Source organism: Gopherus flavomarginatus, chromosome 17 (genome assembly GCF_025201925.1).
Source record: "Gopherus flavomarginatus isolate rGopFla2 chromosome 17, rGopFla2.mat.asm, whole genome shotgun sequence".
In the NCBI taxonomy this organism is placed as follows: Eukaryota; Metazoa; Chordata; order Testudines; family Testudinidae; genus Gopherus; species Gopherus flavomarginatus.
In genome coordinates, this window is record NC_066633.1 from 9,289,587 (window position 1) to 9,402,907 (window position 113,321).

Below are 113,321 nucleotides of genomic sequence, written 5' to 3' on the forward strand. Positions count from 1 at the left end.
GCACCAAGTAGTTAGGAGCCAGATGTTTCCAGGGCAGACAAAGCCTCCAAGTGGCTCCCTGAGGCATATGACACAGTCATTTAAAATCAGTAGGGCAGATCCTGTCCTGGGTTGTGCAAGTGCTTTGGCAAAAAGGAGTCATAAATGTCACACTCCAGCTGAATCTGTGCCAGATTCCTACCGGGGGCTTGAGGAAGCAGCAGGAGCCAGAGAGCAAACTGCCACCGCAGCTGCTGGCACGTAAGGTCCAAAAGGAGTCTGCTCTGCAGCCTAGGGCATTTACCCAGGTCCCCAGCCAGTTAGCTCCTGGGGTGATGAATGCTGTGAGCAGCCGTAAGGCTCACCTAGCAGAGAAAACACCCTCGCTCCCAGCGTGTCATGACGTGCTTTGCCTTCCACAGTCAGGGTGAGTCTAGGCCATAGGTGTGTCAAAGTTTACTATCCTGAGCAGCTTCCTCCTTAGTGGGATTACGTGAACCTGGTGCGAGTTTCCGTGAGCGAGGATTGCAGGACTGGCCTGAGTCAGAGCACGCGGACTCTCCTGGGCTGGCCCCTGCTTGCAAACTGCCCATCTAATTCCTGTGCCAGCCATCAGTATCCACAGGGATATCAAACAAGAGGTTTGGGCTACCCCTGCCCTCTCTAGAGAGCTTGCAGCTCCCAGCTTCTTACGGCTGCTCCAGTCCACGGCTGTCACCGACAATCTCCGCAATTCCTTCTTCCTCACACTCATTCCCGTGGGAGCAATCGGGTGCGCGATGGACAAGGACCAAGGTACCTGTACATTTTCCTTGAAGATGTTCTATGAGCTGTGTCATGTCTAATCTTGTTTAGATTTTGAAAAAAAATACAGCAGGTGTGGGGTTTGCAGGCAGACCGAGTGTTTCAAATGTGAAGAAGGAACTTAAAAGTAGTGGATATTAAATACTTGAGACAAACTAATATGCTATTAACTTAGATAAATCTGGATTAATTCCACTGGCTCGCGTAGATCTGATTTACGCAGGGGTAGTTGAGCTCAGAATTGGGCCCTCGTTGGATTTTATACAAGAACAATATTTGTGCCATTGTCTTGAAGAAACTGAATCAAATTTACATCTGAGAAAGAGGGAAGTCTTAGCTCCATGTTCATTTTTTTTAATGTTCTCCATTTTCTCTCTCTCTCTCATCTTTCTTCTCCCCATATTCCCCTTGCTCTCAACCACTTTCTTTATTATCCACAGAGGAATGGGATCAACAAATACTTTTGAGATGTAGTTTATTCATGTATTGCAGACTGAGGGTTATTTTTTTTCTCCTTATAGGCCAAATTTTTCCCCTTTACAGCAAAGCAATAACTGACTGAAGTAGAATGCAGCCCTACATGTTAACCTCAGTAAAGTCACACCAGTGTACTGGGGGAGAGAATTTGTTCCTCTGCATTTTACCTGCACGTATTTATGTATATGTTAATATAGGACTCAATCCTGACCCACTGAAGACAATGGAACTTCAGTCAGTGCAGGATGGGGCCCATACTTTTTGATCTATTTGGGGAATATGGAAGATTGTCAATAAGAATATTATATAAAATACTGCACTGGCTTTCTATCAGATGTAAAAAGCACTCTTATTTTGCTCTCTCCATTATCTGAGTTCATCTGTATATTTACAAATAATTTTGGGGAGAAATCTAATACACAAGTCCCAGGCTCTGAGCTGGATTTCAAGCTTTCTTTGCATTCATCTAGAACGTGGCAGAAATCCACCATTTGTGAATGTAATTATATGGCAGTGACAGTCTAAATCTCCAGCTTGATTGTGCAATCCAGCTTGTAAGCAGCCCTGGTCAAGTCAGTGGAACTGCTTTCATTAGGACTACTTCCGTGAGTGAGGGGTTCTAGACCTTCCATATCTCCCTTTCTTTCCTCTGTAGACTACAGATTTCATGACCCTTTCTTCAAGGAAATGTCAGAAACCAGCGGGTTTTCCTGAAGCTGGGTTCCTTCTGGAGAAGAGCGTCTTATGAAAAAGAGCAATTTGTGTTTAAGAACTATTCCCTACCACTAAAACGTTTCAATCTTTTGATAATGAATGTGATCCAAATCTGCACTGTCCAGAATCTTTTGTAAGACAGAATACTCTCTCCGTGTTTCTCTTACCCTCCTTTTGAAGGCTTAAATTACTATGGAGAATTTCATGGAGATTACCTTAAAATTGCCCTCAGGGATTGTTCCCTGAAATCACATGCTTTGCAGAAATTAAGTGGAATGCTTGTAAGCCTTTTTTATTTTATTTTTAATCCCCAATTTTTTACTGTACTGTCCTGGCTCCAAATCCTGCAGTCATTAGTAGATGAGTGGGGTCTTGCACCTGCTAATCAGAGAGTAAACACCTCCCCTTGAAATTCAGTTTTTATATCAAGCAGGTTTCTTTCTCTAAAAGAACAGAGCGTTGTCCAGATGTATCTATAGTGTCAGACTGTGTGATCTGAATCGAGCTTCTAAAAATGTTGAGGAACAGGTAGCTGCTTCCATTGTTGTTGCTGAAAGAGCATTGGCCTATGGTTTATTTTGCCTTTTGGAGTACTCTGGGCACATGGCAATATTTACGGGGCATGTATCAGGGATAGTTGTAGAGCTGCATATGATGTGACCTTAAACAGATTTTAGTTGCAAATTGGAGCTAGCCAAAGAAGGGCGTTTCCTAGCAGCGGTTCTCTTCTGTTGCAGCATTAGATCCACCAGAAGTGTTGGTGGATCCAGGCCTGTCCAACGAATGCTGCTCATTTAACTGGCTTGTATGGGTTGAGGGTGAGTGCTGAGCCCCATTAGCTTTTGAGCAGTCCCATTATCCATTGGCTTGGCTGTGGTGTGTTAATTTCAAAGGAATAAAAGAGGCCCAGAGAGCCAAAGGTGTTAATAGGACCCTGTCACTATACAGACACTAAATTGTTGCACATGATTTGGGGTTTCTGAATACAGAGACCTTGGCCTGCTTAGCTCCATCACAACCAACTTTCTCTTTGATAGTCTTTTATATGATATTAATGATCGTAATAACTGTCATTTTTGGAGAAAAGAGCAAAAGTTAGTTCAGAGGGGCTAGAGCTGCTATTACTGTTAACATCTGATCCCGTTTCTTTAAACAGAAAACAGGTCTCCATGTTGGTTTTCATCTGCAGCCCAAAGAACATTGGCACAGATCCTTATCTCATCAGCTACTCTGAGATCTGTCAGACTTGCATCATCGGCTGTTTAAGTCATTGCTTGTAGCTGCCTTTCTGGCCAAAGGCTCACAGTATTGTTGCAAAAAAAAATAATGCAGTCTTGGCAGGCTCAGCTACACATTTATTAAACAAAAGCAAAGAAAGAGGCAGGAAAGAGGAAAAAATAAGGTGTGGAAGGAAAAGGACACAGGCGGGAGAGGTGACAGCAGGAACCCACATCTCTCATTCCAGGTGGTGTTCACGATTTATCTGAAGCTAGTGGAGTGGAGGTGGGGATGTTACATGGTTCCCTCTTTCTGGCCCAGTCTGGTCAGGACAACTCACAGAATCAGGAGGATAAAGGCTCAGCAGTGTCACGGTGGAACCAGGCCCCCCAGGAAGTAGTGGGGGTGGCAGCCACGATGGCAAAGCTTGTCCCTTTCACTCCAGCTGTCCTGGGGGTTTTGTTTGGTTCATTAGTTCCTGGTTCCTTCTTCCTTGTTTACCAGTCATGATCTCAACACAGCCCTTGGCTGGCACTGGACCTTTCGGTTTAGACTAATTCAGTCTGACTCCCAGTTTTCTATCCACATTCATTGCTATTGATGATTGTGACATTTGATGAATTTTCACTCACTTTCCAACAGCTGAGCTCACAAGTGGAGCAGGCCCCATTTCTTACAATATCCCTCTTTTATGAACCAATTCTGCTTCACATCAGACATTGGTTTATAAAACAGACAGAACTGCTGTAATCTGCTCTCTAAATGTTTAGAAACATGCCAGATCTTATTACTCCTGTTGCCGGCACAAAGTGCCTGAGGCCAAGCAACAGCGGGGGGGTCCGTCGCCTGGTGTGCCGCGCCAATAAACACACCAGGGTGCAGAAGCAAACCAAGTTTATTTGAGATCTCAAAGCGGTGCAGGGAGACTGACGCCTCAAATCAAGCACACCTAAAACAAGCAGTCTGTTCCTTTATATCCCATAAGAACTTTTCTTGCTGACTAGCAATCCCCCGTTTCCCCTCCCTCTTCTGTCCGGCTGCAGCATTTTCTTCTCACACACTTCTTTGTCTTCCCCCTCCCACTCGCCCTTTCTGCTGCAGAGACATGTATACTGTATCTAACAGCGGCCTTGAAACTTGCTTCAATTTAGCTCCAGTGTGTGACCGCAGGGAACTGACTGTTACAATCAGAAAACTAACTGCTGACAGTACATTTTACAGCTCTTAACATATTAGGTTACACTAGGTTACACAAAGTGTTGAACATGGAGGAACAATGGTTCACTGAGGCCTACAACAGGAGGTCTTCATTGACACTTGTGGTCTACCACCCTCCCGAGTTACCTAGGGTTATACCTGGTGACACCAACAACTCTGTCCTTTGGTTTTTGCCTTGGTTGGGAGTAAATGAGTTAGAAAAAGCTATAGTGAATATTTCTGCTGCTTTGAAGATAATGACAAATTCCACAGCAGATGCCTTATCAACTCTCCAGGGTGAAGTATTTCAATTGTCCCAGGCAGTTTTACAAAATCTTTTGGCCCTAGATTACCTCCTTGCTAATCAGGGTGGAGTTTGTGCCTTAGTTAACTCCAGCTGTTGTGTGTTTATAAACCAACAGGAGCGGGTGGAAACTGTTATACATGCTATTAGAAAGCAGGCTACCGCCTTTCACCGTATTACCGTTGATAACACCAGTACAGGAGTCCAACTAGGGCCAAACGATTTTGTAAAACTGCCTGGGACAATTGAAATACTTCACCCTGGAGAGTTGATAAGGCATCTGCTGTGGAATTTGCCATTATCTCCAAGGCAGCAGAAATATTCACTATAGCTTTTTCTAACTCATTTACTCCCAACCAAGGCAAAAACTAGCAGACAAAGGAGTGAAAACCTGTAGGCTGACTGGCCAGGGGATTAGCAGGAACATTCCGTCGGCTCCTCCAAACATGATTACGGACCTCGTCTTGGTTCAATGTTGGATGTATTGTGACAGCAGGGACCACAGCCCCCAGGGCACAAGAGCCCCACCAGTCAGCTGGAAGCGCTTTATAAGCCGTCTGATTACAAAGCCAATACCAGCCAGATCCTGTAGGGACTGGCCAGGTGGAGGAAGAGCTCAGGTAAACATGTTCTGAGTAATTGCACTCCACCGTGGCATTGCCCACAAAGATGGTATTGTCTCCCTTATCTCGCCAGCAGCATGGGGACCCTGAGATACCATATGGATGGACCATGTCTGAACTGGGGGGTCTGGGCTGTAGTTACAATCAGGAAAAAGCTGATCTATAGGTGTGCCATTGAGCGGAAGGGGAACACCCCATAGCGGAAGGCCCTGATCGGTACGGGTGGGAGTGTGTATGCAGACCCAGCATGAGGACTGATTTACACCTTGTGCAACTGCACGGGTTAAATGCAAAAAACTATTATCCTCCCACTCTGCATGCTTTCGGGGGAACACAGGAGTTAATAGCAGCAATATCATGGCAAACAGTAACAGGAGGGCAAACCCTGGACCTGAACCCCTACTGGGCGGATTACTTTAGGGCCTCAGAATCTTAAGGCCTCAAATGCCCACAGAACAAGGAATACCAACGCCAAGCACGTGAGAGACCCCCACAAAAGGAGCCAGGCCGACCAGTTAGGCTGGTCCTCTGAAATAAACACAACCAATGTTCAGTGTGTTCGCAGGGAGTGCGCTGTGGCAGTTCAAAGGGATCACAGGGCATTCCCAGCACTCCCTATTGTCACTTCAATAACAGCTTACGTCCCAAATCGTCGCTGGAAGTTTTCTCAGCAGGCTGGACGGTCCACTGTTCAGGAGCAGGCACTACTTTCAGACGAGAGTGATGAAATCAGTTTTTGTGTCCCTCAACCTTTGCTGCTATATGGGAAACCAGCAGGACGGTGTGAGGTCCTTTCCATTTCTCTTGGAGAGGCTCGTCCTTCCAGGTACGAACAAGCACGGAGTCACCGGGCTGCAAGGAATGGACTGGGACATCCAGCGAAAGAGGCTGCAAATCTTTGGTGTACCTGAGAAGAGAACAGAGAACAGCAGACAAAGAGCGCATGTACTGAGACAAGAAACCACACCCCATTTCCCACTCCCTTGCCAGAACCGGCGTACTATTCATAGGCCATGCCCTTCCAAACATAATCTCAAAGGGACTGAGCCCTAATCTGCCCTTGGGGAGAGCATGGACACGGAGTAAAACAAGGGGCAAAGCATCAGGCCAGCGAAGAAAGGCCTCCTGGCAGACCTTCGAGAGATGTCGATTGAGTGTCTGATTCACGCGTTCCACTACTCCACTGGCCTGCAGTCGCCATGGAGTGTGGAGCTTCCAAGGGATCTGTAAGACATCCAATATGTTCTGAACAATTTTTGATGTGAAGTGGGTTCCATTGTCAGATTCCATCCACTGGGGGAGTCCGAATCGAGGAATAATCTCCTTGACAAATTTTAAGTCCACTGTTCTGGCAGTATTGTTTCGACATGGGAAGGCTTCAGGCCATCCACTGAATCGATCCACTAAGACGAGAAGGTATTTGTACCCTTGAGTCTGGGGGAACTCAGTAAAATCTATTTGCCACACCAGTCCCGGACCTGGGGTGGGTTCCAGAGTGGCTGGCGTCACTGACAGTCCTGGTTGTGGGTTATTCTTTTGGCAGACCAAACATTCAGCTTGTACCTGGGATGCTAGGGGTCCAAGTCCAGAGGTTAGAAAATATTTACTCATAAGCTGGGTAACAGCCTCCCTGCCTGCATGAGTGGTTTGATGTAATTGCTGTAACACTGGCCGGATTAGGCTCTTAGGTAATAGAATTCTTCCCTCTGGGGATTGGAGCCATCCCTCTTTTTCCTGGAGACCAAGCCTGTCAGCCAGGTTTCTTTCTTCAGGAGAGTACTGAGGGGCTGGGAGCTCCCCCACCGATGGGATGAGGGCATGCATATGGGCAGTCTTTGCCTCCGGTGGCTGCAAGGTAGCAGCACGCTTGGCTTCCCTGTCTGCCCTAGCATTACCCCGGGCCACATCTTGATTTTCCCTTTGATGGGCCTTACAGTGCACCACTGCTACCTCTAAGCGGAGTTGTACGGCTTCTAGAAGCCAGAGGATCTGGGACCCATGCTTAACTGGAGAGCCTTGGGCTGTTAGCAGTCCTCTTTGCTTCCGCAAACCAGCATGAGCATGTAATACTCCAAAAGCATATTTAGAGTCAGTAAAGATGTTGACTTGTTTTCCTTTTGACAGTTCAAGCGCACGGGTCAGGGCTACTAGTTCAGCAAGCTGAGCAGATGTCTCAGCAGGTATACCCTCGGCTTCCACGGTATCGTGGAGGGTCACAACAGCATAGCCTGCCCTCCTTTGTCCATCTACAACAGCACTACTGCCATCCGTGTACCACTCTCACTCTGCATTCAGAAGCGGTTGGTCCTTTAAGTCTGGACGGCTGGAGTATTGGGCATCTATTACATCTAGACAGTTGTGTTCCCGCTCCTCTGTCTCTGGCAAAAGGGTGGCTGGGTTAAGGGAGGGGCAGGTCTGCAGGGTGCCTTCAGGGTTCTCTAAAAGCTTAGCCTGATACCGAGCCACCCGAGCCTGGGTGAGCCAAAGAAAACCCTTAGCATCCAATAGGGCCTGAACCATGTGAGGAATAAACACTTGCACAACCCCTCACGGAGTTAACTTCTCGGCTTCCTCAAGTACTAGGGCAGTTGCAGCAACTGCCCATAAACACACTGGCCACCCCTTGGCAACTGGATCAATTTGTTTGGAAAAATAAGCCATGGGACATCTCCAAGTGCCCAATAACTGAGTAAGCACTCCCAGAGCCACCCCTTTCCTCTCATGTACATACAGTTGAAACGGCTTGGAGAGGTCCAGCAGACCCAGGGCTGGGGCTTCCATCAGCTTTCTTTTTAGAACCTTAAATGCCTTGTTAGCTTCTGGGGACCAGTGAAAAGGGTCGTGATCCGCTCCCTTAACGCATTCGTACAATGGTTTGGCCCACAGTCCAAATTCAGGGATCCATATTCTGCAAAAGCCTGCCATGCCAAGAAACGCCCTGAGCCGTTTACGATTGCTTGGGATAGGAACTTGACAGATTGCTTCCTTTCTTTCATTTGAAAGCTGATGTTCTCCTTGCCTTATGTGAAACCCTAAGTACTGTACTTCTGGGAGGGCGATTTGAGCCTTACTCCGTGCTACCCGATAGCCTCGGAGACCAACAAAGTTCAGGAGGCTCACAGTGGCTTTAAGGCAAAGGGATAAACCCAAAGTTGCAATTAACAAGTCATCTACATATTGCAGGAGGAGGACCTTGTCCTCATTGTCCCATTCCTCCAAGTCCCTAGCCAGGGCCTGGCCAAAAAGGGTGGGGGAGTTTTTAAATCCCTGGGCCAAAACTGTCCAGCAAAGATGCTTCTTAACCCTCCTTTTGTCCTCCCATTCGAAGGAGAAAATCTCCTGAGATGGTGTGTCAGCCGGAACTGTGAAGAAAGCGTCTTAAATCCAGGACCGAAAAATGGGTATACTGTTCCCCTACGGAGGCCAACAAGGTATATGGGATTGGGACGAGGAGGTGCAGAGTTTTAACTTGTTCATTAACTGCTCTGAGGTCCTACACCAGCCGGTACGTGCCATCAGGCTTTTGCACAGGCAAGATAGGAGTGTTCCAAGCTGACTGGCATTCTCGAAGTACACCATATTGTAGAAATATGTCTATAGTTCCCTGTAGCCCCTCTCCGGCTTCCCTCTTGATTGGATACTGTTTGATTCGCACCGGGCCTTTTCCTGGCAAAAGCTGCACATTGACAGGGCTTTGGTGTGTGGCTTTTCCCCAGACCCCTGATGCCCAGACTAGGGGGTATATCTGGTCCTCCCACTGGCTCCACTCTGGGGCTTGCATAGCTGAGGGTTCAGCTGCAAGGGTCATGATCCATGCATTCTCGGGGGGTAAGGTGAGGGTTATTTCATCTTGAGTAAAATGCAGGGTGGCACCTAAGCGACAAAGCAGGTCCCGTCCTAGCAGGGGTGTTGGGCAATCGGGAAGGTAAACCAGCTTGTGAGATATAGTTCTGTTTCCCAAAGCACATTCCGCTGGGGCATACGCTGAACACTTGGTTCCTTTTCCTGTGGCACCACCACAGTGAGAGAGTCTGCCACAGGCAGCTGAAGGGGTTGATTTACAGCGGTGCGTGTTGCTCCAGAGTCTATTAAAAAGTCTATTTCCGAATTTCCCACCCACATTTTTAGTTGGGGTTCCAGGGGCAGGATGGTCCATCTCCCCTAACACCCTTATTTATGATCCTCCGCAGTCATCACAGGAGTACGCTCCCTTTGGGGGCATTCATTTTTCCAGTGTCCCTCCTGCTGGCAGATAGCACCCTGGTTGTGACCCAGGCGCTTCTCCTGAGGGCCAGGGCGTCCACGCCCACGGCCCCTTACTCCCCGGCCCCTTCCACCTTCCTGGGGACTTTCCCTGCCAGCTTGCACTGCCGCTACCAAATTTTCACTTGCTTTTTCTCCCTCTTTCAGGCTATAAACCTTATTTGCAGTTTCCAGAATCTGTGCCACGGTCATGCCCATTAAATCCTCCTTTTTCTGCAATTTCCTTTTAATATCAGGGCCTGCACGACTGGTAAAGATACCTTTTATAACTGCCTCAGTGGCCTCATTATCGGAGTCTGCATTTGTATTCTGCCAAATAGCGTCTCAGATGCGCAGCAAAAAGGCAACCGGACTTTCCTTTGGCTCCTGTATTATCTCATATGGTTTTGCCCAATTGTTGTGTCGGACAGCCGAGTGCCGGAGTCCGTACAAAAGCAGCTCCTTGTAGGAGGCGAGGAGGGTGAGGTGCAGCCCATTATTAGGATTCCACCTGGGATCAGCCAGGGGAACCACCTGCGCGGGCTCAGGGGCATTTGGATTCACATCATGTATCCGATGTGCCTGCGCTCCCTTGCCTTGGCCACAACCTGATTCCGCTCCACCTCAGACAACAGGGTCCTCATAAGGATCTGACAATCATCCCAGTCAGGCTTGTGGCTAGCCAGACACCCCTCAAAAACGGAGATAAACCGGCTTGGATTCATTGAGAATTCCCCCGCCTGTGCCTTAAAGGCTCCCAGTTCCACAGGGTTAAAAGGGACATGGCTGTAAACATGCACAGTAGTGGCCAGGCGCCCTTCCTCTTCTGGGAGGGCTATTAAGGTCTCGGTGATCAATGGATAGAATCCCACTGAGGGAGAAATCTTACAGCTAATCATTGAACTGGGAGTCAGGGTTTTGTTCCCAAATGTGATCAATGGATAGAATCCCACTGAGGGAGAAATCCCTGGGGCCTGGGGCACCTGCTCTTTATATGGTGGGGGGGAAGCCGAAGGGGACACCAAATCTGCCATTACAACTGTAGGAGGGCTCTGGGGACTAACATTAGTGACTACTGAACCTGAACCCTAAAGAGTTGAACATGATTCAGAGTTTTTGAGTACAGAGACCTCAGCCTGCTTAGCCCTGTGGCAACAACCAAATTGCAACATTTTATAACCTTTTATTAAGATAAGAAGAAAAACAACTGAAACATTTAAAGTAAAGTATTAAGCCTGCTCCTACCAATCCACTTGTCTGCACCCTGACACCATGATTCCCCTCCAAAGCCTCTCTGAGAACTCCGAAAGGGAGTGGCAGGTGGAACTGCCTATAGCCTCGTTATTTTGTCCATCTATTAGGCCTAATTTCCAACAGATCATTTGGTCCATTAGTTTTCCAGTTCCATTCTCTTTTGTCTTCCAGTCATGATCTTAACCATCCTTTTTGTCTAGACTAATTCACTCTATTTTTAACATTTGTTCACTTTTATAAGCAATTTTATGTAATGGGCTTACTTGGATTTTCGTTATCTGTTATATTTGTTAGAGTTGCCCAACACAACAGCCACTTTCATGACCACTCAGAATAATCAGCCACTTGGCTGGCCAATTTCTCACACTCCTAATGGTTTGTGGCCTGTGTGTTCCATATTTCCTTATGCATAAGACCCTAGAGGAGGTGAAGAAGATCTTACAGCTAATCATTGAACTGGGAGTCAGGGTTTTGTTCCCAAATGTGATCAATGGATAGAATCCCACTGAGGGAGAAATCCCTGGGGCCTGGGGCACCTGCTCTTTATATAGTGGGGGGGAAGCCGAAGGGGACACCAAATCTGCCATTACAACTGTAGGAGGGCTCTGGGGACTAACATTAGTGACTACTGAACCTGTTGGAGTCAAATTACACTGTTGCAAAATATCAGTCCTATGCCATAAAGCCATAAATAATTGCGCATACAGATGTTCATTCCATTTACCTGTTGGCTGACAAAACAGGATTAGCTGAAGGATCATATTGTAATTAAGTGATCCTTCCGGTGGCCACCTTTCCTGACCCTCTAGTTGGTATTGAGGCCAGTCAACTGTATAGAACCTTTTAAAGTTATTCTTAGTCATTGGATCCAAGCCAAACACCTTCCAATTCACCAGAATGCATTCTAAGGGAGTACACTGTACCTGCCATCCCATACCATGCCCTTGACCCATTATATGACGCGCTATCGTCTAATGGGAATTACAATGACTGGGCGTTGCCAGCCTCGGGCCTAAGTCCACACTACTGGACTGTTCCTACCTTATCCAGGGGACCGGTTCCTCACTGTCGCCCACAACTGCTTCTCCACTACTTGAGCACGTTGCACCGTTGTGCCCTCTGGGGTCGCTCACACTGTGTCTCTGCTGAGGCCCCCGGTGAAGTCACCGGTGCGCGCTGGGCGTCGGTCGTCGCCGCAATCTGTCGACCACCAAGAGGGATCCGGGTAAGGCTAATGTTAGCCTCAAGCCCACCGTTGGGCGCCAAGAACTGGTTCCGGCACAAAGTGCCTGAGGCCAAGCAACAGCGGGGGGGTCCGTCGCCTGGTCTGCCGCGCCAATAAACACACCAGGGTGGAGAAGCAAACCAAGTTTATTTGAGTGCAGGGAGACTGACGCCTCAAATCAAGCACACCTAAAACAAGCAGTCTGTTCCTTTATATCCCATGAGAACTTTTCTTGCTGACTAGCAATCCTCCGTTTCCCCACCCTCTTCTGTCCGGCTGCAGCATTTTCTTCTCACATACTACTTTGTCTTCCCCCTTCTCTCTCTCCCTTTCTGCTGCAGAGACACGTATGCTGTATCTAAAAGCGGCCTTGAAACTTGCTTCAATTTAGCTCCAGTGTGTGACAGCAGGGAACTGGCTGTTACAATCAGAAAACTAACTGCTGACAGTACATTTTACAGCTCTTAACATATTAGGTTACACTAGGTTACACAAAGTGTTGAACATGGAGGAACAATGGTTCACTGAGGCCTACAACAGGAGGTCTTCATTGACACTTGTGGTCTACCACCCTCCCGAGTTACCTAGGGTTATACCTGGTGACACCAACACTATTTTCTCTGTATGTCCAGAATGGGCTTTTTTTTGTTTGCTTGTTTGTTTTAAAAGGGACAAGGGGGAACCATCTTTTCCTCTTTTTATGTATCGGAGAGGTAGCTGTGTTAGTCTGCAAAGAGTCCTGTGGCACCTTATAAACTAACAGACATTTTGGAGTATGAGCTTTCATGGGTGAATACCCACTTCGTTGGATGCGTCCTCTTTTTATTTAGCCCTTCTGGCATTTTTACCAAAGTATGTTGCGGTCTTTTAAAAAGAAGCAACAACACGATTGGGGGGATGATTATTTTTGGATTCATGAACCATTTACTAACACCCCAAAGTGGGGGAAAAGTACACAGGCATTTTTGTCCAGCAACAGACTTTGCCCGACCTGTTTTACCACCAGCTTTTGGGAAGATGTGGCCATTGTGACCTTGTAGCTTATCACAGAGAGGTGACCCCACAACACTTACACTGTGCTGTTGCACATGCAAAACACAACAAGGCACAATAACATCTACAACCAAACAATCACAAAAATTACAAGAAGAAGTTTGGTGCTGACATCAGCCTTTATTTCAGGTGGATTGACTCTTAATTCACAGTCACAGCTGTGAATCAAGCGGGCATTCTGTTAAGAAGGAATAACTCACGATGATATTTTAGCAACAATTTGCTTTAGCAGCTTAACCTTCAACAATTTAAAACACTTCATTTTTACAACTTTTGTTTTTTCGTTAAAATGCCTTTACATAAAACCAACATTATTATCAATTACAAAAACTACAAACCTCCAGAAAAAGAAAAAGAAACAAAACAAAACATTTGTTAAAAAATTCAAATAAAATCTTAAAACAATTGTTAAGCACTCTTATTTTTTTCTAAACATGAGTGTTAACAATTGGCTTTGCATCATTAGCAGAAACAAGCTTAACATGTTCAAAGATTTTAAAGATAATATTTGTTCTTTTAAAAAACAAGTTTGAAAACTGTTTGTTTGCTAAGCTAACCAGCTATGAGGATGTATGTTCACCTAGACTCTTGGGTGACCCACCTAATAACATTAATTTTATCACCGTACAACCCTAAAGAGTTGAACATGATTCAGAGTTTTTGAGTACAGAGACCTCAGCCTGCTTAGCCCTGTGGCAACAACCAAATTGCAACATTTTATAACCTTTTATTAAGATAAGAAGAAAAACAACTGAAACATTTAAAGTAAAGTATTAAGCCTGCTCCTACCAATCCACTTGTCTGCACCCTGACACCATGATTCCCCTCCAAAGCCTCTCTGAGAACTCCAAAAGGGAGTGGCAGGTGGAACTGCCTATTGCCTCGTTATTTTGTCCATCTATTAGGCCTAATTTCCAACAGATCATTTGGTCCATTAGTTTTCCAGTTCCATTCTCTTTTGTCTTCCAGTCATGATCTTAACCATCCTTTTTGTCTAGACTAATTCACTCTATTTTTAACATTTGTTCACTTTTATAAGCAATTTTATGTAATGGTATCATAACCTTAGTCCCAGATTTGGACCTTAGCGTCCAAAATATGGGGGTTAGCATGAAAACCTCCAAGCTTAGTTACCAGCTTGGACCTGGTACTTGCTGCTACCACCCAAAAAATTAGAGTGTTTTGGGGCACTCTGGTCCCCCTGAAAAAACCTTCCCTGGGGACCCCAAGACCCAAATCCCTTGAGTCTCACAACAAAGGGAAATTATCCTTTTTCCCTTCCCCCCTCCAGGTGCTCCTGGAGAGATACACAGACACAAGCTCTGTGAATCCAAACAGAGTGACTCCCCCTCTCCGTTCCCAGTCCTGGAAACCAAAAGCACTTTCCTATTCCCCCAGAGGGAATGCAAAATCAGGCTAGCAAATTCAACACACACAGATTTCCCCCTGATTTCTTCCTCCCACCAATTCCCTGGTGAGTACAGACTCAATTTTCCTGAAATTTCCCAGAAAAGAAAACTCCAACAGGTCTTAAAAGAAAGCTTTATATAAAAAAGAAAGAAAAAATACATACAAATGGTCTCTCTGTATTAAGATGACAAAATACAGGGTCAATTGCTTAAAAGAATATTGAATAAACAGCCTTATTCAAAAAGAATACAAATTAAAGCACTCCAGCACTAATATTTATGCAAATACCAAAGAAAAGAAACCATATAACTTACTATCTGATCTTTTTGTCCTTGCACTTAGAAACAGAAGACTAAAAAGTAGAAACTACTTCTCCAAAGCTCAGAGAAAAGCAGGCAGACAGAAAACAAAGACCTCAGACACAAAATTCCCTCCACCCAAAGTTGAAAAAATCCGGTTTCCTGATTGGTCCTCTGGTCAGGTGCTTCAGGTGAAAGAGACATTAACCCTTAGCTATCTGTTTATGACAAATGGGCTTACTTGGATTTTCGTTATCTGTTATATTTGTTAGAGTTGCCCAACACAACAGCCACTTTCATGACCACTCAGAATAATCAGCCACTTGGCTGGCCAATTTCTCACACTCCTAATGGTCTGTGGCCTGTGTGTTCTGTATTTCCTTATGCATAAGACCCTAGAGGAAGTGAAGAAGATCTTACAGCTAATCATTGAACTGGGAGTCAGGGTTTTGTTCACAAATGTGTCAAAGATTTGCTGCATGAACTTGGGCAAGTATCTTCCATTACAAGAGTTGTATATAAAAATAGAATCTGCGAAATGTGTATATATTGTTGTGTGTATGTAGGGGTAGATGCTACACCACTGAAGTCAATGGTAGTTTTGCCATTCATGTCAATGAGTGAGGGATCAGGCCTATAGCGAGTATATATACATTTCACCATCTAGTTGCATGTGAGCATAGTAGAAATTGGTGTATTGTTCATAAGTCCGTAGGTTTAATGAAGTTATTGTTATGTTATCCAACTGCTTAACCCAAAGGAGAATTCTCCCTAGTGGCAGTATAGCGCCCATGACAACTGGAGGAGTTCTGATTCCATTCAGTAAAAGGCAGTGGCAACACACACACTAACCAGTCCATTACAATACCTACCCATTTCATGGGGCTATTGTGAGGTTTATATTGTGGGTGTTTGGAAGGAGTCTGGAATTAACGAAGTGTGAACCAATTTTTTCCCCTCCATGGGTTTTATCCAGGTTTTTAGCCTTGCCACACAGCATGGCAAAAGGAACTGGATTGGCAGTTAATTGATACTGCTTTGAACTACATGTACCAATCTCTTGAACATCTCCTTTATTCCAGGGAAAACAGGAGGGGTCAAAGGCTATTTTCCAAAGAGCACTCTTTATGTCATGGGTTGCACCACACTGCTGTGCTTCAGCTTTGGCTACATTTGGTAAGTGGATAGTTTTGCGAAGCAAGAGTCTCCGTCACGCCACTTCTAAGATGGTTATTGTTACAAAAGACTTAACCCAAATACGTATGAACCTTTTAGAAATGCACATCTGTGGTGCAAATCCAGCTACTTACAGGTGCAACAGATTCCCCCAGCTTTGTGTTAGTCTAGCTGGAGAAAAATGCGGGAGGGAACAGACTCTTCTGTCACATCTGTGCAGTCCTAGTGACATCAATGGGGCTGCCACAGTATGACTAAAAGTACCATTTAGCGCAAACTGTATAAATCATTAACTTTTAAAACCATTGCATAACTTCCTGTGCTTATCTTATAGCAGTTGCCAATTTGCATAGCACATTTGCTATTTTAAAAACACAGTGACTCAGATGGTAGTTTCCCACTGTTCTAGAACGTTCTTTAGGTTAGTCTCATGCCAAGAACTGAGCTCCTGCCCCAGACTTTCACTGTAACAGATACCAAGAGGGAAGGGGTACTGCTCAGTGAGAGCAATCCTCCTGCAGCTGGGATGTGAAAGCGGCAGGCTTCCAGCCAGGCTCTGGCTGCTGAACACATGTAAGTTGAAGACATGTAGATTCTTTGACAGGGTGACTGTCCTCGTGGATAGGGGTGAAGCTGAAGACATGATATCTCTTTATTTTAGTAATGCTTTTGACAAAGTCCCACATGAGATTCTCATAAGCAAAGCAGGGAAATGTGGTCTAAATTAAACTCTTATAAAATGGATGCAAAGCTGTTTAACAGACTATACTCAAAGAGCAGATATCAATGGTTCTCTGTCAGACTGGGAGGGCATATGTAGTGGGATCCTGCAGCAGTCTGTCCTGGGTCGAGTACTATTCAGTATTTTTATTAATGACTTGGATAATGAAGTAGAGAGTATACTTATAAAATTAATGGATGACACCAAGCTGGGCGGGGTTACTGGTCTGAAATCAACAAAATGAAATTCAGTAAAGACAAGGGGAAAATACTACACTTAGCAAGGAAAAATCAAATGCACAACTACAAAATGGGGAATAACAGGGTAGGGTGGTAGTACTGCTGAAAAGCATCTGGAGGTTATAGTGGATCACAAATTGAGTATGAGTCAACAATGTGATTTTCCATGTTGGTTCCAGGATATGAGAGAGACAAGGTAGATGGGGCAATATCTTTTATTGAACCAGTTTCCATTGGTGGAAGAAACAAGCTTTCGAGCTTCCCAGAGCCCTTCTTCAGGTGGAGAGAGTAACCAGAGTATCTGGGCTAAATTGGGACAGATTGTTACGCATAAGGGGGATGTGTGTGTCACATGCTGTGGGAGACCACCTAAAAGGAAGTGAGCAATTGAGGGGTAGCTGGCAGTACAGTGTGTTACACATTGTTATAATGAGCCATAAAGCCAGAGTCCATGGTTTTCAGCATCTAGCAGAGTTATGAATGTAAGTTCCCAAGCTTGTCTAACTGATTTTTCAGATTGGGTGCTGAACAGAAAAAAGAGAGAGTTGGTTTTGAACTGCCAAAAAAAAAAAGTTTTGGGTCAGACAAAATGTTTCTTTTATTTTCAGTTTCAGGTCGTTTGGGGGTGTTTTTCATCTTTTTTTTAAAAATAAAAATGAGCTAAATTTAAAAACAAAAGGAGCATTTGAAACAGAAGTTGAAGCGTTCTCATGTAACATTCATACAGACAGAAATACTGTTGAGTGTAGGGTCTTCACAAGCTTGGTTAGTAACGCAGTACATCTGTTTTACCATATAACTCTTTTCAATTATCTTTTAGTTTGGCATTCCAATGGTGATTTAATCTGTAAGCTCTTTGATGCAGAGACCATGAGAGATCACTAAGTGCACTCTCAGTGCATGACAGATAATAATAGGAAACTGCTTTGCTTCACCTACCACAGCATTCTAGCAACCTTTGCATTTTCTCCTTTGTTGGCTGGTTTGGTTTTTTTCTGTTGTGAGGATAAACTGCTGGGTTTGGTTGGTTCTTGTGAGGTTTAAAGATGCCTAGATATTGGACTAGATGATTTTTGGTGTAAAGTTTTTGTTATTTAGATCTCCATGTATTGACATGACATTTGGATTTATTGCAGGAATATGTCCAATGGTCCCTGCCTGGACACACCAATCAAGATCTTCAGCACAGTGAAGTAACTATTCCCTGTTGGACTTGTCTGGATTTTGTGAGCAGCTGATGTCTCTCAGTCAGAGCTCTGGAAATCAGTTCCATGTTGTGGAGATTCCTAACCACTTCAATTTTAGTTTTGGGGTTTGGTGCCAAATTTCAAATGAAAACTCAATTGAAACTAGCAGTGGCTACTCAGAGGCAGGTGGAGGGGGAGAGCACTGCTTCAGTGCTTACCTTCTTCTGAATTAGATACATTAAGGGAACAGGTCCTCAGCTGGTATAAGTCAGGGTACTCCACTGACTTCAATGGAGCTATCTATGCTTGCTGAGCATTTCTCCTAGGATCTTTATGTATTTCTGTAAACTGGCTCTGAAAGGCCCTTTCATATGTTCATGTCATCTACCAACTTCCTAATGCCACCAGCAGCCACAGAAAAACAGCTGGGTCTCACCTGTTGTCTGATCTTGACACAAAATCACAAACTGGTGCCATGTTAGTAAGAACTGGGCAAAGAAATGTGAACCTTGATTACCTGATCTGAGCTTGCAATGGAATACAGAATCAGGTGAGAGTTGCATGGTTTGGGGTTTAGTTATGGATGTTCTGTGCAGGCCTATTCCCCCATTTTCTCTCTCATCTGCATTGGATCTATGGCACTATTTGGGCTGGCATCCAAAGGTGTAATTAATTGCTTTCTGAAAACACTGCCTTTCTTTCCTTCTCTAATGAGGGATGTCTCATTTATGGGCCATCTTTAAGAGCCTCATTTCCTCCTACCAGCTAGACCTGTCTGTGTGTCTGTCAGTCCCACACTCACTCATGGTCTCCCAGCATCCCTTATGCCTCTCAGTCGTCAAACAGTTCATTCTCGGTTCTTACCACTCAAAAAGGCAATGAAATGAAAAGAGTTAGTGTTCAATTAAGAATCAGCTATTCAATATGTGTGCACCCACCCTTTATATAAACTAATTTGTATGGCACCATATAGCCTATGCATTGAATGAGCCAGGGGTCCTGTGGAAAAAATAGTATGTGATAATGTAATTAAAGACTGCTGTGTTTAAAAAAAAAAACAACCAAACACTAAATGTGATATGCTTTCTTTCTGTAGCAGTAATACCCAGGAATTTCACAATATAAAGCAACCAAGGTGGGACCTTTTGTTAATTACACTTACTGTCTGTTTCAGGATCACTAACTTGATAGGCCTTTACTCATATGATAATTCCCATTTACTTCAGTGGGACTACTTGTGTGAATAATGAGTATTCATGTATAGGTTTGCAGGTCTGTCTTCCTTGGACTTGTATTACTTTTAAACCAGTTATGCTCTAACAATGTTGTACTTTTGGTAAACTAAACTTCCAATAGTTTCTTTCTATTAAAAAACAAACATGATATATGATCACAATGACATTCAAGATGCAAAGATATTAAGACTGAACGTTTTCTTGAATATTTAGATGCTGGGAAACATGAATTAATTCAATGATTTCTTGGACTAGTTACTTTCTATTGAATGCTGTCTTTCTGTAAGCAAAATTTCCATTGTTCTTTCTCTATAGCAACCATATCCTGGAAGATTTACTACAAATTGAATTATCAAGGTAGAACTTTTCATTAGTTTCTGTTAAGTGTTTCAGCTGCTTTCAGAAGAGCTCTGGTATTCCTGAAGGATGGTAATCTATGCTTGTTGAACTTCAGTACTCTGTCTTAGCATTGCATTTCTGTATTATGAATCATCAATACAGGATAATGACACTGAGGGCTTGTCTACATCACAAAGTTGCAGCGCTGGTGAGGGGGTTACAGCGCTGCAACTTAGGAGGTGTACACATCTGCAGGGCATCACCAGCGCTGCAACTCCCTGTTTGCAGCGCTGGCCGTACTCCCGTTTTGTCTCGGGTGTAGAGGATCCAGTGCTGGTAATCAAGTGTAGACACTTACCAGCGCTTTTCTTGACCTCCGTGGAATAAGCAGGTATCCCAGCATACCTGAGGAAGCCTCTCTGGTAATCAAGCAGGTCTCCTTCCCTGGTTTGCTCTCGCGTTCCCCGAACCCCCGAGCAAGCAGGTCTCCTTCCCCGCGGTTTGCAGGGGGGTTCGGGGAACGCGAGAGCAAACTGCGGGGAAGCAGGTCTCCTTCCTCGGTTTGCTCTCTCGTTCCCCGAACCCCCGAGCAAGCAGGTCTCCTTCCCTGTGGTTTGCTCTCGCGTTCCCCGAACCCCCCTTGAAGCCGCCCAACAGCGCTGCAGTGTGGCCACATCTAACACCACTTGCAGCGCTGGTTGCTGTAAGTGTGGCCACTCTGCAGCGCTGGCCCTATACAGCTGTACTAATACAGCTGTAACAACCAGCGCTGCAAAATTGTAGATGTAGACATACCCTGAGATTTAGACAAGCTCAGATGTTACCTATCTTTGAAAGCTCTCAGCAGTGATCTCATGGATTCCCCTCCTCTCTAAGGATGTTCACATTGCTTGGGTTACACCAGTCTGCACCTCAATTCTGACCTCCAGGAAGTTCTACTGTTCAGGTTCTGACCCCACACACTGCTCTGTCAATGTTCCACATTCCCTACCTGCAAAACTTTTCTACTCCTGCCCTGTGTGCTCACACCACTTTGCTAATGCATCTCATTCCTGACTTTTAATGTCTCCCTCTGGGCATCTCATAAGCATAGATTGTCAATCAAGCCACACCGTGGGGGGGAAGTGGGGCAATTTGCCCCCGGGCCCTGCAGGGGCCCCCATGAGAATATAGTATTCTGTAGTATTGCAACTTTTTTTATGGAAGGGGCCCCCAAAATTGCTTTGCTCCAGGCCCCCTGAATCCTCTGGGTGGCCCTGCACTGTATAGAGGTTTTGTGATGTGAACCAATATTAGGGACAAGAGAGGTACCACTAAATTTATGTTCATATGTGACCTGAACCAGGATTTAAACTCAAGTCACCAGAGGTACAGTAAAGCTAAAACCCTTTCCTCTGGAGTTCTGAGTATGGGTCACTGAGTTCTCAATGGAGCTGATTGGTGGGAATCTTTTATCTGTCTGTGAAGTCGACAAGGATTTTTAAAGAGCTATGGAAATCTTTCCTTAACTTGAAATCATTTTTGTTTTCCTACTTTTCTTTTAGAATGATTTATACAAAGCCACAGATTCTAAAGCCACCGTAAGTAAAACTAAAAATAAGCGTTTTGTTACATCCAAGATATAACTAAAGTTAATTGACTAAAATCTGACCAAGAAACTTCCTTAAGGATTTGAACTTGTCTTGCTCTGTGTTAACTTAAGCATACAAAATCTCAGAAACACTTGGGTCTTTATACAAAGTACAAGCCAGAATGTTGTGTTCAGTTACAGACCTCAGACATGCTGGGTAGATGCTCGTGCAGTGCAAACATTAATTAGTTGATATATCCAATAACCTGATACATTAAATAGCCTTACTGCACCATGGCTTGTGACTTCATGGAGTTGTATATTCTTTACAGCTGCTAGTTATCTATTTTTGAACTTTAACACATGGCTCTGGTAGTGTTTATATGTAGGGAAGGTAACTGCCTCCGTATTTCTTACTTCTATAGTGTGATTCTAAAGAAAACTTCCTCTTCCACAGGAGAAGTGACGTCCTTATGATGACTCCATGGTTTGCTCCAATAGTTTGGGAAGGGACCTATAACTCAGAGATCCTGAATGAGCAATTCCGACAAAGGAATGTCACTGTTGGACTGACAGTGTTTGCTATCAAAAAGTGAGTGTGGCTTAATTACAGAACTATATATTAGGTATGAAAGGTGATGTATAACCAATGAGGAGATGGGGGAACTTATTTTTTGTGCAGTGATGGTGTATTCCTTATTCACCTCACCCTCCCAAGCAGGAATTTTGTTGGAAGATTGCTGATTGATTTAAAACACATTTCAGTGACGTGGAAAGGACAGGGCTTTTCCAGTGTGGTGGAAGAGGAAATTAGGAGGATCTGGCAGCTGTGAGAAAGGGTCAGATTAAGCTGCTTGTTGTGTGTATCAGAGGGAGGGGGACTGGAGGGATTGGCAACTATGGAAGTTGAGTGATGTCCTCTCCTCTTTTCCCTTTGCTCTGGGAACAAAGTTTTTGACCTTAAGCTCTGCTGACTTCACAGTAGGTGGTCTTTATCTTCTCTACACTGTTATCATTCTACTTGGGGTGGAATAGTTAGAAATACAACCACGTAACTGGGCACAGAGAGACATCCTTCAAGAGTCCTTCTTACAAAGGAAGAACTTGACTTTCATGCTGAGCAATGCTTTATCTGATTTGTAAATGAAGGAAAATACTTGCGTGGTTCGTGAAGCGCCAAGTTATGCAAGCACAGATTAAGGAACTATTTAATAACATTATTGTTTTCCAAAGGCTGTGCCTGCTACAACCAAGTCCTGTTAGTCATGGAGCATAGGTTCAGCCAGTGCTGATAAGCGCTACTGCCTGCCAACCGAATTTTTTTGCAAAATGTATTGCTAAAAGTCAAAGGGACTCCAGATCAAAGTATAGTAAAATATCCTGATTATTTTATTATGATCCTGTTAAGAATGGACAAGTAGCTGGACTGATAAATATTTACAACAATTTTGCAAGGCTGATTTGGCCACCACTGAAATGATGTACAACATTGAAAAGTTGCTGCAATGAGACACAACAAATAGGATAGGAAGCAAAGAAGCGCAGATCCATTTTGAAAATATAGGGCCAATTTGGGAAGATGGAATGAAAGAACTGAAGTTTGAATTTGTCGAGGATACTGGGTAGAATATTTCTACTCTTGTGAAAAGTTTAATGGGATTAATAATGATTACATGTAATCAGGACTTTGAAAGACAAAACCCCAAGCAACATAACACCCCCCCCCCCAACATTATACTGGCATAATGGTTTGTAACTGCCCCAGAATCAATACGAATTAGGGTTTCTTCCCAATAATATCTTGAGGACTCCCAACCCCCACTGTTCCCCATCCCCTGAACTCCCCAATAACCTGTGCCCCATCCAACCTCTCCCTGCTCCCCGTCCCCTAACTGCCCCCCCCGAACCTCCGCCCCATCCAACCTCCCCCATTCCCTGACTACCTCCCCATAACCTCTTTCCCATGCAACCTCTCCCTGTCCCCTGACTGCCCCAACCCCTATCCACACCCCTACCCCCTGACAAGCCCCCAGGGAACCCACCCCCTATCCAACCCCCCTGCTGGCTCCCTGCCCCTTATCCAAGCCCTCCGCCCCCTTAACATGCTGCTCAGAGTAGCAAGAGCTCACAGCCCCACCACCTGCATTGCCTGGCAGGAATGGCGTACAGCACGGCGAGCTGAGGCTGCGGGGGTCGGAGGACAGCAGGGGAGGGGCCGGGGGCTAGCCTCTCCAGCCAGGAGCTCAGGAGCTGGGCAGGACGGTCTTGCGGGCCAGATGTGGCTCGCAGGCTGTAGTTTGCCCACCTCTGGGCTAGACATATACATGACAAATGAGGTTGATGTTAATTTCTAACAGTGTACAACTCTCATGTTGATCCCTCCCGTAGTGAAATAAAGGGGGCTTGGATATTTGCCATGAAACCTTGTAAATACCCCCTTACTCCTGTTGGGTTTGAGCTGAATTCTGTAAGGTGGTAGTGCCTCAACTGGCCTCTCTACTCTTGAGGGGGTTTGATTTTTTTTTTTCCTAGAGGTTCCTTTGCTGGCCCTCTCCAATACTTTCGCAGGATGAGGATCCTGAGTACTGTTGGTCATAGTGCCCTGGCTGTTTCCCAACCATTGATCTCAAACTGCTGCCAGAGATCTTGGCTCATAGCTGGCTCTGTGGGGGGCAGCTCTTATAACACATTACACCTGTTGGTTACTTGCAGGACAGCTGAAATAGTGGGTAACGAGGCCCAACACCTTTGAAGTGCATCTGCACCTGGGCTGCGCGGGCAAGTCATTTTGCTTGGATGGTACACGAAGCTGGAATGTGAACATGAGAGAAAACTCTTTGTCACTGCAAGGCTGGCTAAGTGGAAATATAGGCCCAATCCTGAGAGGTGCTGTGTGCCCTTCTCCCTCACTGAAGTTAATGGAGTTAAAGATATTCAGTATCTCTCAGGAGATGACCAGTACCTTGCTTTGAAAGTCCCTAGAGCTACAGGTTCAAATTCAGGCAGGGTACAGGTCAGCTCTTCATCCTTCCCAGGTAGACTCCCTTCCTGGCTGTTCGGGAGGGACAGAGTGATATGGTGTCTATGGTTCATTTCTCAGCATTTCCACATGTGTTCATGGGCAGAGCACTCGTGTGATCACCACAGTACCTAAGACCTCACTTGCTCCTGCAGCATGGATTCCATGAGCAGGGGTGGCTCTAGACATTTTGCCGCCCCAAGCACGGCAGGCAGGCTGCCTTCGGCAGCTTGCCTGCGGGAGGTCCGCTGAAGCCACGGGACCAGCGGACCCTCCGCAGGCAAGCCGCCGAAGGCAGCCTGCCTGCTGCCCTTGCGGTGCCGGCAGAGCATCCCCCGCGGCTTGCCGCCCCAAGCACGTGCTTGACATGCTGGGGCCTGGAGCCGCCCCTGTCCATAAGCGTCATGTGCAATGCCCTGAACAGCTGAATGTGGCTCAAGAGATGAAGGCTGATGATCGTCAGTATTTGGAAGGAAATAATCTTAACCAGGAAACTAGCAACAAATATTTAAAAAACACTCATTTTGACTAAAACAGATTCTTTTTGTTGATCCTTTCACTTTGTTACTCTCTGTGTCCCCTTCTTCCAGTCTTCTACCACAGTGCCTTTTATTTCTAATAGAGAATTTATTTTTTTCTAGGTATGTAGTCTTCCTCAAGACATTTTTAGAAACTGCAGAGACATATTTGATGGTTGGACATAGGGTGAACTATTACATTTTCACAGACAGACCAGAAGAAGTTCCTAAAGTTGCGCTCAAAGAAGGAAGGAACGTAGTGGTTCTGCAAGTTCAAAACTACCCTAGGTGGCAAGAAATCTCTATGCGACGAATGGAAATGCTCAGCCTCTTCTCTCAGCAGCGGTTCATTAATGAGGTCAGCTACCTTGTGTGTGTTGATGTAGACATGAGGTTTAATGACCAAGTTGGAGTGGAGATCCTGAGCGACTTGTTTGGCACACTACACCCAGGTTTCTACACCGCAGAGCGTCGGTCTTTCACCTATGAACATCGACCTGCTTCTCAAGCTTATGTGCCCAGCGATGAGGGTGACTTCTACTATGCTGGAGGCTTTTTTGGAGGAACAGTAACGGAGGTTTACAAGCTGACCAAGAAATGCCACGAAGCCATCATGGTGGACAAAGCCAATGGAATTGAGGCAATCTGGCAAGAAGAGAGTCACTTAAACAAGTATTTTCTTTACCACAAACCAACCAAAATACTTTCTCCAGAATACCTGTGGGACGACAATCTAGGTAGGCCAGAGATCCTTAAGAAAAGAAGGTTTCTTGCTGTACCAAAGAATCATGCTGCAATCAGAAATAAATGAAGTTCATCTCGGACTGGTCTTAGTGTGAACTAACATAACTAATATTGTAGGTTTCCTTGTTGATGAAAATATACAGATAATTGGTAAAAGCTCCATAACTTTTTACGACATCCCCAGTATTTCTGGATATGAGAATGGTTTCAAGATGACACTGTTACCATAAGGATAAGGCATGCATCCGACAAAGTGGGTATTCGCTCACAAAAGCTTATACTCCATTACATTTGTTAGTCTATAAGGTGCCACAGCACTCTCTGTCACTTTTTACAGATCCAGACTAACACGGCTATCCCTCTGATACTTGACACCATACGGATAGTTTGCTGATTCCAACAATTTCCTTGCCAAAAATACATTGGTATTTGTCTGCAATAGAGCTGTACCAGTAATAGGTTGCGTCTAGTGTCGGGGAAATATAAAGAGACTTATAGATTCAGATGCTTATTCAAACCGCTGTTGGCTGGACATCTGATGCAAAGACGCTTTCATGAGACTTCGAGTGCTTCCTAGTCTTATTTGGGTCAGAACTGATGTAGAAACATGAGATATTTTGGTATTTCTATTTTTCACCAGAGCCAAAATCTGTGTGACTGTGTGTACACAGTATAGACTATGTACATACTCCTCAAACTGAGCATTTGAGCTTGTTCCAGATTCTGGGATGAGCCTATGTTGTGAAAACTAAAATGCTCAAAATAGCACATGCATGTGAATGGACACAGGGTGCTAAAATTAAATTAACCCAGGGGGTCTCAAATTGGGGGTTAGGACCCCTCAGGACGTCACGAGGTTATTACTGGGGGTCGCGAGCTGTCAACCTCCACCTCAAACCCAGCTTTGCCTCCAGCATTTATAATAGTGTTAAATATATAAAAAAGTGTTTTTAATTTATTGGAGGGGGGGTTGCACTCAGAGGTTTGCTATGTGAAAGGGGTCACCAGTATAAAAGTTTGAGAACCACTGAATTAAACCCTCTGGAGTCTCAGGGAATGCGTGTGTGGGGGGTGTCTCCCTTGGTAGGATTGGGAAGGATATTGCTCTTCTTATGTGATCCCTCCACCAGTAGCTAATTTTAAATGAAGCTACCCTCCCGTGACATGAATCTCCCTATGGCACTGAAATTAAATATAGACTATAATTTGGCATTTGAGAAGTGAAAGGGATGGTAGCCCTAACGGAAAAGTTAACAGCTTGGCTCTTCTGCAAGCCTCAAACTGCTGAATGAGCTTTAGGGTAGAGAAGGCTGTGCCTCCCAAACAGCCTGGCCCTGCCCCCTATCCGACCCCCACCCACTTCCTGCCCCCCGACTGCCCACTCCCCTCAGAATTCCCATCCATCCTGCTCCTTGCCCCCTCACCGTCTCCCAGAGACCCCTGTCCACCACCACCACCTCACCCCTCGGAGGGAGCTGAGCTCAGCCTGGAGCTCGCAGCCCCGCCCCCACCTTACCATGCGGCTCTGAGCGGGGCGGAGCTCAGGGGCCCCATCGGAGCCACACTGCGCCCTTGTCCAGGGATGCTGCTGGATGCGCTGAGGCTCCAGGAGAGGGGCAGAAATGGGGTCGGGTGGGGCCGAGAGGGAGCCTCAGCCATTCTCGTGGGGGCCCCTGCAGAGCCCGGGGCCTAGGGCAAATTGCCCCACTTGCCCCACCTCTAGGCGGCCCTGCACAGAACTATGTGGCTGGAGAAGTATCACAATGGAAAGCAACTCCATCTGCTATTGGTAGAGCTCCTAATACCTCAAAAATCTTTGGTTGTAACTGAGAGAGAGGGAATTGAAGTGGCTTGAACAGAAATGTTGGAAGCATTTCTCCATCACAACAATGTCTATTCAATTTATTTCCCTGTAGTGGGTGTTCTAATTGAAAATGTGAAGATCAGTTAAGGAAGACAAAAACAAGACTTGTCAAATTCTGCTCCCATTTAAATCAATACAAGTTTTGTTGGTGAGCTCAGTAGAAAGACATATATAAAATACACACACACCCCAGCGTACAATTGAGTTTCTCGATACACTCAAGGTGTGTCTCTGTACATTCACTGGCAACCTGGAATGTGCGGTCAAACTAATAAATGGTTTACTGGGGAAAGAGGACAAAAGCAAGTGATTAAAGCAGGGTTTCTCAAACTCTGTACTGGTGACCCCTTTCACACAGCAAGTCTCTGAATGCGACCCCACCTTATCAATTAAAAACACTTTTTAAGTATTTAGCATCATTCTTAATGCTGGAGGCAAAGCTGAGTTTGGGGTGGAGGCTGGCAGCTCGTGACCCCACATGTAATAGCCTCACAACCCCCTGAGGGGTCCCAACCCCCAGTTTGAGAACTCCGGGACTAAAGAACTGTACAATAAACATGAGAGGCAGCAACATCTAGTAATCTGAGAATAGGCTTGGGAGCCAAAAACATCTACATTCACTTGAATGGCTGTTATAACTTACTTTTGGCCCAAAAAACCTCCCTAATTTAGATTTGTGTATATCCTTGTCAATAATTAAGTGTCTTACAAAACATTAAAATCTCTGCTACTACTGATCTATGATTAAGGCTGATCCAGCAGAAAATTGTATTTCCTTGAGACTGGTCCCCATGTAGGTTTCAATTAGTGCAGATTGCTGCTGGAGACTCCTTTAGCCACACTGGCCCACGTGTTTTGGACTATCCCAGGACACAGTTCATTTGGCTAGAATAAGTAGGAGGATTAATATGATAGTGGCTACATCTCTAAAAATTACCTTCCAGAACTGTGGTTTGGAAATGCTCTAACTCACAGGAAGTTTGATTTTCTAGATCAATGATTGTAGCTAAACAGTTTACTGCTTAGATAGAAAAGCAAATTGCTTCTGGGGATAGAAGCTTGGCACAGTAATATGGGGACTTAGCAGTTAAAAAGAAGATAATGTTTTGGAGGAGAGGGACCTCAGACAAATCTGAAAAGATTTGGTCTAACTTTTTTGAAACCTGTTATTAATTCCTAGTGAATGGAAATGTCATTCTTCTTTCTTTTCCCTGCTCCATTTCCTTCTCCTTTCTCTCTCTGCCCATTCCTTTACTTTTCTGTTTTCTGCCTTTCTCCCCTCCCATTCTCCCGATTTAGCAGTGGGGGGGAAACAGATATTTTTCAATAAAATATAAATTAAAACACTTCTTAATTCTATTCCTGGCTCTGACATTTTTCACTGTGCCTCAGTTTTCCCATCAACAAAACGGGAATAATAATAGTCACTGTTTGTAAAGTGTTAGGTAGATACTGTCATTATTTATTAATCTAGCAAATAAAAGTTTTATGGAGACAGTGAATGACAAAAAAAATCTGCTCATTTTTTTCTTGACAAGCAGAACTTTTTATAAATGAATTTCATACTGGTGGTGGAAGCTGCTGCCTTGGCAGCCTTGAAAACTGAAGACTCCTTCCTATCCACACAATAAGTACTTACAGAGGTGGCAGTAGTACAAACTTCTACCAGATTGCTTCACTTATGTGACTCAAACCCAGATTCATAGAGTCCATGCCGTGTAAACGTGATTCAGACTCAGTGGATCATTCAGTTCTTGGCCTCTGCCAGAGGAGGATTTACCATTAAACACAGGATGCCCTGGCACCGGGACCCCCAACAACAGGGGGCCCCAGGGCTGGGCACTTGGGCAGCTCAGCACCAGCAAGAATCACAGCCAATGGGAGCTGCGGGGGGCACGCAGAGCCACCTGCACCTCCCGCTCCCACACCAAACAGGAGCTGCCTCAGGTAAGTGCTCCACACCCCAACCCCCTGCCTGCCCCAGCCCTGAGCCCCCTCCCTCACCCAGACCCTGCACTCCCACCCCGCTCCTGCACCCTAACTCCAACCCAGATCCTGCACCGTCTCACCCAGACCCTGAACCCCACCCCCAGCCTGCTCCTGCACCACAGCCCCACCCAGACCCCCCGACCTGAACCCCTTCCCGCACCCTACCTCCCTCCCAGACGCCGCCCCCCAGCCCTGAACCGCTTCCCGCCCCCTACCTCCCTCCCAGACCCCGCCCCCCAGCCCTGAACCCCTTCCCGCCCCCCAGCCCTGAACCCCTTCCCGCCCCCTACCTCCCTCCCAGACCCCGCCCCCCAGCCCTGAACCCCTTCCCGCCCCCTACCTCCCTCCCAGACCCCGCCCCCCAGCCCTGAACCCCTTCCCGCCCCCTACCTCCCTCCCAGACCCCGCACCCCCAGCCCTGAACCCCTTCCCGCCCCCTACCTCCCTCCCAGACCCCGCACCCCCAGCCCTGAACCCCTTCCCGCCCCCTACCTCCCTCCCAGACCCCGCACCCCCAGCCCTGAACCCCTTCCCGCCCCCTACCTCCCTCCCAGACCCCGCACCCCCAGCCCTGAACCCCTTCCCGCCCCCTACCTCCCTCCCAGACCCCGCACCCGCAGCCCTGAACCCCTTCCCGCCCCCTACCTCCCTCCCAGACCCCGCACCCCCAGCCCTGAACCCCTTCCCGCTCCCTACCTCCCTCCCAGACCCCGCACCCCCAGCCCTGAACCCCTTCCCGCTCCCTACCTCCCTCCCAGACCCCGCCCCCCAGCCCTGAACCCCTTCCCGCCCCCTGCCTCCCTCCCAGACCCCGCCCCCCAGCCCTGAACCGCTTCCCGCCCCCTACCTCCCCCCTAGCCCTGAACCCCTTCCCGCCCCCTACCTCCCTCCCAGACCCCACCCCCCAGCCCTGAACCGCTTCCCGCCCCCTACCTCCCCCCCAGCCCTGAACCCCTTCCCGCCCCCTTCCTCCCTCCCAGACCCCACCCCCCAGCCCTGAGTCCCAAGAGGAGAATAGAGAAAAAGAATGAAAAACGGGGGGGGGGGGGCAACAATGAAGCTGAGCACAGGGCCCCACTAACTCTAAATCCACCACTGGCCTGTTGGTGCCGCACGTAACGCAGGTCCACTGGAGCTGAGACTAGCACCACCTTTCCCGGGGGCCACTGAGCATCCAGCAAATGGCATCAGCTGGGCGGGGGCAGCGCCTCGGTGCAGCAGGCCCCAGAGGGGCGACGCAAGCCGCAGCCCTGCGTTTCCATGGCAACAGGTAAACGCTCGAGAACTCGTGCGGGAGTTTAAAGGTTCTCGCGAGAAGAGGGGCTCTCACACCCGCTCTGTCGCCGGCGCCCGGCGTTACCATGGAGACGAGGAGACGCTTGGCCTAGCCAGGGAGCTGCGCGGGGAGCTGGGCGGCTATTCAGGTACTAGGGTGTTTGAGAGATGAACCGCCCCCGTCCTGCTGTGGGAGGAGGTGCTGGGGAGAGTGACCCCCTACCTCTGCTGGGGGAACGTAGGGGGCGCCCCGCTCGGGGCCTGCCTGGAGCTTGGTAGAATTCCCTCCCCGTCGCCATCGCACAGCATCAGCCATCGCACAGCTTCTCCCTTCCCTGGCCCACCAGCCCGATGGATGTCACTGCAGCGCTAGCGGCCTCCTCCCGTTTCTCAGCAGAGGGGCGAGAGCCCGGGGGGAGGGGTCTTTCTAGGTGCTCTGGAGGGAAGAGCGTCCTCGTGTGGGTTTATATCGCTCGGTCTCCATGAGGTTCACACCCTATCCCGGATGACACGTGCCGTCCTCTGAATCGCCTGACATCACTAAAAGGAAGGGACACCTGACGCAACGAACTCCCCAAGGGCGATGTGTTTTGATCGCTTGTTTACGAAACCTGAAAATGTTGTAACCCGCAGTAGCTGCTGGGCCACCAGCGAGGCTCTGCTGTCCAGAACCTAGGTGATGGAAGGAACGCTGGAAATTCACAGCTGTGGTCTTCATTCATAGTTTTTGGGATGGTCATCATCATTGTTTTTTGATGAAGAAGTGGGGGTTTTACCCATGAAAGCTTAAGCCCAAATAAATCTGTTTATCTTTAAGGTGCCACCGGACTCCTTGTTGTTATTGTTTTTTGAGTTTCTGTAGGTAGAAGCTTTTCATAACATTTCTCTTAAAGCTCTGATCTTGCAGATGACTCTGCCTGGCAGATCCTTGTACTTGTGTGGATCCCAATGATTTCAGTGAGACTGTAGGCACAGGGATCCACTCTCATGAAGTCACTTACAGGATCAGGGCCTATGTAAGGAACAATATTTCTCTTCAATGGGATAATGGCAACTCAATTTTTTTTAATTGACCGACTTCAAAATATGCCTGTTTCTTAGTGTGCTTTTCTGTAGTAACTCAGATCCCACCCCATCTAACATCCCATCGGGCATATTTACCAATTTGCTTGCCTGCTGGAATAGCCCTTGTGGGGTGTTGCAGAATAGCTAGGTGATAGGCAAGTCCCTACCCCACCCGGAGCAGTCCTGTCAAAGGCACAAAGTAAAGAAACCACCAATATTTTTCCATCTTTAAGTTATAATGATTGTAGTGTATATTTATAATGATATAAAGGTGTAAATTTTTCAGATCGATGTCTAATTCTAAAGTTGATGGTGTCCTTTTAAAGATTTCATTCTCATGCCTCCTTCTCTCTGTGTCCCCTCCCCCAAGTTGGCGCAAGGAAATTGTTCTGCAAACAAGCCAAGAACTGAGCACTTTGCAACATGGTGCTGGTGGGAGCAGTACGTGTTGTCCCCAGTGGGAAAGTCTACAGGCAGGTCTTCGACGATGAGGTACAGAAACATCAGAGTCTAAGCCAAATTTATTGTTTTGTTCTTGCTGTTCTGAATTCAGTAGAGATGAATTTGGACCTTTTGGATATTTGGTTTGTTTTAGCAGAAAATAACTTTGATGTCATCAGGGTGCACTCCCCAACAAACCTTTTAAGGTCCTGCTATGTGTCTTTTGAATCTCACAATGTATTTGCCAAAGTCAAAATTTGCTGTGTTAATGACATGGCAATGATGGATAAATTCAGAGGCTTAGTTTGCCAGACTCAGAAGGATTTGGCTAGTGTATACAGCTGGTTTAATTTTTTAAAGGAAAATCAGCATAGCTTAGTGGTTGGAGCATGGGACTTGAAGTCAAGGTTAACTAATTTCAGTTCCTGACTCTGCCACTGACTTGCTGGGTGACCTTAAGCAAGTCATATAACCTTTCTATGCCTCTGTTTCCCCATCTGCTAAAAGGGGGATGTTCTTGCTCATTTTGTAAAGAACCTTGGATGAAAGATGTTACATAAGTGGAAAGAATTGTTTATTACTTTATCTCCTATTCAGTCACTTTTACTCAGTGCAGCTTCTTTGATCTTCTCTGTTTTCAGTGATTACTGAGAGTTTTAACACCTTGATTATGTTTCTATGAAGGTGCACTTAGTACGCTCTCTGGAGGAAGTGAGAAACAAGGCAGAGCAACATAAGTTTCCTATGAACAGTGGAAGGATTCCTGTGGTTAGGGACTTGGGAATGTGTGCTGGTAAAGGACTGTTATCTCATCGCCAGCAGAAATGGGTTGAGGGAATGCTCAATGATGACTTCACTGAAAATCCAGTGTTGTACAGGTATAGATTGGAAGTATACATTTATAATTATATATGGTTATGGGCTGGGTTAAACTTCTTTGAAACAAGTGGGTATCACAGCCAACCCTCATTATTGATAAATGTAAGAAACCATTAAGCTCTTTTATGGAACTAGCTGAAACAATAGCAGCTTCCACCCAGAACACGTCACCACCCAAAGCAATGGCACATACAAGGCACATGTGGGTGGAGGGCTGTCATGACATATTGTTTGGTAGAAGTGTGTCTCTGTCTTTATGGACTGGGAGAGGCATAAGAAGGAGAGGAAAAGAAAAAGAAACAGCAGAGAAGCTGAGAGAGAAACAGCAGAAAGCCAAGGATGCAGGCTGAGCAAGCACTGGGAATGTGGCCCTGAGAAAGGCCTAGAGAGAGAACTTTTGGTCTAAGTGCTAGCTGTAAAGGGGCTTGGAACTGTGAGCAAAGGAAATGTCACCTGCTGTGTTGAGGGAAACAGGACTTTGTACATTCTTTGTAAATAAACAGGATTGTCTCAAAGAAAGACCTGACTCCAACATCAATTTCTCCTCCTAACCAAAACAACCCACTAGACCCCAAATTTTGGCCCTAGCTACTCAGGTCAAAAAGGGGCAGCGAGGTTTGAGCATTGGACTGGAAGCTAGGAACTCCCTGAATTTTAATTGTGGTTCTGGCAATAACTCCCTCTGTAGCAGTGGGCAAAATACTCAACCTCCATGTGACTCAGTTTTCCTAGCTGTAAAGAGGGGTAATGTTGGCCTACCTCACATGGATTTGCGAGAATTAATTAATCAATGTTTGTAGAGGGCTGCATATTATGGTTTTCCTTTTTAAAAGATATTATACTATTTTGTTTTAAATGGTCTAGAACTATGCACAGTTTTCATTAGTCTTACTTTAAATTGAATTTACTTTTAGAAAAGTGACTATGTAAAAAGGGTTCCTTGCTAAATAGATTAGCATTGTTTATGCCTTTAAGTCTGATGCACCTGTTAACTACGAACAAAATTCTACTCCTGTTAAACCATTGGTGTAAATCATCTATGGAAGAATGAAAATTGTCTGTTCTGCTTCATGCATCCTGAACAAAGTGTCTGCTAAGTTCTAATTGCAGAACCTCTAATAACAGTCAAGATGTAGAGGGAGAGAAATCGTAGTCGGATTTGCAGATCCTAGGTGGACTTTGCAATGAGCAAAATAATCTTTGAACTTGTAAAGTAAGAATATTGTATCTGGAATATCACTGAAAGAGAACAAATATGCTGTTCAGGGTGTAACCATAGCCTTGACCAGAAGTGGAAGTATAATTAAAATCCAAGTTATACAAAAGTGATACCTGCATTAACAGAACTGACACATTTTAACCCCTCCATGAAAGGTTTCTGTCTCCAATGCATTTGTAAAACAGATGAGAGATGATCCTGCTGGCAAGTACCTATTATTTGTGAGGAAAGTCAGATCTGGCCTAATTGAGAATTGGTCATCACTCTCATAGCAGACCATGAGAAGATGATAGTTTATAAGTGATGCAAACAGTCTATCCAACTAGGGTTTTCTTTTTATCTTGTTGCTGTAGAGTTCCCGTAGTATTACTTCTGAGAACAACCACATAGAGAAATACATTGTGCCCCACTGAATGGAAGAGTCAGAGGGCAGAAAAATGTTCTAGTTTCAAGTACTTTTGCTATAGTTAGTATGTATTTACATCTGGGATTTGTTGCTGTTATGCCATCGTATTTTGGGTTATTTTCACCAAATGAGCTATGATAATTAATTAATTTGTCCCGCTTCATCTGGGAAAATGTAACATTCATTCTGTGAAACACTAGCCCCTCCAAATTCACTAAAGTTATGATGATGCTTATGGTCATTTAGATTTTTTACAAATGAATTTACAAATACAATTTGCAAATTGTGAAGCAATGCCTTTTGGAGATCCCTACTTTTTCTTTTATGGCATAGGTCAAGGCTTTCATCTCCGTTTCTATTTCAGGGAAATGACATTTCGAAAAGCTCAAGAAAGTGAAGATATGATTGCAGCCCGGGAAGTCAGAGGCCTCAGTGACTTCATTAGTAAATTTTACTAACTTAATCTTACATTATTTTTAATGATTCTTTAGGAATTTCTCACACGAAGGGGAGGGAATAATCACAGAAATGTTTATTGTAGTTTTGTACTTGTTTGATTACTCAGAATGTATATATGTAAAGTTAAATTCAGCCCTAGTATAAGCAGGCACAAGTCCTTTGATGTCAGTGGAGTTTCACCTGTATATACCAGGTGTGAATTTAATAGCTTGTGTGCTTTTGTTCATTGCAGAAACAGAGATTAATAACAAACATTAAAAATCAATATTTGGCTTTCAGAGAACCATTCTTTTCAGTACAGTATGTATTAAACTTTACCCTTGCAGACTTTCTGTGATATGAAAAGCATTTGAGCACTATTTTGTAAAAATGTAATGGGCAAATATTCATGTGAGAAATGGGAGCTCTGTGATAGTCTGTCGCCTATTAAAATACATATCTTTCCAATGTACACCAAGGACCTCTGCCCTTTCTCCACTGCAAATATTCTCCCAAGAATTATGTGATACTGCATTAATATTGGTTCAAGGTTCCCTCTGAGTTTTTCACTCAATAACTTGTTCATGTGTCAAAATTAAAGGCAAAGTTTTCTAGAGGCTGGAGCAGGGGAATAGGAGTCAATATTTTCTCAGTTCTGTTCTGTGTCTTTATTATTTGGCAAGTCACTTAACATCTCTTTGGCATAAATTTCCCCATCTGTGAAAATGGAGATAATATTCGCCTACCTTACAGAGGGAATGTAAGACTTAATAAATGTCTTCAAAGTGTTTTAGTATCATAGGATAAAAAGTGCTGTATAATTGCAGAGTGCTATTATAATTTGTGCTCTTTTGTATTGTGTAAGGCTATGGATCTTTCCTGCTGCACAAAGCCCAGAGATCTTAGTGTTGATTTAGTAATGCGTTGGTGACTATATTAGACATTCTGCAGCAACACATCCAGTCTGCATCATCTTTATTTTCTTCTTTGGCAGTTCCTCAGAAGACAAACAGCAATATCATTGAACGCCTCTCAGAGCGCAGACGAGGCCGACATAATGAAGCAGTGGCAGTGCTAGAACAGGAGTTAGCCTGCATTGGGAGGGTGAGACTCTAGGTAGTCTGGAGTGTTATATAAGTGTCAAGGCCTAATACCCAATATCTGACTCATATACCTACCTGTTTTAGGAAATGGAACCATTCATTTTGGAGTCTGGAGAGTTGCTTTTGACAAAGCTGTCAGAATCTGATAAAGCTATTGAACTTCTGTTCAAAAAGATTGAAAGTGACGCTGATCTGGAAGCCTTTTCATTCACAGTAAGGAAGTGTATTTGATTTAATCTAGTGCTCTAGCTCAAGCCCTTGTCTCTCCTTTTTTCTTTGCTTGCCACATGTGTATATATAATGTCTATTTCTACCTCCTTTTGCAGTCATATTTTTCATTGTTAGTTTTTCAGTGGGACTGACATTACATTTTTTCTTACAGAGTTTTGGGGAGTTATGGGATGCCATCTCCCAGGAGTCCTTGTATAGAAGGCAGCGGATTAAAGAGATGGATGAAACCTTAATAAAGCTTGAAGTGGCTCGAGCTGAGAAAGTGAGCTAAAGTTTGAATGGTTATTTATTAATTGCTGGATTAAGCATTTGTTCCTAACCCTGGCTAAGGAGCAGAAAGCAACTTGCTCCCTCTGGGTAGTGTTTTGCTACAGGCCCTGACTAGTAGTGGATTACTGCCTTCCTTTGCTGGATTATCCTATCATTCTCTCCCCACCTGCACAGGTGGGGAGAGATGTGTACCATGTTCACAGCCTCTGCTTCCTCCCTCCCCAGTCCCTGCACCTGCAGCAGAGACATGAAGAGGCCATGTAGGTATATGTGAGGTGTCTGATTCTTCCTTCTGCCGCTGCTTGGTTGTTTTAGGGCAGTGGTTCTTAACCTGGGGTGCACGCACCCCCTGGGGGTGCGAGATGCTCTTTCTGGGGGTGCGAGACATGCCAGATATTTTTAGAGGGTAAATCATCAAAATCACAAATTAAGCACAGGCATGTAAGTACAACTACTTTGTTTAATCAAACCTATAAATTTATTAAATCTAAAAACATTTGTAATTTTTCATGTAGTCTTAATTTTATTGCAAAATTAAAGTAAATATGTAATTCTATCTCTTTCATTCTATAGTTATGATATATCTAGGTTTAAAGAAGTGACCTACTTCAACGATTTTTGATAAGGGGTGCGAGAACATATTTTGAGAACCAAAGGGGTGCAGGCTGCAGTAAAGGTTAAGAACCGCTGTTTTAGTGTAAAGCCATGATCAGACCCTACAGTGTTTGTTAGTATGCAAATCAAACACCACCTCTAGTAACTTCTGTGTACTATCTAATTAGCCATTGAAACTACCCGTGTTACATTTCCAGCCTTTTAAGCAATAGAAACCTCTTTAGAAGGAAAGGTTGCTCATCATTTATCGATTTGGATTTATAAAATGCTTCACGGTAGGCACATATGCAAACGGTTGCATACAAAACACATGCTGGTATTACAGTGTGAATCAATGTCCACAACAGAATCTTCTCAACTCATCAGGACTGCTGTTTTTCTTTCACCCATGCTATATGTTTCTCAACTTATTCCTGAGGAACCTGGGAGAAGCCTGGCTGTAATAAGTCATTCACTCAATAATTCTATACATGATAGAAACAAGAAAACAAATAAAATCATCCTTGGCACTTAAGTACCCATCTTCTGAAGTATGTTAGAGCTCCTGTCACATTGATAATGAACAGTTTTACTTCAAGCTTCAACATTTGGTTATCACTTAACCTATTGTTTGTTATAATATGATAATATACAACTCTGTTTTGCCAGTCTTTCATATGGACTGTATCAAAATATGAAATGCAGTACTATTCATAATAAAAAGTCATTGCATATATCAAGATCAGGCATATAGCTTGTTACATGAGCCATGAAACTGCTCTGCCTCAATTTTCCCATATGTAAAATGGAGATAATGATATTGCTCATCTTTTCAAAGCTCTTTTAAAAGATTCTATTGTATCTTTTACCGATGAAAAGTATGGTATAAGTATTTAGAGAGAAAACACTCGTCGGTTCATTTTTTAGGGTGCAAGCCAGGTATGTGGAAGATCTAGTTTCAGTTTCCTGCTTTGCAAAAGACTTCCTTTTCTCTCTTGAGCAAGTCACTTATTCTCTCTGGGCCCTAGGTCTGTCTGTAAAGTGGAGATACTAGTATTTCCCCATCTCACAGAGGGGTTGTGAGGATAAATACATTAAAGCTTATGAGGTGCTCACATGCTATACTAATGGGACAAGTAAGTGCCTTGTTTTCTTATCTCTGTTTAAGGATCTCCTCACAACACCTCTGTGGTGTAGGGGGAATAATATTCCTACTTTACAAATGGGTAAATTGAGGATCAGAGAGTTAGATGAGTTGTCCAGAGCCACACAGGAGGTTGTGACAAATAGAGCTCAGATTGTTTGTTTCCTTCCAGTCCTGTGCCTTAGCAACATGTATACAGCAGCAAGGGGCTTGTGTGCCCAGTGCTGTTGTTGTTTAAATGGGGCCTGGCATTTAGCTGTAAATGTCTAACAGGAAGTTGGTCATGTTTGACTTGACTTGCAACCTGTCTGCAGTGATCTACAGCAGTGGCTCTTAACCTTTCCAGACTACTGTACCCCTTTCAGAAGTCTGATTTGTCTCACGTATCCCCAAGTTTCACATCACTTAAAAACTACTTGCTTACAAAATCAGACATAAAAATACAAGAGTGGCAAAGCACGCTATTACTAAAAAATTACTGACTTTCTCATTTTTACCATATAATTATAAAATAAATCAATTGGAATATAATATTGTATTTCCATTTCAATGTATAGTATAGAGCAGAAAAAACAAGTCATTGTATGGGATTTTAGTTTGTACTGACTTCGCTAGTGCTTTTTATGTAGCCTGTTGTAAAACTAGGCAAATGTCTAGATGAGTTGATGTACCTCTCTCCCCGCCCTGGAGACCTCTGTGTACCCATAGGGGTACACATACCCCTGGTTGAGAACCATCAATCTAAAGGGTGACATATATTACGAAGCAGTTGATTTTCGTAATAGTTACTAAAATATTTGATACAACCATGTTTTTATTAAAGGTATCACATTTTAGAAGAAAAATACAATAGTTTGTTTTATTTTAAGTCATAAATCGAGCTTTGAATCTGTGCTATGACTGGTATTTTAGTCAACTGATTTTTTTTTTAAAGGAAACAAAACATCTATGTCTTGTTTCAGATTCTTAAGAAATACTGACTTTTGGGGCTCTTTTTTTTTTCTCTTTCCTTTGATTTCCCAGATAAAAGATTTACTGAGGAAATATACCAAGATTCTGAAGGATATTTCTTATTTCTCACCCTCTGATGTTCACAGGTTCATACATACTGAAGCAATGGTAATCTTTCATATTGATATATGCAGTCATTCATTTGTCTAAGAGGCTATAGAGAAAGTAGCAAGATGGAATATTCCTTGTGTACTGTAAGGAGTGATTAATTTTCTTCCTTTTTCACTCTGGAAGTGTTAGTCCCACTTCTACCTCTCTTTCAAACTTATCACACTTTCTTAACAATGAAAAGATACAAGAGCTAAATCGTCATTTCTCATAACTTTTTTCACCTGCAGTTCCCTCCATGCAGGTGCTGTCTTATCTCTCTGACATACATCAGTATTTTCCAGTACTCAACAAATCATTCCTTTCTGAAACCTATAAGTACATTTTCCATACCTTGTTACTGTCCATTAGGGAAAGAAAACCTCCTTCACTTTTAATATGTACAGTTCCCTCAAGCTAAGCACTGACAGCGATATGATCAAAATCAGAGCATTTGCTCACTCATGTAATTCAATTGGGCATATTGTGTGAAGGCTTTTCTTTCAACATATTTTTATATTTATGGCATTTACCTTACTGGATCATACAACTGGGCCATTATGTCTAGTATCCTGCCTCTAAGGTTGTGCCTAAGATGGCAGTTTTCAAGAAATCTCCCACTGTTGCAGCTCCACAGCTATCGGGGATTTCCTGACTGTAGACAAGGTCGTCACTGTCTAATACTTTGTGCTTCAGAGGAAGTCTAAAACCCTCTCGAATTACATATGGCTATTATTGTGCTGTGTCTGAATCTGGGACTTCTTGATTTGTTCAGTGCTGTTGTTCAAACATATCAGTCATCCCAATTTAGGAGGAGTGTTCTGTATTGTACAAAATACTCCCCATTTTCCCACTGTTTCTCTAACAGTCTCTTCTAGTTCAGTGCATTGCACTGGATTAAAAAATGATAACTGTCAAATTTTTGTATGCTTTGTGCTGCCCTTTTTTCCTGTTTGTGTCTTCCGATGCACAGATGATAAACCAAGCCCTACTAGCCAATCAGAGGGCAATAGCCAAGTTGTTTGTTAATCTGATGGAGGCAGACCTGAAAAGGGAGCTGTCTCAATGGCTCAAGTGGCAAGAGAGGCTGAAGGACTGGAAAATCATGCAGAAGGACTATGTGGTTTGCAGTTTCAGGTCCGTAGTTGTGCAACAGATTATATTTTTAGTAGGATTAAAACTAAATGACAAGACCCCATTTGTGTTTCTGTTACAAAATAATCTTTGATTCTGTTCTCTTTGTAGAGCTAACAGTTGGCAATTATGTTGGCATTTATGCTCCTTTTTAGTGACTGGGGTTAAATCTATCTGGTTCAAAATAACTTTTAGATGTCAAGGTACAGATTGTCCCAAACATAGCTTTATTTAAATGGTTACTTGTGTCCTGCAGAGAATTTATGGCAAGGAAAGAGGTACAGGAACCCACAGCTGTAAAAAGAGACTTGGAGAACATGATAAAGGACCAGATTTCACTGAGTAGAAAGAGAATGGAGCTTCTGCAAGTACTTTGGTATGAAACGAGAGACAGAAAATATGTTTCTTACTATAGTGAATAATGCACCTGATTTACCACTGTAAAATGGACCAACACCATACTAAATGAGCCCCCAAACTTCTTTCTATCTTTCACCGGTGAGGTGATGCTCATGGTTTTCAGTGGGCAGGTTGTGTTGAATGAAGGGGTCATTAAATGTTTCTTTATTAGCAACGTCAAGTAGCTGCAAGTAGTGATGTACAAGGATGATAAGAAGGAGGGAAATGGGGGACAATTGTACCAGGGGCTGGAGCTCAGGGGCCCCCAAAATGTCTGTAACATCTGTGTAAAGAAAGTGAATAGAAGGGGGTGGGGACCTAGTGAATATGATATACCAGACCCCAAATTTCTCTGAAAAAGCCTGATGTAAAAACTCTAAAGAACAGAAATCAGTGGCTCTGAAAGTACACTATAAATAGTGGCAAGTCAGGATGAATGGGTAGGTGAAAATCCCATAACCCTAACTTGGCTTGACTGAAAAGTTTGAGTGCCTATCTTGGGAATGGTGTGAGTTTTAGTATATATAATAAATAATCAGCAGAGGACACCATCCATTCTAAACCAGAAAAGTTGTGTGTATAACCTATTAAAATACTGTAATTTTAAAGTAATGATTCATTTTCATTTTAAAATTAATATAGCAACTAAACAGATAACAATTCGGCCGTTTTCCAGAAGGCAGCTTTTTTTGCAGCATCTCTATGATTTTGCCTTGCTGAAAATATATCTTCTAACAAACAAAATGTGGAAAAGCAATAGTGCTATTATACTGCTTCATAGTTTTAATCCATTGAGACCTGGAATGGATTATGTATGACATTGTGTCTCTTGCTTCCTATTTTGATAGTGATTTGTTGCCTCCGACACATTCAAAAGCAGAGATAAATGAATGGTACGAATCTCTTGTGGCTTTAAACAAATATATAGGTAAGCAAGGAATTCACGACAATGAATTGGGATTTAAGCAATCATTTTATTTCTAAGGCCATGATTGAACTGTACTATGTGTCTGTACATACGTATGCTGCCCTGATCTTGGTCTCTCAGGTTTTTTTTTCTCTTTAGATAATCTTTTTTTCTCATTCTAAAGTGATTCCTTCCTCTAAGTTTTGCAGTATGCCTTGTCTTTCTATATGTGTGTCTTCTAGACTATAAACTTTCCAGACAGGAACTGTTTGGATATGTGTAGCCTGTTTAGCAGCACAAACAGTGTTAAAATGTAATAAAAATAACAGTTCACCATTTCTAAGCATAATGGCAAAAAAATTTGGGTAGAGGCAACCTAGTGGTGTTGGCTGGTGATGCCCATACATGAGAGTCAAGCATGCCACCAGGGTAGAGTGAGGCTGGACACAATTGTTCAGTCATATTCACATGTGCTACAATGTGAAATAGTGAAGTCTTCACACTGGACTCTTATTTCCTTTCCTTCTTTTCTAAAGACACCCATAATGTGCAGCATATGATGATAATTCGCATCCAATATGAGAGAGTTTGCCAGGAATGTTTGGCCAATGTACAACTATGCAAGGTCAGTGTCATGAGAATGAAAGTTGCTGAATTTGGAGACCCAATGAAGGATTTTGGTAGCAGCAGATCATCCAGTATAAGGTCTGGTTTGACACCCAGTATTTCGGCATGACAACCCAAATTACTCACAGAGTTCTCTTTTATCCTGTTAGTCAAAACTATGTTGTGTATTTTTCTTCACAATAACGTGGCATTTGTACATCTCTACCCCAATATAACACGACTCAGTATCACACTGGTTTGCATACAACGCGGTAAAGCAGTGCTCCGGTGGATCAGTGCGTCAGCTCACAGCCGCGGTGCTCTGCTTCCCGCCACCGGTGTGGTTGGGGAAATGACACCCCCTGTACACACATGAAGCAGGAAGCAGAGCACTGCAGCTGGGAGCTGGCGGCGTGGAGTGGGCTGGAGCCGGGCTGCTCCTCTTCTGCCGCTGCCAGTAAGTGTGGGACCTTTTTCCTAACTCCCCCTGCCCTCCAGCGACACATCTGGGCTGGGGCTGGGCTGCAGCACTCCACTTCCCGCCGCAGTTGAGTACGGGAGGCGTCCTTTCCACAACCTCCCCACACTCACCAGCAGCAGCAGAAGCAGAGCAGTCCGGCCCCAGCCCGCTCCACTCTGCCAGCTCCCAGCTGCAGCGCTCCGGGTCCTGCTGCAGGGGAGTACCAGTGGCATCCTTTCCCCAACCTCCCTACACTCACTGGAGATTGAGTCAGGACCCCAGCATGGCCACAGTTTGCTCTGTGGCCTTGGGGAAATTATTTAACCTCTGTATCTCAATTTCTCCGTATATAAAATGGGGATAATACTACTGACATGCTGCATAAAGTGGTTTTGAGGCTTAAATCCACGTTTGTAAAGGAATTTGAGAGTTTTGGATGACAAAGACTATGTGTAAATACGAAGCATTGATTATTTACAGTTTTCTAGTATTTACAATTCAATCACAGGACTCAAATATTCTGAAAATATTACTGATTGTTATAAACAGTATGTCATCAAAGACGTAGTGCTCTTCCTGTGGGAGAGGTATACAACTCCTCACCTTGAACACCCACTGCCTATTCCCAGCTTTATTTTTCCTCCACTTACGGTTTCTTCAGGAAAAGATACTGAAGTTGGATATTTGTTTCTAAAGCTACCAGTTCAAAAGAAAAGAATGCACGTTGAGGTTAAACAAACTCTGTTGAACCATGAACATGTTAACTGGGATGCCAGGTGTATTAGAGAGACAAGGTAGGTAAGGTAGTATCTTCTATTGGACTACCTTGTGTTTGAGCTTACATAGAGCTTCTGTCCAGACCTGGAGAAGAGCACTGTGTAGCTCAGAAGCTTGTCTCTCTCACCAGCAGAAGTTGATCCAGTACAAGATATTATGTCATCTACCTTGTCTTTCCAATATCCTGAGACCAGCACAGCTACAACAACACTGCATACCAGGTACATGTCAATAACATAATATTCCTTTCCTTTAGAATAAACTGTTGAGTTTAAAAGTTTGCACAGAGAAAGAGGCTGAGAAGGTTGTGAATCCTGACTTCTTCAAGATGGTTGGAAGGCTGCAGAGTCGGTTTGAACAGGAGCTGGAGCAGATGGATGTATGTTTACTAAGGCCATTTTTTTTATTACATCCTCAGAATAGTCAAATCTAACATCTATCTTGCAGTCTATGCTGGTTTAAAATTTCACATTTCATTTCATTATTCTACTGATGTGCTGTTAGAGAGTGTGCAATGAAATCATAGACCTCTTATTCTGAAAATAGAGATGCTTGAGGTGATTCAGTGAGAGTTCGTAGCTTTTGGTTTTATTTTTTCAATGACTTTATATGAAAACAACTGGCCTGTTGTGCTCAAGTTTCTAGATGGCTAAATAATTCAGGGTTCGTGCAGAGCTTAACTTTGTGGTTGCTACTCTTGTGAGGGATGGGTGGTCTTTTAGCTGAAGTACTAGCTGGGAATTGGACAATCTAGTTTTTATTCCTGACTCTGTCACTGACTTGTTACGTGACCTTTTGAGATCATAAGTTGGAACATGCTGGCCTCTTCTATTTGTTTACACTAGCTATTGTTTTTAACCTGTATTAATTCTGTGCTAATTCATATGAGAAAAGAGGTGAATTTCCTATGCTATCCACCAATGACAGATGATGTGAATATTTTTTTGTTTGGTAAATGATCTGAGCTTTAGCCATATGCATATGTTTTATTTTGATGTATTTACACGTGAATATTGGATGTTAGACAGCTATTTTTCCATCCATTGTCTTGGACTAATAAAGCATTATAGTGTATATACTGATATCAGTTATAAATATCATACTCTGAAAAGTGATGTGCAAGGCACATCCACTTTCGCACTTTGTTTTAGATTTTATCAATGGTGAGAAAAATGTTCACTGGATTTACAGCACTGGAAAGGAAAAAAGACTAGTTCAAATTCAAAGGCTGTGCAGTTGTTCTTTCACACTCTAGGTTCTAAATATCTTTCCAGGTTCTCATGCCTTGCTCTTTGTCATGGTATCTAAGGGCTTCCAATTTCTGAAAAGTAGGTATTGGACTACTACCTACTCACCCCCATCCAAACATCATTGTGGTGCTATCTTCTAATCTTCTGATACGTCATTGAAAGTGATGTTGCTGGAAATTATATTGTTGATGGTAATGTAATTCCCACTAGCACAGTTGCAAGAACAGAAAGGATGGTAGTGACATGAAAAAAGATGGTGTTCTCTGATTCTTGATATATCTTCTGCTTTATCAGGTAACTGTAGGATTCCTCTAGGCAGTCTTGGCAAGTCAGCTATCTCCCTACTACTCATGAATCTCTACTCCCAGATAATAGTCTAATAATAATTTAATAATAATTTGTTCTATCCATTTGATTGTTTTAGAGAGACTTTGAGGATCTGGCTAAACACATTGAACAGGATTGCAAAGACTTGTACAAATATTTCCAACAAGCTATTGTCCTCTGGGATGAACATCAGCTCAAACTGTCCCAGCAGGAAAACGAACTTCAGGTGAAACTGAATGAGTGCCGGCGGAAACATGAAAACCTAAATCAGGTACAATCAAAAGTCTAAAACACTGTGGTGTGAAGAAAGCACTTCTTCACAAAAAGATGTTTTTGGCATTCAAAGAATCCTTTAGAGCAAGTACAACTTAAAGTGGGAATGTTTAATGGTTTCTGTGTTTGGAACATGGCTACATACTGCTAAGTGTATTAGTCTAATATCTGATACATCCTCTGAGGAGGACTATATCTTATTCTTGGCAGGGGAATGATCTCATTTATCTAAATTGGTATTTTCCAGCTCTAGCAACTATAAATTTTATCATTACTCATATACAGTTGCGTGCATATTCACAAGGAAAATCCTATGCAGTTATAGAACCATGCATGTATATTGAGTTATCACATCATATTTGTGCTCTGTGGCTTGATAAAAGGATATTTTGAAGGCATTGTTCAGAATCTTTAAATGATTTTCATACCTGCCAACTTTTGGAAAGAAAGCAGCATGGCCTCCCCTCCCTGTGTAAGATCAATTTGCCCCTTCTGGAATGTCTTGTGCAGTCTCCCAGATCTCCCTGTGCCTTTGGCAGGGGAAGCAGGAAGTGTCAGTGATGACTGAATTATTGGATATAGAAGCCTAGTCTGGATGTCTGTTGTTCATCAGTCACAATCTCACTTGATAGAGCCCCAAAGAAGTGGATGAAGTAGTGCTGCTTGATAATGAATTTACCAGGCCAAACATCCCAGATGGGAGCTGAGACAGAGGTGTTCTCACATGTTATGTAGCTATTTACAATAAGTTCTTGAAAGCTTGAAACTGCAATTCTCTTACCTTCTATATATGCTTTCTCTCCATTATTCTCTTTCTTACACACATGGGCAAATACACACAGTTGCTATGATCACTGATTCTTTTTTAAAGCGCATTGATGCCTCTGATTTGGGGGGGAAAACCTACTGTCTGTAAATAGACATAAGGAATTGGAGACAAGATAGATCAAATTTTGAGCCTATTAACCTTAATTATGCCCCTTAAAGTACTATCTAATACAGACATGTGCATGAAACTAATTTCTTGACTCCTAAATAGATATGAAACATTTGGGCTTCTTACAGCTTTATGCTTATTGTTTGTTTTTCATATGGGCCTAGATAAGGGAAGCTAATCTGGATATAATTTTGGACAAACTGAGAACACAAAGCTCTGAGCGAAAGCTGAAGAGTCTTTTAGGAAAGGCCTTTGCTTCTCTGGATGTCATTAGGGCTGGGTATGTATTCTGGATTGTAGAAAATGTGACAAACTTTCTGAGTGAAGGCTGTCCAAAGCTTGATAAGACCATTCCAATCACATTTGTGTTGCATTTTGAATGCATTTGTAGAAAAGCCAAAATTGCATTAGCTACTTCACCTTCAGGAAGACTAATGTCAAATAATATACTCTCCTGTTTTATTGCGTTTGCTCAGAGTGGGCAAAAAACTGTTGATGCAATACTCCACTTTTTTAAAGAGTTGGGGGGGAAACAAACAAATAAATATGTGATATTTTTTTTTTAATTCTTTCATTTGAATTTCTTGGGTTGACATTAGGGTTCTGTATTGTGCTAAGCTAGTCCAGGATATGCTAGCATAATAAATGAATGATTTAATCACAAGAACATTGCAGTAGCCCTGGAAATTAAAGATCTTGGATAATGGGACTTCATAGGTCAGGAAATTGATTTATGCCAATAACTTCACTTCTAGTTTACGTATTAGATGCAGATGTATATTATGTTCACATTTAATTTTTATTACATTGTGTAATGAATTCTCATAGACTTTAAGGTCAGAAGGGGCCGTTATGATCATCTCTTAAATAGCAGCCTGGTATTTGACAGGTATGAGACCTTTCACCAAGACCTAGTGAAGATAGTAACGTCCTACCCAGAAGCTATACTGAAGGAACTGATTTCTTATAGTTCATCCATTGGCCAGTATTTTGGCTTGAAGGAAGTCTATAAACAGGTATAAAGAAAACAAACTTCTTATGATTTGAAATCTGGCTGATGCATTGTTGTTTCACTGTTGGGGATCTTGCATTCAAATCCAAATCAATCGAAGATTAGAACAAATGAAAGAGTTTTGGCCACCAGAGGACTGAGGTTCATTGGCAGAGCTGAGTGAGGGAGACTTTTTGCATCATCTGCCCAAACTATGCCTACCTCTCTCCTAGTCCCAAATCTGCCATTTTCATGCCTATGTTTCAATAACTTCACCTACATTTTAAAACAGAAACATTAGAATTAAAAGATCGTCCAAATCTGGATTACATTTTAAAAATGAGTTCCTTTTAATGGTACATTATTACTTTGAACTTTCCAATGCTGATGGAGTACATTAATTTTGGAAAGTGAAGTGAACTTGATGTTATTCTAAACAAGTAACTTGCACCTTTTTGTTTCTTTTTCTTCTCAATCTTACCTGGGGAGGTGGGCTCTGCATTTGAAGAGCAAGGTAATGTCTCAAGAGTGCAAGTCTTATTTTTTTTCAATCTGTGCTTCTTTGGAATATGACTGATGACATTTCTGTCTTATTTTAATTGGGAAGTATTTGTTGAAGACTCAGAAGTTGAAAATATGGCAGAGACGACAGGAGATAGCCTTCTACAAGAAACTGAAGAAACAGAGCAACAGTCTGAGAGCTTTCCACAAGGAAGTACAGAAGCGGAGCAGCAGACTGAGAGCCTCACAAACAAAACTGAAGAAACAAATACAGTCGAGAATGAGGAGAGCAGTGTACAAGAAACTGAGGAAGCAGAGAAACCAGGGGATGGGGAGAGCACAGCTCCAGAAAGTGAAGAAACTGAACACTTAGAGGTCAGTGCAGAAAGTGAAGCAAATAGGTTCGAGGATGGAGACAGTCCTGCACAAGCGTATGAAGAAATGGATTATTTGAAAGATATTCTTCCTGAGTCTGAGGTAGGTCTAATTTCTTCATAAAGGTAAATCATCTTCAGTACAAATGCAAATCTTTTTGATATGTATCAGAGGGGTAGCCGTGTTAGTCTGGATAAACACATATGGGTCTTTACTGCATTAGTTTAGTGATGTTCTGTAATATATACCATTAGGTATTTAGAGCAGCTGTAGGTTCTGTATGTGAGATGGTGAAGCCCATAAATCAGTGCATGACCATTCCCTCATGCACTTTTCCTGTCCTTTTTCCAAGAAACAGCCGAAAAGAGACTTTTCCGACATGGGTCTGTTTCCTGCCTTCATTTAGTATTGTCAGCCCAAGATGATGAGATAACACTATCTCTATATCTCAGTATTTTCTTTTCAGATCTCTACTTAGTGGAGAACCTAAATGGTCATTGCCTCAATGTAACAGAGCCTTTTATGTGAGTGGGGTGCCTCTGAATACTTGGCAGTCGGTGGCAAGACATTACATGAAAGTTAATTAATTAGTGTAGTACTAGTCCCTCATCCTATGTCTGGCCTTGCCATGTGTGTGTTCTGCACATTTCAGCAGCAAAATCCTGAACTGGAATTCTTCTGATCCCTTGGCATTAATAATCCTATTAGCTCAACCCAACTGGGAACCAGTAAGCATTTTGCAAAGGTTGTCTCAGCAGAAAATCACTCTTTGCTTTGTGCATTTTGCAGCTGACAGAAAGAAAAACTGGTTCCTAATTGTAATATTGCTTTGGGAACATAGGGTTAGCTGAGGAAACTCCTTCTAAGAAGTTACAAAAGAGCATTTCAATCAAAAAACTACAAAGGCGATTACAAAATCTATAGTGAAACTAGACAGCCTTTCAGCTCATATATCTGAGCATTTGCAGCTCGTATTTCAAAGGGATTGAAATAATAATAATAAAACTCTGCAAAGACGCTATATCTGTGTCCAGAGCATCTTAATAAGGTACTTTTAAAAAAAATCCAAACAATGCCAACATTTTGCTGGCTATGCTGTAACGTTTCATTTGTATTGTTCCTGGAGACACTGACAGAAGTACTGGTGACCCGAGGCTAGTGACCACCCTGAAGTACTAGGATATTCTTCATTTCTCTGTAGATGGAAGGAAATGGAATGACCCCCTTCTACTTTTTGCCTTGCACAAACACTGGTAGGCTAACAGGAAAATATCAGCATGCTGAGATGCACAAACTTGCTTGCTCATTATAACTTTGTTTTCCAAACTAGGAATGAGAACATGGCTCATGGTTCTTGAAATCCATAAGTTCTCAACATTAACCTGTGTATGGCTCATGTTAATAGGTCTTTAAAAACTTGTCAGTAGCAAAGATAACAAATTATGATTTCCTAGGTTCTGTTCCATGATTCTGGTGAGGCTGAAAGCTGTGAAGTAATAGCAGAGGTCTTTACCACCTCTAGTGGGAACACTTACTCAGTCCTTGGACGTAAGGAAACAGGCAAGACCAAGACCTCTGAGATTTATTATGCTGAATTTGCAGAAAAAACACGTCCTGTGTACCTGGAGAATGTGCTTGTACCAGACAGCTTGTTTACAGAGCTTAAGAAACGGTTAGTTGAGTGTAGTTTGTCCTTTTTTCTTTCTCCTAAGTAATTGGCAAACCTCAGAAGATTTGGAGGTAAAGTTTGAATGAGCATCCAAAAGTTATTTATATGCTACCCCCTTTTATGACCTTCCCAAAAGAGTAAGAAGAAACATTTTATATTGCATTCCATCAAACATTTAAGTCTCACTGCACATCTGTGAGGAAGATGTTATGCTTATTTTAAAGACTGAGAAACAGAAAGGTTACTGCCTTGTCCAGTCGCACAACAAAGCATCGGCAGAGCCATGAACTCAAAGCATCTAGCTTCCAGTTCCTTGCTCAAAGTTCTGAATCCCATCCCTCCAAGTCCCTTTTCTTACCCTTCATTTTGACAGAGCACCAACTCTTCTGCATTTTAGCAGTTGCATTTCTATTGAAAGCAGTGGATTAACTGTATCAGAGAAATCCATGGCAGGATGATACAACTGAGATGCTGTAAAGAGTATAACAGTTTGGGCAGGCTAACATTATTTATGTTTGATTGAAACAGTAGCATCACTGTTGTGCGATTGGTGAGAAACCTTACCTCAGTGGAGTCAGACTCCTCAGAGCTTGTTTTTTTTTTCACTGAGATCTTTGAAGAGTTTTTCTGCAAAATGAAATCCTTTGTCTCTCACACACATCCATGCGCTCTCTCTCCCAAAGCAACATGTTTGCTTTTCAATCATAGGATCCGCCTCTGCTTTTTTGAGCACCTGGAGAAGTGGTTTGTCCAATCCTTGTCCAACTCCTGGATCATTGTAACTGCCAAGAAAGAGGAGCTGGATTCAGAACTGCAACTGCGTCTTCACATGCATCAGCCAAGGCGCGAGCGCATAGAAAAGGATATCCATAATGTCAGGGCTGGTACATATATTCACTGTGGGCATCACATCTCTTTTTTTTTTTAGAGCTCTCCAGGTGTGAGTCATAACCTGGCACAGCAGTGGCTAGTGTTAATTGATTCAATATTAGGGAATAATATGGGTTCAAGGGGCCTTTTCTTGCTCCTACCCTAAACTTGCTAGTTTCTTACATGTTGTGGGGGGTGTTTTACTTTCCTTTTTCATAGCTCACATTTGTTTCCTCCTGGTTCACACTAAGAAGAGATTCATCAATGGTCCTCTGAGCTGATTGTTAACAATGCAGAGCATCCACAGGGCCCACTGAAGTCAATAGGAGCAGTGGATGCTCAGTACCTTTGAAATTCAGCTAATAAGGTTTTGTCATGGCAGACAAAAGAAGAAGGGGGGATTTTAGAATAGTTTTAGAGAAAGAAGTGACAAAGCTTAAGAGGCTGAATATAGGAGAAGGATTGAAGTATTGAAGATATCACTGAGGTTTAGAGCGAGCTGGAAATTGAAATTTCTATCCTGTGGAAAATTTTAAAGCATAGGAAAAAATTACATTTCAATTTGAGATCAAAAATAAAACCTGTAAGTTTTTCACAGGACAGACATTCCAAAAAATTTCGTTTTAGGTCAGCTTCCTGTCTGGCTGCCTGGAAGGCCCTTGTCAATGTCTCTTTCCCTCGTGTATCCAGCACTCCAGCTCTCTACCTCCTTGTCTTTCAGTCTCCCTGCTTCCCCACGAGCTTGGCTGCAGCTCCCCTTCAGGCAGAGAGCTTGGAAGCTATCAGTTTGATTTTCCTAATGGAAATTTTTTTTTTCAAAATTTGAAATTTTCTCACAGAAAAATGTAGCTTTGCAAGAGGGGCAATATCCACTGTACAATCATTCAGACAAGAAATTTCCCAACCAGCTGAGGTTGCAAGTCTGGGTGATGGGAAGGATAGTGGAGATGTCAGCAGTGACTGAGAAGGGAAGGAGAGGAGAGAGCGTGGGAGCAAAGGGGAGAAATTCACATTTAACATAAAAATAATGCAGAGTACTTGTGGCATCTTAGAGACTAACAAATTTGCATCTGATGAAGTGGGTTATAGCCCACGAAAGCTTATGTCCAAATAAATTTTTTAGTCTCTAATGCAGGGGTCGGCAACCTATGGCACATGTGCCAAAGGCAGCACACAAGCTGACTTACTGTGGCACATTGCTGCCGGCCTGGGGTCCCTGCTGCCGGCTCCGCTCAGCCCACTGCCAGCCTGGGCCGGCGGACAGAATCCCAGACCAACAGTGGGCTGAGCGACTCAGCCCGCTGCCAGCCCTGGGGTCCCAACCGCCAGTCTGCTCAGCCCACTGTCAGTCTGGGGTTCCATCCTCCAGCCCTTATAAATGTAAAATGTATTAATGGCATGCAGAAACTTAAATTACTGTGAATAAATGAAGACTTGGCACACCACTTCTGAAGGTTGCCAACCCCTGCTCTAATGTGCCACAAGTACTCCTTGTTGTTTTTGCTTATACAGACTAACAAGACTACTCCCCCCCCCATCTACAGGTTTTCACACCATCAACTATCTTCTACTGAGCATAGTGGCTAGTTGTTGGGGTGAGCCATAGTCACTTGTGTTGGACGTCAGAATAGGTCATGCCGTAATGCTTGGGCTCAATCCAAGCTTGAGGCGATGGCCATATAAGCGTACTCCCTTTCCTCTCAGCGGAGCTGCTTCTTCACCAAGAGCGTCTGGAGAGTCACTGTGCAGGGGTGGTGGAAGCTCTGAACAAGGAGAAAAATGAGTTTATGAAACTCCAAGAGGACCAAAATGACATCAGCAAGAACTTCCGCAGAAGGATCCAGGACATGGAGGCCATCTTCCTCAGTTCCACTAAGGCTGAAAAGTAAGCACATCGTGAGTCGCATGATTTGTGAGGTTTCCCACTCCTGGACTGCATCCTGAATCTGCCTTATCCCAGATTTCCTGAATACAGGGCTGGCTCCAGGTTTTCTGCTGCCCCAAGCGGGGGGAGAAAAAAAAAAGTCGCAGCAGCATGATTGCGCCGCTCCGCTCTTCAGCGGCAATTCAGCGGCAGGTCCTTCTCTTCGAGAGGGACTGAGGGACCCACCGTTGAATTGCCACTGAAGACCCAGACGTGCCGCCCCAGTCACAGCCGGAGTGACGCCCTTGGTATTGGCCGCCCCAAGCACCTGCTTCTTTATCTGGTGCCTGGAGCTGGCCCTACCTGAGCAGCAGCAGGTATCATAGTCATTCTCCCACTGGGATAGTTTGAAGCAGTTATCTTACTGTTTGATTGCCAGACAGTTCATTTGACTGAGGTAGGATCATTTGACCTAATTATTGCCCTTCAGCTGCCCAGATTCTTTTGTCTAATGTATAGTCACATTACCCTGTAAATCTATAATCTAAAAAAGAAAAGCTTCAGTATAGAGTAACAGTTACTTGAACATAGTGAGATCAAAAAGCTCATGTATCTAAGACATTTATCAATGTCCAGCCTTAGTACAGTATTTATTGCTCTTCTGCTACTTTTAGGCATGTCAGCCATGTTTTAGAACAATTATAATAATGAGGGGAACGATAATGTGAAAAATAAAACTAAATACAAACACTTTTTATCATCCCCAAGGATACTAGAAGGTGTGTCCAATAATGTTTGGGCAAAAATGGAATAACAAATGGAATGACAAAGTATAAATAAATAAGAGGAGAATTCCATTTACATTCATTGATTTAGGTGTGCCCATGTGTTTATGTACTAACTTAGCTCACACAACTATTTCTCACAACAGTCGTGGTGCCCAAACTATGGAATAAACATAAAGGTTGGACTATGCTGAGTTCTTTTTTCCCTAATATCCTTTGCAACGGAAACACATGGAATGCTTTTCTCACTTTAATCTCCATTCCTTTGAATGAGAGTCTTTGTTACAAAGAAATCCTTTGGTTAACTCAGTTAGACTCTGTATTTCCCCTCTCAGTGCACGGTAAAACCTAGAAACCCCAGGTCCTGTGAAGTCAGTTACTCCAGGTCCCTTTGGCAGAAGTGGAATTTAATATCTCAAGACCAACACCTTCTGTGCCATTACTCTTTAATGTGTTACCTCATAGATATGAATAATCAAAAGTAAAGCCTCTCCAGGGTTTCTTTATCTCCCTGCTAAGAAACTAAAGTCAGTGGTGAATTTTATAAAATTTTTAGAATAAAATAGAAAAAGCTTGTTTCATGTATCCAGTTTTTATCCGTGCTACCTATCCTGTACACTAGTAGCAATTGACAAGTCAGGTTATGAAAACTTCTGTATGAGAGTCCTTTTCCATAGCATTGAGTGTTTGCTAGTAGTATGTCTGCTGTATGCTGCTGCATCAAAACATTCACAATGGAAGGAAGGCAGAAGCGCATTGATTAAACTCTCATTCTTCTGCTATCTCCAAGACCCAGCAGTTTTTCGAAAGGAATGTCTACTCTTCCATAGATTTCCCTGAAAAAGCTATCTTTTGTTATTTGCTCTTAGGTTGGTTGCTCTAAGCAATTCTCTGCACTCAGAGCTGCTTAATCATGTAGAAGTTATCCAAATATCCCTGCGGAGTTACCGGAACTATTTAGAAGAAGCCTTGGGGAAACTACGAGATTCAAACGTGGACTTTCTTAAAGCTTGCAGGTATAAGGGAGAGGTGTGAATGTGTTTATTTCTATATCAATCTCTGTTTGCCTGGCTTGTATAGTTTTATTTCTCTTGCTCTCCTTGTCTCCTTACCTACATTCTGTAATTTATTGTCAAGTCAGCACAGTAAAATTCAAGTTCATCCTTTAAAAAAGTATACTACTAATATTATAATAGCGTGAATAAATATGTATAATAGGGACTATTCAGCTAAGGATCCTTTTGAGGAAGTGGAAGAACCCTAAGATAATTACTTTTTCCTTTCTCACCTATTCTTTTCAGATTATTTTCAGAGGGAGGTAACTTTTCTCCAGAAGAGGTGGAGTTCTTTTGTAAGCGCCTGGAGAAAGAAACAGGACGCATTGATTTCATTGAAGGCTTAATCATGATTGATATGGAGAAAATGGAGTCAAACTACTTAGAGCAAGTGGGCAAATCTTCATTCCCTTCTAGTGTTCAAATTCCTGGCTGCAGCTAGTGCAACCATTCTAATCCCCCGTGTTAATAGATTTTGGTTGTGAGAATTTCTTAGATTTAGTTAATGTTTGTGTGATATGATAATGATGAAAATAATTATATAAATGCTAAGTGCTATTATTAAAGGCTAAGAAGGACAGGTTTAAGTCTGATTTATCTCCTGATTTTTGGCATTTGTTTTTGAGGCTACTGAGGTTATCAACAAGTTTGAAACAAAATTCCATAATCTTGCAATGGATCGTCTCTTCATGGAGAAAATCCAGCGGTTTCTAACAAATCTACAAGTGAAAATCAAATCAGAGGTACAAATACAACTTCCAGAACTTTAGTTTGGTTCAGTCTCAATCATTTATATATCTCATTTATTCTATCCAAAGGGTTTTTGGCTTGGTTTGAAGAGGCAAATACACAGATAGGACATAGGAACAGTGTTTTGTCTATTATTTAAGGACTGTGTTTTCCTCTTCCATTGCCAGCCTTGAATCTAGGGATCTAGGACCCAGTCCTGCTCCTGTTGTAGTCAAGTAGGATCATGTCCTGGGTTTGCAGCACTTCACTCTAACCACCTACAACTAAATAGACTAGCCATCTGATTGATGCAATATAGGCCATGAAAAAAGAGTTGCTGTTATGAATCACTGAATTTGGCTTCCATTTTGGGTACCAGTGATTCAGTGTTTTGTTCTTCGAAAATAAATATTGTGCTCTTTCATGAGGATCTCTGTGCTTGCTCCCTCCTGGAGAAATCTTTTGATAGTTCTATAAATATTTGAGTGTTCATTGATCTCCACTGAGTTTTCATTTCACTAACATCTGCTTCTGTTTTAGGTGGCAAACTCCAATTTACAAGCACAGACATTAAACTCATCTTTGGAGAAATTTCTTAAGAAAATAGATGCTTGTGCTCATCCTACTGTGGATAAAGAAGTAAGTTGTATGATGTGCATGATTGTGTGAGTCTGTTAGTATCCACCACACTTCATTGTAGTCAAACTGGCATCATATATTGTATTGAACTGTAGAGGGAAAAGGAGGATATTGCCAAACCAGTAATGGGAGAAGTGCACACACATAAATATATAGATTTTATTTTTTATAGTCAAGAAAAATACCAAAGACTGTAAATAAAGCTTTTCAGAAACATGAATTTTGGTAATGAGGCTGAAAAACTGGAAATGCTAATCAGTCCTCTTTAAATGATCCGACCGTCTTCTCACCTGATTTTGGAACAGTGAACTATCAGATTCTTGAGGCTGCCTACTGTTTAACAAAGGAAAAATTCATAATAAAAAATCAGCTAAATCCAGGATCATGTGGCACAATAGGTTAGTGCGTAGGCAGGCAATTTATTTGAGGAGCACTGAGCTCAAATTCTAAAATTTGACCTTGTTCATAAGTGAAAATTAGTTCATCCTAAAATAAGTCTCCATTTGCACACATCAAACAATTTGACATGGCATTCTTTGCTCAAGAAGCTGTTCTGCAGAGATCTTACTCTGAGGTGTCCAAGGAAACAGAACAACTCAGCCTGTTACATAAAACTGTATAAAAGTCAGCAAAACTTGAAGAACGTCAAACTTGAAGAAAGCCTGACATAAAAGTCTACTGCCACTACCTGAGGACTGTGTTAAGATCATGACTGATGAACAAAGGAGAATGGAATCGGAAATTAATTAACTAAAATTGGTGTGTTGGAAGGAATTCTTAGCTGGTGAATAAAATAATGAGGGGATGGCTATTCCACCCATTATTCCCTTTTGGGGTCCTTAAAAAGAGACAGGAGAGGGAATGAAGATGTCAGGATGAAGGAGAAGTAGACTGAAAGGAATTAGCTTTATCATTGTGGCGGACACTCCTATCGTCTCCTGTGACGCAGGGTCCCCCATGATACCACTGGGCCTTCGTCAACCTGATCCCGAGAGATGTCCTGGCCAGACTAGGTCAGAAAAAGAGACCCACACGTCAACACCTGGAATGTGTCATGTGTCCTTTACCTTCCCCACCTTATTTCTTCTCTTTCCTATCTCTCTTTTTTGCCTTCTGTTTAATAAGCGTCTGACTTAGCTGACCAAGACTATCTCTATCACAACGCTGCTGTGAGCCCGTGAGCAATGAGGCAGCTAAAACCAATTCCCTAAACAAGATGTTTGCCAGCTCTTAGAGTGGCTAATGAAGCCATGTCTTTCTCTAGCAGTGAGGTTGCAGGTGAAAGTCATCACCAGAGACAGATGCTGCATTTTCTGTCTTTGTTGTCCCCTTCTGTGTGTTTGTTTTGTGTAGTCTTAAAGGAAACAGGACTGGATTTCAGCAACAGAAACATCAGTTCCAGACCATCTCAGCTAGTTTTTTCTCTTCCCCAAAAGGGACAGTTATTACCATCTAAAAGGCTGTCAGACAGGAGGTTCTCACTACAAAAACGTTCCACAGTTTAAAAAAAGAATAAGGGATATTTTTAAAATGAAAACTTTTCTTAATATTTTACATTTTAAATGATGTAACTGTTTTTCCTTCCTTTTTCTGTATCTTTAATAAAAAGGTTATAATGATTTTTAATGACATTTGTTGCCCTTGTGCTAAGCAGGCCGAGGTCTCTGTACTCAAAATCCTGAATCATGTTAAGCTGATTAGTGTTTTTTCAGTGATGGGGTCAAGTTAACACCTTTGACTCTTGGGTCCATTTATTCCCTTGATATTAATACAACAAAGTTCCTTCTCCATGCTTGCTCCCCCTACTGTATCACAGCTGATAAGTGTCATGAGAAGTTGCATTGGTAGAGACACTGAAACCACTAATCCTTCATTTTTCTGCGAAGCATATTCACGCTCAAAATTATTTTGAGAAAAGAAAAACATCAGCTTTTATAGACAGTGAATTGATCCCCCTGGTTTCCACGCCTGCCTAAATACAAAAGTGAGAGAACAGATTAGAAGCATCTTGAACAGACAGATGTGATATATCAGCATGTTTGGTACACTCTAAATTTTATACCATATTGAGCAAAATACTGTCCATATTATCCTTGCTTTTTAACTAGGCTGTGACTTCCGAAGAACTGTATGACTTTGCCAAAACTGTGATGAAAGAACTGAAAAAAAGGAGCAAGTATCTCAATTGCCTGCTGGTAAATACAGTCATCCCCTTATGTACTGTAAGATAACATTAGCTGGAATCTCTGTATTTTATATAATCTTTGGGCGAATTTTACTGTTCAAATGCAAACTATTTCGATGACTCCTGTATTTTAAAAGGTTTTCAGAATCCATATTTTGATTTTTCATGTAAAATGTACGTATGCTATTGAATTTCAAATGATCACAAGCTGCCCAAGAGGTGGTGTTATAGGGCCCAATCTTGCAAGGTACTGGGTGCCTTCAACCACCAATGAGGCTACCAAGTGTTGAGGGTGCTCAGGACTACTCAGGAGATGCTCAGCACTTTGTAGGAGATGATCCTTAATGAGAGGTTGTGCTTGTGTTTGAGTGTGCTTTTAAAGGTTTCTTTAGATGCACTTGCTGAAGGTTTTGACTGTATAGCAGATTTTGTATCAGGTGATTAATCTTCCTTATTGGTTGGTACTTCTTCTTTATAGAGCATTTTATTTTATAAACTAGAAGGCATCATTATTATTAATTATATTTATTTGAAGATTGCTTGTAATAATTATAGTAATACTTAACTCTCAATCTCTCATAGCTGCAGAAAGGGGAACAATCGATTGGAAATGTTTTTAAGGGTATGTCTACACTACGAAATTAGGTCGAATTTATGGAAGTCTTTTTTTAGAAATCGTTTTTATACAGTTGATTGTACGTGTCCCCACACAAAATACTCTAAGTACATTAAGTCGGCGGACTGCATCCACAGTACCGAGGCTAGCGTCGACTTCCAGAGCGTTGCACTGTGGGTAGCTATCCCACAGTTCCCGCAGTCTCTGCTGCCCATTGGAATTCTGGGTTGAGATCCCAATGCCTGAGGAGCAAGAACAGTGTCACGGGTGGTTCTGGCTACAAGTCGTCAGTCTCCCCCCTCCCTGTGAAAGCAACAGCAGACAATCGTTTTGCGCCTCTTTTCCTGGGTTTCCTGAGCAGACATCATACCACGACAAGCATGGAGTCCTCTCAGCTCACTGAGCATCACCGTACATCTCCTGGGTGCTAGCAGACATGGGACTGCATTGCTACACAGCAGCAGCTCATTGCCTTTTGGCAGCAGGCAGTGCATTACGATTGATAGCCACCGTCATTGTACTCCTGGGTGCTCTTTTAGCCTACCTCGGTGAGGTTCGGTCAGGGGCACCTAGGCAGACATAGAAGTGACTCAGCCAGGTCATTCCAATTTTCTGCCAAGCACCCAGGTGACGACGATGTCTAGCAGTCATACTGCACCATCTTCTGGTGAGCAGCCAGGAGATGATGATGGCTAGCAATCGTAATGCAGCATCTTCTGCCGAGCATCTAGGAGATGATGATGGCTAGCTGTCGTACTGCACCATCTGCTGCCAGCCTAAGATGTAAAAGATAGATGGAGTGGATCAAAACAAGAAATTGACCCGATTTGTTTTGTGAAATCAACAGCCTGCTAAACCCAGGGTTTTGAGTTCAGTCCTTGAGGGGGCCATTCTGTGACAGTTGTTTGTGTTTCTCCTTGATGCAAAGCCACTCCTTTTGTTGATTTTAATTCCCTGTAAGCCATGTCGTCAGTTGCCTCTCCTTCGGTCAGGGCAACAGCAGACAATTGTTTCACGCCTTTTTTCAGCGCAGAACCAGAAGCTGCAAAAGCAAAAGCAGGCAAGCAGCATGGTGACAAGAGTGATGAGGACATAGACTTAGACATAGTCTTCTCACAAAGTACGGAGCGGGCTGTGTGCCCCGGCAATGTGCACATCATGCTGATGAGCTCTGCATGATCTCCTGTACTGATCAGCTCACCACGCTGGCCAAACAGGAAATGAAATTCAAAAGTTTGCGGGCCTTTTCTTGTCTACCTGGCCAGTGCATCTGAGTTGAGCGCACTGTCCAGAGCGGTCACAGTGGAGCACTCTGGGATAGCTCCCGGAGGCCAATATCGTCGAATTGCATCCACTCTACTACAGATTCGACCCGGCAAGGCCAATTTCAGCGCTAATCCCCTTGTCGGAAGTGGAGTAAAGAAATAGATTGTAAAGAGCCCTTTAAGTAGAAAAAAAGGGCTTCATCGTGTGAACGGGTCCAGGCTTAAATCGAGGTAACGCTGCCAAATTCGACCTAAAATTGTAGTGTAGACCAGGCTTAAGTTATAAAACTATTTCATCTAGCTTGTGGGGCAACAGGGTTGGTAGCTGGCACCTCCATGGAACAGTATAACTAACTGCCTGTTCTCTTTAGTAATATCTGATTTTATTTTCCTCCACTTCCAGGACCCCATCCAAGCTCAGACAGAGTTTGCATTACGAGGTTCCATTGCAGCTGCAGTCCGAACAGAGAGTCTCAAAGAGGAGAGTAGGATGGTGGTTATGGGGTTAGATAATGTTCCATTGTTGAATCCAAGCAGAATTGGAAAGTCAGTAATTGATGATGTAGCAGTAAGCGTTATAAAAAATTTACTCCAGTAAGTAAATGCTCTCAGTGCCTAAAGATGTTATTCCTTTAACTTAATTTTTTGCTCACTATATGTACGTCTTATTGTCATGTTGTGCACAGGAGGTAGTGCAAGCAATTCATATACATATTTATTACTTGTGTTCTGGTAGCACATAAAGATCACACTGATTTTAAATCATCCGGGCCATTTCTGTGCCAGTGCAGGATGGAGAAGTTTATATGCAATACTTTTTTATGTGTTTTGTCCAGTCTAGTTTTAAAAGTCCCAAGCAATGGGATTTCTGCCTCTTCTTGAGGGAGATATTTCACAACCTAAACTATCGTACTATCACAATGGTAGTGGTAGAATTTGAACATAAGAATGGTCATACTGGGTCAGACCAAAGGTACATCCAGCCCAATATCCTGTCTGCTGACAGTGGCCAATGCCAGGTGCCTAGAGAGAGTGAACCTAACAGGTAATGATCAAGTGATCTCTTTCCTGCCATCCAGCTCCACCCTCTGACAGACAGAGGCTAGGGACACCATTCATTACCCATCCTGGCTAATAGCTAATGGACTTAACCTCCATGAATTTATCTAGTTCTCTTTTAAACCCTGTTATAGTCCTAGCCTTCACAAGCTTCTCAGGCAAGGAGTTCCACAGATTGACTGTGTGCTGTGTGAAGAACTTCCTCTTATTTGTTTTAAACCTGCTGCCCATTAATTTCATTTTGTGGCCCCTAGTTCTTATATTATGGGAATAAGTAAATAACTTGTCCTTATTCACTTTCTCCACACCACTCATGATTTTATAGACCTCTATCATATCCCCGCTTAGTCTCCTCTTTTCCAAGCTGAAAAATCCTAGCCTCTTTAATGTCTCCTCATATGGGACCCATTCCAAACCCCTAGTCATTTTAGTTGCCCTTCTCTGAACCTTTTCTAATGCCAGTATATCTTTTTTGAGATGAGGAGACCACATCTGTACATACTGATCAAGATGTGGGCATCCCATGGATTTATATAAGGGCAATAAGATATTCTCCGTCTTTATTCTCTATCCCTTTTTTAATTGTTCCTAACGTCCTGTTTGCTTTTTTGACTGCCACTGCACACTGCATGGATATCGTCAGAGAACTATCCATGATGACTCCAAGATCTCTTTCCTCATTAGTTGTACTAAATTAGCCCCCATCATATTGTATGTATAGTTGGGGTTATTTTTTCCAATGTGCATTACTTTACATTTATCCACATTAAATTTCATTTGCCATTTTGTTGCTCAATCACTTGGTTTTGTGAGATCTTTTTTTGAAGTTCTTCACAGTCTGCTTTGGTCTTAACTATCTTGAGCAGTTTAGTATTATCTGCAAACTTTGCCACCTCACTGTTTACCCCTTTCTCCAGATCATTTATGAATAAGTTGAATAGGATTGGTCCTAGAACTGACCCGTGGGGAACACCATTAGTTACCCTTCTCCATTCTGAAATTTAGCATTTACTCCTACCCTTTGTTCCCTGTCTTTTAACCAGTTCTCAATCCATGAAAGGATCTTCCCTCTTATCCCATGACAACTTAATTTACGTAAGAGCCTTTGGTGAGGGACCTTGTCAAAGACTTCCTGGAAATCTAGGTACACTATGTCCACTGGATCCCCCTTGTCCACATGTTTACTGACCCCTTCAAGGAATTCTAATAGATTAGTAAGACATGATTTCCCTTTATGGAAACCATGTTGACTTTTGCCCAACAATTTATGTTCTTCTATGTGTCTGACGATTTTATTCCTTACTATTGTTTCAAATAATTTGCCCGGTACTGATGTTAGACTTACCAGTCTGTAATTGCCGGGATCACCTCTAGAGCCCTTTTTAAATATTGGCATTATGTTAGCTATCTTCCAGTCATTGGGTATAGAAGCTGATTTAAAGGGCAGGTTACAAACCATAGTTAATAGTTCTGCAATTTCACATTTGAGTTCTTTCAGAACTCTTGGGTGAATGCCATCTGGTCCCAGTGACTTGTTACTGCTAAATTTATCAATTAATTCCAAAACCTTCTCTAATGACACTTCAATCTGTGAGAATTCCTTAGATTTGTCACCTACAAAGGACGGCTCAGGTTTCACTAGTTCAACTAAATTTCACTAGTTCAACTAAAGTGCTGTAAAAATAGATGTTAACTGACTACTAGTTTTCTGGCTTCAAGGGCATTGTTTGAATTAAAGGGAGATAAAATGTTACATAAAGGTGAAAATATAAGGAAAATGTATAAAAGTTAATGAATAATTAGACAGTGGATGGTGTGGAGTGACAAGCTCCAGGCCTTTCCAGTAACAAGTCTGAGTGCACAATTGTGCTTGCAGAAACTTCTATTTTCCAATTATACTAGATCATTTGAATTGTCCTCATGCAAATTATTGCAGTTAGACATGCATTTGTAAATTTAGCCCTAACATTAGGCAGTATCTCAGAGATTAAAATACTCTCAGACCATGACAACGATAGAGAACTGGTAGCTCGGTATTTAGAAGCCACATAACTCTTAATTTTTGTTTCAGAATTCAGCAACCCAAGAAATCTCCAGAACTGCGGCATGAGAGAGATGATCGGTCACAGTCAGTAGCAGGAGGTATGCATGCAGTCCTTTCACTGCTGAAGTTCTCTTTCTTATGGATTGACAGAAATAAATATATATTTTAACTGGCAACTCTGAATATATGACTATATATTTATACCTCTGAGCAGGAATAAAGTACATATCAGCCTACTACAGGCCACGTTTTTTCTTGTTTGCGTCATACGTGCCAGTTGCCTGGGTGTGTGCACACCAGACATCCTTTGAGATATGGTGTGTAGGGAAACATACTAGATAGCCATATCTCCTAGTGCTGTCTGGAGAGGTTTGGATGAATCCTGTCCTGCTGCTTATGAGAAGGAAAGAGGCCCCTTACGCACTCGTTCTTTGTCCCCAACCATATTGCCAGTGTACAGGGGACAAGACTTATCCCTATATCTTTATGTGAGTGCTTATATACTCCCTTAGGAGAAGGCAGTGATAGTCTCTCTCTCTCTTTTTTGTTTTTGTTTTGTTTTAAATGAAGGATTATGTTGGTTTAGGTAAAGTGTATGTGACAGCTGTTCATGTAATTCCACTGAGTTTTTGAAAGTGGCAGCTCTCCGTATAACTTCCATGGAGGTTAACAGGAGTTTTAGAGCTAAATCCCATGCAGCACTTTGAAAAGGTACCCGTGATGGAGATCCAATGATGGAGTAAGCCCTCTTCCCACATCCTTGCCTTGGTCCTAAACATGATGCTATATGAGCTTTCTCAGGCTGCCTAATCAATAGCCTCCTTCTGACATGGAGAGTCCACTCTGGGCTAGCCATACCTGCTCATTTCTGAGCCTCCCTTAAGCAGACACTGCCATTTGTGTCAAACACGTGGTAATTTTATAAGGACACACATTCACCAGAGGCTGAGTTGAGGCCATCAAACTCAGGTCACTTAGTACTTCAAGTTGGACTTCTTCTCTGGCTACAGCTCTCAGCTTTCACTTTTCACACCAGAGTTTAACCCAACCTCTTATGAAAGAAGCAGGAAATCAGGCAGGGACAAATTGGTTTGGATGAGATAAAAATATACTCATATCTTCATCTAAACCTTTCTGAGGTTCAGAAACTGTTTGCTTAACTACTCTGTATGTTTTCCACTTGCGTTTGTTCCTAATTTAGTTCAGGACCCAAAGTGGAAATACCAAAACACAGTGAAGCAGACTATTCTCTTGTGGCTGGATTGTGGTCTTGTCTTAAATGGCCCTGCAAGGGAATGAAACCCCTGAGCCCTTTCTCACCTTGTGAGATATACCTGGATCTTGGGCCTGCATCTGGTGCAGAAGGCAGCTCCTAGTTTCTAGATTCTCTTCCCATGAGCATATTGATGGGATGGGGCTGGAGGGAAGCCAAGAACGGCAGAGGCTCATACCTCTTCCCTACCCAAAGGTGGTGCAAGGAGCCCTTCCCTGGGCACCTTCTGGGACAGCATACCTACATCCTGCATAGACTAGCACCTAGACTTCTAGGTGCTGAATCCAATTTAGAAACATCTTGATGTTTTCTCTTCACTAGTGTCAATTAATGTTAGGAGTACTCAGCATGGAAATGAAAACACATGCTGTATAAATGTATAGAAATGACTTCAAATTTGACTTACAGAATTTATTTCCTCTTTCCTTATAAGCAATTTATCAACCCATGTGTCAACCTATTTATCAGCCGATTTATCAAGCCACTTATCAGGTTCCCACAGCACAGAGAGGTTCTGTTTCAAATCTGAAAGCTGAAAGTCCCAAGAACTCTGTTCCTTATGGTAATTTATCTGTAGGACCCAAGATATCTGCCTCTGTAAGCAAAAAGTTCTCAGTAGGAAGGTAAGGACTATGGAAAGAGAAACTCCAGCATCTTTTGTGTGTGTTTTTTTGTCTTTGTCCCTCTAACACTAGCCTGCTTTCCATCCTCCCACACATTCTCACTGCTGTTGGTGTAAGCCTTTTCCCCAGTGGTGCCTACCATCTGGAACAGCTGCGCTGTGTATTTGTGCCTTATCAGCTCACTCTCATTTAAAATTGCATCTCAAACCTCACCTCTACCTATTAATTTCTCTCTCTCTCTCTCCTATTTCAGTTAATATAAAGTGTTTTGGAATGCAGGTTGATGCTATACAAAGTTGTGTGTATGTAATATAAAAGCACAGAGTGTAATTTCCAAATATATGGATGTGTCTGTATATTATTGATAGATAGCACAGACAGCACAGGTATCATAATTTTCGAATGTGGGTGCCTAAACTAGATGTCCTATTGTGGAAACTCAACTTGGCTCTTAGACACATTAAATGGGCATTTTTGTGGCTAGATGCTATTCTGTATGCAGTATAGTTGTAGCGATGTTGATCGCAGGATATTAGAGAGATAAGGTGGGTGAGGTAATATCTTGTATTGGATCATCTGTTCTAAAGGAAGGTCAGGAAAGAGAACGTCTCTATCAGATGATAATTTTCATGTCGTATAAATGTGGGGCATGAAAATCTTCACAGCTTTTTTTTTTTAATTTGATAAAGTTTATATGACTGTAGTATCATAAACAACTGGCTGAGCGGGAGAGGGGGGAGAGACCATGTATTAAAAGTCTGAATTCTTTTGAATAAAGTAGAAAATCTTTGCCTTTTCAGCATACAAAAATACTCCAGATCAGGTCGAATTGACAAGAAGTTCCACATCTTCGGCGAGAAGCCTAAAGAATCTGAGTAAGTTTGCTCTGTATTTCCTAAAGTATCGATCCAATACACAGTTAAATTGCTATTGTTGTAAAGCTAGATTAGACAATTGCACAGTCTTAATGACAATGGAATAAATGTGAAGTGTTAATTATAGTGTAGTTGGTTTATATCCTTTGATGCATTGGATAAAAAGGGGTGGGACACAAAAGGAGAAGAGGCGGAAACCTGTCAAAAAGCATAATGATGGAAGCTATAGAACTATATTATGTATGCCCCTAGTGTAGAAATTTACCTGGTTTTGCCTTTTTTGTTATGCTACACGTAATATTTTCTGCATGGGCTTTTGTATGTGCATTTTACTCTTGTCTTTGCTTGCTTTGAAGAGGAACTGTACCAAGAGAGTTGGGGTCATCTTAGGCATTCTTACAGCAACATGAACAAATATATGTTATTTACATTGTATTTATAATTATTTTAATATATTTACCTCTCATATTCAATAAGATAAAATGTTTTAAAAAGTCAGAAATATTCCCAGTACCAAGTACTTTTTGGATTGTCATTGTGTTTTGGTTTCAGTCATTTTAAGGGGATTATCACCTGTATTCTCTGGGAGGGTAATGATACCTTGCTGTGTCTTGCTGAGGTAAGAAAACTTTATTTTCTGCAGTCAATTTCTACTACTGCAGATTTACTCCTGTAGTAGCATAGCAATTTGGTTCTATTATATTGCATTGGAGCTCCACAATAATTTTTCTTACTTTATTAGTACATCCAGTGTATAATAATATTTAATACATGCATTGGCGTTTATAGCTTAAAATTCTGTACAAACAATAACTAAACTGTTTGGCAGAATAGCAGGTATGGATGAATACCTCTGCCATAGTTATGTGATAGGAAGTCTTCACTGCCAACACAACTCAGACCCTGTTAGTTGTAACGGATGGTAGTGTTGCAGATTAAGACAGAATGGAGGTGAAAAAGTCTTGGTCTCAGTTTTTCACAGCCTATTATAAATATACCAAAATGCCCTGCTTTTAATGGCCATAACCATATCCCAGTGTCTTGCATTCAGAGACTATAACATCACCTTCATAACAAGATGATTGGGAAAGCTGAGAGCAGAGACTGGATGTGATCTAGTTACAAGGGAAAGAGGTTGGACAAAACGCTTGATGTCTGGTAATGAATTTGCATTCTCAGCAAACCTTCCCATTCTGAGCTCAGGTCAAAGCTGCCGGTAAAGCTCAAGTGGGGGAGGATAAAGGTGGCACAGAATGAAGGGGAGGTTGAAAGACCTAAAGATCCACTGTACTGATATGTTTGCAGTGGTGACTCTTAGGTTGGACACTTTGTCAAGTCCTTTTCTTTACCACGACTTTACCTTCCAAAGGAGTTTTACCGAAAGGATAAACATCAAATCACGAGGCCTGAATATCTGCAAGAGACATTTGACCATTGTGCAGAATTGTTTGGGCAGAAGCTCCTGTCTTATCAGAGCCAGACGGATGACTACCATAATTCCTGCCTAATAGGTAAAATCTTAAGACCTAATACTTTGTCATATGTATCAATTGGAATTGAAAACTGAAATGATCAGAAGTCCAGAGTTTTCTTAATTCATTCTTGGGCCTATGCCAATGGAAGAAGAAGGAATAAGAGTAGACTTAGTATAAATTTAAGGCCCTGTTATCATTGAAAAGGCTGGAATCTCTGCTTTCAAACTGTGCAGAGTTTTAAAGCCTAGTTATGTTTCCACTCCAGTCAGTGGCAATACTTTCATTAACTGTGGGACCAGAATTGGGCCAATTACCTGTAACTAGGGTGCTGTCAGTTACAAAAATTATCTGAGAAAGACCATTGCAAAGATATTTAATTGAAAGACCCGTACAAATGCTTCAGGACCTGTGTGTGTCACCAACCACTGGTACTGGGCCAGTGGACACAGAGAGGAGTGTATGTGAAAGAAAATTCCACTTACTTTTGGCACTTATACTATATCAGGGGTTGGCAACCTTTCAGAAGTGGTATGCTGAGTCTTCATTTATTCACTGTATCTTAAGGTTTCATGTGCCAGTAATACATTTTAACATTTTTAGGAGGTCTCTTTCTGTAAGTCTATAATATGTAACTAAACTATTGTTGTATGTAAAGTAAATAAGGTTTTTAAAATGTTTAAGAAGCTTCATTTAAAATTAAATTAAAATGCAGAGCCTCCCGGACTGGTGACCAGGACCCGGGCAGTGTGAGTGCCGCTGAAAATCAGCTCACGTGCCACAGGTTGCCTACCCCTGTACTAGACATTAGTTTGTTTGGTTTCTGGTTCCTTGACATCAATGTCTGTATGTGACACAAACCTTCCTGTGGCTACCTTTTCCATCAGAGTTCTGGGATCAGTTGAAGTTGTTTGAAGAACAACTCCCTCATGTCTCCCATCTGGTTATTGACAGCCTTCTTAAAGAGCATGAGCAGCAGTTCAGACACTCCACTGATCAGATCCGGCAACTCTTCAAAGAACAGCTGGAAGAATGGGACAATGCAAAGGTATGGTTTATGGGCATGCTGGTATAAAGTATCTGCTGTGTGACAGAACGTGTTATTGTCATTTACATTACACTCATTTGCTTGCTTATGCCACTGACTCCTAAACCACCCCTGATTTCATTTCCTAGTTTTAGTCTCATATTTTTAATTAGAATAGTTAAACTTGGAGGTAAGTTCAGGCTTTCAAAAGCATGTTATGATTTTGTTTTGTTTCCAGTATTTTTCTTGCTGTCCATGTGAATCTCTGTTCTGATTAAAAAAACCTTATTCTTGTTTTCACTATAAATATCTCTAAGTGCTTTGTGTTAAGCAGCGTAGTGGTCTTTAGTTGACACTAGTAAGCTTGTGTGCGCTATTCCTTTGGGAGTAGAGAATCTGGAAGTTCTGTGAATATTTAATGGATCGGGGCTGGGCACTCCAGAGGAATGCTCAGAGGTCTCAGGTGGTGTTGTGTGCCTATCGCTAACCTGTACAGAGAGAGCAAGGCCTGCGAAGGCCTGGAGGACAGTGCTAGTGCTGCTAGAGGCCGATGGAGTCAAGGGTCTGACCCACAGTAGGTACAACAAGGTACATGCTAAGGGCAGGTGGTAGTGAGGTGCCTCACAACCCGGGGGACCCCTAAGAAGTGTCACAATGTCACTGATGTCTCAGGGTTCTCTGCTGGAGCCTACCTGCTTCCCTCACCCTCTGTCATCTCTCTGTCCCCACTCGGATCTACCTGGGGATTCTCTCTGTGCAGCTTGTTGCTATTCTTTATAGGGGAATCAGCAGATCCCTGCTCAGGTGTATCTCCTTAGTAACTAGGGTTGGCTAGCCCCAGGCCGTTAGCCATTAAAGAGCATGCCACCCTGTTACTAGTGATACACAAAAGAGTTGTATTTTTACTCATTCCTCTTTCTCTCTAGGACCTAGTCACCCATTCTTTACAGAAAATGCTAGTGATGTATTTGTTTGTTTAAAGGCTGAGAACAAGAACAAACTGCGTCCAGCTCTGGGGCACCCAGACAACTTACCCCAGTTGGAGGTTTTGTGCCAGGAGGAGTTAAAAAGACAAAAAGACCAAGCTGATGGGATACTCCTTAACACCCAGACACTGCAGGTATGAGTGACATGCAAGACTGTGGCTTGTTAGAACCTATTTGATTTCTTGCTCAAGATCAGAGGTTGAAGTTTAGGTTGCATTTTACCTCCCCATTAAAAGTGAACTGGAAAAGATTTTTAGTATTAGGCAGCCCCATTAAAGACACTATCTTTTGACTCTTAATTCTGTGCTGTCACCACTAGACTATGCTTTCTTCCTAAGATTGTAGTCAATCTTTGTTCCCATGGGGTATTTATTCACAGTGCAAACTGAGGAAAGGATGAACTTGCATTTGTCTACTCCCATAATGATTATATTCCTGGTTCTGAAACTAGTGTTGTAGTGACGACATGTGAGAATGGAGTAATGGTGACATCTCCTGGTTAGCAATCTTAATAGCAGCAGGTGATGGGTGTTTTCCCTGTGGATGTTTCAGTTTTCTGTTTAATCCTATCGTGCAGCTCTTTGGGCAGATTCTGTCTAACTACACAGATCTTCTTATGCCATTTTATAATTGATGACATCAGTCTGATCAGTGATGTGTTTGCATTAGGAGCATTCCAGAGAGGCCACTCTGTGAGCTTTTCATAAAGTGCTGCTCTGTAGCTGTTGCACAAAAACGAGGTTGGAGAGCTGTGTAACTCTTCAGAGCTGCTGTGAAAGGAGATGAGATTCTTTGGAGGGAGAACTTTTCCCATCTACACTCATACTCAAGTCCTAACGGATAACTGTGTCCCCACAGGCCTGTGCTGCTGAATGTGCCCAAAATTTTGTTTCTGCGCTAGCTAGCCTCACAGAAAACCTGCTTCTGGAGTTAGATGAAAGTATCACCATTGATGATATACAAGTAGCAAGTAAGTCAACTGAATGGAACACTTACTCAGTTCTCCGCTTCCTTCTTGATGCTTTCAGTAAAATGTTGTTAAAAGGAGAATTAGAGTTCCTTCAGTAATCTTCTGCACTATTCCTTCTTGCATATGCCTATTGCTTTTCATAGTTGTATTTCATTATACTGAATAACTTGTAATGCCAAATCAGGGATGCCCAGAGGATTCAGGGGGCCTGGGACCTTCAGCGGCGGGTCCTGGGGCGGAAGAACCCCCAGCCGCGGGTCTTTGGGGCACTTCGGCAGCAGGCCCCGGAACGGAAGGACCCCCTGCCGCCAAATGGCTGCTGAAGACCCGGAGCGGAAGAAGCTCCCGGGGCCTGGGCCCCGCGAGAGTTTTCCAGGGCCCCCAGAGCAAGTGAAGGACCCCACTCCAGGGCCCCCGAAGAACTCTCGTGGGGGCCCCTGTGGGGCTCAGGGCCTGGAGCAAATTGTCACACTTGCCCCCCTCTGGGCGGCCCTGTGCCAAATGCTGTCATCCCTTGATTTTTCTTATAGTGTTCCTTGTCCAAAGGTTTCAAGGGAAGTTTTATGCAATTTAAGTTTTTTGTAAAAAATACCCAGAGATTTGGATGGGTGCTAATCTGGTTGCTTATCAGACTAACTACCGGTAAAAATTTAGAGTTTGTGGTTTCAGATCAAGTTCTCAAGAGTGACATATTTGCATCTCCCTTCTTCCCTCACCGACACTGTAGGTGAGGTTCTGTGCTGCGCCCCTTGGAGATGCAGCACAGACAGCACAGACCAGGGGGAGGAAGTGATGAGAGTCCAATGGTGGTTTGTGCACTCAAGATTCTAAGTTGCCATGGGGGCTGGTACAGCCCCCGGCTGCTCTAACTACAGCTGCCTCCCATGGCTGCCTGTTAACTAGCCCAGAATCTTTACCCCTGCCACCCCCTAGTATGGGTCTTGTGACCAAGCCAAACCAGAACTGGCCCTTAGGATGTTCCAGCACCTTAGTCCCACCACGTGGCAGTTCAGGATGCTATTAACAGGGCTCTAGGGTCAATTGGAAAACTATATCTGTGCTCTGGTGACAAGGTTTAGGAATAGGAGATCCTTGAGTACTATGAAAGGAAAGAATTCAGATGATCCACTGACTTCTTGCAAAGTTACCTCTTGAAAACTAAAAGTATCCAGCTTTGTACAGCTGCTTTGGAGCAATGATATGTAGCTGGTCTTCTCTCACTGTTACTAAGTCTGTCCTTTGCTGTGTCCCAGGAATCGAAATGCCAAAAGAGAAGATCTCCACCTTAATCCGTCGTAAACGAGCTGGGCTTTCTTTAGAGATCCGTGACGTTAAGCCATTAACTGAACGTGGCAGCAGGTATCACTAGTATATATTGAATGCTTCTCTGCACGTTTTCTGTCAAAAATGCTTCCAGGTACTGTCCACACAGTTTTCTAGTATACTTGTTGATGTCACTACAGTTGTTGAACTTCCTATGTTCTACCCATAACAATTATGATTTCGTTTCTCTCGTAACTAATGTACTTCAGCAAGGGGGGAAATGCCTACCTCGGGACAAGCCCTACTTGTTTAGATCATGTGACCACATATTAATCAATGGGATTTGCACATAACAAAAAAAAAAGCATTTTTTTTGTTCTAGTTTTTCTTAATAACTAAATTCCCCACTCCCAGGCCAAGAATATGAAAGGCAAGTATTAATCTAGATTCTGCTTTTGTGGAGATTTCTTTCTGGAAAAAATTTCTGTATTTCCTCTTTAGGTATAACTCGCAGTAAAATCTTTCTACTCCCTTCCTCCTCTTCCACCAAAAATTTTTTTTTTTAATTTCTTGTTTGTGGTTTTAAGGACCTGGCCAGGAATACCCAAGACCACACTCACAGATGTTCCAGACCATATTCTCTGCAGAGAAACTGCTTCTGTGACAACAGCCAAAACTACTCTGGGTCATGTTTCAGCAGAAGAAGCAAGAGATGCAGCCTATGTGGTTTGTGTGGGAGAGAGGTGTAATTTCAGGGGGCTATAAGAAAAGAAAATGTACCTGCTCATAAAACCAAGGCACACTGCTAGTCTTTTCAAAGATTCTTCAAAGTCTTCCCCACTTTTCAATAGGACAAAACAATGAATGGTGCCAGAACAGATTATCATTGATGTATGTCAGTAGAATTACAGTTTGGACAGTAATGGTGTTGTCAGGATTTCCCCCTCGTGCTGTTTCAATACAGCACTCATTTCTCTTCCCAAAGTCTGCAATTTCAGTCTTGGATCACAAGGCTAATTCTCCCTTGGAGTGGAATGGATGGTAAGATCCATTCCCATTTCTATCCTAAATCCTGAGTCAACTCAGATTTCTCTTTCTGTCACTAGTAGGGTCACCCTCTTGTCACTTTGGCCAGTAGGAAAAATGAACGGATTCTATTCCAGACTACTTCAAAGCCCTCCAACTCACATTGCAAATAGCTCAAAGAACAGCAAAATCAGCAGCTGGGGAAAGGTGCTTTAAGCCCTCATGGGAGTAAAAGATCAACGTTGCTGGGCCGGTTGTGGAAATGACTTTATTTCAACAAACATTTTGTATGGAGAGTACAAAATATGTATATTACGGCAGAGGTAGCAAGACCATAAAACTGTGTCAGTTTTATATATGTAGTAATGATAATGAAGCACTTGCCTCAAAACACTCCTGTGAGGTAGGCATGGTGTATGCATAGATGTATGTGAGTAATATTAATCAATGTATATATCATAGAGTACATACATACTGCACAATAAAATACATATTGGTAAGGCAAAATGAAACAATGAAGTGTAGGTTCAAGAAAACAGTTTTCATTTTTAGAACAAGAACTCATTTGTTTGGTCTGGAGGTTTTAATGATAGTAGAAGGTTCACAGCTTCCCCATCCTGTCTAGGTCATGTACCTCAGAGCAGCTTCGTCCCACAGTTTAGCTCATCTCTCTGCCTTAGTGAGTTCTAGGACAAAAGCAGATTTGAGACTTAGAGCCCTTCCCCCTTCTAGAACAGGTAGATCTTTACTCATATGAACTCATTGAGGTGGGACAGAGCATCTTACACTGTAACCCAATGTATACTTAAAAGCAAAACTTAAATATTTATTTTGTTTGTTTCAGTACCCATTAAATAAAGGAAAGAAAAGAAAGCAATGAATAATTAAATACCTGTATAGCTCTATTGTGAAATGTGGAAAATAAGTGGCCTGTACACAAATCATTTGAAGCAGCAGGGCAGGGCATGGAGTTAGAAACTAAAAGAAATGGCAGGTATATCTGATTTTAACCAGTCTCTTCTTTTTGGTTATTTGTTCAGAAATATAAGCATAAGCTGGAAGAGGAGTTTGCCAAGATTAAGGAGGAAAACACAGCCCAGCTAATGAAAGCTCAGCGCTGGGAGGGTTGGTGGAAACAGTCTGTTCAGAAGATAAAGCAGCTGTATGCTTGAACCTCTTGTTACATATAAATCTGTGTTAATAATATATCAGTGTCTTTGTTCTACAAATAAAACTTTATACTTTACTTTATTAGAGAAAAAGTTTGATCGTCCTGTAACTTTCCTAGAATAATTGGTGAATGTCTGTAAATGGTCCATGGACAGTTCGTCTTTGCTGACTGGTCTATGTCCAAAGCTGATTCTGTCGTGAGAATAATTAGTTGTTCTTGTGTCTCTTTATAACAGCCACTAACTGATGGAGGTTAGGAAGAAATTCCTTCTATAGACTGGTTATTTTGTAATTGTCCACTATTGGATTACTTGAACCTTACTCTGAGGCATTTAGTACTGGCCAGTTTCAGAGACAGGATGCTGCATTAGCTGCACCATAGATCTGATCCAGTCTGGCAGTTCCTGTAACTAAGGTACTTGATACCAAAAGGCTGATTAGTCTGTAATTAGGACCATCTGTAGCACCTTGTTAACATTGCTGCCCTCTGGAATAATAGCTGGTTATATTGAGACACTGGGTATTTTTGTTAATAACTCAGCCACCTTCAGTCTTAAATTCCCTGAGAACTCTTGGATTTATCACATCCCTTGTCCTTGTATCCAGACTGAAAATACCTTGTTCTTCCCTCCTAGAGCTTATTTTCTAAACCTTGAATCACATACAGTGTTTTCTTCTGAGCTTGCTCTTTCTCTTTATTGTAGTGAACTTTAAGGATTCTAGTCTTAAGAGGTCAAAAGTGTACGTGCTTTAGCTCATCTTTTGGCCATTAAAAAATATTTGATTACATGCAGATAAATTCAAGCCTCTTAGGTAGACTTTTTTAACAATCCTCCAGTCATTCAAGCTAGGGCATTAGTATATTCTCTAAAGGACGTAATTAACATACTAATTGCATGAGATTTTTGAGAGCCGGGTTTGAACTGAGGGCAGAGGGTTGCTGTTAAGTTGTTCCTTTGGTTGGAACTCCATGAATTGTTTTATTTTATTGCACTCCAGCAGCTCTACTCTGAAAAGAGACTCTTTGGGCCAGAACCTTAGCTGGTGTAAATCAATATAGCTCTGTTGGAGCTACATCAGTTTACTTTGGTGCTGTAAAAGTGACCGTATGAGGTTTAATGGTTATTGTCTTGATGATTTCTATGTCAGATGCATTCAGTTTGCCACCTTTCAAGCTTCAAGCTCAGCCTGGTCTCAAAGCATCAGAATGGTTTCTTTCTTTCTCATGCATCGTCATCAGAAGTAAACATTGTGCAGGCCCCTATTAACTCTTGGTGGCAGCCCTGTTGGACCAAGTGAAGCCTTCAGTGACAAGGGTACATTTTGCCCTATTGTTTCTTGATTCTGATACCGTTATGTGGAGTCCTTTCATGCTTTCTGTCACGTCTGGAGTGGCTCATAACCATGAGTGCCAGCCTCAGGGCAAGAAGCAGGGCAGAAACCCTAAACAGGTTGCATGTTCTATAATTAGGTTTCACCAACCCAGTAACAAGTATGAATTCCTAAGTAGGATAATAGTCTTACCGTGGAGTCACAGACCGTCCCCTGGGCATTCCAGCCTATTTTGTCAGCCAGGCAAGCTGAACTTAGTGACAGTTGGTTGCTGTACACCAGTGGTCTCCAAACCTTTTACACACAAGAAAACTTTGAATTTAAGTGCAACCCAGGATCTGCCCCGCCCTGCTCACTCCATCCCCCTTCCCCTGTCACTTGCTCTCTCCTAATCTCACACACTTTCACCATGCTGGGGCAGAGGGTTGGGGTGTGGGACGGGGTGCGGGCTCTGGGCTGGGGCTGAGGGGTTTGAAGTGTGGGAGTGAGTGAGGGGTGCAAGCTCTGGGAGGGTGTTCAGGGCTGGGGCAAGAGGTTGAGGTGCAGGAGGGGGTTCAGGTGCAGGAGGGGGTATGTGATTCTGGCTCTGGAAGGGGGCTTAGGGCTGAGGCAGCGGGTTCTAGGTGCAGGAAGGGGCACGGGGTGCTGGCTTCTGGAGGGGGCTGGGGGTTGGTGTTTGGGAGGGGATGCCTGCTCCCACTGGGCAGCACTTACCTCAGGTGGCTCCCGGTCAGCAGTGCAGCCAGGCTAAGGCAGGCTCCCTGCCTGCCCCAGCCCCACGCCGCTCCCGGAGTACAACCCTGTGGCCCATGGGGGGTCGGGGAGGGACAAGTGGCTCTGTGTGCTGTCCCTCCGTGACCTCCACGACAGACTCGTTGACCTCCACGACAGCCTTAGTTATAAGTCCAGTACCCATTTTACTCATGTTAACACACAAGTGAAACAGACTGTTTTCCAGCAATGAATTTGTCAGTGCTCAGCTGAGGCCGAAGCCTTGGCAAGAGCTGGCAACTGGTCTGCTGGCATCACACTCACTATAAATGCTGGGGAGTTGTAGTGCTGGTTGCTATAAAACAGGTAAATGAGTGTTGGCCAGTGTTTTGCGAGATTTTCTCTCCTGACGTTTTATAGCTATTCCCTATGATGATTTTCCCCCACTTGATCCAAGACTTAGGAGGCTGCCATAGTTAGATATTACACTAACAGCACTGATGTGGTTATGAAATGGGCTCCCCGGCAGTGGCAGATGCTGTTGATTCTCTCGTCCTCAGGGGACGTTTGGCACATCACATGCAGTATCCAGTGTGAGTTTGCTCATGCACTCCCAGGCTAATGGAGAGCTTTGAATTGCAGATCCCAGGTATGTTTTCGAAGGGTATATTTACATTGCAGCTGGCAGCCAGTCTGGGTAGTCAGATTTGCACTAACTGAGCGCGGGCTAGCATGCTAAAAATAGCAATGTGGACCCTGGTCCAGATCCTCTGTGTCTGAGCTCAGGTGGCTAGCCCGAGTCTCTGCCCAGCCCCAATATCCACACAGCTATTTTTAGCCTGCTAGCTCAAGCTGAGCTAGCATGTGTCTGTCTGCCTGAGCTGGGAAGCTCGTCCCCATCTGTAGTGTAGACATACCTCAGCGGGTTTCATAATGTCTAACTTTGGCATCTGGTCCTTAGTAGCTATTTTTTAGTGGCCCAACAATCCTTAAACACCGGGTTTGAGTTGCTTTGGAGGTCATTCTTTTTGCTGGTATTCCTTGCGAAGGATCGTGTACAGTAAGTTGATTCCTTTGGGCAATTTTCCAGTAGGAAGAATTAGGGTTTCACTGGGGTGGAAATTCACCCCAGTGCCAAGGCCCAGCACAAGGACTAGACACTATCTAAAACTGCTCAAGGGAGTCCTGAGTGTTGCATTAGCCTTGTGCTGGCCCTTTGCACGGGGTGAATTTCACACTGTATTAGGATCTGTTTGTGTAAGGGTGGGTAAAGTCCTCCATTAAGATACATTTTTCATTTCTATTTGCTCCTCTAGGCTCAGACGAAAAGCAGCCAGGTCAAGAAATGTTCATTTGCTGGAGGCTCAGGTGTTCCTTGGAAGGTGTTTTTCAAACATTTCATCCTTGCTAAGATTGGACTGTGCTGCGTTAATGACATCCCAGGGGCTGGCCAGGCACAGTTGGATGGCAGACTTCTAATTAAGAGGCACCCTTCATGGCTCCTGTCACACTGTCTGGAGTGGCTCACAACTACGAGTGCCAGTCTCAGGTCAGACTGTCAGAAAATAGGGCAGATACCCCAAACTGGTGGAAAATTCTGTGATTAGATTTCACCAAGCCAGTAACAAATGTGCACTCCCGGATCACTAATTTAGTCTTACAATGGAATCACAAACTGTTAGGCTCTCCAGTCTATCTTACTACCCAGACAAAGTGGACTTGATGATGAAAGGTTATATAAACCAAAAACCACATTACATTAGGTTACTCCCAATCCCAAAAGGTCAGTCACTTAACCCAGGTCCATGGATGCTCTCAATCTCACACCAAAGAGAACTCAGGCAGCCAATTTCTCTAGTAAACTAACTAAATGCTTATTAGCTAAGAAAAGAAAACGAGAATTATTGAGAGGTTAAAGCTGGTGAAATATATTACCAGGTTAGTACCGTTATATAAGGCGCTGGTGAGACCCCATCTGGAATATTGTGTGCAGTTCTGGTGTCCCATGTTCAAGAAGGATGAATTCAAACTGGAACAGGTCCAGAGAGGGGCTACTAGGATGATCCGAGGAATGGAAAACCTGCCTTATGAAAGGAGACTCAAAGAGCTTGGCTTGTTTAGCCTGGCCAAAAGAAGGCTGTGGGGGGATATTCTTGCTCTATATAAATATATCAGGGGGGTTAACGTTAGGGAGGGAGAGGAATTATTTAAGTTTAGTACTAATGTAGGCACGAGGACGAATGGGTATAAACTGGATATTAGGAAGTTTAGACTTGAAATTAGACGAAGGTTTCTAACCATTAGGGGAGTGAAGTTCTGGAACAGCCTTCTGAGGGAAGTAGTGGGGGCAAAAGACTTATCTGGCTTTAAGACTAAGCTTGATAAGTATATGGAGGGGATGTTATGATAGGATAGTTTAATTTGGGCAATTGATCTTGGATTATCACCAGATAAGTCTGCTCAATGGTCTGCGAGGAGATGTTGGATGGGATGGGAACTGAGTTACTGCAGAGAATTCCTTCTTGGGTGCTGGCTGGTGAGTCTTGCCCACATGCTCAGGGTTTAGCTGATCGCCATATTTGGGGTTGGGAAGGAATTTTCCTCCAGGGCGGATTGGCAGGGGCCCTGGAGGTTTTTCGCCTTCCCCTGCAGCGTGGGGCATGGGTCGCTTGCTGGTGGATTCTCTGCAGTTTGAGGTCTTCAAACCAATTTTGAGGATTTCAATAACTCAGTCCTGGGTTAGGGGTTGTTATAAAAGTGGATGGGTAGGGTTCTGTGGCCTGCCTTGTGCAGGAGGTCAGACTAGATGATCATATTGGTCCCTTCTGACCTATGCGTCTATGAGTCTATGAGTGCAAGTTTGTAAATCCAAACTGGTAGTAGAGATGTAGTAATCTGCTAGGTTTCAGAGTAGCAGCCGTGTTAGGGCTGGTCTACACTATGAGGGAAAATGGATCTTAGATATGCAACTTCAGCTACGTGAATAACGTAGCTGAAGTCGAAGTATCTAAGATCGAATTACTCACTGTCCTCACGGCGCAGGATCGATGTCCGCGGCTCCCCCTGTCGATTCCGCAACTCCGTTCAGGTTAGTGGAGTTACGGATTCGATATAAGCCCGTTCGGGGATCGATATATCGCGTCTAGATGAGACGCGATATATCGATCCCCGAGCAATCGATTGTAACCCGCCGATACAGCGGGTAGTGAAGACGTACCCTTAGTCTGTATCCGCAAAAAAACAGGAATACTTGTGGCACCTTAGAGACTAACAAAGTAATCTGCTAGTTTTCCTTCAGTCTCTCAGGGTTACCCAAAATAACATTGGGGATCTCTGCCTGGCATCTGGAATGCTTCTGTGTGAGTATCCAAATAGTTCAGAGACACAAGATCATTCCCTGAATCCTTATTTATAGTTTTTTTTTTTCACACAGAAAGCAATTTGTCCATGATTTTCCCCATGACGGTTTCCTTTGCTGATGTGAGTGAGGAATGCATCTTGAATCTTTGACCTTCAATCATTACACCAATGACCGTTTGCTTTGAAGCTAGCCTCTTCTTCATTTGCATCCCCCTAAGGCTTCATCTGCATTTAATGTTTGTTTATTTAGTTACAAGTATATATATCCTGCAAAGGCCTGCCATTAAAAGGAACATTCCATTAGTTTCATGAAGTTTACACATAGAAAAAGTAAATTCTCATCTTAATACTACTACACACTTTTGATCTAGGGTTAATTAAGTATAGATATATATAATGTCATGCAATAGCATTCAGCAGGTTACAGATAAGTGAAGTCAATATCATTCAGATTTCCTTTGAATGAAATTAACACTCGAGTGAATTTAGGTCACTTAACATTTCTTTGATATTCACACACAAGTGAATTGGCCTATTGCTCTGACCTGAGCTGGCCTGTCAGGGTCACAGTTCCTTCTGACAAAGTGAGTATTCACCCAGGAAAGCTTATGTTCCAATAGTCTGTTAGTCTATAACGGGGTAGGCAACCTCTGGCACACATGCCGAAGGTGGCACGCAAGCTGATTTTCAGTGGCACTCACACTGCCCGGGTCCTGGCCACTGGTCCGGGGGGCTCTGCATTTTAATTTAATTTTAAATGAAGCTTCTTAAACATTTTAAAAATCTTATTTACTTTACATACAAAAATAGTTTAGTTATATATTATAGACTTATAGAAAGAGAACTTCTAAAAACATTAAAATGTATTACTGGCACCTGAAACCTTAAATCAGAGTGAATAAATGAAGACTTTGCCCACCACGTCTGAAAGGTTGCCAACCCCTGGGCTCTATAAGGTGCCACAGGACTCTTTGTCGCTTTTTACAGATCCAGACTAACACCGCCACCCCGCTGATACAGTTCCTTCTGGCTGTGTTTGAGGTGGAGCCTTGTTCTGTATCCCAACAATGGATTTCCTCTTTGCTGACCAGTCCCACCTCCCTTGAGTCTCTCTGCCATTTGGAGGAGAGAAAAGGGGGACGATATTTAACATCAAACGTGAATTTAAAAAAACCCAGCACAATAATGGTCCCTATTTTTGGTAAATCGGGACAGCTGTGAGATTCAAGAACTGTCTTCCTGATTCCTGTTCTCTTATTTGGCTCAATGTCACTTTCACTGTGGCAGCTTCTGCTGTATCAGCACTTTTAGGGCAGGGCAATCGGCCAGATTCTTTTGCTAGTGTAAACAGGTGCAGCTCCATTGACTCCAATGGAGATTCACTCATTTATTCCAGCAGAGAATTTGGCCCTATTTTTTTAATGTATTTATTTATTCATGTAGAGCAGCGGTTCTCAACAGGGAGTCTGCAAGCCCTTTCAAGGGGGCCACAGGCCCCAGCGGCTGACGCCCCGATCTCTGGCGCTCCCACGGGACTGAAGCTGGTGGAGGCATGGGGCTGAATTCCAGAGCCGCAAGCCTTGGTGCTCCCTGTGGGGCAGAAGCCCTGACCGCATGAGCAGAGTTGGGGATATGGAGGGCATTGCCTCTCCCTCCTCCTGCAGCGTGAGATCACGGCAGTCCTGGGGGCAGCAGCGCTCCCACTCCTCTGCTCACCCCCAGCCAGGCCGGAGTTGGGAAGCTGGAGCTGGGTACTGCGGGGCAGCTGCTGGTGTTAGGTAATAAAGCAAGTCCTCACTTACCTCTTCAGCACCCGAGTTCGTGCGGAGTTGGTATGGGGCACACAATTCTGTTAGAGACCAGACACCAATGCGTTGATCAACGGGCTCACACTATCCTTAGCTTTAAAAAGCTTTAGATTAAGTGTGGCCCCTTTATTAGGGGTGAGCATCAATATTTATACACAGAAGTAAACAAAGTGATTAACAAAAGATAATGGTCATGCATAATTAATCAAGATTTTACAGGAAAAGCAAGTTAACAAGTAAATGCATAGAGATAAAGGCTAATGGCTACTAGGGAAAGGGGGTGTCATGAGTAGTTTGCAGGTCAGTGCTTTGTTCAAAAGGGTTCAGGAAGGATTATGCAGAGACAGTCAGTCTGGGTGTGTTTTGGCTCCCCAAAGTTCACCAAAAGTTTAGACCCAACATTCCTCCATTTGTAGCTTTGAGATAACTATTAATTAAAAAGCTACACCCTATTTTAAGATCTTAAGGGCCGCTTGGCAATTTTAGCCTGGGCCAATTTGAAGAGAGTAAGGCTTTTAGCTGAAGTGGGAAAAGAATAAACTGACTTACATGAGTTTATGAGGGAGGGGACACACTGAATACAGCAACACAGTATTATAAGGACTACTATGGCCCCAACAACACCCACCAAGAGTTTTTTTTTTTTAACCCACCCAAATCCGGGCAGCCAATTTTATAAGGCTCCCCACCAATCATAAGGTGGCTGGCCAGAGGAGTAGTTTTTAGCCATTTTCCTTAGGTGTTTGGTACGTTGAAAAGTGTTAGAGTAGGTGTCATTTACAAAAACACAGCATTTTTCATAAGCAGAAAATAAACTAAAAAAGCATAAAAAAAAACATACAGTTGTCAGAATAAAGGGTTCTCTTATTTTTTTTGAGTCAATTTAAGTCTAATGTCTGAGAGAGGTAAGCTGGTCCACTGGTCGAAGGCAGTGTTCTCAGTGGTGACAAGAGCTGCTGGTCCGTCACTGTGGTCCACTACGGCTGGCTTGACGTGGGAGTGGTGGATTCAAGATTTGCGTCCTTCCAGGAACACTGCAGTCTGGGTTGTTAAAAGAACCTGGTGGGGTCCAGTAAACCTTGGCTGGAGGATGTCGTTACGAACGAACTTTTTGGCCCAGACGAAGTCCCCTGGTTGGAACGGGTGGATTTGTTCCTCCAGCGGCACGGTCTGGGAAAACTGCGAGGCTTTCCAAAGGGTACGGAGGCGAGCCTGTAGGGAGAGAAACTGACACGCGGTTAAATGATCCCCTCCCAATAGTGAAACATCAGCACGTGGTAGCGCCCCGCCTTTGAAAGGGGGGGTGTTTATAGAGCAGTTCAAAGGGGGATAATCCCAATGCGCGGGTTGGGCGAGTACAAAGGTGAAACAGGACCAAGGGAAGTACCTGAGGCCACTTTAATCCTGTTTCCTGACAGTATTTAGCCAATGTAAACTTAAGTTCCCTATTTATACGCTTAACTTTCCCGCTAGACTGGGGGTGGTAGGGTGTATGAAAGGAGTGTGAAATGCCCAGTCCTTGTTTTAAACGGCCAAGGACATGACCAGTAAAGTGAGGTCCGCGATCTGAGTCGAGCACAAGAGGGATGCCAAAACGGGGTACAATGTTTCTAAGGAGAATTTTTGCCACTGTGGCAGCAGTACAATTAGCAGTAGGAAAAGCTTCGACCCAGGAAGTTAGAGGGCAAACCAAAACAAGGAGGTGCTTTTTTCCAAAAGCCTTTGGCATATCTGCAAAGTCAATTTGAAGATGTTGAAATGGAGCAGCAGGCGGAGGTTTTCCACCCTTAATTTTGTTAAGAGGTGGAGCAGGTCCATTACGCTGACATGTGCTGCATGCTTTCACTATTGATAGGCAATAGGGTTGAATGCCTGGAGCATACCAAAAGCGAGCGATGGTGTTCACGAGGGCGTGCGTGCCGTAGTGACCCCCTTTATCATGGTGCCAGCGAACTGCCACGGGGTATGTGGAGCGAGGGAGGCAGGCTCGGCCATCTGGCATAAGCCAGGTCCCTTTGACCAGAGTGGCCCCGAGGCTTTCCCACGATTGTAGTTTAGCAGTGGGTACTGGTACGGGGTGCGGTGGAGTAAAGGAGGAGGCTGCAATAGCCAATGTGGGCATGGCTAAAGGTAAGGTGGCAGCCTTCTTAGCGGAGGCGTCAGCCAGGGCATTCCCACGGGTAACGGGGCTACTATCTTTAGTATGGGCCCGGCAGTGAACTACAGCCAGGACAGAGGGTTTTTGGAGGGCGTCCAAAAGCTTGTGGATGAGGGGGAGGTGCTGAATGGGTTTACCGGCAGCTGTCTGGAAACCTCGAAACTTCCAGAGGTGGATATGACAATGCACAACTCCAAAAGCATATTTGCTATCAGTAAAAATGGTAACGGTCTTACCAGCGGCCAACTGGCAAGCTCGGGCCAGGGCATAGAGTTCAGAGGCTTGGGCTCCCCAGTTGCCTGGCAGTGAGGCGGCTTTTTGAATGTCCCATTTAGAGGTGACAGCATAACCAGTGAAACGCTTGCCATTAACATAGAAGGAGCTTCCGTCCGAGAAGAGGATGCAATCGGGGTTGTCCAGTGGCACGTCAAACAGGTTGTCTCTTATCTGTAAGATGCTGTAAACTACTTTCACACAGTTGTGCTGATCCTGGAGGACTGGCAGGTCAGGAAGCAAGGTAGCTGGATTAAGGGGTCCACACCTTTCAAAAATTAGGTTAGTGTCTTCTAAGAGTTTGGCCTCTAGCTGTTGCTGACGATGGGCCGAAAAGACTTGGGTTGTGCCCCTACGCAGAAGGGCTGACAAGGCATGAGAGGTCCAAACCGTGGTAAAATGACCCAGGGTTAGGCTCTTTGCCTTTGTGATCAGCAGGGCAGCTGCTGCCAGAGTTCGGGTGCAGGATGGGGTTCCCTGAGCGACAGGGTCGATTTGCTGAGAGTAAAAAGCAAGCGGGAAATGGTGGGGCCCGCTCAGCTGGGTAAGGACACCACTAGCAATTCCGCCCCTCTCGTGGACAAAAAGGTGAAAGGGTTTGCTGTAATTGGGGGGGCGGAGAGACATGGAGGAGGCCACACTGTCCTTGAGTAACTGAAAGGCTTGAATAGTGTCCGGGGACCACTGCAAAGGGTCAGGAGCAAGGTTAGCAGTGAGTCGGTGGAGCGGTTTGCTTAACTCCCCGCAGGACGGCAACCAGGGGCGACAGAAGCCAATTAATTTTAAGAAACCTCGAAGTTGTTTCTTGGTGTTCGGTAGAGGGCAGTTTTGAATAGTTTTTATGCGGGCTGGGTTCATCTGTCTTCCCTCTGGGGTTAACAGGAAGCCCAGATATCGGACCTTTTGTGTGACCCACTGAATCTTTTTAGGGTCTACCTTGTGGCCTCTGGTGTGTAGGTATAATAAAAGTGCCTTACCATCGATGCGGAGGGCAGCTTTTTCGCGATTACCTAATAGGATGTCATTTACGTATAGGACCAATGTGGATCCCTGTGGACTGGTGAAACCTTCCAAGTCGTGGCGGAGGCACTGGCTGAAAATCGTGGGGCTGTCTCTGTAGCCTTGAGGAAGTCGTTGCCAGACATAACTTTGTCCCTCCCAGGTGAAACCAAAGAGATACTGAGAGTCTGGGTGCACAGGAATGCTGAAAAAAGCTGATTTTAAGTTAATAACAGTGAACCACTTAGCATCCCAGGGGATTTGGCTGATGATAGTAGCTGGGTCAGGAACTACTGCATGAAGAGGGACCACATACTGATTAACAACTTGTAGATCCTGTACAAAGTGCCAACGAACAGGGTCTCCGTCCTTTTTAGGAGGCTTTTTGACAGGCAGTATAGGGGTGTTACAGGGAGTGCGCTGAGGGCGGACTAGCTTTTGTGCAATGAATCCCTTGATAATGGGGCAGATGCCCTCCCGGGCTTCCAGCGACAGGGGGTATTGAGGGACTGACGGGGGGGTTAAGGAAGGCTTCACCTGAATCCTTACGGGCTCTGCCGAAAGGAGCAGGCCAACATCAGTGTCAGAAATTCCCCAGAGGGTTGAAGGCAAGTCAGTGAGGTCAGGGGAGAGAGAGGGGGGTGTTTTCCAATTACCCTGAGTAGGGGCCGAATCTCCTAACACTGTCATCAATAATCCTACCCCTTCAGGAGTGCAGGTTAAAGTAGCCTTAAGCTTACAGAGTAAATCCCGGCCCATTAAAGGGATCGGACAAGCTGGGGAAAAAAGAAAACGGTGAGGAAAACATTTATCAGCATAAATAACATTTAAAGGCAAAGTGAGTTCCAGAGACTGTGGGTTGCCCTCCACCCCAGTCGCAGTTTTAACCTCAGAGGATAGCCAGGGAGAGGGGGCATGATTTAAAAGAGAGAAAGTAGCCCCAGTATCAATGAGGAAAGAGACAGGCAGTCCCTGGACTGAAAGGGTTAAACGAGGCTCTTTGCTGGGAGGGGAGAAAGTGAGAAAGGAGCCGGCTAAAGACATTAAGGAAATAAGACCATCACATTGTTTGTCTTCGCCCCCGGGGTACCGTCATTGAGGAGGCTGAGTTTGCTGCGGCTGCTGCTGTTTCCCGTAGTTGATTCAGGCCTGGGGAATGGGCTGAGCTGGTGGTGCACCTGTAAAGGCATCTTTCTAACTATACTTTTATTACTTGCAAGAGATTTGACGGGGACATTTTCTGGGCTATTCTCAGGGGGGGGCATGCACCCTGCTGTATCTGTTTGGACATTAGCCTAGTAACTACTTCTCCCGAGGTTTGCCCCTCCATTTCCTCCTCATCCTTCTGCAGAAATTTCAATTTGGGATTCTGCAGATTCCCCTCTGCTACATGGAGAGAGTCCCCCTGCGGAGGAATAGGGGCAGGTGCAGAGGGGACCAGCTGACGAGTCAAAACACGCCGTGGTTTACACCCTTCATCGAAATAACCTGGAGGGGGTTCACTTTCGGGAGAGTACCTGACTGCCATAATTTTTAAAGATTTTCACAGCTCTGCTGCTGTGTTCCAACAAAGCCAGTAACATAACTGTCCCGGATGGTCTTTTTCGATCTGGCTCTTTACTCCTCTTAAGGCAGCCTGTTCGAAAGAGCCATACGAAGGCCACCTTATCTCCGGGTCGGCCAATACCGCGGTATACCCAGTCCAATTCCTTACACATAGTGTGTACAACTTCTTCCTAGACATTCCTGTCTGTACTGGGAGTTTCCCTTCGTTCCATAACTTATTTACAATCCCCAACGGACTTTTAAGAGGCACGCTAGTCCCTTGACCCATGGTGTTTGACAGGAGCCCTCCAACTGGCGTTTACCCTGCTGTCCAATACACGACCCCTCAATATTGAATTGGCTGGGAGAAATCTCCTGTGGCGCCTTGCCAATTCATATATGAGTGGTCTGACCACTGGACAGAGGTACCGCACCAGAAGGAATCCCGGACGAGCCCCCAAATTGTTAGGTAATAAAGCAAGTCCTCACTTACCTCTTCAGCACCCGAGTTCGTGCGGAGTTGGTATGGGGCACACAATTCTGTCAGAGACCAGACACCAATGCGTTGATCAACGGGCTCACACTATCCTTAGCTTTAAAAAGCTTTAGATTAAGTGTGGCCCCTTTATTAGGGGTGAGCATCAATATTTATACACAGAAGTAAACAAAGTGATTAACAAAAGATAATGGTCATGCATAATTAATCAAGATTTTACAGGAAAAGCAAGTTAACAAGTAAATGCATAGAGATAAAGGCTAATGGCTACTAGGGAAAGGGGGTGTCATGAGTAGTTTGCAGGTCAGTGCTTTGTTCAAAAGGGTTCAGGAAGGATTATGCAGAGACAGTCAGTCTGGGTGTGTTTTGGCTCCCCAAAGTTCACCAAAAGTTTAGACCCAACACTGGTATGGATGATGCCATGGAGTAGGCAGCAGCAGTGTTCTTTCCTCTCCTGCTGGTTCCCTGGGTTGAAGCTGCTCCTTAGCTCCCAGCCCTCTTTGCTCCCACAAAGGCAGCTGGTAAGAGCCCTCTGTTTGGGGAGACCTGGCTCCACGGCTGGCAGACCCCTCCGGGAACAGGGACCGCTGGGGAGTCCTCCCAGTGCACAGCCCTTAATACCTCTCTTCCTGCACCTTGAGCTATCCCCTGCCTGCACACAGTCCCAGCTATCCCCTCCCAGCTCCCTGAGCTACCACCCTGCCTGCACACAGCCCCTAGTACCCCCTCCCAGTGTCCTGAACTACCCGCTGCCTGCACACAGCGCCAGCTACTCCCTTCCTGCACCCTGAGCTACCCCCTGCCCGCACACAGCCCCAGCTACCCCTCTCCCTGCAATCTGAGCTGCTCCCCTGCCTCCACACAGTCCCTAGTACCCCCTCCCTGCACTCTGAGCTACCCCTCTGCCTGCATACAGCCCCAGCCATCCCCTCCCTGCCTGTGTCCTGAGCTATCCCCCTGCCTGCATAAAGCGCCAGCTACTCCCTCCCTGCACCCTGAGCTACCCCCCTCCCTGCTCCCTGAGGTGTCCCCTGCCTGAACACAGCCCCAGCTACCCCCTCCCTGCTCCCTGAGCTACCCCTTTGTGATGCTATGAGTATAATATAATATCTCATTGAAAGGTGACAGTGCCAGAAAGAGTTAATTAACTCACCTCACCGACTGACCTGACCCATGGGTGAACCTTAAGAACTGGTTAGGAAGATATGTAAATGAATAGAGCTTTGAAATGCAAGTCTGCATTGTTAGAGGTAGAAGGGTAGATGTTTGCTCAGGTCTTGGGATGCCAGCAAACAAGTCTTGTCTATTGCTATAGTTTTAATTCAAAGATCAAAAAAGGAATATTAGCATTTATGATGATACTCAAGTGAAATAGTATTATTGTCTATGTGTCTCTTTGAAGGTTGTGGTAACCTGTATCTGAACTGTTTAATGGATAAATTACTCTGTGCTAATTGCCAGGTGTTTGGGAGAAGAAGTTAAGCCTATTGTTTTCTCAGGCCAAAAGGCTGCTAGAAATGTATAAGAAGCCTGGGACAAGATCCTTCTTCATCTCCGATCTGCTTTGAGTTTCAAGAGGGGGAAACCTTAAGCCACAAGGATTGAGATCCCCAGTCATTGACTGGAGTCACCCTGAATATGGACATTGGATTATAACCTATGGACTATTTCTAAAAGGACTTTTGGCAACTACAAGCTCACCTCTACTATGTATCTGAACCTCAAGAATTGAATTCAAGTCTGTATGTGTATTGATCCTTTAACCAACACTCTCTCTTTTCTTTTCTAATAAATTTTAGCTTAGTTAATAAGAATTGGCTGTAGCGTGTATTGTGGGTAAGATCTAAGTTATAATTGGACCTGGGTTTATGGCTGATCCTTTGGGATTGGAAGAACCTTTTCTATGATGAGATAAGATTTTCAGGAATCATATGTTTGACAGTTGTGTCTGGAGGAGGTCTGAGGCTGGGTACTTTAAGGGAACTGCGTTGTTTGGACTTCTAAGTATCTATTGGGTTTCTGGGAAGTGGGCAGGCTCCTCCCCCAGCCTAAGGGGAGGAACCACAGGGCCACAGAACCCACTGAGTTCGGGGGACAACTAATAAAAGAACAGGGACAGGAGTGAGGTCAAAGGGTCAGAAGGAGGGAACCTGACGGGGACACCGAGCAGAGAACCCCGGACAGCGCCCACTGCTCCTCGAAGGCGTCAAGGGAGCCAGTGGACGCGGCCCAGAGGAACTGGACTTCTAAGTAACCAGTGAGGTACTATAGAAGCTGTTTTGTGCTGGCTTGGTAAATCTAAGTATTGGAATAACCACCAGCGTTTGGGGTTTGTCTGCCCCGTTTTATTTGCAGTTCACCCTGATTGAGTGACCTCAGCTGGCTCCCATGGGCAGCACCTTCACACCCCTGCCCGTGCATAGCCCCAGCTACCCCCCTCCCTGCATTCTGAGCTACCCCCCTGCCCGCGCACAGCCCCAACTATCCCCTCCCCATGTCCTGAGCTACCCACTGCCTGCACACAGCCCCTAGTATCCCCTCCCTGAACCCTGAGCTATCCCCTGCCTGCACACAGCCCCCAGCTACCCCCCTTCCTGCTCCCTGAGCTACCCCCTGCCTGCACACAGCCCCAGCTATCCCCTCCCAGTGTCCTGAGCTACCCCCTGCCTGCACACAGACCCTAGTACTCCCTCCCTGTACTCTGAGCTACCCCCCTGCCTGCACACGGCCCCAGCTACCCCACACACCCTGAGCTGCCCCCTGTCCCCACACAGCCCCTAATACACCGTCCCTACACCCTGAGCGACACCCCTGCCTACACACAGCCCCTAGTACCACCCTTCTCCCTGTGCCCTCAGCTATCCCCCTACCTGCACACAGCCCCTAGCAACTCCCTACCTCCACCCTGAACTACCCCCTGCCCTCACACAGCCCCTAGTGAGCCCGTCCCTGTACCCTGAGCTGTTTTCAAATTTTTTGAGCTAAGCCCCCCACCTTTGAGTTATAATTTTTGGTTTCCCCCCCTCAGACAGACTGGACGGCCTGCTGAGGTGAGTGAGGGGGCGGAGGTGGCACTCCCTCCCTGGACCCCACCAGGCAGCAGTGGCTTGAGCCTCGCTGGCTCCTGCCCCGCCCCAAATAGCAGTCAAACTATGTGTATGCCCAAGTCCCTGCCCCAAGTCCCCCACCCCTGCTGGGCTTTGGAGTTTTTATAGCATGTTGAGGGGGGCCTCAGAGAGAAAAAGGTAGAGAACCTCTGATGTAGAGCACTGCGGAAACCTTAGGTGCTCCGAAAACACAACAATGGAAGGAAATCTTGTGCTCAGTAAAAGCCTTGACGAATGTGCTGCACAGGAAATGATAGCTGTGTTGTGATCATGCTGTCCATGCCAGAGCAAGGTTAACTCATTTTGTTACTGATTGTGGTGAGAAGCACTGACTACTCCGTCTGAAGCCAGATGCTGGATCTGAGACCATAAAATTGGCTCTTAGAACTGGGAAGATTGGATGTGCTCATGCCAGGACATGATTTTGGGCATCCAATAGATGATTTTAAGGAGGGAGTCCAGTGAGCAAAATTCCCTTCTCAGAGTGAAAATAGCCTCATGATATCCGAGTCTGATCATTTGTCAGATGATGTTGTAACTTAAACCTTATTTAATCACAGCTTTCAGAAACCAGAAGGACTTGTTCTGAGAAAAAAAATCTTTCATGGAAAGTCATCAAGAACTGGCATTTATCTGAGACCAGAACATTTTTTAGAGCTGAAGGGGTGGGGCAGATGTATCATTTTGGTCCAGACATACATACAAGTTAGTTTACCAGAAGTAAAGTAAAGCACAGCAGTATCCACTTGAAGCAAAGCCTTTGTGGAACCTGAGTAAGAATGAAAGAGTTATTAGCTATTTTTCTGTAATTTTGGAAAGTGTAGGGATTTATTTCATAAAGAAAGATTTTAGAGGTGTGTGGTGTTTACTAAAAAAATTAGTTAAATCTGAGCTAAAATATTCACAGCACACACAACTACATGCATTTTTCACAGTACATTGATTCAGCTAGTGAGACTTAACAGTAGTTGTCTGCTCCAGACGCTCTGGTGAGAGGTACAGTAGAAATATCTATGTCTGACAGCCTGCCTTACACTTTTTAAGGTAAATTCTCCACATAAAATTGCCATTGAATCAGTTGAGCATATGCTGCCCGGGCTTTATTTGCAATGAATTAAACACCAGCTGTGAGGGAGAGGATGACTGAGCAGAATGGGAGGGTGATATGGAGCCTTCTGTCTTCAACTTACTGATTCAAACCCTGCCCAGTTTGGCTTTTGAGTTTGGTGGGGTGTCAGTCTAATTCCCAGCGGGCCAGTGGACACCTCAGAAAAGCTACCACCACAATCACCTTGAACTTTCTCCCATTGCTCTCCCCGCAGCAGAGAGGCCAAGGCTGTATGGGCAGAGGTGCCTTGGCAGGGCATTGCCTGGGTTTAGCATGACCAGATCTCCCAATTTTATAGAGACGGTCCCGATTTTTGGTTCTTTTTCTTATATAGGCTCCTATTACCCCGCACCTCCTGTCCTGATTTTTCACACTTGCTGTCTGGTCACCCTACCTGTGCTTCATATGGCCTGTGGTGTGCACGCCTTGTATGGAAAGAGGAAGGTGAGCTGAGTAATTCCTGGTGACTGAGTTGTGGGAAGACTGTGTGGGGCTGTAGACTGCAGGAGTGATGTCCCGGCCCCCAGTGAAGTTAATGGGACCATTGCCACTGATTTCATGGGGGTCAGGAGTTTAGTTTAGGCAGCAGTGAGCTGCGAGAATGCCCACTGTTGCACAGCGTAAATCTAATAGTGGGATTCTAGCAACGGTCCTGTGAAAACACCACGTGGACACAGGAGTCTGAAAGGCCTCCTCCTAAACTTTTATCCATCAATCTCACTGGGAGTTGAAGGTGCTGAGGACTGGGCTCCAAACCAGCCTCGCAGTGTCTTCCTGTTCCACTGCTCGGACCACATGGCCTCTGTTGTGGCCTCCCCTTTTTCTCCGCAAAGAGTCCAGACTGCTGACCTTCAAAGCACCTCCTGATTGTGCCCCTGCCTATCTCCAGCGCTGCCCTCCTTCTCAATCTCTCTCTCATCCCTTCTTCCATGCCACCCAGCTCACTGCTGCTGAGCAGCCCACTACTTTCTGTCTGCTGCAAGCTCCTGGAACCCCGCAGGTTCTGTGACCCATCCAAGCTCACGTGATCAAACCACAGGCTGGTTGGCCTGTGCTGTATTGTTCTGTCTCGTAGCCACTTGTGCCTTAACTGCAGGGTGACCTTATTTGTGGGGAAGGGTTTAAAAAAAAAGTCCCCCAGGTAAAGGAAAACACAAGTCTCATCATAAAATCACATGAGTTGGCAACACTGCAGTGGGCTTCTGGCAATGCTGAGCATTATGCTCTGTAGTGTTTGCAGGATTGGGCCCTGCTGTTGTCATTATGGGCTGGCCTGAGCAAGGGCTGGCCTGCAAGCTGCACTGCCCCAGAAATAGCTTCAGAGACACCCCAGTTAGGCACAAATCCCCTGGTGCTCGCCTCTTGCACTGGGCAGGGCGGTAAACCATCTGCCACAACTTCTCCAGCTCCCAGCTCCAGCCAGCTCTGTGAATGGGCCTGGGGAGGTATTATTCTGCCTTGTATGCACAGCTGCCCATTTTTTGGAGGGAGGCAGGGCACACGGTCCTTGCTTCCTCCCCGCCACCCAGCTCCCACAGCAACCTAATCCAAGCAGGTCTTACCCAGCCATGCTCCCCTACTCCCCTGCCTGGCTGCATAAGAACCAGCCAAAACCCTAAAACTATAACCATTTAAAAGAACACGTATTCAAGCTTTGTACCCAGCACTTTGCCTATGCTCTGTGACTGCCTGCTGCATGTCTTTGCCACCCTCCCTCTGCTCCCATCCTACAATAGCTTAATGAGACTACAGAAAACATCTTTGCACTAGGTAGGCCCTGGATAAACACAGTATGTTATTCTCCAGGGCTGTCGGGCATTTGTCATTTCCCAGCACAACGTTAAAACGTGGGACAGGCTGAAAATTGTTGCTCTGGAGATGAGACGTCTTATGCCAAGACTAATCCTGGGCTGAGTGTTTACCCTCGGCAGGTAGTTGTTAGTTCCCCTCTAGACACCTTGGCTGCAATGCAGTCCCTGGAAACAACCGCGGCTGCAATGCAGCAGCACTCCGTGCTCTGTTACCACTGTCTGGTAATCAGGAGAGGCAGGTCTGAGCACGAGAGAACAGCCAGAAGGGAAGGGCTGATAGAAAATCTGGTTTAGTTCCTACTTGGGGATCTGCAGAACACTCAGGTAAGAGTCTGGAATTGCCAAACGTGAATCTATTAGGATTTTAAATGTCAGGATGCCCTGATTTTTCTTCATTGAGAATTGGTGCCATTTCTTGACAAGCACTAACTCCTCCTGTCAAGATACTTTGGAGATGGGCACCATAGAAATGTGTGTGTGATGATAAAGAAACTACAACTGCTTTCTGCTCCCCGCCTCGCAGGAGTGAAATTAGAAATGGGCAGATACTGATTAGTCCATCTAGTGCATTGCCCACTCTCCCCTGGGCCCGCGCAGGATGGATCCCCATTGTACATTCTCCAGTGCTGCGTGGGCAGGTGATATCCAAGCGTTGTTTACAGCTATGGGGCAGCTCCGTGGTCAGTCCCCAGCAGAGGCTGCTCTGGGCATAGGCAAGCTAGGCAGCTGTCTGAGGCAGCAGATTCATCAGCAAGTTGGGATATGACCCACCCGGCACTAGATGTCTGTGTGCACCCTGCTGATGCACATTAACAGTTCATTAAAGCACTTTGAGATGGTTCCTCCTGACCCTCCCATGCCATCAGCTGCCTTCTCTAGTGTTCAGACCCATCTATCCTCTGTGTCCTATTCCTCCACCCCATCTGCCCCATGATCTGCTCTCTGCCCCTTTTTCCTAGCCTCCATGTCCTAGTCTCTCCCTACCTCATTTGCCCCTCACTACATCATGAACCCCACCGTATCTGTCCTCTGTGTCCTGGTCTCCCCCCGGTCCTGGTCCCCATCCCTTCTCCATGTCCAGACTCTAGTCCCCCTGTATTATCCCCCCATTGTTCCCCCATGTCTTGCATCCCCTGCTTCTCCCAGCCGCATGATGGGGACTCTCCATCCTGTGACTTGGTGCCGCTCCACCTGTACTAGTGTTGCCAGGCGTCCAGTGTTCAACCGGAACGCCCGGTCAAAAAGGGACCCCGGTGGGTCTGGTTGGCACCACTAACCAGGCCATTAAAAGTCTAGTCAGCGATGCAGCGGGGCTAATGCAGGCTCCCTGCCTGTCCTAGCTTCACACGGCTCCTGGAAGAGGCCACCAGGTCCCTGCAGCCCCGAGGCACATGGGCGGCCAGGGAGGCTCCACCCACTGCCCTGTCCTGAGTGCCGGGTCCGCAGCTCCCGGTGGCCAGGAACCGCGACCAATGGGAGCTGTAGGAGCAGCGCCTGAGGGCAGGAGGGCAGCACGCGGAGCCTCCCTGGCCACCCATGTGCCTAGGGGCTGCAAGGACCTGGTGGCTGCTTCCTGGGAGCCACAGTAAGCACCGCACCCCAAATCCCTTGCCCCAGCCCAGTGAAAGTGAGTGAGGGTGGGGGAGAGCGAGTGACAGAGGGAGGGGAGATGGAGCAAGTGATGGTGGGGCCTCAGAGAAGGGGTGGGCCTCAGGACAGGGGGTGGGGCAGGGGTGTTCGGTTTTGTGCCATTAGAAAGTTGGCACCCCTAACCTACGCTGTAGGGTGTTTGGATTAACACCCAGTGGGATGTCTTGGGATGGGGTTACCAGAGCCCACCTGGAGAGGGTGCAGGAGATGGAGCCGAACACTGGGAGTCCCAGCACATGCTGCTTTTTGGGGGCAGATATGTAATGCAGGCCTGGGTAGGGCTGCTGGCTCCTTTGGGGCCCCAGTGGCGGGGTCCTTCCAGGGAAGCCTATTTAAGGAGGAGTTTGCTGCTATATTTGCCGCTCTGGCACCCTGAAAGAGAACCGAGTCGGCGGTGGGGACAGGGAGCTGCAGGGTTCACGTCTGTCTGCATGAGACATCCTCTTTGAAATTTTGGTGCTACCACTTTGGTCCCATCCACATTTCTACTGATCCTGGGTGGGAGCAGGGGTCGCTTACCCACCCACCAGGCCAGGACTGTAGCCAGGTTTAGCACCACAGTTTGATCCAGTTTGTGTGGACCAGACTTGAGGGGCCTCTGCCCCTTAAATCCCTGCTGGGGTCTATGTCCCCTGATCTCTGGGCGTCACGCACAATTGTATAAACCTGGCACCCATGTTAAGGAACTGTCAATGCTCACAGAGTGCACAGTGTCTAGCAGAAGGGGGCAGCACACTGAAGTCCTGTCTACAGGCCTGCTGGCGGAGGCTGCAGGGGGAGAGGGCAAAGGGGGCAATTGCCCAGGGGTCTGGGCAATTTAAAAGGTTGATTGTCTGGAGCAGCCGCTGGTTCTCTGGACCAGCAGGTGCTGGGAGATGACAGCAGCATGCTGGGCTGCGCAGCCAGGAGGGAAGTGCCTTGTGTTGCCCGTATCAGACCTTCCAGCTGATTAAGCAGTGACTCAGGATTGTGTCAGGGCTACAGAGACCACCCTGAACTAGAGATCCATTATTATGCAGTGTGTATTACAGCTCTCATCTGTCTCATATTACAGGGTGTTACCTTGACTAGGGCAGACCCTAATTTGCCTTCATCTCATATGCACATGTACTAGGATCTTTCTGCCGGGGGCAATTATTGGCCTGTGGAAGTTGGTGTCTATATCCTACAGTGATGACTACATTAGCTGTACCTACCCTCTGATATCACTGAGTCCAGCTGCTTATTAAGCCTCAAACAGAGATTAGAGCTTTATTTGAACAAGTGACTTCATGCAGGTTAGGATAAAATTAGGAGCCCTGTCAACCCTCAGGCTTCAAGACATAAGCAAATGAGCCACTGTGATCAGGAAAAACAACGAGGAGTCCTTGTGGCACCTTAGGGGTCATTAAATATAAATATACAGCACATGAAAAGATGGGAATTGCCTTACCAAGTGGGGAGGCAGTGCTAACGAGGCCAATTCAATTAGGGTGAATGTGGCCACAATAGTCTATTACAGTATAACTAGCCAGGGCACTGTGGCCAAAGTGAGGTTTCTCTAGTGCAGCTTGGAAGGATTGCTGTAGAGACTAACTGGACTCTCACTCTGCTGCAGTCCAACCCCTGCTGGATGCCTGGCCTTGGAGAAGGTGAATTAGAACGGTGAGATAAAATGAGCTGTAGAGTATTTCATGCTTTCTTGCATGTCCCTTGCTGTGGGATCTTTATACCCAGTTTGAAGACTAGTGCCTCATCTTTTGCCCATGGCCAATTGAGAGCTGCTGGGAATGGAAATTTTTGTCTTTTTTTTTGCTCCACTGTAGGATAAATGACTTGCTGGAAAGTGGTGAAATCTGTTCTCATACTCTACCTGATCCTCATTCCCATATTTGTCTGGTAAGTATCTACTGCTGGCCTTACTTACCCACTGACTCATACTCTAGGAATGCTCACAGGCAAACACTGCTAGTGATGCATCTCAAATCACTTGGAGGGAGACTAGGTATTTTACTATTACTATTTATACTTTGCATGTATTTCTGGCCCTGCTATAATGGCTGTTATGCACCATTCCAGAGAGGGCTGTGTGTCACCAGTGGTGCAGGGAGCCCTATATACTTAAATGGCTTGCAGTCTGTAAAACACTTGATGTAAATAATAATACTTATCCCTAATTTTAAAGCTGGATCCTACAGGATGTTAGCCATTCATGATGTGCTTTCACATATGAACAGCAGTAAATTGTAGTTCAAAAATGTTCAGAGGGGTATATCAGTGTCCTCTGCATCAGCTGGTGAATTGGCTAGATAACCTAGAAGGCCTTCTCAGTCTCTGTGCATGATTTGGAGAAAACCTTTGAAAATCCTGTCAAGTGCTGGAAAATGTCTTCCTATCTTTTAATGATTTCTCCTGTTACTTGCAGGATGATAGTCTGGAATGGGCCAGTCCACTACCTTCCATACTACCTTCCTTGCCCAGAAATCTTGTAAGTATCCAGTCTGAGAGAGAGTTGAAATGATGACTTGCCTAAAGTCACACAGTGAGTCTAGGCAGAGCTGGGACTAGAACTGAGATCATCTAGTTCCTGGTCCTCTTCCCTGCCAACTGGATTATTTATTATCTATATTGCTGCAGTGCTTAGGAGTCCTAGTCTTGGAGCAGGACCCATGCTGTACCCACGTGCTGTACGAACGCAGAACAAAAAGAGCTTAGGCCCAGATCCTTACCAGTAGTTAGGCCACTCAGTACCGGTGATTCCATTAGGTGACCCTAGGCGATCACCTAGGGCGCCAGGATTCAGGGGGTGGCATTTTGCACACTCCCCACGGGGTGTGTGGGGGCTTCGGGTTGTGCTCCTGTCACGCCGCTGAAGAAGGACCCTCCACCGACGTTCCGGGGAAAACAGCGGCAGGCAATTGAGCTACCACTGATGTTTTGGCAATGACTGCTGCAGTTGCCTGCGGCATTTCAGCGGAGGGTCCTTTGATGGCACGACGGCAGCAGAACCGGAAGCTCCTGCGTGCCCCGTGGGTGTGCACAAAATGCTTCCCTCACCCCCCCCCCCCCCAATTCTGCCTATGGCACCAGAAACCCTGGCACTGCTACCGAGGCCACTTACTTCCATTGATTTCAATGCGAGTTAGGGGCCTAAATACCTTTGTGAAGCTGGGCCTTACATTTAAGTAACCATAGCGGCCTTCTGTCCTTAGTCAGTGGAGTTAGACAATATCATTCCCCACCCATGTCACAGTCTATTGTCCTTGTTGACGCTCCCATTACTTAGATATGGGAAACACAACATTCTGTAGAGACAATAAGAATCTAGACATTTCGGGTTGCTTCTCAATACACCCAGCTTGAAGCATTCACTGTGCATTAAGATGTGTATGCCTCTAAAAGCCATTTTATACTGGGATCTGTTCCAGCTGATGGAATGGCTCCCTTCCCTCTTCTTTCTTTAACAGGTCATGTGTTTCTAGTTTAATAAAGGCACAGAGAGCTGCATGCAATAACTCTGTTGCTCTCTCGCCTGTAGTTCCTCATCTCCCTCTGGTATTTTATTTTATTTTTTACACTCCATAACCATGTTATTTGGCTCTGTAAAGCAATTTGGGATACAGAATGTATGAAATCAAGCCGTTCTGAATGGCTACAAACAGCGCCAACCTGCTGCGTGAACTCAGCATCTGCCCATGTTACCTTTAAACAAATCTAGTGCAGCTGGTGGTGAAAGGAAATCAAATGGAGGGCATCTTGGTTAAGCCTTCAGGTAATGAAATCCAAGCAGGCTGTGAATTTGTGGCTTAGTGATGTTGGAAATCACCCCAAGCTGCTTTTTAAATAGGTTTGATGCTGGCTGCAGCAATGCAAAGTGCTGACCCCATTGCAACAAAAGCTGTGTTAGCCCAGGGCAGATGCGGTTAGGAAGTGATATGTCAGTTCTCAGAAATATAGGGGCAGGTTCTGTGTTGCCTCTCCTGAGGGGTCTAGAGCATACCACCTGTGGGGGAGAAGGCAGGGTAAAGATGGCTATAAGCTGCCCTCATATGCCCTTGTTCTGGGCAGCTGCAGGGGCCAGGATGCCCCGACATAAGTTAGAGCAGCTCTGGGGTCTCTAAGCCTCCCCATGGCTGTCTGTGACCTGGAATCCCTGTACTGCTGGATGCTCTGGGCATGCCCCATGTCTGCTTCCTATGACAGAGCCTGCAGTGGGGTAGGGGGTAGTGGAGGGCTGTCTGCATCAGCCTTCTGCTGCTCCTGTGGCCAGTGGAATTCTGCTGCAGCTCCTCGACAGTCCAAGTAGGAGCTAGAGTCAGCACTGATCAGAATCTGTAGTTTTTCTGTGTCTTCCCTCCGTTACAGGTTAGAATTTAGCTTTGATTTTGTGTAGCTGCTGCTGGGATCTGTAAGAGAAGCTTGGCTTCTTCGTGGCCCTTAAGTTCTCACCAGTAATGAAGAACTGGAACTTTGGTGTCACACAATCTTGTTGGTGCAGAGGAGAAGCCAGTACTCGCTGTTCTGGTGCTGCAGGGCTAAGAGGAGGACAAATGTCCTTTGGCCAGCAGATGGGAGTGGAAACCTTAGCCCTGCTGAGTAGCACTTCTGCTAGCATTCCAAGGGGGCTTCAGGGGGAACGCTTGTGTACGTGTGACTGCACGTGAGTCAGGCTTGGATTCCCTGACCCAACTCTCCTCCCTTTACATCACAAACCCTGTCTCTCCCCAGGTAAAAATTCCTCCAGTAGCAGGGGGTGCCCTAGCAGGTACAGAGCCAGCGATGTGCAGTGCACTCTGACAATCCCTTGCTAGCCTCTAGTCTATTAGCTTATTGCCCTGAGGCTCTAGCCTTCTCCTGATTTTCCCCCAGAGAATCTAGGAGCTGTAAAGGATTCCCTGGGGTTGTGTAGTGAGATGCCATTTTAAAGGAGTGGTTTCTCTAACTGCGCTCGAAGCTTTACCTAAAGAGGCAATGCACACAGCCCACTGCCAGGCAATGCAGCTTGTGAGGTAGGAGCAACCAGGGCCTGTGCTTTGAGGAGTATTTGGTGCAAGGAGCAATCCTGAAACTGACCTGCCCCGTCGTGTCAAGGAGAATGTACAGACCTTTCCCTTTCACTTTCCTTCTTCTCACGCAGCTCCATGAAACTACAATATGCAGAAGAGAAGCCCGTCCAGCTTTTCCCTGAGTAAGCACCAATCTTTGTAATGTCTCCCCTTTGAAATGCTTTTCCTCTCCTCCAGGCCTAGTCCTCCATTAGTCAGTGGGTTTTTGTTCTCCTTTGCAGGCTGTCTTATCCTCAGCCCAGATCACTGGATCAGAAGTAAGTTTCCTCCTGATTCTGCGACCCCCATCCCGACCCCCAACAACTGACGCAAGTAGACCACTGTCTTCAATTTGGGATGCTCAAGGTCTCTCAGGATGATAGGTCAGATTGTAATACCTTTAATCACACCGAACAGCACCTTACTCTGAGTAGGTTAATTGAAGTTAATGAGACTACTTGTGGAGCAAGATACTACTCCACATGAGTAACGGTAACAGAACACAGCCTCATGATGACAAATGGATGGCTGTCTCTCATCCCCAGGCTGATGCATTATCTTCCAAGTATTTTGGTGTTTGGTGTCTTTGGCCCCATTCTCTTATAATCCTCCCCCATTAGCTAGTGAGGAATGACTAGTTAGGTGCTCAGATGCTACAGTGATGGGCAATGGTATAAAACCCCAAGAGGAAGTTTCAGTTCCCTTTGGGTACATCATTAGTATTGGAAGGATCCTTGCAATGTATTTCCATAGTGATGACTTACCAGATTGAAAAGTACAATCACTAATCTCCCCCTGGCTCCCCCTTTGCAGGAGTGGGCCCAAAGGGAGCAGTGTGTCTGATGTCCCTAACAAGTTCCCTTCATTATACACCATTTTAACACATAATGTGTGTGTATCTCCATCCATGTTTGCATCCCAATTGCTGTTTTGCTAGGACACATTGGGCCTAATTTTCCTGCCACTCATGCAGTGCAAATTGAGAGTAACTGCAGTGAAGTCAATGGAGTGTTGTTGGTGTAAGTGAGAGGAGAATCTAGCCCCTTGTGTTTGTATTTTATAGCAGCTTTTGGTGTGAAATGTTTCGGGGGGGGGGAGGAGCTAATTAGTGGTTACACTGTGCTACCCTGGGTGTATAAATACCATGGAGAATGAGTCACCCAGAGAGATCCAGTGAAGCCCTTTGTAACGAAACAAATCTGATACAAGGGATAAACTCCCAGGGTGTCCAAAAATAAGACTTCAGGTAAGAGAAGATCTTGGTTAAATGAATGTTTGTTTTCTACATACAAAACCGAATTCTATTCTTTCGCCCCCATCAGTTCCTGAATTTATTTTGTCTCGCTATCATTAGACTCCCATGATGTACAAGGAAGTTGCACTCAACGCTCAAACATTGTGTCCAATCAGACTGAATCTGCTGCAGGAGAGCTACAATCTAATACAACGTTGGCCCCCAAGCTGTTCCCCCTGGTTCCTTGAACCCAGCTTATGTGCCCTCTGTGGCCTTAAGGGATCGAGGCTGGAAGGTGGGGTCAGGAAAACAGCTGCATGCTGGCATAGTCCTAAAACATGGCCAAACAAGGCATCTGTTAAGTCTCAGCAACAAATAGCTGTGGGGCATAGTCTGGAGAAGATTCTGGCAGCCCAGGGCCAGCCAAGCATCATAAAACACATCTCATTTAAATACTCCAGCGCCCATGCCAACAGCCCTTAGTATAGAAAGAAGAATGAACTGTAAGTGAACTACTGTGGTCAGGAGTAACAGGCCTCTGTTAGATGTGCATGAGATGCTTACGCTGCCCAGGTGGAAGAAAGTATGGATTTCACGTAGCTTTGTTACATGTCTGAATGCTGGACCAGGTATAAAAGCATTAGCTATGATCCAACATATAAACTACATTTCCAAGCTGAGATAATACAGTGCCACACCACAGATTGTCTTTTCATAACCATGGCAACGGGGCAGTTTTGTTTAATTTTGCATATATTTTAAATCCATATGCAGCAACCTCTAGCAGGCCTGCAACAAATATATAAGGATGGCATGTGTGGCCTCCTCCTGTGTGGAGTTCAGTGGCCCTGTGCAGAGATCCCATGGACTTAAGTATGACCTAAGTGAAGCATGGACCTTTTTGCTAGCCCCTCTGCACAGGACTGGATTTCATCCTAGGAAAAGAAATTCAAAGCCTGATGTATCCTGCTCTGAGGCCTCATGCAATGAGGTGATGGAAGTAGCTGGAGAGATTTATACAGTTATGAATAAGGCTGCGTGTCTGTCACGGAAATCATGGACTTTTGCAGCAGCCAGCGTGGCTGGCTTAGGGGCTGCCCAAATACTCAGGCAGCCTCTGGGCCAGCAGCAGCAGTTTAGGTGTGGGAGAGGGCTCAGGGCTGGGGTGCAGGGCAGTGGTTACTTGGGGGGGCAGGATGGCTCCCCGAAAGTGGCTGGCATGACTCCACAACTCCTGACCTAGGTGAGGGGTCTGGGGTCTCTGCATGCTGTCCCTGCTTGCAGGCACCACCCCGGCAGTGTCCATTGGCTGTGATTCCCAGCCAACAGAAGCTGCGGAACCGGAGCTCAGTAGGGGCAGTGTACAGAGTCCCCCTGGCCTTGCCTCCCCCGAGGAGCTGCAGAGGGACACAGAGCTGGGTAGGGAGCCTGCTAGCCCCACCAAGCCCCTCCCTGCTCAGTGTCAGCCAGGGTCCTGAGCCACGTGCCACCACCCAGTCCCCCCTGCACCAGCAGAGGTCCCAGGCCACTCCCCACAGCACCTGCAGTGCCCCCAGACTGCCTCCTCCCCCCACAGCACCAAGGGCCCTGGCCCAAGTTTTAGTTACAGGTAAATAGTACAAATCATGGCTAGGTCACGGGCTGTGAATTTTTGTTTACTGCCCGTGACCTGTCCATGACTTTTACTTAAAATACCCATGACTAAAATGTAGCCTTAGTTATGAAGCCTCCAGGCTGCTGTGAGGGAAAATTCACAGTGGGGGAGACTGGCATGTTTCATGTACAGTGGAACTGGAAGGGTTAACTATTGACTTCACACATGCATTATCCAGCTGGGCTCAGACCAAAGGGGCCTGTTTCCTTTTGTTTACCACCCTTCTCTTCTTCCTTCAGGCGCCGGGATGTGCTGACTCTCACGCCTTGGCTGGCCCCCATTGTTTGGGAAGGAACTTTCAACTCCGAACTCCTGGACAGTGCCTACAAGCCATTGAACCTCACCATAGGGGTGACAGCCTTTGCCATTGGCAAGTAAGTGTTGCCCAGTGGTTCCAGTTCGTGAGGCAAAAGGCTCACCTCCTCCCAGCCAGCATTGGTCCTGCCATAGATTGGTGCCCTGTGACTGTGGAGCAGTGAGACCAAGAGGATGGCGAAGGTGGAATTAAAGTTGCTCTTCAGGGAAGAAAGAGCAGTCTAACACGGGCTAGAGATCTGGGATCAGGAACAACCTTTTATGCATGCTCAAGTTTCCCCTTCATAAAAGTAAGGGCATTGTAGCCTGTTGGTAGCAGTGGCACTGGCTAGAGCCTGGACTGGTGGACTTGGCTAGAAATGGGCATCATCATCGTAATACCTAGCTCTTATATCACACTTGTCAGCAGTAGGTCACAAATGACTTTATGCCATTAGCCCCATTTTACAGATGGGTAGACTGAGACCTAGAGTGGGGAAATGACTTGCTCAAGGTCACCCAGCAGGCTAGTGACAGCCGGGAGTAGAAAGCAGGTTTCCAGAGTCCTCATCCAGTGTTCTAGCCCCTAGACCATGCTGCCTCCTGATAGAACTGTACTGTCCTGAACCTACTTGAGCTATTGCTGTCTATCAGGCCTCCTGTGTTAACACTGGTGCTAGTCCAGTGCCACACCTCCTCTGGAAAGAGACTAAGGCCAGGTCCATGCTACCGGCACAGCTATGTCAGGCCTGGCCTATACTTAAAAGTTAGGTTGGCATGAATCACACCTGAGCGCCATAGCTATGCCAACCTAACTCATGGTGTAGATCTCTCTAGGTCTTACATCACCCTAGCTACTGCTGCTTGGGGAGCTGGATGACCTACACCCCTTCCATCACTATAGGATGCATCTACACTATGGCACCACAGCGGCACAGGTATGGAGGTGCCGTCATGCCACTAAAGTGCCCAAAGTGCAGCTTTGTGATCTCTTACACTGTCCTGGCAGAATCCCTGATGAAGATGCATCTCTATGGGCAAAACTGCATTTACACTAGTATAGTTTGTTTCACTCATGGGTTGTGTGTGTGTGTTACGATACCAGTACAAAGCACAGCTTTGCCAGCATAGCTGCGTCCACACTGGAAGCGCTTTGCCAATGTAGCATATGGGTATTCCTATACTTGGTGAAGCCTTCTAGAGTAGACAAGGCCTTACAAGAAGGCTGGTTTTATTACAGGGATAGGTATCCACTAGTGTGTAAGCTAAGACCACCAACCTCCCTTCGCTGGTATAATCTAACTCAGACTTAGGGTGACCAGATGTCCTGATTTTTATCTAAACAGTCCTGATATTTGGGGCCTTTTCTTATGTAGGGTCCCCTTACCCCGTCCCGATTTTTCACGCTTGCTGTCTGGTCATCCTAGACGGGTTGGGGGTAATAGGACCCTATATAAGAAAAAGACCCCAAAATTGTGACTCCCTATAAAATCAGGACATCTGATCACCCTAACCCCATCCCGATTTTTCACACTTGCTGTCTGATCACCCTGCTCAGACTTGATCATCTCCAGAGGCTGGTGTGCAATAACCTGCCTTGCCAGCCATCAACCCCCCACAATTTTAGAGACTCCCAGAAACATCAGATGCAATGTCATGCAGACGTTAAATTAAATGTGGTTTTGGTGCTGAGTGTAAATCAAATGACTCCCCAGTGACTTCCCCCATCTGCCAAACTGGACCCACATGGGTGATCATTAGATAATCTGAGAAGAGACCCCTTCTGTGATGGAAAGACCTGCTGCATGCTCTGAGCCAGGAGCACGTGTCACCTCTGCCCCATATGATCACTGACACCCCCACAGATCAGATTGATTATGTGCACAGTGCAATGGAGGTGCAATTGCAGTATGTGTAGACACACCCGAGCTAGCTTTAGTCAGGCTAGCTTGGGTGCTAATAGCAGTGAAACTGTGGAACACAGGCTGCAGTTGACATCTTGGCTGGCCAGTGCTTGTTGCAGCTTCGCTGCCATTGGGACCTGAGCTAGCTAGATTAAAGCTTGCTTGTGTATGTCTACACATGCGGCAGTCACACATCTGACTGTAGTATAGACATACCATAAATGGCCACACAAGCCGTGAGGCCACAGAGCAGCATAGTCAGTAATTTTGGAGGTCCATCCCAGGTTCTCTGTGAGAATAGCGAGAGCTGGGACATGTGGGATTTCTAGTTTACTTCAGATAGTTGACTGGCCAAGGCATGTTCTTTCTTGTCTCTCTGCCCTCAGCTAAAGTAGTGCTATTCCAACCCATTGTGCTTGTAATGTGCCCATCGCTATAGCAGTATCTAGGCAAAACTCTTCCTACCACATCATAGTGTATTAAAGACTCCCAGTAACCTGGGTCACGGCCTTTCTCCCCCATGGCGCTATGCATCAATGCCTTTGTGTCTGCACAGGTACACCATGTTTGTGGGCCGCTTCGTGGAATCAGCGGAGAAGCTCTTCATGAAGGGTTATTGGGTGAACTACTACATCTTCACCAACAACCCCCAGGCGATCCCCAGAGTCCAGCTGCAGCCCGGCCGGAGCCTCAGCATCGTCCCCATCAAAAAATACTCTCACTGGCAGGAGATTTCCATGCGCAGGATGGAGGCGATAAACAGGCACATTGCAGAGGTGAGCCACCGGGAGGTGAACTACCTTTTCTGCCTGGACATCGACATGGTGTTTCACAACGCATGGGGGGTGGAGACTCTGGGTGAGATGGTAGCGGCCATACACCCTGGGTACTACAACGTCCCTCGCAGTCAGTTCCCTTATGAGAGGAGGAGCTCTTCCACTGCCTTCATCCCTGACAGCCAAGGGGACTTCTACTATGCAGGGGCCGTCTTCGGCGGGCTGGTCAAGCAGGTGTATGAGTTCACCAGGGCCTGCCACATGACCATCCTGGCAGACAAAGCCAACGGGATCATGGCGGCCTGGCAGGAGGAGAGCCACCTCAACAGGCATTTCTTTTCCCACAAGCCCTCAAAGCTCCTCTCCCCGGAGTACGTGTGGGATGACACCAAGCCCAAGCCGCCTGAAATGCACCTGATACGCTTCTCCACAGTGAATAAGGACTACAAGGAGATACGGGACTGAGGTGTCTAGCGCTCTCTTTTTTTACCATGGAATCAGGCCCTTGATCTGCTGCCAGTGAAGGATGTATCCCAGTCAGTGTTTCGGCTCCCCTCTGTGAATGGACTGTGGAGCTGGCACTGGGAATGACAGGTGGTTCAGCTTAGAGATGGTGTAAGGTACTTGTTGAGAATGGTGTGATGATGCCACAGTGATGGTGACTCCTTGATCTACTTGAAAGGATCTGCTTGATTCCTCTTCCCTGTAAATCTGGGGGCTGCCATTGCCTGGATGGTGGCCTTTTGCCAAGTGATACCAAAGCTTAGAGTCCCCTGTGTGCTGGTTTAAAAGAAAAACACCCAAATTGTAGTTTGGTCTGAGACTGGACAATAAAACGACCATCAACCCTGTCAAACCTCAGCCCTGAATGGAAAGGTGCAGTTAACTTTCATGATGTTTTTCATGCTCCAGAAGTGTCTAATACCCTAAGCAAGGCTCAACTCGTAATTAGCCTGGGGAACTCATTGCCACAAGGCATTGTTGAGACCAAGAATTTAGCAGGATTCAAAAAAAGATTAATGTGCAATCTGGATAAGGAGAATATTCACAATTATGGTTTAAAAAAAGAATAAACAAGGAGGGAATATAAACCCTCATAGTGCAGGGCATAAACCAACCTCCAATGATTGGGGTCCTGAAGAAGCTTTCCCTGGGAGCAGGTTTTTCTTTAGCTGCCTCCCACAGGGTTTATTGCACCTTCCTCTGAGGCACCTGGTTCCAGCCACTGTCAGAGACAGGATACTCAACTGGACAGAAAAATGATCTTATCCTCTCTGGCATTTCCTGTGTTCCTCATATCCAGCCCAGTTTTGCAGACCCAAGAGATCTGAACAGATCAGATACAGCTCAGGCCAGCATCTGAATGTCTGCATGCATATCTCAACCGAAGCTGACTTCTGAACCTTCTCTATGGTTCACATGTCTCTGTGGATCATTCAGTCTTCTCTGATAAAGGAAAATTTGGCATTGAGGTGTCCAGGCGGCTCCCACTATTCAGTCCGTTCCAGTGTTCCCAAGCATTGTGAAATAAATTGGCTAGAAGCTGCCAGCTTGCTGGAAGTAGACAGTAACACCTAATGTGTTGTAGCAAATTGGTTAATTCTGCTTTGTCTTGTTAATGAAATATTGTAGTGAAATGTCAAGTTCTACTGTGGGGCTCCCTCCTCCAGCTGAATAACCTTCATGTGACAGTCAGAGGAGGGGGAGTGGAGGTGGGCCGAGGTTACTATTTGTTTGACATGAGAACACGGAGAAGCCAATCTTGTTATTATGCAGCCTCAGAACCCGACTCTTCCTCTGGAACCAGAAGAGAAATACAAATGCAGGAAAGCAAGAGTCACCTGCAATGGTGGCTGCCTAACTAAGGCTCAAATGCCACCCACCCTGCTGAAGCACTTGTGCCATAAGCATCTTTCTAATAGCTCCTGAGGCATGCGACCAAAGAAAAACGCATGTCTTTGCCACGTTTATGTAATGTGAGAAGCGAGAGAGACCACGGGGAAGAGCAGAGAATGCTGGAGCACAGCTCTGCTCCTGCACTGGAAAGCAAGGAGGGGAGGGGGCAGAGGTGACAGGGCTAAGCTGTCTGTTTCCAAGGAAACAATTCAAAAAAGACTCATTTGGCAGGAGAGGGAGAGAAAATAGGGAAGAGGCAGCTGGCAACTCTTGCCTCAGATAATTGCTAAATGGCAGCAAATCAAGCGGTTCCATTTCCAAATGCGAGTGGTTTACGAGGCTATTCCAGTCTCATGTTTGCAGGCTCCCATTGTCACTCAGGTGTGTCAGGGTGGGCATTTACATGCTGCAGTGCATGTTAGAAAGCCCCTTGGCATGCCCATAAAACGTATAACAATGGAAAACACCACCCCCTGCCAATCATCACTAGCTGGACACATTGGGCTCCCCTGTGATGCTTTCTTCATTAGTGCTTGGATGCTGAAGTGAGCGACAGCTTAGAGATATATTTGGATCCCCTATTAAAGTGCCCACCTTGGAGATTTGTGCTTCTTATCCCTTCCTTGGAACCCAGCTCTGCATGGACCAGGAAGCCAAGGGAAAAGCCCCATCCTATTTTAACCCTTAGTCCTACACTCCTTCCCACCCCCCAAGAGCTATGGCTATTGTTTATTATTTATACTGTAGTCGTGCTTGGAGATCCCAACCAAGTTCAGGCCCCCAGGGTGCTGTACACATATGGATTAATGGGTTATCAGACCAGAATGGACTATTGGCCTCAACTAGTCTGATCTCCTGCATACACCAGGTCATTGAATTTCACCCAGTGTGGCCTGTGTCAAGCCCGTAACTTGTGGTTGAGCTAGAGAGTATCTCATAGACACGGATCCAGTTTTGGCTTGAAGACTTAGTGATGGAGAATCCACCTCTGCCCTAGGTCAGGTGTTTCATTGGTTAATTACCCTCACTGTTAAAAATGTGTGTCTTTTATTTCCCATTTGAATTTGTCCAGCTTCAGCCTCCAGCCATGGGATCTCGTTCTGCCTTTGTCTGTTACATTAAAATGCCCTTTGCTATCAGAAATCTTCTTCCCTCCAAGGTTTCCAGACTGTGACCATGTCACCTCTCCATCCCCACCACACGCAGTGAGAAGCAGTCCCTGCCTCAGGGCTGTGCAGAGGGGATACTACCTGCTTTCATGACAGCTGCTTATGGGGCCTCAGTTAAAGGCGTCTGTATCCAACTGTTTGAGAGAAGTTGCAGTTTGCAGGTAAAGGCGTCTGTTTGCAGGTAAAGGCGTCTGTATCCAACTGTTTGAGAGAAGTTGCAGTTTGCTTCCCAACCTAGTGCTGCTGCCAATCTAGTGCTTCCCAGCCCTCCTCCAGCCAAATCAAAGGCCCGCAGTCACCCCCATGATTGGCATAGCATAGGGTCTAAAGTGTACCATGACATAGGCCGCATCATCCCTGGCAGGCCCACATGTCACAGCATCTCCCTAGGGCTGCCCTCCTGTCATTCAGCCTGCTCCGTGAATAGCCTCAGCGGGGCTGCAATTTGTAACTCTGCCTGGTGGGTCTCTTTGCATCCAGGCAGCAGGGCTGTGTGACAGGCAAGACGCACGCTCTGCCTGGAGGGCGGCTGGATTAGCTCATGCTGGCTGAGCTCCTCCTTTAACGGACAGGAACCAGTCCTCTGCCATCACCTCTTCTTGCTTCGCCCCTGCGGAGCCAAGAACACTTCCTTCCCCCAACACTAGCATCAGCTTTCACTCCAGCGGGAGGAGAGCTGGAATCTGTCTATGGTAGCCAGCCACAGGGCACTACCCCCTGCCTCTGTCTGATCCAGGTGGCCTCCATAATTAGACAACAGCCTGATTCTCCTACAGCTCAGGGTGGCATTAACACCAGGGCAAATTGGGTCTACGATGCCATCATTCCAATCGAGTGGCACTCTGCCCTGCTGTAAATGACAGCCTGAGAGCCATCACCTCCCATGTACAGATACTTTAGTTAACCTTTTCCAGCCTTATTTACAGGTTCACCTAGATTGTTTCAAGCAGAGCGCGTTTAAGGCTATCTGAACGCAACACCCTGGCAGCTTTTGAACCAGAAAACTTCGCTTTTTCTCTCTCTTCATTGAACTGATTTAACAAGAGTTAAATGAATGCCAGTAACCCTTTTTTTTTTAAGGATTTTATTCTGAGGCTTTGTAGCAACATTTTGCCATGAACAAATATTACCATCAACTCATAGGTCCGAACTCTTTCAAACCTATTTTCTCCGCTGTGCAGCTGTGGCCCTGTTACTATAATAAGAGTCTTGCTCTGTAGTGACATCTAGTGCCACTGGGTGTAAATGAGAACAATCTTTATCCAGAATTCTCCTCTTCTGTTGAGTTTCTATTCTGTTCACAGAGCCATGGATGTCTATGTTCTGTGGAAGGCAAAGGAGACTACAAGAGACAGTGGGGCATGGTGGACTAAACGTGGAATCCAGTCTCAGCTCTGCAACTGACGTGCCTGGGGCCTTGGGCACATCACTGCACCTTTCTGCCTCAGCTTCCCCACCTGTAAAATGGGGATAATCCTTCCCTATCTCACTGGGTGTTGGGAAGATGAATTAATGTTTGTAAAGTGCTTTGAATACATAATCATCATATAAATGCTAAGGCTTATATTATAAACCAGTGCCGTTTTCCATTTCTACATAGCACCAGCTGCCAAGAGTGAGTAGCAGAGGTCTTAGTGTGTTTCAGCTGAAGAACTGCTAGTGCTGAGTGTGGTATAGATGGAGCTGGGAGATCCAGTCATATCTATAGTCAGCAGTGTGAGTTCTGGGTATGAATGGAGCCAAGCCCTAGTGTAAGGCATAAAGCCACAACTCTAGCCTGGAGGGGAGAGTACTATCAGCAGTGTCGAGTGTTATCGTAACAATACAGGAGCTTTGTATGTACAAACATGAACCCATTGATCCTCGCAGCACCTCAGTGAGCTCAGTATTATCATCCCCCTGGTACATATGGAGGACTGAAGCTATGAAGTTAAGGGACTTGCACAGAGGGAGTCAGGGGCAACGCTGGATTTAAAAGGCTGGGGTTCCTGCTCACACCGTGAGACCATGCCTGGCAATAGACAGTCTTTAATGCCTGCTGAAAATGATCACTCAGACTTGCTAACAGGTCAGAGGACACCACAAACTCTCCTCTGGCCTTTTCTTTGAGTGATCTAACAATACTGACTCTAGACATACACGCACACTGGTTTGACTGAGGCCTAGCTCAACAGGAACCCAGAGCCTTTCTCAAAGCTATGTCGTGGTCCTGTGTAGGGTTGCCAGGTGTCTGGTTTTCAGCCGGACTGGCCGGTCAAAAAGGGAAGCTGGCAGCGTCTGGTCAGCACAGCTGACTGGACGCTAAAAGTCTGGTCAGCTACAGTAACTGGCCTCAGCCCCCGGGGGGCAGGAAGTGCAGCAACTGTGGCTGCAGCCACATGGGTGAGCTGCTCTCTGCTCAGCTGCTGATGCATGCCTGACAGAGCAGTGGCTGGCTTCTGGACCAGGCTCCAAGAGGTAGGTGCTGCTGCGTGGGGCGGGGGGGGGGGATTTCTGTCTGCCCCTTGTTTTGCTCCGCCGTGCCCCAATTGCCCTGGCCCTAGCCCCTCACTACAGGGACCGACCCCCGCTGTGCCCTGATTGGGCTGGTGGGCAGGCTCCCTGTCATCCCCTCCCAGCCTGGATCTGCAGGCAGCAGGTGAGTTCCAAGAGCGGGGGGAGTGAGCGAGGGGAGGAGGAGGGAAAGGAGTGAGTGGGGGCGGGGCCTTGGAGGAAGAGGCGGGGCAGGGAGTGGAGCAAGGGTGTTCAGTTTTCAGCAATTAGAAAGTTGGCAACCCTATTTCTGGTGATACCACCGATTAGTGGTGGTTCTCAGTCCAGTTCTAGTGAACAGGGGGCCACCCCATGCTGCTGCCCAGAACCGCTTCTTGGCCAGAGACTGCCTGTAACCTCTCAACCCAAGGAGCAGCTCCTGCACTGCTGAGATGAGGCATGGTAGTGGGGCTCTGTGTTTCAGAGGACTTCAGACTCCAGGGCTGCCAGGCTGGGGCCATCCGCATGAGAACTGAACTTACTGCTTGAGACCTTATTTTATTGCTCCAAAAGGGCCTGGGGAACCCAGCCGGCCTGGCCCTGCAGTTTTAATCCAAGCCAGCTGCCCAGAAACCTGACTGGGCCTACACTCCGCCGGCAAGTGTGGGCGGCCTCCTCTCCCGGCATCACTCTGAAATGGCACATGTCACCGCCCACATAAATATGAACGATGGGTCCCCTTTAAACAGCAGCCTCTCTGTTTCCATGGAAACCCTGTTCTGCTCAGCCCTCTTCAGTATCAAAAGCTCGGCACTCCAGCAAATTGATCTTGCGTGGAGATTTCCAGCAGCTTTTGCCTCCTTAGTTCCCTCAGTGCTTCCATTTCAGGTGTCAGTTTGAATAGAGATGAAACGGCTGGGGGTGGATGTCGTTTGTGCAGTGGCCTCACAGTCATGATACCACACGGCACTAGAGGACAGGGCTCGGCTTGGCTAATTAGGTGGGTCCTGCTGGGATGTGGCTGGCTTTAGTCATCTCAGCTGCCAGTGCTACTCCCTCCCACTGCCCTTCCCCCACTGATAGCCTTACAAAATAGCTCTCTGGAGTTGGTGCAAAAGGTCTCCCCTCCCCTGGCTGGGCTTGGTGCAGGGGAGGGGACCCCACTTCTGGTGGCTGGTTTGGCACTGAGCTCTCTGGGTTGGCATGAGCCGGGAATGTGGTGAAGGAGGCAGTGGTCTCTGTGCTCAGATGGGGGTCTGTGTATCTAGGGGATGGGGGTGGGTCTGGCCACAGGTAGCGGAGGAATCAGAGGGCGCCCTTGGAGTTGTGCCTCATACGGGGCCCCTCACTTGGACTGTGGAGGCAAAGTGCTGAGCCATCCCCTGGTGGCCAGTTCCAGAGGGAGCCAACTCATTGACTGGATGGAGGGCTCAGCTGTATGGAGAGACTCTGGGAAAAGGTGCAATAAAGGTTTCCAGAGGGCCCATCCCGCTCCACTGGATATCCTCCATCCCTAGGGGCACCCCCAAAATATCCCCCTGTCCGTTGTGTGACCCATGTCCCCCTTCGTGTTGGCTTCCTGGTTTTCTCTCTGCTGCTGAAAACTTGATCTGTTTTGCCTCTGCCAGCTGCCTGGTGTGTGTGAGAACAGGGCAGGGGAGAGAGCAGGAGTTAGTCACTGAGGAAGGGGTGGCATATTTGGGAAGAGACCAGCATCTACTGAACACAGCAGGTCCCCTGCAGGTGACCAAGTGGCAGTGTGGGCTCATCAGAGCATTGCTCCAGCCCAGACAGATAAGACCCAGGCCCTATCCTGAGGTTTGACAGCACTGGGCTGACCCCCCTCACGAACCTGTTTGATTCAGGGCTGCTCCATGGGTCTGGCCTATGTTTTGAAGGGGCACCTGATATGTGTCACTACAGACATCACACCATCACACCCAGCTAGTTGCAGGCCCTACTTAGGGTGACCAGATGTCCCAATTTTATAGGGACAGTTCCCATTTTGGGGTCAAGTATCAGAGGGGTAGCCGTGTTAGTCTGGATCTGTAAAAGCAGCAAAGAATCCTGTGGCATGCATCTGAGGAAGTGGGTATTCACCCACGAAAGCTCATGCTCCAAAACGTCTGTTAGTCTATAAGGTGCCACAGGATTCTTTGCTGCTTTCCCATTTTGGGGTCTTTTTCTTATATAGGCTCCTATTACCCCCCACCCCCTGTCCTGATTTTTCACACCTGCTGTCTGGTCACCCTAACCCTACCTCTCTCCGACTGACATCAGCCCGCCTTTGTGGATCTCTGTGACTCAGCTGAGCCCCAGATGGAGCTAATGGAACAGCAGCATCTGCTGCAGACTGTCAGTTTCTCAGTGGGAGGAGCAGGCCCGCCCCGGGGAGGGAACTGGTCAGAGGAACTGAGGAAAAAATAGATTCTTCTGTGTGCCCTGATCTCAGTTGTGTGTGTGGCAGTGTGAGCAGACAGATGTGCAAACCCCAGAGACATCAAGGGGATTTGCTTTCACCCTTATGCGGCTTGAGCACTTTGTGCCGGGCACATGTGACCCAGAAGGTAGATCC

At 45.1% G+C, this 113,321-nt stretch overlaps 3 protein-coding genes across 11 annotated transcripts; all 3 read left to right on the forward strand.

Annotated features, from left to right (window-relative positions):
- The first annotated feature begins 669 nt into the window (after positions 1 to 669).
- Positions 670 to 28,818, forward strand: LOC127036159 (histo-blood group ABO system transferase 1-like). Of its 4 annotated transcripts, XM_050926794.1 has the most exons (7): positions 670 to 774; positions 15,882 to 15,975; positions 18,072 to 18,128; positions 19,673 to 19,714; positions 21,241 to 21,276; positions 21,724 to 21,858; positions 24,927 to 28,818. In XM_050926794.1, exons 1-7 carry the CDS (start codon positions 759 to 761, stop codon positions 25,612 to 25,614), a joined length of 1,068 nt encoding a protein of 355 aa, XP_050782751.1. In that variant the 5' UTR covers positions 670 to 758; the 3' UTR covers positions 25,615 to 28,818. The 4 variants fall into 4 exon arrangements, with proteins under 4 accessions (XP_050782751.1, XP_050782752.1, XP_050782753.1 ...); XM_050926795.1 differs by lacking the exon at positions 19,673 to 19,714; XM_050926796.1 differs by lacking the exons at positions 670 to 774; positions 15,882 to 15,975; positions 18,072 to 18,128 and adding exons at positions 18,177 to 18,672; positions 19,219 to 19,257.
- A 1,584-nt stretch (positions 28,819 to 30,402) lies between these two features.
- Positions 30,403 to 75,108, forward strand: CCDC180 (coiled-coil domain containing 180). The gene is made up of 39 exons (XM_050926772.1): positions 30,403 to 30,670; positions 32,111 to 32,232; positions 32,866 to 33,059; positions 35,050 to 35,129; positions 36,118 to 36,227; positions 36,311 to 36,439; positions 36,609 to 36,719; positions 39,489 to 39,584; positions 40,537 to 40,700; positions 40,954 to 41,073; positions 41,945 to 42,024; positions 42,540 to 42,628; positions 44,103 to 44,225; positions 45,521 to 45,694; positions 46,798 to 46,913; positions 47,523 to 47,649; positions 48,114 to 48,138; positions 48,232 to 48,602; positions 49,955 to 50,172; positions 50,878 to 51,068; positions 52,744 to 52,924; positions 54,558 to 54,704; positions 54,990 to 55,134; positions 55,370 to 55,486; positions 56,013 to 56,111; positions 58,220 to 58,306; positions 60,581 to 60,771; positions 63,308 to 63,378; positions 64,987 to 65,176; positions 65,977 to 66,051; positions 66,604 to 66,670; positions 67,421 to 67,562; positions 68,411 to 68,571; positions 69,533 to 69,670; positions 70,395 to 70,506; positions 71,760 to 71,865; positions 72,357 to 72,495; positions 73,836 to 73,957; positions 74,202 to 75,108. Exons 2-39 carry the CDS (start codon positions 32,164 to 32,166, stop codon positions 74,206 to 74,208), a joined length of 4,884 nt encoding a protein of 1,627 aa, XP_050782729.1. The 5' UTR covers positions 30,403 to 30,670; positions 32,111 to 32,163; the 3' UTR covers positions 74,209 to 75,108.
- Positions 75,109 to 76,618: 1,510 nt separating this feature from the next.
- Positions 76,619 to 105,802, forward strand: GBGT1 (globoside alpha-1,3-N-acetylgalactosaminyltransferase 1 (FORS blood group)). 6 transcript variants are annotated; one of them, XM_050926801.1, is made up of 9 exons: positions 76,619 to 76,657; positions 77,325 to 77,557; positions 91,197 to 91,306; positions 96,129 to 96,201; positions 96,728 to 96,790; positions 99,440 to 99,490; positions 99,590 to 99,625; positions 102,475 to 102,609; positions 104,990 to 105,802. In XM_050926801.1, exons 4-9 carry the CDS (start codon positions 96,134 to 96,136, stop codon positions 105,672 to 105,674), a joined length of 1,038 nt encoding a protein of 345 aa, XP_050782758.1. In that variant the 5' UTR covers positions 76,619 to 76,657; positions 77,325 to 77,557; positions 91,197 to 91,306; positions 96,129 to 96,133; the 3' UTR covers positions 105,675 to 105,802. The 6 variants fall into 6 exon arrangements, with proteins under 6 accessions (XP_050782758.1, XP_050782756.1, XP_050782757.1 ...); XM_050926799.1 differs by lacking the exons at positions 76,619 to 76,657; positions 77,325 to 77,557 and adding an exon at positions 88,658 to 88,909; XM_050926800.1 differs by lacking the exons at positions 76,619 to 76,657; positions 77,325 to 77,557; positions 91,197 to 91,306 and adding an exon at positions 88,658 to 88,909.
- The last annotated feature ends 7,519 nt before the right edge of the window (positions 105,803 to 113,321 follow it).

Coding starts and splice junctions, on each gene's coding strand:
- GBGT1 (XM_050926801.1), top strand. CDS start 96,134: ATGACTTGCTGGAAAGTGGTGAAATCTGTTCTCATACTCTACCTGATC. Junction 96,202..96,727: donor CTCATTCCCATATTTGTCTG/GTAAGTATCTAC, acceptor TGTTACTTGCAG/GATGATAGTCTGGAATGGGC. Junction 99,491..99,589: donor CCCGTCCAGCTTTTCCCTGA/GTAAGCACCAAT, acceptor TCTCCTTTGCAG/GCTGTCTTATCCTCAGCCCA.
- CCDC180 (XM_050926772.1), top strand. CDS start 32,164: ATGGTGCTGGTGGGAGCAGTACGTGTTGTCCCCAGTGGGAAAGTCTAC. Junction 42,025..42,539: donor GGCTTTAAACAAATATATAG/GTAAGCAAGGAA, acceptor TCTTTTCTAAAG/ACACCCATAATGTGCAGCAT. Junction 42,629..44,102: donor CCAATGTACAACTATGCAAG/GTCAGTGTCATG, acceptor CCTTTCCTTTAG/AATAAACTGTTGAGTTTAAA.
- LOC127036159 (XM_050926794.1), top strand. Junction 19,715..21,240: donor CTACAAATTGAATTATCAAG/GTAGAACTTTTC, acceptor CTTTTCTTTTAG/AATGATTTATACAAAGCCAC. Junction 21,859..24,926: donor ACAGTGTTTGCTATCAAAAA/GTGAGTGTGGCT, acceptor ATTTTTTTCTAG/GTATGTAGTCTTCCTCAAGA.